The sequence below is a fragment of the Bubalus kerabau genome, chromosome 11, assembly GCF_029407905.1.
Source record: "Bubalus kerabau isolate K-KA32 ecotype Philippines breed swamp buffalo chromosome 11, PCC_UOA_SB_1v2, whole genome shotgun sequence".
NCBI classification, from domain to species: domain Eukaryota; kingdom Metazoa; phylum Chordata; class Mammalia; order Artiodactyla; family Bovidae; genus Bubalus; species Bubalus kerabau.
Genome location: NC_073634.1, coordinates 84,685,528 through 84,829,706, shown reverse-complemented (window position 1 = coordinate 84,829,706; position 144,179 = coordinate 84,685,528). Strand labels below are relative to the sequence as shown.

General features: G+C 44.6%; 1 protein-coding gene across 1 annotated transcript; it reads right to left on the bottom strand.

The window, feature by feature from the left end:
- Window positions 1-24,705: 24,705 nt before the first annotated feature.
- CYRIA (CYFIP related Rac1 interactor A) lies at window positions 24,706-127,524 on the bottom strand. The gene is made up of 12 exons (XM_055540888.1): window positions 127,446-127,524; window positions 83,695-83,846; window positions 52,466-52,545; window positions 41,119-41,240; window positions 39,781-39,886; window positions 37,447-37,583; window positions 36,901-36,978; window positions 36,609-36,725; window positions 36,441-36,520; window positions 34,893-35,019; window positions 30,351-30,421; window positions 24,706-27,955 (listed from the first exon to the last, which is right to left on the bottom strand). The coding sequence occupies exons 3-12, from the start codon at window positions 52,533-52,535 to the stop codon at window positions 27,892-27,894; spliced, it is 972 nt and encodes a 323-aa protein (XP_055396863.1). The 5' UTR covers window positions 52,536-52,545; window positions 83,695-83,846; window positions 127,446-127,524; the 3' UTR covers window positions 24,706-27,891.
- Between the last annotated feature and the right edge of the window lie 16,655 nt (window positions 127,525-144,179).

Here is a 144,179-nt window from a genome sequence, read left to right as displayed (position 1 = left end):
GGAGAAGGGGACAATGATGAGATAGTTGGCTGACATCATTGACTCGATGGACAGAAATTGGAGAAAGCTCTGGCAGATCGTGAAGAACAGGGAAGCCTGGCAGTCCTTGAGGTCACAAAGAGTTGGACATGACTGAGCCACTGAACAACACCAACTGCTCTGAGCAGGCTTTTCTTCCTAAGGCCTTGGGACTCTTTGGCCAGGAAGGCTTCTTGAGAGCAGGTCCATCTCTATGCTGAGAATGGTGAAAGGCAGGTTCCTGTGCTCATGCCAGGTCTTTTCTTAGCCCCAGTGCTGTCATGTGGCATCTCAGAAAACTGCTTCTCTGGTTCTGTCTAGATGTAGAGACTGGTTTTAGCTGCTGACATGGTGCTTCGACTGTCTGCCCGGTCTGGATGTTGCTTGTGGTCAAACCCAGCTCTGTTGATTTGTCAAGGCTGTTTGGCCACAGGGAAGGTGGGGGGTGATAGGGCCCATCAATCACTTCAATGCTTTCCCCTGAGCGGGTTATACTCACTGAGGCTTGTGCTAGGAGCTTGGGGGAAATAGAGGGATGTGCCTGAGTCCCACCACGTGGGAGCTGGGGTGACAGAACTAACATAACTCAGGCTGAACATGTTCAAAGCAAGATGCCCTTGTTTTGCCTACAAGTTCACTGCTATTTTGTAAATGATTCTGGCCCCTGACCCACTCACTCATACCAGAGACCTGGCGTTCATCCTGGACTTTTCCCTCTCTCTTCCCCCAACAAAATGATCTAAAATCCTCTTGATTCTTTTTCTGGTTCTCCTTTCCCATGTTGTGAGCCCTGCCTCCAGCCAGCTGTTTCCTGTAATGCCCAACTTCCCCTTGCCATCCATTCTAGATGACAACTCATGGCAATTTCCTTTTTAAAAACTTGTCAATGATTCTTCCATCTCCTTCTGGGTCAAGTCTGCCCAGACATCTGAAAACCAAGTGACCTCCTTGATGCAGCCCCATGGGGCATTTCTATCTCATTTTCCCCTCTTCTCCTTTGGGAGTCAAAGCAGGTTCTGTACACCCCCGCTCCCTGCCCCCCCAAGATTCAGTTCACGTTTCCTGTTGCCTTCTCCTTTCTTCTTGACTTCCGTTCTGTCTGGAATGTATCTCCCTTCGTCCAAATGCTGCCTGTCCTTCACAACTGGCCCAAATGCTACTTCCTACATGAAGCTTTCCCTGATTTTCCAAACTGAGGGCATTTTTCTCTTCTCCAAGTCTCTTGAAGACCTTGGACCTGAGCAGGACCTTGTGGGGCTCTCCTAGGTACAAAAACCTTTTTGTGTGCCCTGTTTCTTAATTACAGGATAACGCCTTCAAGCTCCCTGACCTCCCTTGAATTCCAAAGAGTAGATTCAAACAGTGCTAATCAGGGAAGGGAGGAAATGCAGAAACAAAGGAGGAATAATCAAGAAAAACTAGAGTAGTGATTAAAGCAGGAGCTGGGTTCCTTCTCAAGGAATATTCATAATACCTTTGAGTTTTTCTGCAGGAACAAAGGCCCCCACCCAGGTGGAGGATGGCAACCTCAGGCTGAGCCCAAGATCCCTAGGGCACCGCCCTGTTACCTTACCACCAACTAAGCAGAAGAAAGTCATACACCCTGCAACCCTCAACCCAAAATTTGCCTATGAAACCTTCTCCCTGAAAAGCACTGGGAAGTTTGTGGCTTTTTAGAGAATGGCCCATCCATTCTCCCTGGTTGGCCCTGCAGTAACATTTTCTGGACTCCATGCTCCTATGTCTCAGTTTGTTAGCCTCACTGTGTATCAGGCACACAAACTTGTGTTGGCAAAAACTTCTATTTGCAGAAGCATTGTATTGTAACTAGAGCAGAAGCTTGAGATAAACCAAGCATGGGCTGGAAATTTGATTAAGCCACTAAATAACCAAGTGTTCTTGGGGAGCTAATATCGCTAAGCCTGTTTTTGTTTTTTAATCAATGAAATGGGAAATCCTCAAGCTTTCTACATTTGTTGAGAGGATGAGAGAATGGTACATGCTAAGCACTGAGTGTGCAATGCCCATAGTAGGTGTTTGATAAACGGTAAGGATTGCTATTATTATTCGAGGCCTGTATTATGCACTGACTGTATTTAAGTTATGTGTGCAATGGCCAAAGCATCTGCCCAAGCCCTGAGTCCTTCTAGGGGGTGGGGGTGGGCTGCCCTAGGGCCTGCCTGGTGGGTGGTGGACTGCTAAGAACATAGGAGGGGGGTCTGCTGAGGGCACCGCGCGGTCACAGAGAGCAGCAGGCCCAGGGATGACAGTATCAAAGGCCCAAGGCCCCAGAAGAACCAGCTTGTTTCATTAAAACAAAGGGAAGGGTTTCCTTGAAAATCCCACTTTTTCGCAGATTTCCCTCTTGGCCGCTTCTGTGGTCACACATGTTTCCGATGAATCCACATTCAAATGAATTTCGGCCGACAAATAACTCGATACAGCTCTTTGGTGGGAGAGAATTCCTTCGGGATGAGGTCATGGTTTGGCTACAGTAAAATTAAAAATAACCCAGAACCCCCCACCGCCCCGCCTGGCATCCACCCAGGACAGTGCATTTGGGAACCATTATCAGGTTTATCGGGGTAACGTATCGCAGAAAACCTGCTTCTGTTTATGGACCATTTTATTATTCCGTTTTGACATTTCCCTTTTTTCTTCAACCTTTTTTCCCCTTAAGCAAATATCTATTAGACTGAGTTGAAATGTGAGCCAACCAAATATACGCTTTTTCAACTTCAGGCTAAAGCAGGTCTGACTAGAAGCAGAAATACTTAAGTGAAAAGTTATGATTTACTTTCTTTCTAAAGGGAAACAGTGTCAAAAGAAGAATTTTATGTGACAAGGGAAACTTCGGAGCACAGAGCAGGGGCTGGCAGCTGACATATGTGCTGCCTGGGGAAACAGTGGTGCTTAGAAGGCTGGGTGTGATCCTGCCCTGTGCTTCCCATGCCCGGGCCAACCAGGAACAGCACACAGGCAGAACCTGAGTTACTTCCACCATAGCAAAGCCCCCAGATTGGATTGTAGGCACACCAATGGGCAGATCAGGAAGAGAACTTAGAGATCGCACAGTGCTATTCCTCTTGTCTTACTATGACGTCGACTGAGACCCATAAGATGGTGGCGACTTGCCCACGGTAATTTCACTGAGGTCTGGTGTTAACCGACTCGGTCTTAGACTGGAGCTCAGATGGCCTGAGCTTGAGGACCAGCTCTGCCTCATGTTCTCAGGCAAGAGACTTGATTTTATGGTGCCTCCAGTCCATCATATGTTGTTGCTGTTCAGTCACTCCGTCATGTCTGACTCTTTGCGATCCCATCAACCACAGCACGCCAGGCTCCTCTGTCTTCCAATGTCTTCTGGAGTTTGCTCAGATTCATGTCCATTGAGTCAGCGATGCCATCCAACCATCACCTTCTCTGTCACCCCCTTCTCCTCCTTCCCTCAATCTTTCCCAGCATCAAGGTCTTTTCCAATGAGTCAGTTCTTCGCCTCAGATGGCCAAAATATTGGAGCTTCAGCTTCAGCTACCAGCTGTAAAATGGGATAGTGATTTCTTCCATGTCTGTGAAACAGGAGGATGCAAAGACCCAGATAGTATAGCAAATATTGACGGAGTGCTTTCTGTGTGCTCTGCACTAGTCTAAGCCTTCACTCAACTCACTTACCACTCACAGCAATTGCATCAGTTAGATACTGAGAACGATCTAACTTAGAACGTTCTAACTTAGAACGATGCTCATCCCTGAGAATGAGGGAGCTGAGTGAGGCTCGGAGTTTAGTTACATGACCAAGGTCACGTCTTTGGAGGACATAAAGGCTCAGTTTGAATCTAGGGTGTCCCACACCAGAGCCTGTGCTCTTGACTAGAACCAACTGGTCTCTGTGACCTGTTCCCTCAGAGCCCAGATGTGAAGGTGAAAGGAGAGATACAGGCTGAGGCATAATGAGACCAGGGCTCCTGCGTTCTGCAGCCCATCCTTTTCCAGGACCCTGAATGGCCCCAGCTTCTGGAGGGCAAGATGGTCAGGTTGCTTTCATGCCCTTTCTGTCAGGCCTGGAGCAACAGATTAAATGATGGCATGGAAAGATGGTTTGCATTCTCTTTGTGTGCATCAAAGTGCAGACCTGGAAGGAATGTGTGCCAGTGAGGGTCGGGGGGTGGGGGGCGGGGTCAGGAGGCAGGCTTTTCTTGAAGGCCGACACGCATAACAGCGTTTCATGGGTATGACTGGGGAGCCAGGTGAGCCCCCCCCGTGGCTGCTGACTGAGGCTCTGCCCTTGAATTTGCTCCCCTCCCCTCTTCCTCCTTCTCTTCAATGTCTGATTGCTCCCAGGCCTGACTGCCTTCTGGCTCGCCTCTTCACAAACCCCTGGATGTGTGGATGATCTGATAACTGGTTCCCCACTTCTTTAATCTCCATGTTCCTCTCCCTCTCACCCTCTGGGCTCCAGCTCTACTGCTGTGTGTGTGTGTGTGTGTGTGTGTGTGTGTATGAATGCATCAAGTTCTCACCCGCCTAGGGGCTGCTACCTCTGCCCAGAATGTTCCACCACCCCACTCTTCACCCAGCTAACAACTCACCCTTCCCATCTGCTCCAAATGGCCTTCCTCAAACACAACTCCCTTAATATTCCCTCTTAATTAATTTCCCCCGAACCGCTCCTTATTTCCCTCATAGAACCATTTCTTTTCCTTTGTGCCCTCCTTACCCTTTGCACTCATACATGTATTTTTTAAATATGTCTCTTTATTGAGACCAGGTATCTACAAGCTCTCCATTACTCTCATGAACTTTTTGTTATAACCCACATGGCCTATGAGCTGAAAAAAGGCTTTTGCATTGTAAATGGCCATGTAAGCACCTACATAGTATCTTCGATTTTGTTTCTATACCTTACAAAACCTGACATTTTTTTAAATATTTATTTATCATGTTTAGGCTGTGTTGAGTCTTGGATGCAGCTCATGGGCCTAGTTGCTCTGCAGCATGTGAGCTCTTAGTCCTCAACCAGAGATCAAACCCATGTCCCCTGCATTGCAAGGCGGACTCTGAACCACTGGAACACCAGGGACATCCCTGAAATATTCGTATGTCTATTTATTTTTTAAATAAATGAAACTTGCCAACGTGTTCAAGACTGTGAGCACCATTAGAGCAGAGACCATGTCTCTTTTATCTACTCCACATATCTAGTACCCAACTCAGTGCCTCATACGTAGTGGGTGTTCAGTAAATATTGCTGTCCTGAAATTATCAATGGACTCTTCCTTCCTTCTAGCTCCTTTCAGGGGAAGGTGAGATGTCCAGTAGGAAGAATTCATGCTCCATGGAAAATCTCGTTTGAACTCCAACTCTTCTGTTTACTAGTTGTGGGACTCTGGATAAGTCAATGTCTTTGAACCTCAAACTTTTTATCCTTTAGGTGAAGTTAATAATTGGAAGGATGCAATAAGGTCATAAATATAAAGATTATGTAACAACATGTAAAGACTGTATAAAATGTTAATTATTATCATAGTAATTGATGCTTTTGTGCCAGGTATCAATTTATCATCTATCAGCCCCCAAGCACTTTTCGTTGCGGGCTCTGTGCTAATGGAGAGGGACTCTGTATTTTCTTTGCCCATTCACACGATGTTTAGTTCTCTCAGTAGAGGGCACTGAAGAGATAAATCAGGAGGAAGAGACTCCTTCTCTGGATTCTGCTGCTTCTTGCTCCAGTCTTTCTGCTGCCAGCATCACATTTGGGAACATTCACTGGGGTTAACCCCCACATCTTTTGGTGGTTCCTCTGTAGACAATTTCCCTTTGATTTGTGGGGTACACCTGTGGGCAGATCCCCAGTGCGTCTCACAGGCATTCCAATGACTGGCTTCCCTGTCAGGCCCGCACATGGTAGGTTTCCAGCTTGCCAGTCATGGCTGTGGGTCCCTGCCCATCTGTTTCAATCTACCTGTTCTTAGATGGAGTATTTCCTGTTGGTCACTTTCAGTTGCAGCTCCCTGCCCACCAGCCTTAGCCTGGTATCTGTGGACCAGCGCTTTCCGCAACACAATGAACTTCGCTGCCATCCAGCAGAATACAAACTGCACCTTCTTCAATGAGGTGAGCTCCATGCTGAGAGAGGGCCCCAGGCTTTCGAGTTTATTTCTTCTTTAGAGGATTTCTATCAACCTTAGAAATTTCTTTAAAGTAGTCTTTGTGTGTGTGCATGCTAAGTTGCTTGTCGTGTCCAACTCTTTGCAACCCTTTGGACTGTTGCCCACCAGGCTCCTCTGTTCATGGGATCCTCCAGGCAAGAATACTGGAGTGGATTGCCATTTGCTCCTCAGGCATTTTTCCCCACCCAGGGATTGAACCCGTATCTCATGTCTCCAGCATTGGCAGGCAGGTTCTTTATCACTAGCGCCACTTGGCAAGTCCAGAGTAGTTTACTCATTTACAAAGTAACTGTAACTGTTACAGTTAATAATTCCTTATATTATTTTTTTTTCTGTTCAAATATCTGCTTGCGCTCTGTCTCCTGATTCAACCCTAACTGAGAATGGTTTCAGGAGATAGATATACAAAGTTGAGATTCTGGGTTGCTTCGGTTGTGTCTTGGAACTTGAGGGCAGTGCTGTATTTTTTTGCTAATAGAAAATGAGATGCTAGCAATTCATGGGATGCAATGGCGTTGCCATTCATCCAGCTGTCGCCTGTGGTTGAATGTGTTAAAGTGCCACCTGAAGATGTGGCCTGTGTGGCAGTAGTGATGACAAGGGGGACAATGGTGTGGGATGACTCCTCAGCTTGCGCTCGAGCAATTATAGAAAGAAAGTGACAAACTCTAGTCCTCTAACTGTCAGCTCAAGTCACAGGAGCAAAGAGCTTACAAGGTGGTTCTAAAATATGTTCTTATTTCTTATAGCTGCAGGGCTGATATTGTGAAAAAATCAATAAAAAATGTATTATGCAAGTTGCTGAATTACAGTAACAGTTGAACTCAGAGTCTTGCCAAGTTTCTCATGTGAGAGTGAAGACACTCATTCAGAAAGATTAGGAGACTAAAACTGGGATTGAGAACATCTGGTTGGCCCCGGATGCAGCTGATAATCTTAAGCTGCCAAGTCACTCTGGGTTTCCCTTGGCACTGAAATTACCTAATTCTCCTGTACACAGAAGTCAGACTTACATTCCTGTACCTGAAAATCTTATTATTTAGTCTTACCTGGGGTATGCGCTTTAATAGTGGACGATCTCTCTTTTTAAAATCTTCCACAATCACCTTCTGTTGCCAACAAACCCATAGTTAGTGCTAAGTTGCTTCAGTCGTGTCCAACTCTTTACAACCCTATAGACTGTAGTCCTCCAAGCTCCTCTGTCCATGGAATTCTCCAGGCAAGAATACTGGAGTGGGTTGCTGTGCCCTCCTCCAGGGGATCTTCCCCACCCAGGGATCGAACTCAAGTCCCTTATGTCTCCTGCGTTGGCAGGCAGGTTCTTTACTACTAGTGCCATATTAAGGCCCAGGTGGAAACAGCTTATACCAACAAGAATGAAAATTGTGCTACTATATTGTTAGAAACTTGGGGAATGTGAGTAGGAATGGATTTTATGGGTGTTCAGCCAAGGAGGGTAGACCATAGCAATAGATTGGGTCAAATTCATTGGTTTTACTAGGCGTTCCAGAGAAAGCATTAGATCATGCATTGTGGGTAGTTCTAACAGCTTATTATGAAACTGTGAGCCAGATGGAGAGGTAGGATTTGTACAGTGAAGAGATACAGAGGATTTCTGGTCTTATCTCACCCTCCAAAAGACTGTAACTCTGCTGGGGAGAAAAAAACCACACAAATCCATGTGAAAGCAAATCAAAAACAGTCTCTTAGGAAGGCAGCCACTTTGAAACATTAGAAAAACAAGTAGCACAAACAGTCAGAGCTATGGTGCTCAGGCGAGAGAAGCTTTCATGGACTGGAGGAGTCAGGAACTGTTTCTTTGAAGGAAGAAAAGGGCTATTTTGAGCTGGAGATACCTGGGTTTCAGGAGGTCAAGACAATAGAGGTCAGTGAATGCGAGAGACAGGTTTTTAGATCCAGGTTGAAAGTGTGGCCACAAAACAGGGATCAAGAGATCTGCGGAACTTGTCAAATATCCTACAGAGGCCTAGGGCAACTCAAGATGCCAACAGGGCACTGACTCCCCATGTGTAAAGTATACCCTGTGACCTCAGTGTCTTCAGTCTATGCCCAGGGCTGTCATACCTCCTTTCCAGATCCTAACACATGGTAGGCCTGAACTTCACATTTTACTCCCAGGAGCCCAACACATCCAGCATTTACCATCACCAGGGTCTGGATCCAAGAGCATTCAGCCTCCAAACAGTAAGAATCACTACAGCTGCACGTTAACCTCCTCATTGATTCTAGTTTTGAGGAACAGACCTCTTTCCCTGGGTGGCTGGGTGGAAATGGCTTATTCTTTTTAGGAGAAATGTTGTTCCTACCCTGGAAGTTTTGCTAACACTTATACCAAAGTCTGACTATCACAGCAACAGGACTTTGACAAGATACAGTAGACCTCTCAGAAAAGGTCACCCAATTATCATCAGCATGGAAAGAAAAATCAGTGGACTACTCTCTTTATTCAGCATTTTGGACGCTGATGCTCATAATATTGTCTTGCTTGAGTCTTCTGAGCATTTGTCACAGTTGATTAGTCAAAAATGCCACTAAAGAACAATAATCCTTTCAGGGCAAGGAGCATGGCAGAGAGGAGGAGATGCACTATATCTGGCTCCAGGTCAGGGTGTATTACAATCTGTCACCATCTGGATCTTCCCTCCAGAAGCTGAGCTGCTCTTCAACTGGAGAGAGTGGAATCAGTGCTATGGGTGAGTAACTCAGTGGGACAGCGGGGGCCGAAAAGTCTAGCTGACCTTGCAAGAGGAGATTCTCTTCCATTCTTGTTTTGGATGATCTGATTTATATCTTTGGTAATAAAAGGAGCTCCTGATAGAGGCGTGTTGTGTTAGAGACAGCAGAAAACGGGCAGGGATCTAGCCGTCAGCACTAGGTTGGGCACCATCACAGACTGAAGGAAAAAGACAGGAGGTGAAGGAGCTGGACAATGGCCACAGGAAGGAGAGCTGAAGGAAAGAGGGGAAGAAGAGAAGCATATTAAGGGCTTAGTCAGTGTCCTTGGACCTCTGGGAACTGGGAATAAACTCACTATGTTTGGCTTCAGTTTATATCCATCCTGTTCCTTCCAGTGGAATGTAATGGAAAGTAAATAAATACTTGAATAATGAGTGAAGGCCCCGAAAGTAGATCCAGAAATAGATGAAGGTAAGGTAAAAATAAGATATATTTTAATTGAATAGGAAGACTGCATTAAAAATCAATGTCAAATAGTTGATTGACCAATGTTCCTTTGGAATAATAAGCTCCTCACCACTGGGGTGTACAGACATTAGCAGAATGATCCTCCCTTAGGAATGCCATGAAAGGGCATTTCTGAATGGTGTCATGCTCAGGGATACATGCCAAGCCATCGCCCACTGGATTTACGCTAATCAAGCTGTGAGTTATGTATGTGAGGTGGTCACTTGGGGTGGCCTTACTCCACAGACCACAGCAGGAAAAGGAGGGTTTCCTTTGCTCGTGGATCCATTGATAAATTTCATGGATTTTATAACCCTGATTTATCACTACTTCAAACTTTTGTCTGAAGTAAAGCACAGACTTGTGAAAAGAAATAAGAGAAGACACATAAAGCTGGGTGACTGCCACAAGGCTAAATTGGATATGCCATGAATAATAAAATAAAGATGAAATATGCCTTATTATTTGCAAATTTTAACTAAACCTATTAGAAATATTTAATTACAGCTATAAACATTGTCATCAAAATGGCTACCCTAATGTGAACATAAAAAGAATAGACAATGAAATCTTCATTAGTTAATTAAAATTTCTTAATTTAATGAAGTGTCATCCTGATAGATTAAGTTAAATAAATATGGTATGCTCTGTAATTTACAAATGAAACCCTGAAAATAAAAACCATTCAAAAGAATAGCCTTCTGTCTGTGTTTTGTTCATTCGTTCATTCCATGCCCTGACCATCATTACTGCAACACACATGGTATAAGATGTCAGAGCTGAAAGGACCCAAGACAATGGATGAGACTCAGTAAACATATCTCTATGCATCGTTGATCTTCAACACCAGCGCTCAACCGTGGCTCATACAGAGGAAGAAACACCTGGGGCCAAAAGCACATGCATTTTATTAAAGGATAAAAAATGTCACCTACAAGGATTTTGCTTTAGTGGCAGCATTACAGAGATGATCTGACATCACTGGGTAAAGTGTCCCACATAGATGTTAATGACTGCGTTAGGCTGAACATTGGGTAAAAGAATGAGGATGCCTAGATGCCTGTCTCTCCCATAGTTGCATGGCCCTCATCTCTTACAGATGGCAAAGTGAGTTAGGAAACTCCATTAATGGGTAAAAGTGTAAGCACAAGACTTACTGCAGGTAAATGAAATAACACTGACTCCTGTAAAAAAGTGGGCCAACTTCAAGAACCCATCAGGAGGCATTATTGTGTCCAGACCCACTTGGTAAAGGATTCCCTTTCCCCTTCCATAAATATCTGTTCTTTGATTGAGTGATGGTTGAGCACAACACCTGAGTTGAAATCTATCCTGGATCTAGGTCAAGTCTTCAGAGATTACCTGACATCATCCTTTCTCAAGCATCCGTTCATATCCGCTCACTACCTCATGAAGCTTTGCTTGCCCTAGCTCTGTAATATATCAGTCCCTAGACTGTGAAGTCCCCAAGGCTCAAGATTCAATTTTGAGTTTATTTAGGGCCACGTGTGACTCAGTTGTGTCTGACTGTTTGCGACCCCACAAACTGGAGCCTGCAAGGCTCCTCTGTCCACAGAGTTCTCCAGGCAAGAATACTGGAGTGGGTTGCCATTTCCTCCTCCAGGGGATCTTCCAGACCCAGGGACTGAACCCAGGTCTCCCATATTGCAGGAAGATTCTTTACCATCTGAGCCACCAGGGAAGCCCAAGAATATTGGAGTGGGTAGCCTATCCCTTCTCCAGGTGATCTTCCTGACCCAGGAATTCAACCAGGGTTTCCTGCATTGCAGGTGGATTATTTTACCAGCTGAGCTACAAGGGAAGTCCCATTCTCTGGGGAGTCAGCACCCTGGCATTCCTGGGAAGCGCCTATAATCTCTGGACCAATAATTTTCAAACCATAAATTTCAATGTCTTTGTTCTTCAGTGTTCCGTGGAGATCAGGCAGTGGGCAAGTAGTTATCCAGACCCATTCTCCTCTCCAAGTCAAGCAGCCCTACTTGTGTTTGTTTTACCTGCTGGCACTCTAGTTAAGCTTTGATTAGAACAAAGGGGCTTTTAGGCAACAATATGGAAGTCCAAAAATCTAAGCCAGTGTTTCTTAAAATAAACCATATAGACATATATAGAAAATTATGATTCCTTGACTCTTTGCAAAGAAATTCTAATACAGTAGGTCTGGGATAGAACCCAGAAAACCACTTTGTGGAAAATTGCCCAGGAGGTTTTGACAGTGACATTTCAATACCAGGGAAACAGGCAAGCTCTCTTCCATAGGACTTTTGGCCATGTAGTTTTTCTTCAATAGAACTTTCTGCCATGATGGAAATGCTGTCTCAGTGTCTCACCACATTAGTTATTATATGTGCCTACTGAGCATTTGAAATGTGGCTAGCAGGACTGAGGAATTAAATTTTAAAATGTACTTAATTTTACCTGATTTGAAAGGACTGAGGCTGAAGCTGAAGCTCCAATACTTTGGCCACCTGATGAAAAGAGCCAACTGGAAAAGACCCTGATGCTGGGAAAGACTGAAGGCAGGAGGAGAAGAGGACCACAGAGGATAAGATAGTTGGATGGCATAACTAACTTAATGGACATGATTTTGAGCAGCTCTGAGAGATAGTGAAAGACAGGGAAGCCTGGCATGCTGCAGTCCATGGGATGCAAAGAGTCTGACGTGACTGAGTGACTGAAAAACAACAAAGTCACATGTGGTTAGTGGCTGTAGCATCCTGAACAGTCAGACACTTCTTTTTTACTCAAAGACCTCTTTGCCTATGCTGAAACACCTTCAGGTTGGGTTGCCTTAATTAACTTTCTTAAGTAACTGTTAGTCGCTCAGTCGTGCCCGACTCTTTGCGACCCCATGGACTGCTGCCCACCAGGCTCCTCTGTCCATGAGATTTTCCAGGCAAGGATACTGGAGTGGGTTGCCATTTCTTCTGTCCTATTTAATATGTATTTGGAATACAAGGATAAATAATTTAGGGTCCCTTTCCTCAAAAAACTCAGAACCTAGTAAGGAAGATTGTAGTCAGGGAAATCAGCAAGTCCAGTCATGTCAAAAGAAATAAAGATTCCAGTCTTGGCAGATGATTTTAATTCTTTCTGAATCCTTAAATTTCTAACATGGATGAGGGCTTTATATCAGATAAGTTTCTGCTTCAATAGTTAGAATCTCTCTGAAATTCCAGCAACCACTTGTTGATGGGGAGATCACAGTAATTAAAAGAATAGGTTCTGGAATGAGACAGCCTGGGTCCCCATCTTCAGTCTGACCTTTTTTCAGCTGTGTGCCCTTGGGAAACTTCTCCAAGCTCTCTGTGCTTCACTTTCCTCATCTGTAAAATGGGGCTAATACTATCACCTCCTCAGAGACATTGCTGTGAAGAGTGATAAAGCATGCTAAGTGCTGAACCACTGCCCACGCACAGTGACAGCCCATAAACAAGCACATTTCCCTAGCATGGAGATTAAGAGCATGAACTCTGGAACTCAGCTGCCTGGTTTAGAATCCCAGACCTGCCACTTACAGCTCTGAGAACCTGGATCATTCACTTTACCTCTTTGGGCCTCAATTTTCTCCATTGTAAAAATGGGATTTATTAAGCAGTAGGGATCGTGTAGAGAGGTTAATCTGCATAATTCACTAACTGAGTCTGGCTCCTGGTATGTGCTATTATAACCATTTATACTTATGGCACCCCACTCCAGTACTCTTGGCTGGAAAATCTCATGGACAGAGGAGCCTGGTAGGCTGCAGTCCATGGGGTCGCTAGGAGTCGGACACGACTGAGCGACTTCACTTTCACTTTTCACTTTCATGCATTGAAGAAGGAAATGGCAACCCACTCCAGCGTTCTTGCCTGGAGAATCCCAGGGACGGGGGAGCCTGGTGGGCTGCCGTCTATGGGGTCACAGAGTCAGACACGACTAAAGCGACTTAGCAGCAGTACCCTTACTAATTGTTGGTTTCCACTCTTCAGTCTATATTTTCCAGATTGTCCTCCTACACAGAAGTCAGAGTAATCCCTGGAATGCATAAATTTGACCATGTCACTTCTCAAAAAGTCTTTCCGTATCTTCCCATCACTCTCTTAACCTTTCACTTTCTTGTTTGGCCTCCCCTCTCATTGGGTTCTCATCTTTTATCTCTCACCCCCGGGGAGGGGGGAGAACAGCAGCATGTGCTGCATCCATACAAAGCCCCTGCTGGTATTATGGTCTCTTACCTTTGCATGTGATGCTATTCCTATCTGAAACAATCTCACTTTACCCCTGGCCTTTCTGGAGGTCTCCCTCTAGTTTTCAAACCTCAGCTGCCTTTGCCAAGAGTAACTTTGGTGACTCCATCCAAACCAATTAGGCAAGGTTAGGTTTCCCATGTCCTTCCTAACATGTAACTTTGCATTTATCTCTATCATAATAATTATCAAATTGAATCATATTTATGTCCCCTCACTAGACTGTTAATTCTCTGACTTTCATAACCATATCTTTGGCGATTAGCACATGGGGCTTATACTCAGTGTAAGTAACTCAGTAAGTGAGCAATGAGAAATAAGTGACTGAATTCTGGGTAAGAAATGAAGGATGTTTTCACTGAGAACCTCTTCTCTTTTATCCAGGGGTCAGTGATCTTCACTTATCACCACAAGAATCCTGAGATGCTAATTTGACAACCCTTTGAAAAAGTCGCATAGTACATGGAAAACTACAATTCCACAAGTATGGTCTAGCTATCTTGAGGTTACAAGATGAGTTAATAACAGGTTAGTTTAAGTCAGCATACCATGCATGGCTGCTTCTCAAACAGCTCAACTCTGTCTAAGGCTAGAAGGGGACATTTATTAAAAACACTGGCAAAAGCTGTCAGAGTCAGACCTTTCATATCTGTAATTCCTACCATCTGTAACATCTTACGTTACATAAGATCCCCAATTACCAGTAGCAGTGTTAATCCGTCATCTGTCCTAAATATTTTTAGATATTCTTTATATATTCTATTTATGAGTTTGAGTAAACTCCTGGAGTTGGTGATGGACAGGGAGGCCTGGCGTGCTGCGATTCATGGGGTTGCAGAGTCGGACATGACTGAGAGACTGAACTGAACTGATATATTCTATTTAGCTCCCCTTTCTGTTTTTATAAATGCACGTTCTTAACTTGCCACAGTTAATTTTATGCTGACTTTATCAGCATATCATCCCAACAGGTTTTGGATTGTCCTGTGATATGACTTTATCATATCACAGGACAATCCAAAACCTGTTGGGATGATTTTTCAGAAGTAGTATAGGGTATAATAACAAGTTACATTGAAACCAAAGAAAAAATTCCAAATCTCTTAAGTAAAAACAGACATTCAAGTTTTCTCTTCCAATCATAAAATATAATTTTATGATTATAAAATATAATATAAAATATAATTTCTTATGGGGTTATTATTTCTATCTAGATAAGTTACTCTATAAAATCTGCTATTATTTGTAATAATAGGGGAAATACACTTCCAGTTAATTATTAATGCTGATGATTTCAGATTGTATCTATTCCATCTGTTCATAATCAGTATGAGAGAGTTATTTACTATTCAAGTTACATTTTGACATAAAGAAACTCTTAGCCAAATAAAATTTGATTATTTACCATCTGATAAATAAGAAGGTTCTACCCCTCTGCACCTCTGTCTTTTGTAATGGCAATATGATCATATATTCCTGAATAGAGCTTGTGAAGTATTGAGCTACTCCTTGATACAAATTTAGAAGCAAAGACTGGAAATTATACTCCAAGAGTCTTTAAAAAAAAAAGCAAAAAAAAAAAAAAAATTCTTACCATTGGCACACTTTACAAATGGAGATGATTTTATGTGCAACCTACAAGATGGGTTCCCGCACCAGATCGCTTAGCCCTAACCAAGATGTCAGCAGTGGCTGCAGTGGGCAATTTGTAAACACATGCTTGGTGGCCTGCTGGGGGTTGAACTCTCTCTCCACCTTTCTATTTCCTGACTTTCTCTGAAATGAAGAAAGGTTGCTCAGTCCATGCACAGATGCAGCCTCAGCATTCAGTCCTTTAGGGAGTCAATATTTGGGAGTTTCTGTATAGTTCCCTAGAGAGTGTTCAGAAGGACTAGGCTCCACTTGTCCTCAGAAGTAAGTTTCTCAATGAAGCATCTGCTATTACATCCTCCTCCTGCCCCATCTCTTTCTGTCTGTCTCCCAGCCCCTGGTTCCCGGGGCCATCTCCTAAATAAACTACCTGTGCCCGAGTCTTAGCATTAGGATCTGCTTTTGGGGAGAATTCAGACTTAGATATTAGGCTACAAAGAAAACCTTGGTTAATTCCAAAATGATCAGTTCAGTTCAGTTTAGTCGCTCAGTCGTGTTCAACTCTTTGCGACCCCATAGACTGCAGCACACCAGGCCTCCCTGTCCATCACCAACTCCCAGAGCTTACTCAAACTCATGTCCATTGGGTCAGTGATGCCATCCAACCATTTCATCTTCTGTTGTCCCCTTCTTCTCCTGCCTTAAATCTTTCCCAGCATCAGGATCTTTTCAAATGAGTCAGCTCGTTGCATCAGGTGGCCTAAGTATCAAAGGTTCAGCTTCAGCATCAGTCTTTCCAATGAACACTCAGGACTAATCTCCTTTAGGATGGACTGGTTGGATCGCCTTGCAGTCCAAGGGACTCTCAAGAGTCTTCTCCAAAACCACAGTTCAAAAGCGTCAATTCTTCGGTACTCAGCTTTCTTTATAATCCAACTCCCACATTCATACGTGACTACTGGAAAAAAACATAGCCATGATAGCAATAGTATAAATCACACATTCTAATCATGATATGATAATACTAACATTAATGACAAAAACTAGAGTACAAAACTCAACAAAATCCTCAACTCTTAATATACTTAAAATCACTCCTAAATTATGCACAAATGGATGAAAACTTACACTCAGAGTATAAAGTAATCTAGTAAAAATGGTAATGAAGTGAAGCTAAAGGTATTATCATAGAAAAATGCATTTCCCGAATGAGTTTTTTCATGAACAGAGGAAAAAACCACCAAATATTCTATGAAAGACATTAAAAATAAGAAATGAAGAGGTTAAAAAGTAAAATAGGGAGCTTTAACTAAGAGAGTGGGAAATAATGAAGATAAAAATTGATACTATAGATAATAAGTATCAGTTCAGTTCAGTTGCTCAGTAGTATCCGACTATTTGCGACCCCATGGACCACAGCATGCCAGGCCTGCCTGTCCATCACCAACTCCCAGAGTTTACTCAAACTCCTGTCTATTGAGTCGGTGATGCCATCCAACCATCTCATCTTCTGTCGTCCCCTTCTCCTCCCGCCTTCAGTCTTTCCCAGCATCAGGGTCTTTTCCAATGAGTCAGTTTTTCACATCAGGCACCCAAAGTATTGGAGTTTCAGCTTCAGCATCAGTCCTTCTAATGAATATTCTGGATTGATCTCCTTTAGGATGAACTAGTTGGATCTCCTTGCAGTCCAAGGGACTCTCAAGAGTCTTCTCCAAAACCACAGTTCAAAAGTATCAATTCTTCAGTGCTCAGCTTTCTTTATAATCCAACTCTCACATCAGTACATGACCGCTGGAAAAACCATAGCTTTGACTAGACAGACCTTTCTTGGCAAAGTAACATCTCTGTTTTTTAATATGCTGTCTAGGTTGGTCATAACTTTTCTTCCAAGGAGTAACCGTCTTTTAATTTCATGGTTGCAGTCACCATCTGCAGTGATTTTGGAGCCCCCCCAAATAAAGTCTGTCACTGTTTCCATTGTTTCCCCATCTATTTCCCATGAAGTGATGGGACCAGATGCCATGATCTTAATTTTCTGAATGTTGAGTATTAAGTCAACCTTTTCACTCTCCTCTTTCACTTTCATCAAGAGGCTCTTTAGTTCTATGCTTTCTGCCCTAAGGGTGGTGTCATATGTATATATGAGGTTATTGATAGTTCTCCTGGCAATCTTGATTCCAGCTTGTGCTTGATCCAGCACGGTATTTCTCATAATGTACTCTGCATATAAGTTAAATAATCAGGGTGACAATATACAACCTTGATGTACTCCTTTCCCTATTTGGAACCAGTCTGTTGTTCCATATCCAGTTCTAACTGTTGCCTCCTGACCTGCATAACAGATTCCTCAAGAGGCAGATCAGGTGGTCTGGTACTTTCATTCATTTAAGAATTTTCCACAGTTTGTTGTGATTCATAGAGTCAAAGGCTTTGGCACAGTCAATAAAACAGAAATAGATGTTTTTCTGGAACTCTCTTGCTTTTTCAATGATATAATAAGTAATAATTATTAATTGGCTACTGCATGAAAGACCCTTTGTCATGTTTTTATAATTAACATAATTCCACAGATGATAAAATTGAGGCACAAATAAAGTTCTCCAAGATTATACATTTAGTAAGTCATGTAACCTGAATGAAAACCTAGTGTGTTTTTTGGACTTTGAGTGACCCTCCCTTTCATAAACCATGAACTGCTATCCAATAGCTACTTCTTAAAATGTACACTCATGTACCCATGTGCATATATATATATATATACACACACAGGAACAGATAAATCATGTATTTGTCATATTTTATAATTTGTAAATTCAAAAATGTTTATTCTAAGGAAGTAGAAACAACCACAGGTAAAGAGAAAATAATAAAATAATGAATAATTTGTAGAATGTCTTGCTAAATACTTTTTAAAGTGGATAAAATGTACCATTTTCTATGAAAATGCAAGTTACTAAAAACCAAATGAAATGTATAGACTACACTAACAAGCTTCACAAATACTGAAAATATTAAGACTTTACTGAAAATATCTGCCTAAAAATGTCAGTTGAGATGATTTCTTAAGTGACTAATTTCAGATCTTCAAAATAATACATATTTTTTAAATTATAGAGTTGATTGAAAAATTTTAAGTCTTTTAAAGAAATCTCAGATATGGGTTATTATTTTAGTGACTTATTTGACCAAGAGAAAAAAATGAGACCTAAGCACAGGTGCTCACCATTAATCTCTCTAGTAGTACCTAAATCTGAAACTGGGGTAATGGAAATGGAACAGGGGACACGCAGGAAAGAGTAACTAACTCTGCTTGGGGAAAGCATGGAAAGGGTCAAAGAATAAGAGTCACTTAAGCAATGTCTTAAATGCATGAATAGGATTTCACAAGAAAAAGTAGGGGAAATAGAGTTTCAGGCAGAAAGAGCAGCATTATTATCAATGTTATAAGTATGAAAAAATACATATGTCAGAAAATTATGAATGTTTTTTATAGCATGGGGAAGTGAAATGCATGTTTGATAGAAGGTAAGTGAGATGGAAAAATTAAGCTCTTCAGTCAGTTCAGTTCAGTTCAGTCACTCAGTCGTGTCCGACTCTTTGCGATCCCACGAATCGCAGCACACCAGACCTCCCTGTCCATCACCAACTCCCGGAGATCACTCAGACTCACGTCCATTGAGTCAGTGATGCCATCCAGCCATCTCATCCTCTGTTGTCCCCTTCTCCTCCTGCCCCCAATCCCTCCCAGCATCAGAGTCTTTTCCAATGAGTCAACTCTTCGCATGAGGTGGCCAAAGTATTGGAGTTTCAGCTTTACCATCATTCCTTCCAAAGAACACCCAGGGCTGATCTCCTTTAGAATGGACTGGTTGGATCTCCTTGCAGTCTAATTGACTCTCAAGAGTCTTCTCCAACACCACAGTTCAAAAGCATCAATTCTTCGGCACTCAGCTTTCTTCACAGTCCAACTCTCACATCCATCTTGGGTTTGCTTAAACAGTGTTTCTTCAGAATGCTAATGTCCATGAGAAATCATAGATGTCTGTGGCATATGAGTTCTATAGACAAATACACTTGAGAATTGCTACATATCATGTGCTTTACCCTCCTGTGGAGATCTACAATGAACAAAAAATTCTAGTAGTAAAAAGAATAAGTAGATAAAATAATTTGCTTAAACTTATTCCACAGTACTTGAAAATTGATTTTCTTTTCATGGAATACCAATTAGCATCTGCAAGAAGATATTTCAAGGAACATGATAAGGGCAATAATATGGCACAGACATTGTCAAATGTATGTCACAGAAATATGAATGTTAGCTGTATGCAAAATGAATTGAAGAAAGGAAAAAGTAAAGATTTAGTGACCTTCTAAAGAAGAGATGGTATAAACAAAGCTAAATGAAGTGAAGAGAATTTGACAGGTCTTTCCTTTAAAAAGGGTACTTGTTAGGTTTTAATTATCAGCTGGAGGAGTAGGGACAAAGAAGAAGAAAGATTTATTAGTATGAGTCTGATCTGAATCTAAAAGTGTTGTGAATATGAAAATGCAAGATGATATATGGGCCTTTCCAAAACGATTTCTTATGTAATATTCAGAATTCCCTATCATGGAAAAATTATTTTCCAGCTGCCAAAAAAACTTTAATTTTATGAAGGACATATTGTATTTGATAAGCAAAGTTCAAGAAATAAAGTTGAACCAATGAATAGGGCTTATAGATGCCAGGATACAAGGCTGTGGACAGCCAGGGCAAGCATCAGTTGCTATCCAAGGTGCTGAACCGATCTGTCTCACTACTGAAAACTGCTTCTCTTGTCTTTCTGCCTCTGCCTCAAGCTCAACTCTCTGATGGAGGTACAGCCTTGCACCAGACTGAGCAAGACTTAATCTGACTAATATGCCTGCCTTTGTCAGAACTAGATGACTCTGACTTTTGATCAAGACAACAGCTTGATTTCTCAGCTGGACTCCTGGCATATCTGCTGCAAGCTGCAGGCTCTCTGTTCACATAGGTTAAAAATACCCTGACAAGTAGGTAAAAATTTCCTCCAGGAATAAAGCTGACCAGCCAGAGAATCAGGTAGTTTGTGGCTGTGGATGGCTGTGAGATGTAGAAATTAATTCTCAAGTTCTCATTTCAGCACCCTCAGCCTTCAGGACCCTGGAGTTTTCCTTTTGCAGACATCTACTGGCTATTGAACTAAGTTGAGCTTCACACTCATTAGGACACATTTTCTGCCCCCAGGAACTTAAATGTCTAATGGACAAATAAAACAAATAATTTATTTTTTTAATTGACTTATTTATTACAATTGGAGGATAATTTCTTTACAGTATGGTGGTGGTTTTTGCCATATATTGACATGAATCACCCATGGGTGCACATGTGTCCCCAACCTGAGCCCCTCTCCCACCTCTCTCCCCTCCCCATCCCTCTGGGTTGTCCCAGAGCACTGGCTTTAAGTGCCCTGTTTCATGTATCAAACTTGCACTGGTCATCTATTTTACATATGGTAATATACATATTTCAATAATATTCTCTCAAATCATCCCACCCTCCCCTTCTCCTACATAGTCCAAAAGTCTGTTCTTTACATCTGTGTCTCTTTTGCTGTCTTGCATATAGGGTAGTTGTTACCATCTTTCAAAATTCCATATATATGTGTTAATATACTGTATTAACATTTCTCTTTCTGACTTACTTCACTTTGTATAATAGGCTCCAGTCCACCTCATTAGAACTGACTCAAATGTGTTCTTTTTTATAGCTGAGTAATATTCCATTGTGTATATGTACTACAACTTCCTTTTCCATTTGTCTGCTGATGGACATCTTGGTTGCTTCCATGTCCTAGCTATTGTAAACAGTGTTGTAATGAACATCATTGGGGTACATCTGTCTCTTTCAATTCTGGTTTCCCCAGTGTGTATGCCCAGCAGTGGCATTGCTGGGTCATATGGCAGTTCCATTTCCAGATTTTAAGGCACCTCCCCACTGTGCTCCATAGTGGCTGCACCAGTTTGCATTGCCACTGGCAATGTAAGAGGGTTTCCTTTTCTCCACACCCTCTCCAGCATTTATTGTCTGTAGACTTTTTGATGGTGGCCATTCTGATGGGCATGAGATGATACCTCATTGTGGTTTTGACTTGCATTTCTCTAATAATGAGTGATGCTGAGCATCTTTTCATGTGTTTATTAGCTATCTGTATGTTTTCTTTGGAGAAATGTCTGTTTAGTTCTTTGACCCACTTTTTGGGTTGTTTGTTTTTCTGGTATTGAGCTGCGTGAGCTGCTTGTATATTTTGTCAGTTGTTTTTGTTTGCTATTATTTTCTCCCATTCTGAAAGCTGCCTTTTCACCTTGCTTATAGTTTCCTTCATTGTACAAAAGCTTTTAAGTTTAATTAGGTCATATTTGTTTACTTTTGTTTTTATTTCCATTACTTTGGTGGGTGGATCATAGAGGATCTTGCTGTGATTTATGTCTGAGCGTGTTCTGCCTATGTTTTCCTGTAAGAGTTTTATAGTTTCTGGTCTTACCTTTAGATCTTTATCCATTTTGAGTTTATTTTTGTGTAAGATGTTAGAAAGTGTTCTAGCAAACACATAGTTTAAACTGCTGTGCAGTGGCCTATATTTAGCACCAAATACATTAAATCCATTAAGAACCAAAAAAGAGAGGTTTAGCATCGTTCCCACTCATATTCACGAGTAGCACCACAACCTTTACAACTTCTCCCCATAGTGATTGCATTATTTCTGTCACATAAAAGGAATTTTAAAAATCCTTTTAAATCTATTTAAATTTGGAAGGAAAGAATTTTATGGCCTCCTCCAAGTGCTTTTGATAATTTCTAGAGGTAAGCTTCTTCAAAGTGTAAGAAGCCTTTTAGAACTACCAGTTCTCAAATCACAATATTGAAGACTTTAGCTCTTGGATGGCTTAGGGATGTTAATAAAATATAGCTCATGACTTGAGAAAAAGCCTGTTGTGGGGCAAACAAGGACAATTTAAAATTGAAGGCAGAGAGAAAGAGGAGTCTGGAAGTGTGCAATTTGATAGTGAAAACTGGAACATTTTATACAGAAAAGACTATCTTGAAGATAGTCTTACAAGAACTTTCAGCCAAAAAGACACTCTAAAGGAAATTCTGGGACATCAGGCAAGGGATGAGCTAGAGTGGTAAAAATACAGCCCTAGGAACTTGATGAGACCTAGGAAGAAAAATTCCCTTCTTTGAAATTTGACCCTTGAGCTGGAGCAGACAGAATGGCCAAGACCTTTCTATTTACTAAGTGGTACATGTAGGTGTACTTAGTCAGGGTGGAGGTAGCAGCAGTGACCAGGATTTTGGTATTGGATATATTAATGTACTTAATTAATATAAATAGTTTAAATAAATCGATCAACACTATACAGTATTATTTAATTGGTCATTTACATTGTGATGACTAATTACCTTTACAGACCTTTCAAAGAGCAAACATCTAGAAGTTCTGTCTGCTTATTGACAATTGAGCAGCACCATCACTTTGCCAACAAAGTGCTGGCATATAGTCAAAGCTATGGTTTTTCTAGTAGTCGTGTATGGATATGAGAGTTGGACCATAAAGAAAGCTGAGTGCTGAAGAATTGATGCTTTTGAACTGTGGTGCTAGAGAAGACTCTTGAAAGTCCCTTGGACTGCAAGGAGATCAAACCAGTCAATCCTAAGGGCAATCAACCCTGAATATTCACTGGAAGGACTGATGCTGAAGCTGAAACTCCAATAATTTAGCCACCTGATGCAAAGAGCCAACTCACTGGAAAAGACCCTGATGCTGGGAAAGATTGAAGGTAGGACGAGAAGGAGATGATAGAAGATGAGATGGTTGGATGGCATCACTGACTCAATGGGCATAAATTTGAGCAAACTCTAAGAGATAGTTCAGGGACGGGGAAGCCTGGAATACTGCAGTCCATGGGGCTGCAGAGTTGGACACGACTCAGCGACTGAACAACTGATAACTGGTAACTCAAAGTACAAAATCAGGTATAGATTACTGATTGCAAATATTCACTGCTGCTGCTGCTGCTAAGCCGCTTCAGTCGTGTCCGACTTTGTGCGACCCCACAGAGGGCAGCCCACCAGGCTTCCCCATCCCTGGGATTCTCCAGGCAAGAACACTGGAGCGGGTTGCCATTTCCTTCTCCAATGCATGAAAGTGAAAAGTGAAAGTGAAGTCGCTCAGTCATGTCTCACTCTAGCGACCCCATGGACTGCCGCCCACCAGGCTCCTCCTTCCATGGGATTTTCTAGGCAAAAGTACTGGAGTGGGTTGCCATTGCCTTCTCCGAAATATTCACTAGGTTTTAGGAAAGTATCATCTGAGCTCTCCTTTACCATCCTTCCAGGAGAACTCTGATTAACAACCAAATTTCTGGCTGGTATGAAGCATGTGCAATTCCTTACCAGTTGTGTTCCTTTTGACAATCACATATATGCTTACTCATTTTTTTTTTCATGTCTTTTGACTCTCAGCATTTATTTAATTCGGGTCTCTCTCTCCCTTTCTTCTCTCACAAAGGCCCCTTTCTTTTTCCTTCTTTCCAGCTTTTGTCCATTATAATTTGTCTGTGTGTCAATTTACAGAAAAATTATTCTTATTCATTTCCCTTTGTGTTTTTGCATATAGACTCATGGAAAGTGTCTCTTGGGGACTCTGACCCATTGAAAACACATACAATTAGGTCTTAGGTGATCAGCTTAAGAGGTTCAGGGATTAAAAGTAGTGCTCTAGAAAAGTTTCAGTGTTTAATCATTAGGAGAGTTGCTGTAGAGTTTAAATTGCCTGAAAAATGTGCTTTTATGGAATAGGTTATTATTAATTTGCCAACCCAAGAAAGTGCTACTACACTGAAGAGAAAAAATACAAGAGCAAATAAATGCTCTTTTACTTCTTAGCATCCTTGAATAAGTAGGTCTCATGCATCTCTAGATATGTCATGCATCTCTGTAGTTTATGTCTTTTTAAATAATGGGAGTCTTTGTTGAAGTGCATAAATATATCTGGTACCAAGAGGAGTTCATTTTGGATGTTTCAGACTTTGGGTATATGAAGAAATGGAGGCTTAGAGAGGCGAAGGCAATTGGTGTGATTTCCTGATCCCCAGAGCAGACATTTAGCAAATATTTATGTGCAGCAAGCATCTAGAGCTTCCCTGGTGTCTCATATGGTAAGGAATCTACCTGCAATGCAGGAGACCTGGGTTTGCCCCTGGAGAAGGGAATGCTATCTACGCCAGTATTCTTACCTGGAGAATTCCATGGACAGAGGAGCCTGGTGGTCTATAGTCCATGGGTTGCGAAGAGTTGGCCACAACTGAGCGACTAACACTTAGCACACAAGTATTCATGACTGTGTGCTTATTACCCACTCAACCTTGAACATCATATAAAAGAAGTGTATTTTTAAATATATGTACCAAACTTTAATTTTCATTTCACACTCAAAACTTCTGTACAAAAAGAGGCAAAGCAGGCAAAAAAATTACAATGACTTCAGCAAACAACATATGACAATTTTTAAACAGCTTTGTGTATGCAACAGCCTTTATAGATGTAGTGGGAAAATTGGGTTCCAAAGTTTTTGTTTCTTTAAGACAAAATTCCAATGTTTATTATTAACATCTACAAAAATTTGTAGCTGTCTGGGATATAAGATTGAATGAAAAGTCTCTGATGTCTACTGCACAGGTAGATCCCAAGACTGAGTAAGCTTCATTTTTCTTTTGAAGAAGCATGAAATTATTGTTACTTAAATGTGATAATGTATTAAAAACCTCAGTTTACCATTAATATCTTGATACAGCGGTGGTGACTAGGAGCAAACACCGATGAAGCATGATATTAACTAATGGTTAAAGGATAGTATCCAGGAGTTGCTTTCTGGTTCTTAATTAAAACTCCAGCTCCAATGGGTCACCACAACTCAAAACATGGTCACTTTCTTTTTAAACTAATGTCTAGTGGCACATAAAATGTTTCCGAGAACAAAATTATAATGCCAAAGTAGCAATGCATCTAAGAAATGTCATTTTCACCTTGTCACTTGCCCAAAAATAAATATCTGAGTAATGGGGTACACTTTTATTTGAAAATTATGAGACCTCAAATATGAAATATAGCTAACATTGACATGGATACCGTGGCTAGCACTTTCCCCTGAACAGCTCATGGGTCCTGGACACACGTGCATGCAGCATACAAAAATGTGATTGTTCAAGGACACCTGAAGGACAGTCTGTTAAAAGAATCGGTCTCCCACTGTAGCTCTGGAGTGGACCCAAGGCCCACCACCTGTTAGTGATCACAGACATTCAGTTAACCTGTCCTGCTGCTAACCAGAGGCAATAGTTCAGGCCCTGGGCTTTTGAGAATCCATGTTCTGGTGAATCTTGGCTTTGAAACAAGGTGGCCTGGCTAAACTGGGGCAGGCCAGCAGCTCCTCACCCCATATGTTTGGTCCCACTTGTGAGAAAGTCGAATTAAAAATTATACATGTGCTCAACCATTTACTCCGCAAGTCCTTTCTCTGATATGGGAGGAAAATAGACCCTATGACAATAAATATTGAGTACTTCTACCTTTCTAGTCTTGACAGTTGTTGCCCAAAGACAACATGTGGCTTCCAAGTAAAAGAAGCTGAGTATCTAATGAATTTGTTCACCCAGTGTTATCCCAACTTCTGGCTTCCTCTAGGGTTTTAGAATCCCTAGGTTTGGAAAGGTCTTTGAAAGCCATTTAGTGCATTTCTGTTATGATGACAGAACCCTCATCCAGCCAGCTGTACTTGTTCAGCTTGAAAAGCTCCAAGGAAAAGGGCTTTTCCTCTCTTTATTGACTGACTGACATTTAGATATAGACCAGGGAGTCCGTTCTGCCACTGAATGGATTTGTTAAAAATAAAACCTAAGTATGTCTCTCCTATTCTTAGACGACTCAAGGGACTGCCACCTGGCTACCAAAATCCAGAAAGTAATGGTGTGACAGCTCATTCCTTGGGACAATGTAATCAAACCCTGATATACCAAACCCAACTTCTGGAATTATCATTCCCTGGGTAACTTTCTGCTTCTATCAGAAATAGGCAAGCAATTATACAGGCCAGGTTGAATATTTAAAAGTGTCCAATATCACCCTATAGTATGTATGCATAGGCCACGTGGTGAAAAGAAAAGGACATGGAATCAGGAATGAGGCATCCTGGGTTCTAGTCCTACAGAGGGGTAATGCTGTTTGACTTCATCCTCACTGGAGACCAGAATAAATAGTAGATTTCCAAGATTCCACTCTAAACTCTGATCTGCAGACAGATAACCCTTGTCATATCGCTAATCATCAAGGCAAGGTGGGGTGATGCTTATCGGATTCTATTTACAAAGGAAGGATGAGAGAGTCAGTCTTCTTATTGGCTCATGGTCTTATAGGAGTATTGGAGGTTATCTATTTTATTTGCCCATTTTATAGATGAAGAAAGTGAGACACAGAGAATTTAAGTGAATTTTCCAAGTTCACTCTGAATCAACAAGTCTACCATTTAATCCCAGTACTCAGGCCCGAGTTTATACATCGTAACAAGCTGGCAGTTAGGTCCTGGAGGAGCTGTCTTTTAAATATCAGGTAATCAGAAAATAAAAATCTCCTCTCTAAATTCCCCAAGCTTTCTGATAACTAGTTAAGTTCTAGCTAGATCTTTGCTGCCACATGAATGGTCCCCAGAGGCCATGGCTCCTATTAGGAGGAGTTGTGTGCCCAGCACTCCACAGACAACTGGAATATTAGCAACCTCACCCACAATTTTAGCCAGAGCTCCACTTCCCTGATCCTGGAGACAGAGGGCTGAAGCACAGAGATGACTGTCACCGTTGCTTGGATGCCCTTCTTCCCCACCTGTCCCCACTTCCACGACAGTCACCAGCCCAGCCACAAGAGTACATCTTTCTATTCTCCTTTCTCCTCCACAAACTGATGCAAACATGCTGATTTTTTCCTCTTGAAAAATGGAAAGGGAACGTTACAGGGTATAAATCAAAATAGGAAGACAGAATGCTGATAAATAAAATAGGTGCAAACAGAAAAGTTGCATGGGTGCTGTGCCTTCTGAGGAAAGAGAGGGGGTGTGCTGAATTCCAGACACTGGGTTTTGTATCTCCACTGGCATTTTTCTTTTCTGGGACTCCCCCCATCTCTCTGTCAGGATAACAGTTGTGTTTCTTGTAGCTGGGCTGACCCAGGAAATCAAACTCTTTGTGTTTTTCTGACTATACTTCCCAGAGAGATCAATTTAATCTAGAATTAAAACATGACCACAAACTGTTGGGAAGTTCTGATTGTTACAGGCGTAAGGAACTCCAGTAGCAAAGATCAATGTCTCCAAATTCTGCCTTTTGGAGAAGGGGTTTTTGTTTTAGACATCGAAGGTAAGGCTCTCCAGTCAATTTATGATCTCTGGGTTGAGTCAGTCAGGATACAAATTAAGGTCCATGTATTTCAGTGACAAGAAGGAAACGGTTATGTAAATACACAAGTATTAACATCAATCTGTATTAAATTATGTAAACATATACATCTTCTGAGGTCAGTTCAAAGATCCTCTTCACTGAGCAAGGCTTTACTGAAGCATCGCTCGAATCTGTTTGGAAGTCGATTCATCATTCAAGTGCTTTGTAGTGAACCTGGATGGAGAGAAAAGGACGGCAGTCAGTGTGCAAACAGTGTGCTCTGAGAAAGCTTTGATCAGAGTTGTCAGCTCATCTTTGGCTTGGAAGGCACAGCTGATATTTAGAAATCAAACTTGGCATCTGTTCTTTACACAAAGAGCCACACTTCAGTGCCCAACTTAGTCTCAGATTTAATATTTGATCCTTCCTTCCAAAGAAGTTTATATTTTGGTTATTAAACAAACAGATCTTCTACCTAATCAAATAATTACATGAAGGAGATACAAGCAATCTCGTTTTCCAGGGAGACAGATTTCATGTGCTTGAGTGCAGGCTCTTGGCCATCTAGGGCAGACCTCCTGAGTCACCGATTGTAAAAGCTTGGTTTGCATATAACAACACTGTTGTTGTTTATTGCTAAGTCGTGTGTGACTCTTTTGCCATGCTATGGACTATAGCTCACAGGCTCCTCTGTCCATGGGATTCCCCAGGCAAGGATGCTGGAATAGGTTGCCATTTCCTCCACCAGGGATCGAACCCACATCTCCTGCACTGGCAGGAGGATTCTTTACCACCCAGTCACCATAACAACATTATCCAACTCTCTAGTTACTGTTTTCTCCTTTTGTGAGAGTGCTTATCCTCATTACCACCGCAAGGGGGCACTAAGGCAGACCCATATAGGAAAGAAAAGTGGTGTAATGTGCATCCTCACATTTACTGGTCATGAAAAGGAAGGAAAGGAGAATTAACATGTAATAAAATCTTGACTGTGTTCCAAGCACTGTGGAAGTTTTTATTTCACTCACACTCACACTAACTCTTTGAAGGACAGGTTATTACTTCCATTTTACAGATGAGCAAACTGAGATTTAGAGATGTTAAATGACCCATTCCAGATGACAAATACAACAATGCATGATTTATGAAAAATTTGTGGTTTCTGATGTGGATCCAGGTCTAGCTGCCTTAAAAGTCTGTACCCTCTGACTTCATCACAGTGCCTAGAGGAGACACAAAATACCAAGAACCCAGTGGAACTCGCAGTCTACCACAGTGCCCTGGTCTCCAAGCCTTGCTTAACAGAATGACATTGGACTTCCCTAATGGTCCAGTGGTTAACCTTTCAATGCAAGGGGCGTGGGTTCAATCCCTGATCGGGGAGCCAAGATTCCCACACACCTCATGGCCAAAAAACCAAAACATAAAACAGAAGCAATATTGTCATGGATTTAACAAAGACTTAAAATGGTCTGCATCAAAAAAATCTTAAAAAAAAATCAGAAGCCAAAAGTTTTCTTAGTGAGTGTGGAAAGTCTGCCTTCTATGAAATGGGCACCAATGGAGAAAAACCTTGGTTTACCCACAGAATTTGAAAGACTCTTAGGTTAATGCTACATCTGTTCTGAAGAATGGTGACTTAGCAGCTGCACCAAAAAGGATCAGCCTCAGTGTATAATTTATTCATGTCATATGCATCTGAGTTTCTTCCTTTATTAGTTGGGGATAATAGATCTTACCATTCTGACTTGTGATGATTAAATGAGAGCATGAAACATACATGTTGTACATCATAGAGTATCATTGCTCCATTTCACTTATTGAACATTCACTACATGAATGGTATTGAGAGGAACAGAGGGAAATCACCAATGAGTAAGACAGCAGGGGCCATAAACTTTTCCAGATGGCAATCCAATTGGCACGATTCAACAAACTATATAGATGTGTCACAGCTAAACAAATAAGAGTCCTGCCCCTGCAGTGGATTAAGTGCATGTGTCCTTGGGAAGAGCAGGTGCTTTAGCATGGCTCAGGAGCAGTGAGGAGCTGTCAGGGGCATTGGCCAGATACAAGGGCATCCAGACAGGGGAGCAGGGTTCTCAGTATTGGCAACTCCACAGATGCCTCATGCAGGGACCTTCAGAACAAACCCACAAACCCAAAATGGATGCCTGAGCCCCTATCCCAGCGATTAAAATTCATTTGGTCTGGGTTGGGCCCAAGCATCAGTGTTGGCAAAAGCTATCCACCTAATTCTCATATGCAGCCAGGTCTGGGGAGCAGGGGTGGAGGGGGAAGTGAGACCCAGGAGGCTTCTTCTCCTGACAAGTCCCCACCAACCACAAAGCAGTGTGGCCAGGATCTGGTCTTTGACCCGCAGGGTCACCCAGACCAGGGTTTAATCTTGGCTCAGCCATCTGCTGTGAGAACTTTTGCCAAGTGAGTTGACTTCTCTAAATTTCAGTTTCTTCCATCTGTGAAAAGGGGATGATAAAAATGGGGCTGACCTCAACATGTGTTAACAGACGTAAGAGGTTAAGCTTGGTGTTTTTAGCTCTCGAACCCTAGCAGCATCTAAATTAGCAGTGGATCTGAAGGGTTGCTACCCCACAGGGCTGAAGCTCACCTGAGGGCATTCAGTAGCCCCTCCACACTGTCTGGGGCCTGTTCCTTCAAAACCTTTATGCAGCCTTTCATCTAGGAAGAGAAAGTACAAGATTTGGTTAATATCTTAGCAATTCTGCCCATCATAGTATCTGTCCATAACAGTATCTGCCTGTAATAATACCACATTGTTTGTGTTCATAGAAACCAAACACTGAAATGACCAATAAACCTTCCTCCTCCGTCAGGCCAGTGAGTTGCTTCTGTGGGTTTCTAGAAGCTTCTGTGTCAGTTGTCATATTATACCACAATTGAATATCTTCTGTGTCTGGCCTTTGGAGACAAAGACTTGAGACTGATTTTCTTGTCTTGGACACCAGAGCCAAGAGCAGAGTTTCTCTAGTCTGTGCTCAGGGGAGGCTGACCAAATGAACTGCAAACCTGATCATTTTATACCACCCTCTGCCCAGAATGCATTTCCTCCTTTAGTTGTTTGACTGGTAATCTCTTTAAAAATTTTTTAGGACTCAGCTGGAGCACACCAACACCAGGAAGCCTTTTCTGATCTCATTACCTTCACCCGGTAGAAGTAACCACCACATATTTGTATCCCTGATAGTACACTGGCATTTCTCAGAGAACCTTAAGAGATTTTAGTGCTCAGGTTAATTTGTCTCCGTCCCCAGGCCAGGAGAGGGCCAGTAAAGGACAACAGTTAGGAATACGAAGCACATGGAGGCAGAATGCCTGGGTTTCATCCATCCTTCTTTATTTAGCATCTTCATAAACCTGGGTAAGTTTCTTAGCTTTTTGTGTCCTTGCAATATAATGTATTCATCATTTGGGAAATACATGAAAGCTAAATCTACATCTTAATAGATCACATTATATTACTCATATACGGGAATTTTTTTTTGGCAAAGGAAGAATCCTTCTGGAAAGAATACAGTCAGTCATTTTAAACTCACAGATATTCATGCACTGATTGGGTAAACAGTACTAAGGACCTCTCTTACAATGGTCACTTAGAAAATATTTTTGTAGGTTGAAAGCTTTTTCCCAAAGACTTGATAAAGCTTGTTGGATTGATGGGGGCAGCCTGAAGCACAGGGCTTAGAATAATTTGGGGGTATGCTTAGCCTCGTCCAAAAAGAATGTCGTGGTGAATCAGAGACGCCTGTCACAGGTGCAGGATGGGGACAAGCACAGGATGAAGAGATTCAGTCCCTCTCCCAAGAGAGCTCAGAGCCCAGTGGGAGAAGAGAGACAAAAAGCTCCTTGTCATCCTTTGATATGTGTTCTTGTAAAAAGTGCCCAGGGAGAAATGGGGACACAGATTAGAAAAGAGGCAGACGTGTGGTGGATACTCTATGGGAATTTCTAGTTCGATCTCAGGCTGATAAAAGCCTGGGGTGTGAATAACAAGACACAGTCAGAGATGCATTCTGGACCAGATTCAACGTATGTTTAACAACATGTTCAGGACTTGAGGCCTTGACCTGTGGAAAATACCCTTGATAGGTGTTCAACAATCTAATAATGTGGTTAACACTGCAAGGGATCTGAGGAAGCAGAGCTGGAGATGGGAGGCCTGGTGGGAGCCCCTGAGAGTGAGGGCATGAGTGACAGTGTGAGGGAGGGCGTGAGTGAGCTTGTGAGATCGGTAGTAGGCACAGAGTATCAGGGCGACATGAGAGGATGCGCTGAGGTCCAGGCCACAGGACTCGGTGTCTGAGGAGGTGTGAAGGTGAAGAGCGAAGAAGACTGTTCCTAGGTTCTGCGGAAAACCCCCAGGTTTGGCTTTGACCCCGAGTTGAAAGGAGGTGAAATACCTGAGACAGGAGCCCAAGAGGAGGAGCAGGTCTGTGTGAAAGTGAGAACCTTTGATTTGAGGCCGGCCATACCTCAGGTGTCCAGAGGAGGTGGTGGTCTGGGATTCTGGGTGAGGTGTGGGCTGGGGACCGGGCTTAAAGAGTGATTCTGCATTGGATTGCTCCATGTAGTTTTAAGGAAATCAGTTGAAAATGCCACCTCACTCCAGCCTGCATCCCTCACACCCACGAACAGGATCTGTTCTCTAAATGATGACCAACCCTCTGGGTCGCCATGACTCTGCTGGGATGAATCCTCTGCCTGGAGTACTCTTCCTTCTCTCCATGCACTTGGTAAGATTCCCCAGATCCACCTGAAACATCGCCCTCTTTTTCTGCCTCTCTACAGAAGGAATTTCTCCCTCATCTGGGTGTCTAGAGCTCAGTACTTTCATTTTGGGCCCCAGAACACATTCTCTGTAAGGGCAGGGGACAGGATCTAGTTCATTATCTGCTTCTTCATAGTTGATGCTGATACCCTGAGGGTTTATAAACCCTGTGCCTGTAACTGCTGACTTCGAAGCAGACTGGTATCTGGAAGGAAAGCCTTTATGTCATCAGAGAAAAATGGCCCATTATATAGTATACATACTGTGCTCTGTAAACCTGAAACTTTCTTAGAGACATGGGTGAGCTTCAATACAAGCAAGCCATTCTTAGTGAGACCAACTTGAACAAACAGACTTCATCAGGAATGGGGAGGGTTAGAACTAACATCGTATAGTGTTTACAGCTTCCACAGAAAGAGTCAGTGAATGACAAGCAAGGACGAGCTTTTTTTAAAGGTTAAGGCTACAAGACATAATGGTATTCAGTGTATTTTTAATTATTGACTCTCTGACAAGTTAACAAATGGCTGTGGTAAATGAGAATGTCCTATGAGTACTAGGTAATAAATTCAATCCATATTCAAATGATATTCATGGGTTATTAATAGAGCTATTTATGCTCAATCTATAGCATAAAAATGTTAAAGCCTCACTAAGAATACAGTAAAATATTTATTGGTATGGAAAAAACTCTGTAATATACTGTTATGCAAATTAAATATGTTTTTAAATAACAATTATAGCAGGGTGCTAATCTGTTAAGTATTAATACATACACACAGACACCCAAACATCTATATAAAATGAAGGGACAAACATATGTGACATATTGATGACACATGATGTCCATGGTGAGGTTACCACAGATATGGTTAAATTTCTGTATATTAATTTCCTTTATTTCCCCAAATTTTTATATAAATATTTATTTTCTTGAGAAATAAAAATAATTATATTAAAAATAAGGAAGACTCTATGGAGAACTATGGCTAGCTATGTATGCTAGGAAGCCAGAACCTCAACATGAGTAAACTGAATTGCATTATGAACTGATAAATTTTCTTACGCTCTTCAGACTCACGGCCCCTCTGGGCGTCTGGACCTTCTGTCTGCACAGAACTAGAGCATCAAAGATGCTGCTGTCTACGCATGAATGAGCCTAGAGTGTGCATACCCCTACTTAGCTGTGTCAGAATAAGTTAGTACCAAAAGGTGCTATTCTGTACTTAAAAGGTTTTAAATTAATACAGGGATACATTGCTGGGTGCTGCTGCAGGCAAACACTGGGCTGAGAGGAGTGTCTTTATCTCACAATCAACAGGAAATCACTTGCACACCACCATCATTTGTTTTCCAGTCCTATTCATTCACTCAACAAAAATTTTATGAGCACTATGTTCTATGGACCAAAGACACACTGTTAGGCAATGGAGTGGGCATCAAGTGTATAGATCCTGGTCTCCGCTCTTGTCAACAAACTCAGAATCTGTATTTGTTGTTTAGTTGCCAAGTCGTGCCCAACTCTTTGTGACCCCATGGGCTACAGCCCACCAGGCTCCTCTGCCCATGGGATTTCCCAGGCAAGTATACTGGAATGGGTTGCCATTTCCTTCTCCAGGGGATCTTCCCTACCCGGAGATCAACCTGTGTCTCCTGCACTGCAGGCAGATAGATACTTTATTGTGGAGCTACCAGGGAAGCACCAGAGTCTGTGAAGGAGTCAGAAAATCCAAAATGGCAGGCGCTCTGGGGCCGGAGGAGAAGCAAGGCTCTACTCCATGCAGGGTGCGGGAGACGTGCTCCACATGAGGGGACATGTGAGGAGTGTCTTAAAGGAATCCCCCTACCAGAGAAGAGGCCGGGCGCTCTGGGCAGGGCTCAAGCATAGTCCAAGGACAAGAAAAAGCATGAGAATCAGGTAGTGCTCTCTACTGGGCAATGGGACAGGAAGTTGGAACGTTGTTTGGGATTTGACCATGGTGTCTTGTAATCCAGTTATCTCCTAATGCATTTCACACTGAGATACATATATACAAATAAATATGTATATGGCACGTGGAAAAGCTGAAGGGGCAGCTAGCAGCTAAGTGACTGCTCACCCCTCAGCCCCTCTACAAGCTGAGGGGATCAGCGTCTCCACTCTCTTTCTGTGTCTTTGAGATTGGATCCATTTGTTGTATGCCCGTGAACAGGACTGGACTTTTTGCTACAAGGAGAGATGCCCTGATGGATTTGCAACAGGGAGAGCTCACTCATGGGCAGTTGGTGGGGAGTGGATGGAGGGGAGGGAGAGAGAGAAGCAAGGTCTGTTTGGCGACATTCACGAGCCCCTATTGGGAAATCACCTATCATAACTGTTCTTACATCGATCTTGGATGTCTTGCAGAAAGCTCCCACAGGATGCACGTGGTCGTATAGGATGATGACCCCCACCATGACCCTCATGCAGAACATCAGTGTTTCTTCGCTGGTAAACCTACTCCTGTATTCCCTGAAAGAGAGGAGAAATGGCAGAGGTGTTACTTCCGTGACAGATCCGTTTGTTTTTGGCTCCACAACTGGCTAGTTTAGCCTCCTCCAATCCTCTCTTGAGAACAATCCTAGACCTGCAAGAACCAGGTTAATAAGCTCTTAAAGAAACTGGCGATGATAATTCTCCTTGAATCTATCCAACCAGTGTGAAAACAAGGTAAATTGGAGGGCAGTAAATTCTCTTCTCTTCTGCCCTTAGCGAGCCAGCTCATCACGTACATAACTCCCCCACCCATCAATCATGAATATTTTATAGCAGGTCTCTCTGGCTGTCCTAGATTATAGAGAATAATGGCTTCATTATGGAGAAAACGAATCAAGCTCATTTCTATAGAGCAGCTACTGCGTCGCCAGTCAGGGTAACTTCCTTTGTTAAGATACAGGCTGCAGATTGAATTAGATTGGCAAAGATACCTAAAAGAGATTACATACCATTCATTGGGTTGAGAGTATTTGTGGAGCTTGAATTCTGTTCCCTTACCTTGACAGGGTCATTGATGATTCAGATAATTCAGGCCAATTCTAGAGGCTTTCTTAACATCAACTTCATTCTGACTTGGCTCCACAAAGATGATGATTACTATTTCCATCTTGGAATAAATATTAACTTAAATATAAATGAAATATCTGGAAGGAATGCCATCTTACATTTGAACAGAGCATCACATTTTAGAAGGCACTCTTGATGCCTTTGGCACTCCTAAACTTTCCGCCTTGTAGATGGCACTATGGGGATCTCATCAGGTGAGGAAACCAAGGTCAGACCACTTGTCAGTGGGCACAGAAGGGGCTACAAAATAAATAAAATAAGGGGAAATCTGACACTGGAGTGAAGATTTCCTCCTTACCCTACTGCCTCACCTCAACAACTCAAGCATTTTTAAAATCTAGCAACTAATTTAAGTACAAAGAAACTGCCACATGCCTGAGAGAGAGATTTTCATTATCATTTTTACAATAGTCTTACCACTTCTACTCTTGGTTTTAAATATTCTCTCAAATCTTTTCTCCAGCATACTTATATCGTCTCTCAAATCTTTTCTCCAATATACTTATAACAATACCCAGTCATTTAACTCAATCCACTATTTGATCTGCATACAACTTCTCCTGCGTCTTTGATTCAAGTTTTGATTCTGCCATCTAACAAGCCATGCGATCTTTGGGAAGATGTCAGTTAACCAATTTCAGCCTTGTCTTCCTTAGCTTTAAGATGGGGATAACTATACCTATCGCCAGAGTTCTTTATGAAATTAATTCAGTTAATATATAAGGAAATGTTGATGTGCTAACCCAAACGTTAGAAGCTGTCATCACCACCATCATCACTGTTAGAGATACGTGAATTCTTGACATGGATACACCTCTGATTTAACTTACGGAGTTTCCAGCATGACTTTACAAACACTTGTCATCGTACTGAGGCAGTCTGTGGTGTTCTCTATTGGCAGGGTTTTGTTCTAAATGGGAGACACAAAGTGTGTTAGCCTGTTAGCAGCTTTTATGGGCAACTGGGCAGAAGGCACTTTGTTGCTCAACATCACTTACTTCGGAGACAAAGTGCATGGTGGCGTTGCTGAGGGTTTTTAGCATCGGCGTGGCTTCTGCGTAGAACAGGGACATTCGATTGGCCATCTCATTGTTGACTTCATTCTCAATGTCTAGCTGATGAAAAGAAGATGAGAAGATGCGATTGATAAAGAGATGGTCAACAGCTCAAATTGTGTCTTCTGGAAAATGAATCACAAAGGCTCTGTCTTCTCCCTGTGCCCCTCCTGATGCAGAAATTAAAAGAGATCTGGAACCTGGGGCTGTCGACCCAGGAGATCCAGGGACTCACATGCATGTTGTTGATGCGATTGCGACTGATGGTCCTTCTGTAGTAGCTGAAGTCATTCTGAATAGCTGGGTTCCTCATCTGAAGTTAAGAAAAGAGGAAAGAAGGTCATTTCTCAGCATCAGAGGGGGGTTATGCACCCAAAATCCAGGCACTATATTTTGTACAGATACCAGGACTTCTCTTTGTTACCCAAGAGTTAAAACAACTTTGGGTTAAAAATAGACTCAGAGCTTCATTATTTAAGAATACACCCTATTTTTACCCTAGGCTAGATTTTAGGGAAAGCACACTTGCTTCCAAAGAGGAACAGACACTTGAGATGTTTTCTCTGGTTGTATTTGGCAGATTTTGAATTTCCACATACAAACCACTATCGTAAATCACTTTGACCACAAGGAGTGTGAATTCTTACCACATCACATGTCTCTTGGGGAAAGGAGCTACTTCCCTCGTCTTTTTTCCCCCACCCCACAGCCCTGAAAAGCACCTGGACATGCAGGTGCTCAGTGTGAATCTGTTAAATTGTCCAAGCACACATGGCCTAACCTTCAGCTCATCAAATCGAAGGGTGAAATGCAGAATTTCCGCAAATTCCTTGGCCAGGGCCTGCTCCCGCTCCAGGTGCTGGGTTGGTGTGTAGGGTGGACAGGTCAGAGATTCCAATAAACTCTGAAGAGCTTTTTCTAAAAGTCAAAGGGATACATACATATTTGTGGTGGACCACAGAGATTTTTCAAAAAGCCCAATTTGCAGCCCCAGTTGACATTCTCAGAGATGACCTGTGTGAGTCTTTCCTCTCCACCTTTCCCCCCCCCCAGAACAGTGTGAAATGTGATGTGTGTGGATAAGGAGGAAAAGGAACCCCCCTGTCGTCCATGCCTGAGAAGGCTGCCTCCACTGCAGAACTGACCCGTGGTCCCAAAGCTCAGCTGGACCTTCCCATGTTCAGCTGTCCCAAATCCTAACACTGTAGAAAACTGCAAATAGGATCATGTGCATGAGACAGCCATCCATGACCCAGGATGGGATGAGGTGGCCCTGAATGCATGGGTTACATTGCTTGCTTTGCAGGGAGAGACTTCCAGTCCACACCAGCCCTTCTCTGCAATGACACTCTTAGCAAATCCCAGGAATATTTTTCTACAAACCTGCTGCCATATTTACCTCCATTACTATCCTGAAAAGTCTCATTACTCTCACTTGTCTGTTTCTAAACCTTCCTTCCTGCTTTTTCTTCAATATATTCTTCTTGCCATCAAGTCATTTTATCAATCCTCTAGAGAAGAGGTAGGCAAACTATGGCCCACAGGCTAAATCTGGTCCACAGTCACTTTTTCTTGCAAATAAAGTTTTATTAAAACACAGCCATGCTTCATTAATATTTTCCTTCTGTGCCACAATGGCAGGGCTGAGTGGCTGTAACAACGATAGGATAGCCCACAAGCCTAAAATATTTATTATCTGGCTCTTTACACGAGTTCGCTAGTGCTGACTTTATCATCCTTAGAGGCCTTTTACAGTTTCTTTCTGAGGACATCACTAGCATTTTCTATCTACAGAAACACACTGTCTTCTGAGGCAGCCCACTTGACCTTGGTGGATCTTTTTCCGTCTGCTGAGCTGACACTTGGCTCCTTATGATTTCAGTTCAAGGGGTCTAGACACACACTTTGAGGAAACTGAGAAGTCGATCCCTCTTCAACCTGAGAGTCTTCAGGAGCTCTTCTTGAAAAACTGGTTCAGTTCATTGAACTATTCCCTTGGAGTCTCAGTTTCAAGTTCTCTCAACATCATGGCTATTATTCCCCCAGGGTACTTTACTTTCTCTGTTTAATTCCTAAAATGTAGCACTCACTTATGGCAGAAGTAGAATAAAACATGATCACACACTTCCTAAAGGAAATCAACCCTGAATACTCATTGGAAGGACTGATGCTGAAGCTGAAGCTCCAATACTTTGGCCATCTGATGCAAAGAGCTGACTCTTTGGAAAAGACCCTGATATTAGGAAAGGTTGAAGGCAGGAGGAGAAGGGGACGACAGAGGATGAAATGGTTGGATGGCATCACCGACTTGAGGGACATGAGTTTGAGCAAACTGCAGGAGACAGTGGACAGGGAAGCCTTGCATGCTGCAGTCTATGGGGTCGCAGAGACTCAGACATGACTGAGCGATGGAACAATAATAAAACCCCCTTCCTCATTCTAGACACATCATACGTTTTAACCAGTGAAACCTCAGATAGCTTTACTGTTGGGGGAGGGGTTATATCATATCAGTGGTCACATGGAGACTACTGTCAACCAGAATTGATTTTACTCTGAACTCTGCAAAGCCATCCTGTACCTGCACAGAGTTGTTTTTTTTTTTTAAGCTTAAGAACAGAACATTATATTTGTCTTTCTTGCATTTTGCTATATTATTGGGTTGGCCAAAAAGATCATTTGGGTTTTTCTGTGCTGTCATCTGGAAAATTCAAATTAACTTTTTTTGGCCAACCAAATAAATTTAACACATGATTCCAGCCAACCAACTTCTTTTTGGGTTAGCAGGTAACATGGATTTTCCAACTTCTCTGTCCTTTGGAAATGTGATCAGACAGGGTAATACTGTTAAGAATAGAACTTAGCAGAGAACAAAACCAAAGGCAGACCCATTAGCAAAGACACTCGAAACATGCCAATAAATGCAGGGGAAGAAACTCTGAGGCATGTTGTCAGAAATGGACATGACCGCTGTTTTTGTATCTGAGTGGCCTCTCATGATGCACAAGAGTGGATGTGGGGCAGTTTCCAATCCCCTGAGTTTTTCCTGCTACTTTCTCAAATACCATCACAGAGTTTCACAAGAGGGACATGAAAATCATAAATACATACTCACCTAGCCTGATGGAAAACTCATAAAATCTCTTCAGTCTCACGACTAAAGGACACACTGCATTCCAAGCTTTTTCCTGAAGCTGAATGTCATTGGGATTTTGGATGGCCTGCCAAAACACGATGGAATTTTCTGCTTAAAAAGAAGCGGTAGGCTCCACATCAAAATGACTTAAGACTGAGAAAGACTTTGAGTTAAAAAAAAAAAAATTCCTTCTGTCTTTTGCTAATGTGTACTGCCTCAATCAGTTCATGGAAGTATTGTCCAAGATGCTCAATTAGGATGGTGATTTTAGCACTTGAACATAATGCAAATGGCTCAACAATTAGACACCATGTCATTTGACTCACTTCTCGTATCTTCAATGCAAAAAAAAAAAAAAAAAAGCATGTCTAATTGGAAGCAATTCAGATCTCCTCCATGACCATTTGATTCTTCTAAAGTAGAGCCAATGCTCATTATGAAGTACAGATTCTGTAGATGTTTTCCTTTCTCTATAATATGTATTACATTCCTGACAGTCTGAGATGGTACCTAAATTGCCTAAATTAAATGGTGACCCTTAAGTAGAAAAATAACCTCTTAATAGGCTGCTACTTTCTTTGAAATGCTGTTTTGCTTGGGTTTCAGCAGTTTGAGGATTATGATGCTTGCGGCATTTTATTGTTGTTGCTGTCTTGGTTTTTTTCAGAAAATGGTGATGGCAATGTGTGTGTGTGCTGATACTTCCACAAAGCTAATTATTTCAAACAAAAGGAGTGTGAGGTTTCTTGCCTTGAAGGCATGACAAACTCTCAAAAGCCACACTGCCATTTTTTTTTTGTTGTTTTGGTCACTGTTTTCTTTTTCCTGCACTTATTATTTTGATCTTACACGTCATTTCAGGATGACAGATGAGCAGGCTCCTTAAGGGAGGTTGTTTATGTCTCTTGATTGTGATAGTCATGAAACCTGCCAAAAATCATTACAAAATGTTGGAAAGTTCACATACACCCAGACTTTGTGACTCATATTTCAACTACCGTTCACAGATTTCATGTTTCTCTTATACGAAGCAACATATTGACAAATTATTGTTTAAATGTGAGTCCCACAATTTCAAACGCATGTCAGAGGAGAGAATGGCTTGTACTTTACATGGTGCGCAGCAGTATGTGCTCAGATCAGCGGACTTGAATAAAAGGGACCATTCATACATTTTTAAGGACACATTACCCTCCTTGTTCTTCCTGGTATGCTAGGAAAAACTAGGGCTATTACTGAATCTTGCTGTGTGTGTGCGTGTGTGGGTTTCCCTTCTCCACCAAGGGCGTTGTCAGCTTAGTGTTATTACTGGCATACATCTCGGATCTCTGGCCCTGCGCCCTTGTACGCCTGCAGGTCTGCGAGGATGCTCTCGGAATCCTGGAGCACGGCGCTGATCTGGTTCCATATTTCCCTCTCTCCTTCTGTGGGCTGGGCATCTAGGCAGACAGGAAACCAAGAGACACAGAGGCTTGTGTTTATAAACAGCCTGGGAAGAGGCTCGGCATTCAATTCTACCTGCTAGACAATCCTATGTGACTCCTGCAGGCATGGTATTTCCTCTTTAACATAATAAGGTGCAAAGAAATGAAAACTAACAGAAGATCTGGCCATTACTGAGTTCAAAATAGTTACAAATATTTCACTCACATCTAACAAAGCTTGTTGGAATCATTGTGCATGCACAGTCGCTCGGTTGTATCTGATTCTTTGAGATCTCATGGACTGTAGCCCACCCAGCTCCTCTGTCCATTTGATTTCCCAGGCAAGCATACTGGAGTGGGTTGGCATTTCCTTCTCCAGGGGATCTTCCTGACCCAGAGATCAGGCCCATGTCTCCTGCAGTGCAGGCGGATTCTTTACCACTGAGCCACCTAAGAAGCCCATGGAATCATTGTAGGCACCCCTTTATTTGTATAGATCACTTTTTTTTTTTTTTTTTTTTTTGCACATATACTATGTGTCAAGTGGTACACTGGGTGATAGAAAGAATAAACATTACCTTTTGGGATCCAATTCTAATATTTAATAGAAGCTATTGTGACTGAAAGTCTGTGAATCTGAGTCTAGATGGGAAAGTAGTCCCCCTTATATTTCCATACTAAAAAACACTTAAGATTTTCTGTAATTAATCCTTCAGAGCTTTGGTATAGATGTATCTTTGCAGAACATAATGATGTAGAAAGCAATGGAGTTCCTTTTTGAACATGAGCTCAAGAAGTGCAGAGAGTTCATTTTAAAGACTCCTGTACTGTTCATCTTTGGTCTTAACCATGAAACTTATCCACAAAAATAAGTAATGCATTTAAACTTAAATATTGAAGAACAAATTCTAACAGTCACAGAGACATCCACTTAGTTCTTCAATGAATTCCGACTTGTTTACATTCCTGGAGCCAATGTATGTTCTTGCCTGCAGGAATATTTTGTGAGGGCTGTTGGGTGGAAGTTGAATGGTGGTAAAGATAGGGTTTTATTTATCTCACAATGCCTATAAAATAGGTTTCTTGCCTGGGCTAGTTAGGAAATTAATCTCCATCTAAAACAAAGGCATTGCTAATACAGGAAGATGTCATCTCCTAAAATCTGTTTTTAAAAATCCAAGTCCTAAGGGACTGAGTTCTCCCAGCAGACTTCACTAATGAAAGGGTACCTGCATGCGTGCTCAGTCACTTCAGTCATGTCCCACTTTTTGCAACCCTATGGACTGTAGCCCGCCAGGCTCCTCTGTCTATGGGATTCTCCAGGCAAGAATCCTGGAGTAGGCTGCCATGCCCTCCTCCAGGGGAATCTTCCAAAGCAAGATTCAAACTCACATCTCCTGAATTACAGGCTCATTTTCTTCCATAATTGGTTAGGCTTATTTCAAGTCCTAGGCTTTTCTGCTTTTCTGTCAGGGAACTGAATCATCTTTTCTTCCAGCTATTAATTAAGCCCTCGGTGTTGACTACACAGTCCCTGGCTTCTGGGCCAGGTTGCTGTAAGAGTCTAGAGGACTCAAATCACAAGTGGCATAAACTTCAAGACAGAAAGTACCAGCTGGGAGAAGCCCTAATCTGTCTGTCTTGGTTTTCAAATGGGAAAAGGACCATGTAACCCTAAGTGACATGTGGTCTTGGCCCATATCCCTAAGTTCATAATTCACCCCAGTTTGATCCCCCAGCTAAAAGAACAGACAAGACTAATAAGTGAGAATCTGATCCACAAGACTGTAAGACTCAGACCTTATTTGTCTCATTTGACACTGTATCTCCAGGATCTAACACAGTGCCTGGCACACAGTAATGGCAATAGAAAAATGGGCTGAATGATTGAAACATAGAGTCAAAGCTATGACTTTGCAGTAGTCATGTACGGATGTGAGAGTTGGACCATAAAGCAGGTAGAGTGTCAAAGAATTGAGGCTTTCAAATTGTGGTGTGGAGAAGACTCTTGAGAGCCCCTGGACTGCAAGAAGATCAAACCAGTTAATCCTAAAGAAAAATCAAACCTAAATATTCATTGGAAGGACCGACACTAAAGCTGAAGCACCAATACTTCGGCTATCTGATGCAAAGATCCTGATGATAGGAAAGATTGAAGGCAAAAGGAGAGGGGGTGACTGAGGATGAGATGGTTAGGTAGCATCACTGACTCAGTGGACATGACTTTGAGCAAATTCTGGAAGATAGTGAAGGACATGGAGGCCTGGCTTGCTGCAGTCCATGGGGTCGCAAAGAATCAGACACAACTTAGCAACTGAACAGCAATTCATATTGTTTTGTGATGGTTTTCCTGTTCGTCTTTGAATACCAAGCTATCTGAAGATAGGGCCTGGCTGCTTGTCCTCAGGGCTCCCATATGCCCTGCCCATTGGAGAAACTTACTAAATGTGTCATGTCTGTCTCAATGGATAAACGATGAAATTGACCATATGACAGAGAACACGGGTGTTGAGAAGCGGTGAAAAAAATAAAGATCTTACTACTCCAGATCCTCTCCTCTGTCTTGTCTCCTGAAATGGCTTTACCACTGTTGCATGTCTCACTATCACCATGAAGATAATATGCATTTACCTATAATCAGACTGGCTATTCACACTTTAGTTAATGTGTTTTTAAATCCTCCATCATTTATCTATGGCCTCAATGTTTCCTCAGTGTGGTTAACATATTAATAGAATATTTGATGTGTGCAAAACTGCATTAATGTTACTGTCCTAATTCTAAAGCTGTTATTTCACTTTCTGGAATAGTCCTTTGACAGACTTTGGGGTCTGCACTTCTGGCATTCTCTAAATTGAGATTCAGTTGCTCACCATGCTTTTAAAATGTATTGTGTCTTCAGATGTCAAGGAGAGACATCTTGAAAAAGACCCAGAAGAATTAGTGATTGGAAAGGTTACTATTTAACCTATCAGCAACCTCCTAGAGCATTTGCTGAGTGAACAGGAACTCTGAATTAAGGCTTCTGTTTTTCTATTTTTAACGCAAAGATTGATCTTAAGTCAAAGGTACATACACACACTAATAATAATGATGATGATGGAAATGGGTCTCTGTTTCCAGTTCTAGCCAGTGAATTGTTTAGTGATGTTTCTTCTAAGAATTACATTGTAAATTCTTAATCATCACTAGTTATTTCATCGAAATTGAGGAGAATGGTTACAGAAAGCTGGACTGTTCCTATCTAACAATGAAGCTGTTAAAAGTGCCTGTGATTTACACAGGCAATTTCAGAAACCAACACTTCTAGGAGCCCTGGAACAAGCCTCTCCAGGCCTTTCTCCAAGCAGTGATTTAAACCCCTATTCTAGCTGTTGTGGAAAGAATGAAAATGTATCATGTGCCCTGTGACCTTGAATACATACATTTATTGTCAAGAATTTGCTGAATTCCAAGTGCCTAGAATTTTTAATGGAAAAAGCACCATCTTATCAATTAAGAAAGTTCAACAGTATTCATTTTGTTTATAGGGGACCTATTTATCCTCCTTTGACTCAATTTCCCAGTGACAGTGGATATTAACTGTCAGCATTTTAGAGTCACCGGGGTCAGGGGGAGGTTTCGTGCTGGACTGTGATATTTACCGAGAGCAGAATTCTCGGCATTCCACTGTGCCGATGCAAAGCAAGGTGGCCACCAGCTTTGTTTGTCAGAAAGGAACATCTTTGGTGAACATACCCCAGGGCACAGGCGGCAGGGCTCAACCCTGAGCAAGGCTGTCAAATCAAAGAGTTCTTATCTTTGTAAATCAGCCAAGGATGCACTCTGTCTCCACAAGCCCCGGGAACACACACCTACCCCTAAAGACCTATTCAAGACTGTGTGGAAAAGCTGACAGAGAATCAAACAAATTAACTGAAGAAAATGTGAACGGAAGACAATTTATTTGGAGATGTCTTTGGCTTTGAAGGAAGCCCTGGCATTTCATCAGTAGGATACATCCTTATCTCTGCACCCACCAGCTGGTGTATAAACACCAAAGAAACGTAGAGCAGGAAGGGTTTGCCAAACCATAAATTAAATCTATATAGCTCTTCTTCTCCACCCACTTCCTCATTTCACCCTTCACCCCTTCAGGATAAACTAGGAAGTGTAATAACTATTTAATATTAACGTTATGTGTGTGTGTGTTAGTCTTTCAGTCAGGTCAATGCTTTAAGACCCTGTGGACTGTAACCCACCAGGCTCCTCTGTCCGTGAGATTCTCCAGGCAAGAACACTGATGTGATGTGGGTTGCCATTCCCTTCTCCAGGGGATTTTTCTGACCCAGGGATCGTACCTGGGTCTCCTGCATTGCAGGCAGATTCTTTACCATTTGAGCCACCAGGGAAGCCCTGATATGAACATTGGGGGATGTAAAAATGGAAACGATTTATAGCACAATACTAACTGCTTACAAAAAAACAATCTAAAATTGCAAAGGTCTGTCAGAAGATGTAAGCGTGACGGGACTGACATATTTATTTGTACAGGAACATCAGTCATCCTATGCCAGACCCTTTCCCAAGGGACAATCAGATGAGGGACTGCAAAAAGCAGGGAGGTTTAAGACACTTGAAGGCTTGTTTATTTCATTCACATGCTGAGGCATCCCTGTGATGTCATGGAGGGAAGAGAGCTCCAGGGATGTAATTTTTGAAGAACCAGATCCTATGATAAGTTTTCACTCACTAAATATGAGACCTCAGGGCAAGCCAATTAATCTCTTGGTCTCAGATGAATTCTTGGTAGAGGGAGGGGAGCTAGCATGAGCCTCGTCTCCTCCCTATATGGTCCTGTGGGGGGTCTGTGACGTGTAGGATCATAAAGAGGATGTTGACAGCTGAAAAGCACTTAAAAAGCGAAAGTGCTAGAAACTGAAAGAATCTTTCTGAATGAATCCCTGCCTTGGCATAAACAAATTGCTTCCCAGGTCTGTTCTGTTCCTTTGCTTTTTGTTTGTTTTGCTTTCATTTGTAAAGTGACCAAAAACATCCTTTATTTTCCTCCTTTCCCTTTCCAAGATTATCTAGCCCCCTATGCACAACCGCAGCAGATATGAGCATACCAGAGAGGGGGAGATGAAAGAAGAGATCAGCAGCAGTAAGAAGTATTCTGCATCACCCAAAGACATTCCAGCTGATTGCATAATCTGACATGCACCCACACCCTTGCTTTAAAGAGTAGGAGACTTTAGTTGTAACAAGTCAAAATACACAGAGCCTTTCTGGAAGTACCATGGCTTGGGAGCTTTAGAATTTTCCTCTTGACTAACCCCATCAACCACCATTATGGTTTTTGGCATTCCTATTATGCTCATAAAGGTGGATTTTTCTTATAAGAAAATCGCTTTTTGGTTACTATAGCCTAAGAAACGTATGTTCATCCCAGCCTAGAACCTGTACTTCTTTTGGCTAGTCCATCACTTTCTCTTTGTTCTAACTATTACAGATTTCTTCTCTGCTACCTGTACTATTGTCTCTTCATTGTGCTTGCATCTGATCTCCCCAATAGTTACATACTCCTGGAAAAAGAGTCTGTGCTCTTCTAATGTTCCTGTATTTATGTACTTTATGTCATTCCCCCTCATGCAGTTCTGCTCCACTAAGACCCGACCCCCCACTTCTGCTGGTCCTGCCTGAAGCTAGGATACAGAAGATGCTCTGCAGATAGTTACTGAATTAGCATCAATGAAGAAGCCAAGGTTCCTAAGCTTATGCTTCAAGCCCAGGTCTATGGCAGATATTGAATAGGTCACACATGACATAAGCATAAGATGCCATCTAAATCTTTTCCACAGAGAAATTCTTTAGGCTAAAGTGAAACAATACCAAAGAGACCTAGCTATGTCAGAAGGAATGGAGAACACTGAAAAATATGTCAGTAAATATAAAAGATCTATTAAGATTACAAATATAAACACACAGAGACTATTTAAGAGTTTAAAGTTTAAAATAAAGACATTGCAATGAGTTTATAACATATGTACACAGAAGTAAAACATGTAACAATAGCACAAAGAGTGAGTGGAAGGGTGGTGATTGGAAGTCTACTGTGACAAGTTTCTTAAATTCTTCATGAAGTAAACAATGCATTTTGAAGACAGATGGCAGTAAGTTAAAGGTGTATATAATAATCTCTAAAGTAAGAACCAAGAAGCACAACTAAAAAGTCAGCAGAAAGGACACAAAAGAATACTAAAAATTATTTGGTTCACTTAAAAGACAGAAAGACACTGAGAAACAAAGAGGAAAAAGATAACGAATGGAAACCACACCAAGATACAGAAATACAAACATTAATTAAATGCACATACAATAATTAAAAGTAAATGGACTAGACATACCAATTAAAAGGTTGATATTTTCAGCTTGGATGAAAAAGCTTGGGGCAACTACATATTGTTTATAAGAAACACGCTATAAAGAAAAGCAGACAAAACAGGGAAATACATACTGCTGCAAATACCGAGGGTAAGAAAACTGTTACGGTCAAAATGTGACATGATTAAAGGTAGATTCAACAAAAGATATGTCAGATTTCTAAAAACTATGAAATATTTCTGAGTGAAATTAAAGAATATCTAAACAAACGGAAAGACTATATGCATAGGTGGGACAAATTAATATTGCCTAGAAGTCAATTACCTCCAAACTGATTTATTGATTTACATAATTATAATCCGTATCCCAGCAAGGTTTTTTGTGGACATTAAAAGCTAGTTTTGAAGGATACATAAAATTATACAGAAAAGTAAAGGTGCTAGAATAGTCGGAACATCTGGAGAAAGAACAAAGTTGAAGCACTTGCTTTTCCTGACTTCATAACTTATTAGTTGCTATGTTTTGGCATTAATTGGTGAAATGGGTCAAGAAGCAATGAGAGAGAATAAAAGGTCCCTAAGTAGCCTCACACATATTATAAATAGTTAACAAATTAATGATAAGAGCATTAAAGCAATGCCGCCTGTGCTAGAATAATTTTGTATCACATGAAAAAAGAAATAAATCCAATATCTCTTTCATAACATATGCAAAAACTTGCTAAGATTGATCATTGACTTAAAGGTAAAGCTTAAAATTCTAAAGCGTTCCTAGGGAAATGTAGTTGAGTACGTTTATGACCATGGAATAGGCATGATTTCTTAAAGAGGATACAGAATGCACTTACTGATAAAGGAAGAAAATGATGAATCACACTTCATCAAAATATAACATTTCTGTTCACGGAAAGAAAGTAGTCATGGGATGAAGAAACAATAAAAAGACAGTAAGTGACTGTGTAGAAATTCGAGCATAGACTGTAGAACCTACTACAAAGGTCAAACAAATTTAAATCATATCTACACAACTGGAAAACCTAAGGACAGATGTGTCTAATTTTGTATTAAATTTTGACCCAGCTTAATTATATCTATTTGACCCAGTTCAATTATATTCCATCACTGACTTCAAAAAGAATATTCAATACTCAAAGCAGAGGTGCCACATGCATTTAAGCTGTTGTTACACCCTGTTCAGCCTGCCTTCCTCCCTTTACTGCTGACTCCCTCCTTAACTCTTTGCAATCCAACCTCTGTATTTAAAGCAATAAATCCTAAATCTGTTAGGCAGCTAACTGCCCAACTCATCATCCCCTTTTCAAGCCTTCTTGACTACTCTCAGCATCTGAATCTGTTTACATTCCCTCCTTCTTGAAAGTCTGTGTCTTCTGGCTGTTTTATCTAGCCTGTTCTATCCTGTTTCTTCACATGGCCAGCATCTGTTACTTGGGCTCATTCGGTCTCTTAACTCAGCACAAGCTGATGGCTGGGTCACCAAACTGGGTGAGGCCCAAGCCCTGCCATCAGGAATCTCAATTAAGTTGCCCTGCTTCTCCCTCAATGTAGTCTCTCTCCTACTCAAGCTCCCTTTAAACACAAGCATGCCTGAAGTTCTCATCCACTCAGCTCTTATTATCTTCTGTAGTTTTCCTTCAGGGATTTCAACTATTCTCTTTGGAAAAGTCTTCTGAAAGTGAAGGTGTTAATTGCTCAGTTATGTCCTATCTTTGCGACCCCATGGACTGTATGTAGCCCACCAGGCACCTCTGTCCATGGAACTTCCCAGGCAAAAATGCTGGAGTGGGTAGCCTTTCCCCTCTCCAGTGGACCTTCCAAATCCAGAGAATGAACCCAGGTCTTCTAGGTCTTCGGAAAAAAATACACATTGTTTTAAGTCCATTCCAAATTCCACCTTTGTAAGAAAACTGCTCTAATTCCTCCTGAGGTCATCCATTTCTTGAAACTAGAAGTTTCTACCTCTACTCTCAGGCCACACCATGCCTCTTCTAAGCCCCTTATTTTAGTTTATCTTTGAACTGTCTGCCTATATTGTCCTCCACACCAGCCTGGGGCTTCATTAGGCAATGGCTGCTCTTGTTTAGTTCTGTCTCCCTGATGTCACCAGGCTTACACGGATGCTCATGACCATACTCAACATACTATTGCCATAATGAACTGAAATCTACATACTCAAGGAAAAATCATGACCTCAGCCCATCTTCCCCACCCTTCCAGTCCGTCATCCTTCTTTCTTGAAAGCCAGCTTTAGGAAATAATATTTGAAGAATCAAGAAATGAAAACAATTTTTTTTTTTTTTTTGAGACATCTCATCTCCCTCTCTAATTAGGCAGAAGATGATGGCTGTATTACTTCCTGGAAGCTGCCTATGATGAGCACTTAAGGGAATCAAAGCAGAGGGAGGAAGAAGGCCAAAGACACCTATACTCCCACCTCAATTCCCCAATCATTCCCTGTGTGACTTCAGCCCAGTGACTCATCGTCTCAGACTCAGTGAAATAATGTTAATCTTCTCTTTGGTAGTAAGGGGGATATAAACAGGATTTTGTACATGTCTATAAATTTATAGTTTTATATTTTCCTTAAATACTTTAGTTCTAGTCCTAGTAATAGGCCACCAGACATGGAAATCCAGTCTACATTTCCCCTTCCTGAAGAAATTAGAGCATATCTATAAATGGAGCTTTGATACTATAAGTCATTATCAAAATTGAAAATATTGAAATGTTTTCTTCGGCCACCATGATCTTTCTTTAAATAACATATTAAGAAAATGGCCAAACTACAAGACTGAGTAGGTCAGAGTTCTTGGGTTGTAGGAGAGAGGAAGAGAGGCCCCTTTGCAATGTTGCTGGGGAAGGGGATGCCCTGAGATCTTGCCTCAGAATTCTGGTGCTTCAGAGAACACCAGCTGAAAACTAATGCTTTAAATTCCTGTATTTTACTTTTATCACTTTAAAGGGTTTTCATATTAGACTTGACAAAGAACTCAATATTATTCTTTGTGGAAGCACGGGAAGGCCAAAGTTCAAGAACAGCTACATAGGCAAATGGGGCCACTGAATTCTGAGTGACATTGTGAGAAGCATGTACACACGCATGTGGAGTTTAGAACTTCCAAAAAAGCAAAGCATGAAACTCCCTTAGCTGTTGATCTGCCCCTGAAGTTGTGAGTGAATGCTGTTTTACCACTATTTTGGCCTTTGTGCACGCTGAATGAAACAGTGTAAAATACATATGACGAGAAGTGGAAAGGACCAATTAAAGATGCAAGTAGTAAAATTAGAGTGTTGGAATAATAGCTAGTTCATTCTGCAACAATTTTAAAAATTATTAATAAATCTTCCTGTAATAACAAAGATATGGATATTATAGAAGAGTAGCAAAAGTCACACCAGTTTAAAAAAAAAAATTCTTTTTGAAGTATCATATCAATCTGGCTCTTGAGTTCCCAGGTGCCCTCCTTACTAAACTGAACCAAACCCAGCATAGCCCAACCAAACCCAAACAAACCCAGCCAAAACCAACTAAACCCAACCAAATTCAACCACGCCCAAACAAATCCAGCCAAACCAAATTAAGTCCAGCCAAACCCAGTCAAATCCCACCAAACCCAACCAAGCCTAACCAAACCCAATCAAACTCAGCCAAACCCAGACAAGCTCAGCCAAACACAACCAAACCCAGCCAAACCCAGCTAAACTCAACCAAAACCAACCACACCCAATCAAATCCAGCCAAACTTAGCAAAATAACAAGAACAATAACAAACTGAGTTAAATCACAAGTGAGATCTCTTTAATTGAATATAACTTGCATTAAAAATTTTTTTCAGAATGTATGAGTTTTGGGAATACTTTTCCTTTTTAAGTAGGTATTTAGGCATAACAAAGATTTTAAAAAGATAGCTCCAGAGATCTTTCATAGTTTGGTTTGCTGTGTCTTAGAAAGTTATTCTAGCATTTACTTATATGTTATTTTATATATATATATAGTTATATATATATATAGTTATATATATATATATAGTTAATATATATGCAAGGAAGTTTCAACTTATTTTTAATATGAATACAATACTTGAAACTATAGTTTAAAGCAGATTAAGGTTTGCAACAGATGATGACTACTGGGACATAGGACATTTAGCTGTGCTTGGTATTGTGGAATTGCAATTCAAAAGGAGGAGACCACAAGAATAAGTATAGATACATGAGATCAGTTGCTTAAAATGAATGTGTCACTCATTGATAAACATAGTCAAACAATGAACAATATAAGAAAGAATCTCTGTATGTATTCAGTCATGATTCATAAGCCGTTTTCCCTAATTTAAAGTTTTTGATTTAAAAAAATCTTTCAAATGAAAGCTACATCTCAAAATTCTGAAACAGTTCTGTATTATCGAATAATACACAAAAAGCAGACAGAGATTACTCAAAACTACAAAATCTCTAAGTCTCATTTCTGCTATCTATCACTTTTTCTTTTACATCTAGTGATATTTGTTTTATATTAATCTGTGTAAATTACTATGTATACTATTTTTCTTTGGATTATGACATAATAATTCATGAAAATTATTAGGAAAATACATGATGATGATTGATGTTAGGCTTACAATAACTGCTTCTAAAATCAAAGAAAAGCATGAGCATATTAAAAATATGTTTTTTGTTTTTTTTAAAAAATAATATATGAAAAGAAAGGAGGAAATGGTCTTTGAAGACTCAGAGAAATGTAGAGAGACATTTGGATGTGGTTTAAGAATTACATAACAATCTTTATAACTCCCCTATCAACAAACTATAAAGAAAGTGAAGCTTTTTCATCATAATCTTTTAAGTTTTGGAACTTACTTTCAAAATCCAGGAAAAAATGTGGGTAGTTTTCAATTTCCCTGGTAAGGACTTTGAGCAGGTTTCCCATCCCAGCAAGCCTAGGAGAGGGAACACAAAACCAAACACCATTAGCAGTATAAAAAACATACTTCTTAAAAGCTTAGATATTTTTGAATGATTTGCATAAATACCATTGAACCCCTATAACTACATCAGAAGACCTAATAGAAAGTATTTTTATGCTAGGTGACAAGTGATAACTTAGCAATTAGTTATTGTTCAAAGAATTGGGTAATGGTCATAGGAGGCAGAGTTCAGGTGTATTCTAGAATTTTTTTTTCCCCTTTTCCTTTCACTAATCCCCAGAATCCTTACAGTTAATATTTAATCCTTGCTTGATTTCTGTTCCATTGGTGTGGGAACATACTATGTCAATGGACAAGCAGAACAGTGAGGGCATTATTAAATTACCTATCCAGAAAGGTAAATTTCTCAAAGTTCCCAAGGAAAAGAGTTTAGAAAACAGATTTATACTCCCAGGAATCCCTTTTAGCCTGTACAAGAGGTCCTGTTTCCCAGGTAAGTCAGAGGTTCCTGCGATTTGACATTTCAATAGTTATGAGATTAGTACTTCACGAAGTGTAAAAATGAAAAGGTATAACATCCAAAAAGTTATTCTCAATGAAACTGCAGCCTGAGGCATTGGCAACGGTGAATCCAACCTACAGAGAAATACAAATCTGTGACATATCTGCAACCCCAAGCTGAAAGAATAGGGAAACTGTAGTCATTATTGACGACAGAGGATGAGAGGGTTGGACGGCATCATTGACTCAATGGACATGAGTTTGAGCAACCTCCGGGAGATGGTGAAGGACAGGGAAGCCTGGCATGCTGCAGTCCATGGGATCGCAGTCAGACACAACTTAGCGATTAAACTGAACTGATTTAAATAAATAGCAATGTGTCTACTGCTCTCAGCTCTAGACATTAAACCTTCTTCTTCTTCAGGAGGCCATTCTATGTGAATGAATGAATGCCTTCATTCATTTTACATATATCTATGGAGCTGCGACGGAGAAGGCAATGGCATCCCACTCCAGTACTCTTGCCTGGAAAATGCCATGGACGGAGGAGCCTGGAAGGCCGCAGTTCATGGGGTTGCTAAGAGTTGAACAAGACTCAGTGACTTCACTTTCACTTTCATGCATTGGAGAAGGAAATGGCAACCCACTCCAGTGTTCTTGCCTGGAGAATCCCAGGGACAGGGGAGCCTGGTGGGCTGCCGTCTATGGGGCCACACAGAGTCGGACACTCCCGGCGGGACACAACTGAAGTGACTTAGCAGTAGCAGCAGCATGGAGCTGCGAAGAAAGCTGAGCACCGAAGAATTGATGCTTTTGAACTGTGGTGTTGGAGAAGACTCTTGAGAGTCCCTTGGACTGCAAGGAGATCCAAACAGTCCATTCTGAAGGAGATCAGCCCTGGGATTTCTTTGGAAGGAATGATGCTAAAGCTCCAGTACTTTGGCCACCTCATGCGAAGAGTTGACTCATTGGAAAAGACTCTGATGCTGGGAGGGATTGGGGGCAGGAGGAGAAGGGGACGACAGAGGATGAGATGGCTGGATGGCATCACTGACTCGATGGACATGAGTCTGGGTGAACTCCGGGAGTTGGTGATGGACAGGGAGGCCTGGCGTGCTGCGATTCATGGGGTCACAAAGAGTTGGACATGACTGAGCGACTGAACTGAACTGATGGAGCTGCGATCTCATGCTGGGTGCTGGAGGCATTCCTCTAATTCGTGAGTCAGACACCTCAGCTTGTGAGGGATAATGGAGCTCAGGGCTGTAATTTTCTATGCACATGGCTCCTGATAGTGTTTATGTTGCTGTAGGAATTAACAACAACAAAAAAATGCCATTGTAAGAAAGATGTGGTGAAAGGAGAATAAACAAAAAGGATGCTGTGCATAAAAATACATAACAAGCAGTTCTCTTGAGTGCAGCAGGTGGTATAATATAGTCTCCATACTCCTCCCTCTGAGAGAATACTCACATTCACTTACAGATATCACCCAAAGTCACCCATGTCACCAATGTGAAGCTAGAAGAACTTAGGAAGGACTGCTTGCAATCCTACCTCTGTTTCTTGTTAGCTCTGTTATCCAAGGCAAGGCACTGACTCTCTAAGCCTGTTTTCTCATCTATAAGAAGAGTTTTTGAAACGTATCTATTTCATCAATTCATGATATTAATGAGGTTAAAGATATAAAATGCCTAGCACAGTGCTTCTAAGAAGTGCTCAAGAAACAGTATGTGATAATTGCCCGTCATCAATGTGATGATTATCTTAACGCCTTCAAATACTTACTCAGAATTCTCCTATAGAAGACAAATCAGAGAGGCATTATGTGGCTCTAGGGAAGAGAACTAGAACCAATGAGGGAATAATAAGGAAGATCTTCATTCAATGTCGTGAAAACATTTCTCACCATTAGGGTTGTCAGACTATTGGGTGATTTGCCCTGTGAAATAGTGAGTTTCCTGTCACTGGTAGTGGTGAAGTAGAAATTAAAAATATTGTGAAAATGAGTTGGGCAGAAGATTGGGATATATACTTCTTCGACCTTGCCGATCTTGAAGTATATGAATATTTGGGCATGCGTGTGTGTGTGCTAAGTCGCTTCAGTTATGTCCATCTCCGTGCAACCCTGTGGACTGTAGCCCGCCAGGCTCCTCTGTCCATGGGATTCTCCAGGCAAGAATACTGGAGTGGGTTACCATGTCCTCCTCCAGGGGATCGAACTTGTGTCTCTTGCGTTGACAGGCAGGTTCTTTATCACTAGCGTCACCTGGGCACGTGTGCGTGAGTACACAGACACACGGTAGGAGGACAAGACATGCTTGTCTTGTCCAAAAGAATCTTCCCTCTTTTATGTTCTGTCACTGTTTATTTTTTCCTCCCTTGTCTTGATTTGTGTTTCCTTTTAAGATATTTTTGAGCAAAGCCCTGTGTGAGACAGGTTCTGCCAAATTAAAACTCACGACTAGTGTAGTCCATCCTTGTCACTGGGCAATATTCACAAACCCTCCTGGGTTTCTAGGAAACAATGTGTTTCCAATTTAATGAACAATTCCAACTCAGACCCCAAGGCAAATCTTGCAGGAAGATGATTCTACTGTTTAGTAGCAGCCCCGACTTTCATATAAAATGCCTTAATGGAAGTTAAATATTCTTAATTTCCCTAGTTTTGTGCTATTAACATGTCACAAGAGACCTGAATGAGTTTAGCTTCCTCCTAAAAGTCTGCCTTGTGTAGGATTTTACTGTCAGAGTTCCTGGGTGGGAAATACGTTAAGCCTTTAAAATTAGTAACAGACTGAAACACACATGGAAATACATCCAAATATCAGCCGGCTGCAGAGTGCTATCTGTTCAGAAGGTTACTTAGGCTGGTTGGCTGATGTGGTCCAATATCTTGAGACGTGATTCTAACAACAGCCAAGGTCAGTTAACTGGAATTATTCTAGATTTCTAGATGTTGACATCTCAAGCAGGAACTGTCTGGAATGATAAAATTGTGGGAACTTATGTAGTGTTACAGAACCTAGAAAACATGCATTTCAATACAAACTTCTTGAACAGATACAGAAATAGTTCACCTGCTTCATGGCAAAAAAAAAAAAAAATGTTCCCCTCCAAGGGGACAATAACATGCACATTTTATTGAGTGCCCACCGTGTGCCTGGCACTGTGCTTGGAGCTTTCACACACTTAAATTCACTAAAACCTTACACCAACTCTTTGGGTAGCTACAACTGTCTTCATTTATTGGAAGAAAAAGAGGTTCAGATGCTTAAGTATATTTCTAAAGATGACAGGAGAGTAAAAGATGGAGTCACATTTAAACTTAAGGGTCTGGGAACCCCATGTCCACATTCTTTTCCCCACAAGAAGGAACCTGGGGCTTCAGACTCCTAGCAGGTCCCTGGCTGAGAACACTGAGAGTCCATGGTCTGCAGAAAGTGTCTGCAGGATAATACAGTACTGTAGATCTATGCTCCTTTTTCTGGGGACAGAGTCTACAGTTTCTGTTAAGATTCCAAAGCAGCCTGTTTCTCACTAGTATTGCTCCACGTACAGGGAAAAACACTTCTTGAGGAATTCATGCTTTCTTTAGGAAACCATGTCGGGGTGGAGTCTTCCAGAAAAGTTGGCTTCATAGAAGTGAACTCCACCCAGGCATGAAGGACCCTGGGAATCTGTAATGGCAGAGAGGAGGCCCCCAGCTGGGGGATGAGGGGTGAGAACAGAACAGCAGACACAATCTGGGTGACTTCCCCAAACAGAAGGCTTATTCCTCAAGGTTTATTTACTTAATACAATTTTGAAATGGATCCTTTCACTTTTTTTTTTTTTTTTTTTTGCAAATTGAAGGAGGGCGTTTCTCTAATCCCGGTAGGAGTGTTAACAGTGTCTGTAAAGACAGCCCGCGTGTCTCTGCCAAGGGAGGCTCTCATGTCTCAGTGGTGATGATTTGGGATGTATACTGGTGTTTTCTATGACTACCTTCTTGGCTCTAAGCTTAAAACCACTTCCATGGGAGTTGGCTCATAGGCTGCTCAGTAGAAAATGATGATTTTCCTAAAGAAGTCGTTTTCTGCTAACACTTCAGTTCCAAAAATGAGAAGAGAAGCAAAACACACACACAGATACCACACACACACACACACGTGCAGTTATTTTTTTGTCCTAGTTACAACTCTGCTCTTGTTTGGAAGAAAAAAACAAATAAACAATAGGATTAGCTGTATTTCCAGAGTGTAAAACCAAATAAAATCAACCAGAGGTGATTTTTTAAAAAAAATAGGGCCATCTCTGGTGAGGAAATTTGTTTTCTAGAAGTAAGACATAGCAAAACTCAAGTGCAGGGCATGGGCATTGCGAGTTCTGACCTTGGCCTGTGTACACCAACATTTCAATGCCTGATTTTCATGATTAGAGAACAAGCACTTAGAACATTTCTTTTGTAGCTACAACTATTGCAAAGGAGTATTTCTAAGCCAACACCACCTTTCATCAATAAAGAACAGAAAATGAGAAAAAATAGAGAAACAGCCCTACATGGTTTTATTGGCTAGTATTTTTCTTAAGGTCTAAGATGGTAAAGACTCAATGCCTCTACTAGAGAGATGGGTTTTCTTAGCATTTTGAGTGAGACAATACCTTCCAGCATCTACAAATTTTTCAGCATCCCTGGTACAAAAATTTAAGAAATCAAAGACTTAGATTCTTTTACCTATAACTCCGTAGTTTGGAGATTAAGAAGTTCTGTTGAGCCTAATATTTTTCTGTAACATAATTATTAACATATAGTGAAAGTGAAAGTATTAGTTACTCAGTCATGTCTGACTCTTTGCGACCCCATGACCTGTAGGCCACCACATGCCTCTGTCCATGGGATTCTTCAGGTGAGAATACTGGAGTGAGTTGCCATGTCCTCCTCCAGGAGATCTTCCCAACCCAGGGATAGAACCCAAGTCTTCTGCATTATAGGCAGATTCTTTACCAGTCTGAACCAACATAAGCCCCAGACAAATCACGAATACACAATGACATTTATTTATATAACATCATATCTTTGTCAAAGATGTTTCTAGACTCATTTATCCTCAACATGAACATGTGTCAAAGGCAGGGAAGGTGATATTGGACCCATTTTACAGACGAGAACTTGTGGATCAGGTACAATAAATGTCCTTTTCAAAGTCATCCAGATGGAAGTCCCAAATGTCATCAGAACACATTCCACATTAGAACTGGGGCCATCTTTTTAAAGCTCTTGTTTTAAGAAACAGTACTTGCCCCAGGACATTAGTTCAAAGAAGGGTTCAGAAGAGAGGTTTCCTGACTGTCAATCTCTTGCTCTGTCCACTAATGCAAAAAGTAAATGGGACATCAAGTTCATTTTTTTAAGACATTAAAATATAAGGTGCAGTGTGTCGCTGTCCCTGGAGAGTTTCTGCTCCACGGTAGTAGGGTCTCCCCAGAACATGCTAAACAGCAACTAAACAAGGACATCTCCACTGGTGATTCATTGCATTGGACACACTTCTCTCCTTCCTTGTCTCAGTTCAGTTCAGTTCAGTTCAGTCGCTCAGTCATGTCCGACTCTTTGCGACCCCATGAATCGCAGCACGCCAGGCCTCCCTGTCCATCACCAACTCCCGAAGTTCACTCAGACTCACGTCCATCGAGTCGGTGTTGCCATCCAGCCATCTCATCCTCTGTCGTCCCCTTCTCCTCCTGCCCCCAATCCCTCCCAGCATCAGAGTCTTTTCCAATGAGTCAACTCTGCATGAGGTGGCCAAAGATTATCCTAATTCAGACCCCCAGCAGAGCTTGTCTGCACCCTACAGAGAGCCCCCAGACTGATCCTCTTAATTCTAGTCTTATTTCTCGCCCATTCATTTCCAGCTTTCTAAACACAAATCTGACAGTGTTCTTTCCTTGCTTAATATACTTCCAAGACTCTGCAGGACCCGCGGGATACAAGGCATGCAAATGGGTGCATTGGGTCCAGAAAACCTGGCCCCAGCCTCTGCCGGCTCCCCTGTCTCCTCTCTTCCTCTGGGCCAGTGGGCCCAGCACTCATCACACCCTGCACTTCTCAAAAGCAGCCTGCCTTTGTTGCCTCAGGGCCCTTGCTCACATTGCTCCTTCTGTTTACAATTAGAATGACAGCTAACATTTTAAAATGATCTGCAGGCCATAGCAATGATAGCTTTTCATGTATTATCATATTTTAATTTTCACAACCACCATATGAGGAAGCAACTGTTACTATCCCAACTTTAGGGATACAGAAATAATCTTGGAGATTTAAAAAGTCTCTCAAGCCCCAGAGTCATAGAGCTGAGTCTGGACTCCAATTTCATCTGACCTCTAAGCACTGGCCCTCGACCACTGCCTCCCCGGAATTTCCTTTCAAGTATGAGTTTGGAAATAAGGGCCTTCAGAAGGAACCGCCTAAGTCTTCCCTCCTCTTCGATTCCAGTTCAAAGAAAACAAAACCCACTCCCTTGGGTGAGCTCTGCTTCTCTTTGCTCACCTAACATGCTGTTTTTACTGTGTCACACGGCCTACAGTGTGGATGGTAATTACACACTTTCTCCCCAGCTCTGAATGTAAAGCCTTCTTGGGCAGGACTGGTTTTACGCCTCTTTGTATGCCCAGCACTTAGCACTAGGAATCAACACACAGTGATCACTGGCAAAGAAATCCTTAAGATTGTCCTGTCCAGTGATTCCAAAGCAAAATGAGGAATAAAAGCTACACCATGAATCCTGCAGAAAGCTGAAGTTATGCAAACAGCTCTAGGCTACAGTGTTTTAATTTACTTTATAAAATGATAGAGATAGTTACATCCTAAATCCCCAAAGTTTATTTTGAAATTTTACTGGTTTATGAAATTCTAAAGACTAGAGGTCGTTAACCTGGTCAATTACTCGGCCCAGCTGGGGAGCTGAGCTGCTGGTCTCTGCTCTGAGGCTGGTACCTCCAGGGGCATCCTGCAACCTGCCTTACTTATTTTTACCAGAAGTCTGACCTCCTAACTCCAATGGAGCCTTGAGATTTCCCCACCAGAGTGGTGGAAAGAAGTCCAGTTCTGGCTTTCGGAGTGTTTCTGGTGACTGGATGTGATTTTAGGAGGGCTATTAAGACAATTTGCTCTTCAATCTGATCAGTGAGGCTCACAGTTGGCGAAATCTTGACAGCAGCCAGGGTGGCAGCTGATGCCAGTGACAGAAGAGGTCTGCAGGCTTCCCACACCACCCCCCAAAAGTGAGTGACCCCTCTGGCTTATCTCCCGTGAACCATCCAGGGAGCCATCTGGGAGGGGAGAGTACAACCCCAATACATCAGCTATTAACACAACTCAGGGATACTTTCTCCCAATGATCACACAATCCCATCATACACCATTTATACTCCTTGACTGTTTTGAATGATAAGCAAAACTGGTTGACCATCAGCCTATAATATATCAGATACAAAATAGGTGGCTTAAAAAACTACTTCTGAACCAAGGGAAAGGTACATTTCTTAAATGTTAGAAGCACCTGTTTTTCTGGGAGGGAAAAATGTACCAATGGAATGCAAGAAAGTAGTTCAGCCTATAAATTCCAGGAGCCTGAATCTGCTAAACCAGGTTAGCGATTTTAGATAGCTGGGCTGGGCTGGAATTCCCCGCCCCAGCTGCCACTTCTGCAATGAATTTGTAACGTTCTCTGTTCCATTGCCGAATGTGGTGCCAAGAATCCAACAGATGATTTCATTCCAAGACGAAGGAGGGAAACTAGAGTGAGTCTATTAAGCACTTTCATCTGACAATAAAAATGAGTTAATGGCTAAAATGTGTTTTTGAAACGTTTTAACACCACAAGTAATGGCACTCAAATGGGAAAATGCCTTGAATATTCTCATCCATCATTAATACCACGGTGTCCCTCAAAAGGGCTGGGCGTTCCCAGCGGAATATAAGCTGCTAGAGTCGAGTTGTAAGGCAATCCATGGGAATTCTCCAAAAAAATACCCAGAGACCATTACGGAGCAGAACGATTAAGCGCAGGTTTAAAATAGTCCTTTCAATATCTGAGTTCAGTTTTCTAAAATAGACTATTACCTCATCAGAGCTAATTTCCCCATAAACATCAATATTACAGCAGCAAAAAGTCTCCAAAAAATGAGGGCAAAATTAGATTCTTTTTTAGGGAATGAAAGTCAATGTGTTCCCCTCTGCCCCAATTTCCAGTACTAGTGAATACGGAAACAATCAACCTGCTTCATTATGGACCAGCCCACCACTGGGGCGTCGTTAGTGAATTTGTTCCCTTCCACTTGTGAAATCAAGAACCTGGTGATGGGGAGACTGCTTGATGAGCTTTCCCCTTTCCTAGAAAGAAGGCTGACAGTCGTAACCTGCTCAGTAGTAGGAGTGTTAGTTGTTTGGTCGTGTCAGACTCTTTACAGTCCCAAAGACTGTAGCCCACCAAGCTTCTCTGTCCACTGGATTCTCCACGCAAGAATACTGGAGTGGGTTGCCATTTCCTTCTCTAGGGGATCTTCCTGATCCAGGGATCGAACCTGGGTCTCCTGGATTGCAGGCAGATTCTTTACCATCTGAATCACCAGGGAAGTCCACCCAGGTCACTTCCCAATTTCAAAGGGAGAGTGACCCCTGCAGCAGCCCAGGGCCCTGAGCTCTAGCCTTGGAAATGCCTTCCATGGACTGAGTGGTGTTGGGAAAGCTATATATTCCCTTTCTCAGATGGCTTCGCTTCAGTTCTAGAACCCAAAAGGGAACTCGAGGAAGTTGCCAAAAGTTTGGGCTGCTCTAACAGACAAATAACTTAGATTAAACAGACTTGAGTTTCTCTTGGATTACAGATCTCCTTTTCCCAGAATTGCTTCTCAGGTACTTAAACTGACAGAAGCCAGGCTCCTGCTGCTCAGAGCTGGGGCTGAGGACAAGTTTTGCCTTGCACGCCGTTGGCCAAGCCCTGTTCCCTGAGATGCTGGAGGACCTCTTTGCACCCCCTCATTTCTGAGTGATCCGTCTGCAGTCTCCTCTTGCTCCATCTAACCTTTCAGTGTCTGTCTCCAATGATCGTCCTTTACACCTTTTCTCCTGCTCCCAGGTGAAACCCCCTGGACTGTGATTTTCATTCATACGCAGAAGACTTCTCAACCTTTAGCCCCAAACTGGATCTCCCTCCTCAACTTCAGGCCAGTAACTCTAAGGGAATTTCCTGCAAGCACAGCAATTTGGGAAAGGCCCTGATATCCTTAAGTTCTGCTCTTCCCAAATGTCCTCCTCCTTCCTTGTTCAAAGAAATACCTCACTGCCTAATGAATTATGAGCCAACAACCCGAGTGTCCCCGAGATTTCTGCATCCGCTGCCCACCTTAAACCAAACTCTATCCAGGTACTTTCCACATTGACCCGAGCCCTGACACTTCTCTAAGGCCTTCTCCTGGTGCAATCTTTGGTCATCATCTTTGGTCACTATCTCAGGCTCTCTCTTGTCTTCCCTCAACCCAACACCAGATACCCCAAGCACCTCAGATTACATAGCAGACTCTGTGCCCATTACAGGAAATGTCCTGTGTAAAATGCATATTGGTGAATTAAATCTCTTCTATTTCTGCAATCTGACAATCCAGCCTAAAAAAAAAAAAAAAAGGCTTTCCCGCAGCCCCAGTCCCTGTCTGGCTGGCTCTCATGCCATAGGCAGCTGGTCCACACATCTGTGCCTGAGGTCTCTTTGCCTCCATACTTCACTGTCAGGGGGTAAAACATGACCTCTCAAATGAGGGCACTGTCAGGCATGGGGCTTATAGATGGGGGTCCTTCTGGGAAGTGAAAGCCCCCTGAAGACTCCCACCCTCCCAGAGTCAGGGACTGACCTGATTCATAAAGCTAGGGTTTCAGATCCTGAACTTTCTTAAATGGAGGTTGACCTGTGCACCAAAGGAGACTTTGGAGTTGACTCGGATGTCAAAGCATTAGGGGTATTACCTCCCAGTTCAAATTTATTGGGGGGTTTTATAGTTTGTAGTGTTGCTCAGTCGTGTCCAACTCTTTGCCACCCTATGGACTATAGCCCACCAGACTCCTCTGTCCATGGGGTTTTCCAGGCAAGAATATTAGGGTGGGTTGCCATTTCCTTCTCCAGGGGATCTCCCCAGAGATTGAACCTGGGTCTCCTGGGTCTCCTGTGTCTCCTGTGTTAGAGGCAGACTATTCACTGAGCCATCGGGGAAGCCCAGGGTTGGGGACGAGGATGTCAAAAATTACAGAAGTACCAACAAGTCAACAAAAGCCATTTCATATACTGAAAACCTGAAGAATTGGAAGCCAAGGAAGGGCTGGTGTGATCCATCACATCTCAAGCTCATCCTAAGGGCCGAAAACCTCCTTTGAAATCTCAGAGGCTGGAGGGGCTCTGCTTTGGTCTCCAGTTTCTGAAAGGAACAAGTGCCTTGATTTTGCAGTACCCTTCATTGCAAACCCAAGTAAAGTTTTAAAATAAAGTCCTTCATTTGAAACCCAAGCAAGGTGTGAAGACCATCACTGTAAGCTGGGACAGGAAAGGTGGGGTGGGGTAGGGGTGGGGTGTGCTGAGTTCCCAAAGACAGATCCTCTCCTACAGGGAGCTGCTTCTCAAGGTGACACCCTGGCCAGGAGGGATACCGGGTAGCCAGGTGAAAGGAGAAAAGCACTTCAGTGTAAGCACTTCCCAAGCTGACTGTCAGAGTTAGATGGGTCCAACTTTTCACCTGGTACTGAAACCTGATCTGAATCGCTCTTTCAAGTTTCAGCTCCTCGGAACATTCTACTTTTGTCACATCAGAACACAGATGGTGCCCAGAGCTCTGGCCTCGTTCTTGCTTCTGTTTTTTTGGCTCATGTTGCTTCCTTTGCCTGTTAAGTCTTCCCCTCCCCTCAGCCTGTGGAGGTCCTATCTTTCAAGGCCCAAATCAAACATTTCCTCCCAGAAACCTCCTCCCTGACCTCCTGGCCTTGCTGTGAATTCTTTCAAGGGCTGTGTCTTCTTCATCTTCAGAATGTTACCCCACTCCTCCTAGTCCACTCCTCTCCCCCTTCACCCCTGCCCATCCAAACTCCAAGCAGGGGTCGGGCACACAGCCTCTGTACTGATGGCTACTGAAACAGAATGCGAGTTTCCATAAGAGTCACTGCATATCTACAACCATATGATTGTCAGCTGCACACAAGACCAACAGAGGAATTGTTGTTCAGTCGTTCAGCCGCGTCTGACTCCTTGTGACCCCACAGACCGCAGCAGCACACCAGGCTTCCCTGTCCTTCAGTCTCCTGGAGTTGCTCAAACTCAAGCCCATTGAGTCGATGATGCCATCCAACCATCTCGTCCTCTGTCATCCGCTTCTCAAACACTAAAGAATCTGTCTACAATGCAGGAGACCTGGGTTCAACCCCTGGCTCCAACCCCTGGGTCAGGAAGATCCCCTGGAGAACGAAATGGCAACACACTCTAGTATTCTTGCCTAGAGAATCCCATGGACAGAGGAGCCTGGTATGCTTCAGTCCATAAGGTCCATGGGGTCGCAAAGGGTCAGACAAAACTAGGTGACTAACAGAGGAATAGGTGGAATAAAATACGCATTTCCCAAAACAGAGATATTATGGGAGGCTCGACTCTGTTGTCTTATGATCACAGATAACTTTGAGAATCTGATAAAAAGCAGCTTTCTTAGAAAAATGCACCTATGCTCAGACATACATGTTTCTTCACGTGATTCCAGGAAGTACAACACACATACTGACACTCAAGAGTAGAAATCTCTCATTTATTTTAAAATCGCCGATTCCATCATATGGGTGGCCAGGCCAGGAGACAGTTCCAAGTGCGTGGACAGTGGACCACGCTGAAAAACAAAAGGAGTCCTTTAGTGGCAACTGCACAGACTGTGGAGACTTTGGGCAAGTCCTGTACTTTTCTGTTTTGGGGGAATCTCTTTTGTTTGCTTATTTTTAAAATATGTATTTATTTAGGCTACACCAGGTCTTCAGTGCTGCATGAGGGCTCTAGTTCCCTGACCAAGGGATTGAACCTGGGCCCCACCTCCATTGGGAGCACAAAGTCTTAGCCACTGGACCACCAAGCAAGTCTTAGGTTTTCGACTCTTTTGAATATGAGCTTTTCTCATCTGTAAAATGCACATCATAATAGTTCCCAAGCAGTGTCGTTATTGAGTGAGATAATGTACAGAAAGTAACGAGGAAAGCATCCGGCATGCAGCTAGCCTCCAGCAACAAATGGTCGTTTTCTGCAACTCCGGTCTCGCATATGAAAAAAACCGCAACCACAATGCAAACAAGTCATTTCCCTTTTAGCCATAAATTCTGCACGGCTGCTTTGGACCGAGGGAAGAAAGCGCCTGAGACCACCGCCTCGGCAAGGAGGTGAGGCGGGCGCTGCACGGCGGCTGCGGGCGCGCTCGCGTGGCGATTAATCATACAAGAGCCCATTTATGACAAACACAGGTCACTCCCTTTGCATGACAAGGCCTATGGGTCCACAGAGGCCCATTATCCAAAAAAAAAAAAAAAAAAAAAAACCAGAGCATTGTGGGCGACGCAGGCGAAGCCGAGTGCACACACACAAGCGGACATTGTGAGGCTGTTTGCACAACCCCGCGGTGCTCCTCGCGGATTTCCTGCCAAGGAGACATTTCCATCTCGCGGAGGCGGCTGCAGACGTTTGCTCATTCAACATGGCTTCAGGCCGCCGGCTGCGAGAGCCGGGGGCGTGGCGCCCTCTGCCGGCCGCCCTCGGAACTGCAGCCGGGGAGGGGCGGAGGATAACGCAAGCCATTCTCAGCATTCCATCCGGCCGCTTCTCTCTTTTCTTAAGGACAACCGTGCAACGGGCATGAACTTTGGGGTCTGGAAAGCCTATAACATGCGTTGCCTGCAGGTGCTTGGACGAGCCCTGTCACCCCTCACGTCTTATTTTCCTAGGTGGAAAATTCAGCTCTTACTTGGCTATGCGTGCTCAGTCACTCAGTCGTGTCTGCATCTCTCTGACTCCATGGACCGTAGCCCGCCAAGCTCCTCTGTCCATGGGATTTTCCAAGCAAGAACACTGGAGTGGGTTGTCCTTTCCTCCTCCAGGGAATCAAACCTGTGTCTGCTGCATCTCCTGCATTAGCAGGCGAATTCTTTACCACTAGTGACACCTGGGAAGCCCCATTTGGCTGTGGCAAGCTTGAAAGGATATGACAGATACACTCAGCCAGTGTGAAAGAAATACCTGTATTCCCCTTCTCCACCTGTCTCCAGTAGGGTGGGTACTGTCATCTGATCTCTGGAACTAGGAAAGGAAATCAAGGGTAACATCTTGGCTTAAACTGTGGCCAGTATTCAGATGTGTTAAGAGCATGTGACTTATCTTTCTGATGTATCGTCTCTTTTTCAAATTGTTCTCCCTTCCTTGCTTTACAGTGTGTGTTCCGTGTTGGCAAGGACAGCCCAGACATGCAGTATTTTACCCAGCATCTGAAAGGCCCCATCTTCCAGACAAGTTCCTCAAAGGTGGGGGACAAGCTGACAGAAATTCTGAGCTAAGTTGTCTTTCTCAAAGATAAAAGACTTCTTAAACTGAGCTGTGATGTTGAGCATAGCCACAAAAATACGAACTTGAGTTTGAATCCCAGCTCAACTATTTATTGGCTGGGTGGTCTTAATCAATGTATTTAACAACATTGACGTACCCTCCCAGAAGCGGAACTTCAATATGAGTAAAACAGAGATGATTTCCACCTCTTCAAGGCTGGTTTTTAGAAATAATGACACAACGTATATAAATGGCCAGATGCATAAATAGTAGTTGCCATAATCCCCTGGGTGGCTCAGTGCTAAAGATTCCACCTGCAACGCAGAAGCCATAGGAGACTCGGGTTTGATGCCTGGGTTGGGAAGATCCCCTGGAGAAGGAAATAGGAACCCACTCCAGTATTCTTGCCTGAGAAATCCCATGTACAGAGGAGCCTGGTGGGCTACAGTCCATGGGGTTTCAAAGAGTCGGACACAACTGAAGCAACTGAGAGCATAATACTATTCAACTCAGTTCAGTCGCTCAGTCGTGTCCAACTCTTAGTGACCCCATGAATTGCAGCACGCCAGGCCTCCCTGTCCATCACCAACTCTGGAGTTCACCCAAATTCATGTCCATCTAGTCGGTGATGCCATCCAGCCATCTCATCCTCTGTCGTCCCCTTCTCCTCCTGCCTCCAATCCCTCCCAGCATCCGAGTCTTTTCCAATGAGTCAACTCTTCGCATGAGGTGGCCAAAGTATTGGAGTTTCAGCTTTAGCATCAGTCCTTCCAAAGAACACCCAGGACAGATCTCCTTTAGAATGGACCGGTTGGATCTCCTTGCAGTCCAACTTGAGAAGACTCTCAAGAGTCTTCTCCAACACCACAGTTCAAAAGCATCAATTCTTCGGCGCTCAGCTTTCTTCACAGTCCAACTCTCACATCCATACATGACCACTGGAAAAACCATAGCCTTGACTAGATGGTTACTGTCGTTATTTTTCTTGTTTTAGTCACTGGTCTTAGTGCAGCCCTTCTGGCCATGAAGAAGAATTTCCCTTTCTGACACAACTATTAATATCTGATGGCTTAAAATACCATGTTAGAAGATGTATGTGGATGATGTCCAAATTTATAACTGTCACCTTGACCTTGATCCCCTTGCCTGAACTCCAGACTCATTTATCTGATTAACTGCTTGACTTCTAACAGACACCTCACATGTCACACATCCAAAATTAAAGTTTTTATTTTTCCCCTAGGAATCTGCCCCCTCTCCAGTCCTTCTTCTCTCAGTAAATGGCATTTCCATGTCTTCAGACACTCATTCTAAAAACATCCATGTCACCCTTGACTTTTCTTTCTCTTACATCCCATATCTAAGCTAACAAATCCCATCAGCTTTCCTTTTAGGATACAGCTTGAATTTGAACATCTCTCAGACATGAAGGTGTTATCAGAGTCCTAGCCCAGCCCACAAGCCATCCCATCTCTTGCCAGGAGTATCATACTCACTTCTTAAAAGATTTCCCAGCTTCTAATCACTCACAAAATAGACAGCAAGTGGGAATTTGCTGTGTGATAGAGGGAGCTTTACCCAGTGGTCTGTAAATACCTAGAGGGGTGGGATGGGGTGGAAGCGGGGAGGGGGTTCAGGATGGAGGGGACATAGTATACTTGTGGCTGAGTCATGTTGATGTATGGCAGAAGCCAACACAATATTGTAAAAGCAATTATCCTCCCATTAAAAAAATTTGAAAATAATAATTTTTTTTTTTTAAGTTTCAGCATGTCACTCCTCTGGTAAAGTCCCTTCAATGGCTCCCTGTTTCACTTAGAATAAAATACACAGTTCTCATCATAGTCACCAAGGCCTGAGGTGACATTTCCACAAGGTAGCTCATTGCCTGCAATTCCTCATTCCATTGCTGGCTACTCACTGCTTCTGGCCTCTTCCCTTTTCACTCTTTAACTTATCACATGAGTTTCTGACACAGGAGCTTTGCTAATCTTTAGGCCTAGAATGATTTCCCTCAATATGTCTGCATGGTTTTTCTTTAGGCCTCTGTTCAGGGCTTACTTTTCGGTGGAGCTCAATCTAACCAACCTCTCCAACATCATACTTCACCCGACTCCCCACTCACTGTTTTTATTTTTCTTTTTAATCTCTATCGCCACTGACATATACCCTCCAGCTCCTAGACAAGGGCCTGACACACAATAGGAACTCCATACGTAGAGTGAATGAATGAAGTCATCGGTTCAGAAACACAACTCCCATGACCCCTTGGAGCTTCTCCTCCCATAGAACACGTTTCTTCCACTAGCCTCTCATGGAAGGAGAGGGTCTCAGGTCATCTGTTATTTCAGTCAGACAGTCTTTTCTGTTGTTTGTTTTTTGAACTTTTTATTTTGTGTTTGAACCCCAATTAGGGCTTTCCTGATTGCTCAGTTGGTAAAGAATCTGCCTGTAATGTAGGAGATCCCGGTTCGATTCCTGGGTCAGGAAGATCCGCTGGAGAAGGGAGAGGCTACCCACTCCTGTATTCTTGGGCTTTCCTTGTGGCTCAGCTGTAAAGAATCCACCTGCAATGTGGGAGACCTGGGTTCAACTCCTGGGTTGAGAAGATCCCCTGGAGAAGGGAAAAGCTACCCAACTAACAGTGTTGTGATAGTCTCAACAGGTGAACGGCAAAGGGAGTCAGCCATATATATACAGGTGCCCATTCTCCCCCAAACTCCCTTCCCATCCAGGCTGCCACACATTAACACTGAGCAGAGTTCCCTGTGCTGTGCAGTAAGCCCTTGTTGTTTTCCATTTAAACTACAGGAGTGTGTGCATTAGGTTGGATACTCTTATTTAGATAACAAAAAGGCAGAAGTAGTCATTCCAGGGGATGGGAAAGTGCGTGGTCAGTGAGCCTGGTCCCAGTGAGGAACAGTATGAACCTCTAAAACAGACATTGTGTTTTGGGGGAAAAGTAGAGGAAGAGACAGGAGAATCTGCTGAGGACTGATTACATAGGAACTCTGAATCCAGAAAGCAGAAGCAAGGATACTCCTGGAAAGAAATGCAGCTTGGTGCTTGAGTGGGTTAGACGGTTACTGTGTAACCCAGGGCCTGAAGGTCATGGAAGCTACCATGACTGTTAAAGTGAAAGTCACTCATTCATGTCCGACTCTTTGTGACCCCATGAACTATACCATCCATGGAATTCTCCAGGCCAGAATACTGGAGTGGGTTGCCCACCCACTGGAGTGGTACAGGGAGTCACTGCCTCTCGTCCTAATCTCTTTTCAGCCACGTGCTCACCACGAGACCCTGGGAAGGGTCATCATCCCCTTCCCACTGCCTCCACCCCCCAGCTCTAGCTCTGAGTCTCATCCTCATGGTCTCTAGCCCTCTAGGACTGGCTAGATGACCTGGAAAACTCCTTGCTCCAGCATCCTGAGGTTTTAATGCAATGAGAATGTCTAACCATCTCTAAAAATGTATTCAGGCAACCTAAAGTCACACCAGGAGCTAAGTTAATTAGAAACGGGACGAGACTTACATTTAAGAAACAGAACTGTGTGCTGACTGCTCTTCCACAGAGCCTCCCTGGTCTTGGTCCATGGAGCCCTTTGGATTTCCAGCTATTTGGGAAGGATGGTGGGGACAGCTTTCCAATACTGGAGAATGCAACACGCTATCCGGAAATTGGCCACTGCTGCAGACAGAGAGTGCTTCTAGAGTTTACCTCTGAGAAAAAGCAGTAATTCAAAATCAGGTAGAACACCTAAATGACCCAAGAGAAATTATTCTCAAGTCTTTGTGTATTTCCGAAGCATCAAACATCATGATGTATGCAAATGCACTCACTATAACCAGGGGCTCCCCAGTAGCTCAGTGGTAAAGAATTCGCCTGCCAATGCAGGAGATGCAAGTTTGATCCCTGGGTTGGGAAGATGCCCTGGAGAAGGAAATGGCAACCCACTCCAGTATTGTTGCCTGGGAAATCACATGGACAGAGGAACCTGGTGGGCTGCAGTTCCTGGGGTCACAAAAGAGTCTTATACATGACTTAGCGACTAAACAACAACTAATTTTCATACATAGATAAAGTGGCTCCCAAAGTACCTAATAAGGCAATGCTTAGGCAGCTGGGTTTCATCTATCATGTGTATTCAAAGGTCTAATGTGATCTTTAATTCCAACTTTTTTCCTTGGGAATTCCAGAAGCAACTGATGACCTGCCAGCCCTTGAAGTCCAAATCAGGTCTCACTGCAATGACGATAATAGTAAATTTGTAACATGAAGGGAGTAGGTAGGGGGTAATTTGAAAATACCAAAGCTATGTCCGCTGACTTTCAAAAAAATTCCAAGAGATGGTGAAATGATGCTGTTTACTGCCGAGACTTTGGGAGTCCACTTACTTTGCCCAGGAAATGGCAGTTGAAACAAGTAATGAATTCTTTCAACATTTCTAGAAATTACCAGTAACACTGAAGATTCTGTGTAGTTGGCAAAACTCTGTTGGTTCTGCTGAGTGATCTATCCACCTACGTTTCACTTCACATGTGACTTGATTCAGCTGATGCCCACCTCCACCCAAAACAACATCCCTCTTCTCCTTTGTCACAAGCTCCCAAGTTAGACCTGACCTCTTCCTTGTTCTGGTCCTAATATATACACTCTGTGTATGCTGTAAATATTTCTATCAAAATATAATATTCCTATGTGTCTCCTGAGCTTCCTGAAGGCAGGTGTTAATCAGTGATCCATCCTCCATACCCAGCACAGCCCTTAACAGAGGACAGGAAAGTTGGCGCATAGTCAGTAAAGGCACAAACATTTGCTCTTCTTAGACTAGAGCTACGTAAGCCATGGCCCCTGCAGTGGCCTGGTAGCAGAGAGAAGCCATGTTTAAAGGTGGCTATAAAGGGCTTTCCCTGGTGGTCCAGGGGTTAAGAATTCACCTTCCGATGCGGGGGGTGCAAGTTCAATCCCTGGTTGAGAAGCTAAGATCCCACATGCAGTGAGGCAACAAAGCCTGCCCACTGCAGTTGGAGAGCCTGTGCATTCTGGAACCTGTGCTCCACAGCAGGAGAAGCCCATGTGTGCAACGAAGCCCCAGTGCAGCCAAATACAGAGAGGTGGCTACGAAGGCCGGAAGGTTCTAGTGATGACCGGTATTGGGGAAGAGGGTGGAAGACAGGAGAGGACCTCTCTCGCTGGAAGGACCTGGGAGGGCTTCCTGCAGGAGGGGGCTATGGAGTGGGAGGACAATTGCTCACTCAACTGTCAGTGGGCCTTGGTGGCTGCGGAGGTCTGGGGTTGGGAGGATGGGAAGCCCTAAGTCCCCCGTGGCTGCAATGACATTCTCTGTGGATAGAGAAGAGAGGCCTTTGGAGTGACAGCTGGGCAGAGGCCTGGCCATGACACCTGTTGGCACATCCATCTTTGGCTTATGATGAAGTGGTGGGACCAGTCTTCCTAGGTGGCATTTAAAACTGCTACAAAGGTGGTTCTCTGCCAAGCAAACTTACGTCCACCACCAGCCAGGGGCCGGTGCTGCTGCTGGTGCCAGTCCGGGGCTGGTCCAGGGAGGGGCCTGCCCTCTGCTCCTCCACCCACCTGGGAGCCCTCTTCCAGCACCTTCCCTCAATCTTGCCATTCTTGTTCACTTGTCTGCCTCTCATCCTAAAGGATGAATCCTTACAGCAAAGGGACTGGGACTGACTCATGTTTGAATCCAAAATAGGCCGTTCAGGGAATACGTATTTCCGAATACATGGAAAAGTGAGTGGACGGAAGAAGGTGTGGGAGCCAACGTGTGTATCCAAGGACCTCTCACCGGAGTGCCGGCCATCACCTTAGAGCAAGAGGGAAGGAAAGAGGAGGGGCCAGTGGGAGAGGAGGGAAATGTGAGCGAGAGGGAGGAATGAATGAAAGGAAGAAAGGGAAGAAGGAAGAAAAGAAAGAATAAAGGAAGGGGAGAGGGAAGGAAAATTGTTCCCCCCACTTTCACATCTAGTCTAATAAAGATGTAACTGGATTCAGACTCCTAGGAGTCACATCTTAGGTCTGACAATTAAAAGAAAGAAAACTTGAGTCATCAGAAGAGCCAAATACAGCCTCGGTGATGCCCAAATTAACTTCTGAAAAAGACATCTCCTCCCGCAGCTAGGAGGAGTTGGCCAGTGAGTCACTTTCACAAAAGGAGACTTGTGGAGCTGTCTCAGCATCACTGGGAAGCTGAGCTGCGAGAAGTCCAAGGTCAAGGACAGATGTGGCAAAGGTATAGTGTCTCCTCACCAAGTGGGGTTGGAATTGCACTGTGGGATGCTCTGTGAAATAAAAGCTCTGGTAAGGCAAGAAGGCCTGCATTCTGAAGTGGTCCTCACTGCTTTTGGCCTTGGAGCAGGTGGGCTGGCAGTGGGTCCCGTCCCAGGTAAGTCCTGTCCACTACTCTTCATTCATCTTTCCCGATAGGTATCAGTGTGGGCACAGAGGGCCCTGAAGACTCCCCAAATGACGTCACTCAGCCCCTTGCTTCCCAAATCCTCATTCTCAGATAAACACAATTAATTAGCAGCTGCTGCTGCTTCTAAGTCACTTCAGTCATGTCCGACTCTGTATGACCCCATAGACGGCAACCCACCAGGCTCCCCCATCCCTGGGATTTTCCAGGCAAGAACACTGGAGTGGGTTGCCATTTCCTTCTCCAATGCAGCAAAGTGAAAAGTAAAAGTGAAGTCGCTCAGTCGTGTCCGACTCTTCGCGACGCCATGGACTGCAGCCTACCAGGCTCCTCCATCCATGGGGTTTTCCAGGCAAGAGTACTGGAGTGGGGTGCCATCGCCTTCTCCAAATTAGCAGCTCCTGACCCTCAATCCTTCACTCAATGCCATTTTAAGCGCTGCCCACAAATAATCTCACTTAATTCTCACAATAACTTTCAAATGTAGATAAGTAGTTGGCTTTCAGAGATACTAAATCTATGTATTTCTGCCACAACCAAGAGCTTTTCTTTGGGCAAATGTTAAGAGCTTGCAGTTAAGTACTTTCTCCACTAAGGGGAGTGCTCATCTCCCGTTAAAAGTGCCGGTCAGGCTTCCCTGGTGACTCAGATGGTAAAGAACCTGCCTGCCAATGCAAGAGACATGAGACTCAGGTTCTATCCTTGGGTTTAGAAGATCCCCTAGAGAAGGGAATGGCTATCTACTCCAGTATTCTTGCCTGGAGAATTTTGTGGACAGAAGAGCCTGGCAGGCTACAGTCCATGGTGTCGCAGAGTCACTGCTAAGAGACTAACACTTTTCACAAAAGAATTTTGTCCTTTTCACAAAACGGACAAAGCAGAGGGATCAGTTTCGACGCCCTGAATATATTCTAAACGTTGCTCCTCTTGGTAGTAAAACAGGCTCACGTTCACAGCTGTGGCACCCAGTGCTCACTGAACACATTAACTGGCTTCATCCCTGTTCACGGGCACGTCAAAAGCACTGGTCTTGACCACTTTGCTGGAAATGGAGCCGTGACATTTGGTGGGAAAGAAAAATGAATAGATTCATCCGTTTGGTGTAAGCATCCTCCTTCCCAGCCTCTTCCCCTAAATTTCTCAAATTACCTTTTCCACCCAGGGAAACGGGTCTGGTGGCTGAATCAACTTGACTCCAGTTGCAAAAGGGAAAGAGAGAAAGAAAGGAAGAAAGAAAGAAAGGAAGGAAGGAAGGGCTGAAATCCTATCCAAGCTGATCAGAATGAATTCTGACCGCTCATTCTCATGCAACATCCGCTTAAAATTATATTGCGGATCTGGAAAATTCTCTGGAAGCCTAAACTGGGAGAGCAGGCGATCCTCCGTTAGCGATTGGTTACCCCACCCTGTATGTATAAACAGAGTCAGGAGGTGTGCAGAAGTAGAGTGTTGTTTTCACAAAGGATGCTCCGGCAGGAAACTCGACATACACAGAGGAGTTAGCAGAGGGACTGTGGAACTTCCCTGTTTGGGCTGATCCCGCAAGACCACAATTAAACCAAACAAACAAGCTCACCAAGTTTATCTCCAGATTTCTGTTTAAGCCCAGCCCTGCCCTTGATGACTCAACCATGTGCTATCCTGGTTTAAACTTGACCCTGCAGCCAGAGTTCCCAGGCTGGTGTCTGTGGCCACAAATGACTAAATTTGAAAGTTGTGCCCTGCATATGCTCCAGGGTTGCCAGCTCTCACAGACAGATCAAGTATTGTTTAGGCTATTTCTAAATTCCACTTGAAGATAGCAAATTGTTAACTCAACCACCAGGTCAGGGGCTGCTCCGCAGTTCCTAGCAGCTGAGAACCCAGCTCAACAAAGTAATCCCAGGTCATCTGGTGGAGTAGAGGGCAGAATGTGGGAAACACACTGAAGAGACCGTGGAGACCCTGGCTCCCCTTTCACTTACTAGCCTATGGCCTTGGCCATGAATCTGACCCAGGTGGTAAAGAACCCATCTCCCGATGTAGGAGACATAAAAGACACAGCTTCAATCCCTAGGTCGAGAAGATCCCCTGGAGGAGGGCATGGCAACCCACTCCAGTATTCTTGTCTGGAGAATCCCACGGACAGAGGCACCGGGCGGGCTACAGTCCATGGGGTCGCACAGAGTTGGACACAGCTAAAGTGACTGAGCACGCATGCATGCATGCACTAGATTAAGGATGTGAATTTCCAGTGCCAAATCTCCCTTCCATCCTGTATATCACAAGTAAATGGTTGTTTTAGGATTGATTGTCTTAAGATAAGTGAAACCGGGGGTTCCCCTTGTACTAGTTTCATATTCATTTTGTTTTAAGGGTGAGTTCATTTATTGACAGCCCCCTTCCCGCCCCCACCACCCGCCGCCTGGCACAAATCACAGCACAGAAGGTAAGCAGGGATGGCATTCAGTAATCCCCCACCTCGGACCAGGTCTTAGGCTGAGGGCTTGTCACACAGGATCTGCATCCTGGAGCCTGGACAAGAAGGCTATACCATCTTTACTGCTGCCACTTTCCACAATGCCTCCCATTCTCCTGGCCTCAGTTTACTCATCTGAAAAAAGGATCAGACAGAAGCAAGACCAAGTGATCTCACAGAACCCTCTAAAGACAACTTTTACGAAATGTACAAGGCAGAGCTCTCTCAATAAATCTTTGTTAAAATAACAAATAGAAAACCAGGTGTTTAAATGCAACACTTACTTAAGATAAAACACACACACACCAACAGAAAACAAGCAAACCACTATGTGCAGCAATTAATCAACGTGACTCACTAATATTTTGTCTATCACTGACCAGGCCACTAGCATCTCTCAGAACCAACATCAGCAGCTCCCGTTCATCTCCAACCAGGCTGTCAGCAGCTCAGGGCTGTCCCTGGCAGGGTGTGACCCAAAAGATGCCCAGGGCGCACACGGCTGGCACCCCCTTCCTACCCTCTGCCTGGGGAGCCGGTTGGCATGGTGATGCCTGAGACATTCTTCACTCGATTCCTCCCTTCCCTTTCACTCTATTATCACTGTGTGAGATCTTGCCCCAGAAGAACAGAGAAATCCTGAGGGTGAGGTCTGATGTCAGGGGAGAACAAGCAAGTCTTTGTCAGGCTGTTCAAGGAGGAGGCCCAGCCCGGGCTCTCCAGCCGCACACAGAGGGGCCTGTGCTAGCTCTGCCCAGAGCCGGGGGGCCCTTCACCGGGGCATCCTGAGCCCTCTTCCTCGCCTGACATCAGAGCTGAGCATAGTGGACGGATTTCCACTTGGCGAGCAGGTATTTTACACCAAAAGGGCTAAAGCAGAGCTTCCACCCACACCCACGCCAGAAAACTACCCCCAAGAAATCCACCCTCTAAGCTGTTCCTCCCACTCAGCACGGTAGCCCCTTCCCTATTCATCCTTAGTCAGCTCCTCCATCCTTCTCTCCGCCTACTTTCCACTCCCCCGACCCAGGCTCCTGCCTCCATCTCCTCCTTGCTCCCCGCTCCTCTCCAGACTCTCAGCTCCTCTGAGAAGCCACCTGGTTCAAGGAACTCTCCAGCCTCTGGTCTCCTACGAGGCTCCACTTGTTCCATTGGACAGAAGGAGGTGTCCCACACTCGTGACGTCTCCCTGTGTTTATGGCGTTGCTGACTTCAGCTCTGAAACGCCATCATCTAGGAAAAGTTCTGCTTGGGGGCTGGGGGTGGGGGCGGTGGATTTCCCCTGGTGGCTCAGACATTCCAAGAATCTGCCTGCAATGCAGGAGACCCCAGTTCGATTCCTGGGTGGGGAAGATCCCTTGGAGTAGGGAATGACAACCCACTCCAGTATTCTTGCCTGGAGAATTCCATGGACAGAGGAGCCTGGCAGGCTATAAAATCCACAGGGTCACAAAGAGTCAGACACGACTGAGTGACTTTCACTTTTTCACAGGACAAGCTCTGCAAGCAAGAGTGCCTAATAAACAGCCATTAAATGATTGAACCTGCAGCTCAGCCCAGAAACGGAATTGAATATTGAAGTGAGGTGTTAGCAAGGAGATCAAACCAGTCAGTCCTAAAGGAAACCAACCCTGAATATTCACTGGAAGGACAAATGCTGAAGCTGAAGCTCCAATATTTTGACCACCTGATGTGAAGAACTGACTCACTGGAAGAGACCCTGATGCCGGGAAAGATGGAAGGCAGGAGGAGAAGGGAACAACAGAGGATGAGATGGTTGGGTGGCATCATCGACTCAATGGACATGAGTTGAGCAAATTCCAGGAGATGGTGAAGCACAAGAAAGTCTGCGTGTCCATGGGGTCGCAAAGAGTCGGACACAACTGATCGACTGAACGACAAATTGCCCCAGAACCCTGGTTAGCAGCAGGCTCAGGGCAGAGAGAGCTGACTGGCAGGAAGGAGAAGCTGTGGGGCACTGACGGCCAAAGCCGAGCCCACATGGATGACTCCGCAGGACTCCTTTCTCCGCCAGTTTGCAGCCTGCTCCTGCCCCCGGCTTCCTTCCTGCTTTCCAGGTCAGTCGCGGGCTCCCTCCTGGGACGTCTGGGCTGGCAGCTTACAAGTCTCCAGGGAAGAAAGGTGCAGGGCCAAGCCCAGCACTTGAACTTCTCTGGGCTGGAAGACTGAGGTGCAAGAAGGCTGGGGGCCTGAAATGGGGGACAGAACAAGGGAGCAGTTACACTGAGGATCCCGGCAGAAGGCTGGGAGGACGGGGTGCAGCTGAGCCCTCCATGTTCTCTGTACTGGCTCAGCTGTTCTGGTTCCAGGGCTGGGGGAGACCCGGCCCTCCACAAGGAGGTCGGGGCTCTCGTTTCTCACCTTCTAGAGCTTTCTGGTGATGGTGATGCAAATTCGAGTCCTACACTGGGGTCCTGTGGGACTACAGGGGAATCCAAGGACCCTCCTTGGGGACAAGTTCAGAAACAGGAGTTCAACAATCAAGCCCAATACCCTCTTAGTGATGATGGAGAAGGGAAGGGGTGTCCAGGGTCAAAGGTGTGTCTATGCCAGGCCTGGACTAGAACCCAAGTTCACCCTGATGTCTGTCCTTCATCCTATCCCTCCTTACCCTCCTCCTTCTTCCTCCTTCACCCTCCCTTCCTTCCTTCCCCCCTTCCTTCTTCCTCCCCTGCACAGCAAGGTATAGTGTGTTGCCAGCACCAGAGGGATCTACAGAGGATTTCCGGGCACACGTATCCCTGACTCCACGATGGGTTGCTGCTGCAGTCTGAAGCCCTATTTATAGGCTTCCCCGGTGGCGCAGTGGTCAAGAACTCGCCTGCCAATGCAGGAGCTGCCTGGGTTTCGAAGATCCAGGAAATGGCAACCCACTCCAGTATTTCTTGCCTGGGAAATCCCACAGACAGAGGAGCCTGGTGGGCAATAGTCCACGGCATCACAAAGAGTCGGACACGACTGAGCGCACATGCACGCTTTCCCTTTTCATAGATAGGGTGACACACAGCATGGGGCTGTGGGAGAGGGACAGTCAGAAGAGGGCCTGAATCCTGACCAGCTGATAGCTGTGGGCCTCGGGCGAGGTGCTTCGTCTTCCAGAGCTGCAGCCTCCTTTGCCATGGCCAGTATCCAGACTCCCTCCTGCAGTGCTTCTGAATGTACAACACCGTGACCCTCAGCCACCTTGGCACATCGGGGATGTGTGAAAGTCAGCAAGGTCAATTCTCACCCGCATCCATCTCCAGACAGCAAGCGTGCCTGAAGGCCACGGGCACCAGGCTCTGTGCTCGGTTAAAACAAATTCTATATAATATGAATGTGTGCATACTTGTATGCTGGCTTCCCAGGTGGCACAGTGGTAAAGAATCTGCCTGCCAGTGTAGGACCCAAGAGATGCAGGTTTGATCCCTGGGCTGGGAAGATCTCCTGGAGTAGGAAATGGCAACCCACTCCCGTATTCTTGCTGCAAAATTCCATGGACAGAGGAGCTTGGTGGGCTACAGTTCATGGGGCTGCAGAGAGTTGGACACAACTGAGGGACTGTGCATGCATACACATACATGTATATACATGCACTTTGATATGTATCAGACCCGTTTACACATGGGAATGTGCATATACATAACATCTATATCTAGATTGTTTTTTCTAAGAGAAACATAGGACAGATACAGTTTCAAAAATCTCCTGCCTCCTCCTTTGTACTTCTCTTCTTGGTCCCCTTTATCCAATTCTGATCACTAACAATCTCCATGCAGTCAGAGAAGGGATGAACTCAAATTAGTCAATGATTATTTTTAGTTTCTGTCGGGAATGAGGTGGGAGGATGAGGAGGTAAGGACTAATGTTTTTTTTCAAAGCAGAGCTGAGGCATTATCTGTGCTACTTCCTCCCCAGCGTCATCACAGAGGACTGAGTGTTCGCCCTTATTTATGAGAGTCCTGTTTTGTACTTTTTCCCAGCCCCCAACTCCTACTCATTCTTCAAAACCTAGCTCACATGGCCCATCTTGGAAGAATTCCCTGACTTGCCTGAGCAGAGGGCAGGCTCCCTCTCTGCACCCACATCACTTTGTTTATGCTGAGGCTCTTACCCACCATCTGCTCCTGTTACTGCTGGTTCCTCTGTCTTTGTCACGAGCTATGAATTACTTGGGGGGCTGACTGGGCTTGATTTGTCTGGATGCTCCCAGGCCTAGCATGGTGGCTGGTGCATCATGAGGGTTCAGATATTGTCTGTTTAATGCATGTGTACAATTCCATTCACCTGCTGGAAAAGACTGAAGGCAGGAGATGGGGTCGATAGAGAATGAGATGGTTGGATGGCACCACCGATTCAATGAACATGAGTTTGAGCAAGCTCTGGGAATCGATGAAGGACAGGGAAGCCTGGTGTGCTGTAGTCCATGGGATCGCAAAGAGTCAGACCCATGAATACAACACAAGACTTGTGTTTTAACCATTTCCCAGTAATTTGTGCACCAAGATACAGGTGCAGGGCCATCAGCACTCACCATTCCCAGGGACCTCATGGTGGAAAGGCTGGGCACCCTCACAAGCATCTCAGTCAGTTGATCTGTATGCATCTGTTTCACAGCTGAGGTATGATCATATACTATTACAAGGAGTAGATGTAAAATCAGCACTTTACAGAACAGGGGGTTAAATAAAAGCTGACCCTTTGCTTTGTAAAACTTCCTCATCAGGTCCATCCGTCTTCACTTAAGTTTCTGTTATCAGTTCTGAGCTGTCCTCAGGATTCACCCAACCCTCTCGGCCTGACATTCAAGGCCCCTTGTTAGTCCTCCCACCTTCTGTCTCTGAATGAGTCTTTCTCGCTCAGACTCACCTCATCTTCACCTCACCTTCACAGGTCCTCCGAGAGGCAGCCCTTGTGTACGCCTCTCTTCTGCCTGGAAATGCCCAACCTTTCCCTGAAGTTTCCCGCTCTCCCTGCTATTCACCTGGCACACTACTCTCACTTCCAGGACTCAGTGGAGATAGTGTGTCCCTAGGAAGCTTCCTCAGCTATGCCCCTCATTCTGCTCACATTCTCCCAGGGACGGGGAGCTCACTACCTCCATCTCTTGGCTCCCTCACACCCACTCTCATCTGATAAGTGGTGTGCTGTATAATTACTAGCAGGCTTCTCAGGAAAACCATAAACCACCCGAGGGCAGGGGCTGGATCTCAGCATCTTTTCCCCAGGTGTCTAGCACTGGTACCAACACAGAATAGGCACTCACAGGTTTGCTGAATGGATTGGCCCTCCCTCAACCCAAAAGGCCAGGCTTGGCAACAGTCTAGGTGAATGAATTCCAAAAGAATTGGTACCAGCGACTTGTGGGAGGTACCAGCAGAAAATTCCCACTCTGGCAAATTGCTTCCAAAGTAACCAAATTAGGACAACTGCTCACTTGGACCTGATTTATCCATGCATACTCTCCAAGCAGCCTTGAACCAGTGCCTGGCCACAGGCTCCTAGAACGGGGCCAAGTCTCATTTATCTCCAGAGTCTCACTACCGAGTGCCCAATACAGGTTTGGGAATGAATGGTGAGTACTCTATTGGGCAAGAACATCCATCTTCATTTCTATTGCAGGATGTTTCAGGGATGAGGCCCTTGAGATATTCTGGGGAAGAAGGAGGAAGGGTAGAGGAGGCTCTGGAAAAGTCAACCAGAACATAAAAGCCCAAGTCTTCACAGTGGCTCACAAGGTCCACACCACCTGCCCACGCCTCCTGTCCTCATGTCCTTGCACTGTCCCTCGTTCCATCTGCTCCAAACCTACTGGCCACTTGCAGCTCCTTGTAGCCCAAGCACATCCCCACTTCACAGCCTTTGATCCCACTTTCCTTCAAGCCTCCGTCCCCAACTTTGTTTGGATCCTGCTCCAGTGACACCCAGTCAGGGGGCTTCCCTGGTGTCCTGCCGAAAACAGGAGGCTGGGGGCTGCAGGCATACAGGCACTGCTATCGCTCTGAATTGGCTTTATGGTCATTATTTTTTGCTTTATTTTTTCCATAACACTTAGTACTACCTGGGATAATACATGCTTGTTTATTTACTGACACGCCCTTAATCCCATCAGAATGCAAGCTCAAAGGGAACAGGAATTTTGCTTTGTTTTGTACAGAACCCTAACCCCAAGAATGCCCCTGCTGTGTAGACATGCTCCATTCATATTTGTGGATGGCTGGATAAAAGAATGTCCTGTAAGAGCTAACAGTTAAGGAAGAAAACCAACGTTGTGGGCCTGGACAAACATGTGCTTGAAACCTAACTGTCTAGCTGAGGGGCCAGGAAATCTGCCCCCAAATCAGCTGATCCCAGCTGTAAGGACATTCATCTGGATCTTGGAATTATGCTGGTGTGAAGTGGGAAAGCTGCTGGCGGTGAGTTAGTTTTCAGCTACTATCTGATGGGACAAAGGATGTACACAAGAGGCTGGGAGGGTGGTGAGATGTAACAGAGCAAACCATCAAATAGTTGAACTGCAGAAGGTGGTCTGTCAAAGCTAGAGGAGGGAAGGCTACTACTGAAGAACACTGAAATCGAGAGCTGTTGACAGTTCTCTTCTTAACTTATGTGTGTAGACTAGCCTGTCCCTAGGGTTTTGGCCACAGGTTCAAAGGGAGCTCAATGGGGGCTCAAAGCTGTATTGAAATACCTCTGAATAAGGTTGACCAGGGAAAGAAGCTGACATTTTTTTGAGGTTTACCATCTGCAAGAACCCACGCCAATGCATTATCGTCTCCTTGGAGCTTAAGCACAAGCCTTCAATACAGTAGGGACTGTCCCCATCTTACGGTGGGGAAACTGAAGCTCAGGAATTTACGATGATCTAAGCAAAAATCACTCAACCTATAAATAGCAGAACTGAGATGTGAAATCAAGTCTGTCTAATTTCAAAAGTTCTTCTCCTTCCTCTGAATTATGCTACAACTCAGGGACCCCTCAGGGGAAAGAAATCATAAGAGGAAGAAAGGCAAGGAGCACAAAGACAAATCAGTTCCCCCAAGAATGAGAATCTGGTATAAGGAACAAGTCTGGGACAAAATAACCCCAGGACTTCAGAACTGGAAAATACCTGAGAAATCACCTGGCCTTACCTTCTGTACTGTCAAGCTTTATGAAATGCTTCTAATTTTGCTTTTCAGGGAAAAATCAAAATATGTAAATGAAAAAGAAGAGCTTTAGGAGAAGATAGCAGAAGGTAACAGCGGCAAACACTGAAAGAGTAACAAACGGGCATGTGGTCATCAGGGTGTATTGTCACCTCCTTCGTGACTGCTGACCTCGGATGTGTGGGTGCCCTGGGCCAGCTTAAAGGAGACGCACTGATACCCCACAGTCCCAGCAGACAAAATCAGCAGATCTTAGGTCACCTGGGAAGAACGTCAGCTTGTGTCAGGCCCATGTTCAAAGAAGTGCAAGTAGGTGTGACCCTCTCCCCTTCCAGGTAAGAAGAAAAGTATCCAAAACTGACTGGGAGGCGGTGGGAGAGAAAAAGGCCAACATGCTGGCGATGAGGGAAGAGGCGAGGGGACCAGTGCTCCACAGTGGTGCACCGCGGTGCCAAATTTACCTCGAAATTCAGCTGGTTTTACCTCCCAAAATGTTATAGCAAGTGAGACACCAACCAGGCCTCTGGCATGAGACTTAAATTCATGCCAGGTCAGCTACTTCTCTCCTTGCTGGTCTTAATCTGGATGGCCAGGATGGACAGAAAGAAACCCTTAGATGGATTCTGTAGAGACAGAGCAACCTACAACGATAACTCTGAGCTGCTCCCCCTCCATGTTTCAAGCTCCTCTGTTTCTTGCCTAAACAGAAGACTCATGTAGCAAATGCTCCCACTCAAAATGCAGTTATAGAACCTGGGGACAGTTCCCCACTTCAGAATGAGCTACTTTGAAATACACATCAGTTCTTTATTATATCCTTGTTTTTTTCTTTTTTCTCCTTGTACATGTATGTGGTGTAAGGAAGCATGAGTTCCAATCAGAGATGAGAAATCTGGCTGAAGGACCATCCTTGAGACTTCTGGGTATTCTGGAAGCCCGAATATCTTTAGTGCATAGATTCTCTGCACTAAAAATGCTGGTCATCACCGTGCTGTTGGCTAAAAGCAAAGACAGTTGTTTCTTACCTGGAGATCTCTCCCGTGACTCGGAGTCACCAATCCAGGCTGACGGAATGAATCAGATGAGCAGCTGTTCAGCCAAGACAAGTCTGGCTCCCCAGATCAGGACTGTGGCCCCTGAGAGTCCTGCAGTTTCTCTGTCCCTGGTGAGTGATAATCTGCAGAAAGGGAACACAAGTCATTTTACTAGGAGAGGCCATTTCCTCTTCTACTCTGGCCATAACACATTCGTTTACGCAGAGCAGAGAGAGCCCCAGAATCACCGATTACCAGGGACGGAAGAAACACAACAACCTTGTCACATGTAGTTGGGGAAACTGAGGCTCAGAGAAGAAAAGAGCTTCACTCAAGAGTCTTGCCACTTGGAGGGAGACTCCAGATCAGAACGTGTCTCTGATTCCTTGGCCTCTGGAATTTTAAAACAAATTTTTAAAAAGCAGCCACATGACCCATCTGACTTCTCAAACAAGTGGTCATTGACCCTGAATGGAACTCTCTGTTTTTCTTTTTCTTTTTTAAAACAGATTTTCCAAAAGAGAGGTGGCACTTTTTCCAGAATGCTGTTTTTGTAGTTTTTTGTAGTATTACCCCCTGGGAGCTGAATGAGTAAAACAGTCCACCTCAGGCATGTGGTTGGGATGGTTCTCCCTGTTTCCCATTAGAAAAATACTGTTATAGAAGAGAGGGACCCATGAGCACAGTGGTGGGTGGAGTTGGTTTTTTAATGAGAGTCGTCTGTATACCCAGCCCCTAGGTCAGCTGATCTGTCTCTGTCTCTTTTTGTCTATCTGTCACTACGTGTTTCAGGAAAACAAAGAAATACACATGGATCCTCCTCCCATGGATATCATCCACTATGTGATTCCCCCCACCTTTTTTTTTGTTAAACTATAATTGATTTACAATATTGTGTTAGTTTCTGGTATACAGCAAAGTTATTCAGTTATGGTGGTGGTTTAGCCACTCAGTTGTGTTCAACTCTTGCGACCCCATGGACTGTAGCCTGCCAGGTTCCTTTGTCCATTGGATTTCCCAGACAAGAATACTGGAATGGGTGCCATTTCCTCCTCTAGAGGATTTTCCTGACCCAGGGATCAAACCCACATCTCCTGCATTGCAGGTAGATTCTTTACCAACTGAGCTACTAGAGAAGCCGATTTGGTTATATATATATACATATATCTGAGTATATCCATTATGGTTTATTACTGGATATTGAACATAGATCCCTGTGCTACACAGTTCAGTTCAGTTCAGTTCAGTCGCTCAGTCATGTCTGACTCTTTGTGACCCCAAGAACTGCAGCACACCAGGCCTCCCGGTCCATCACCAATTCCCGGAGCTTGCTCAAACTCATGTCCATCGAGTCGGTGATACCATCCAACAATCTCATCCTCTGTCATCCCCTTCTCCTCCCACCATTAATCTTTCCCAGCATCAGGGTCTTTTCCAATGAGTCAGCTCTCTGCAACAGGTGGCCAAAGTATTGGAGTTTCAGCTTCAACGTTAGTCCTTCCAGTGAACACCCAGGACTGAACTCCTTTAGGATGGACTGGTTGGATCTCCTTGCAGTCCAAGGAACTCTCAAGAGTCTTCTCCAACACCACAGTTCAAAAGCCTCAGTTCTTTGGTGCTCAGCTTTCTTTTTAGTCCAACTCTCACATCCATACATGACTACTGGAAAAACCATAGCTTTGACCAGATGGACTTTTGTCAGCAAAATAATGTCTCTGCTACACAGTAGGACCTTGTTGTTTTATTATGTGATTTTTCTGAACAATGTACATTTGAACAGCCACTCCTCTATGCAAAACATCAAAACCAAAGAAGGGATCCCACATTCATGAAGCAAAGCATTCATATCATATGAATCTTATAGATATAGTTTCCTAATTTATCCTCAAAAACTTTCCCCTAAAGGTACCATGAGTTCCATTTTCCCAAAAGGTTAGACCTAGAGCTGAGTTGGAGAGAACTAGAATGCCCTGCAGAGTCATAAAGAAAATTCGGTGCAGAATTAGGCATGGACTCATTTCTGACTCCAAAATCTGTGTTTTGTTCATCTAAACTGGACTACAGTTATTAGGCCAAAAAACACTGGGAGCTGCCTTATTTTCCAGCGTGTTAGCTTGAAGGCAGGCGAAAGTTCTCTGGCAGCTGTTAATGCTGTCAGGACATGAAGGGTTATTCTCGTTAGATTCTCATTCAGACAAGAGGCTCGAAGGGCCCTGGCTTCCTGTGTGCTGCCAACCAGGGCTCACGTGCCCCAGAGATGCTGGGCTGGCCCTGGCCCCGAGCAGCCAGAGGGCCCGTCAGGAAATCATGATTATCAACGGCCGGCCTCTGTTCCTGGTCTTGGACAACAAGGGACAGGCTGGAGAGATGGTGGGGGGGTGGAGAAAGGGGAAGAAAAAACAGGAAGTGGTGGGGGAAGGGAAGGAAATGATAGAGAAAACACAGCAACTCCTGCCTGATGAGAAAGGGATTTCTGAGCCCTGCATTTGGGAAACCAGGTCATGGTGGTAGCGGGGTGGGGAGTGGGGGGATCGGGGTCGGGCCAGGGAGAGAAGTTAGTTTCCTCCACGTTTGGGGTCGTGCCTGTGAATTGCCAGCAGAGCACAGGCCAAGGAGAAGGGTGCCCACCACGGGTGCTGTGTGCCGGGGCCCCTGACTACAGTGGCTTCCTAAAGAAGAATCCAGGGGAGACCACCTCTCTCACCTCTTGGTTGTGGCTGAAGCCAGGTGTCACAAAAGGACCTGGGAACTTTCGAGGCAATCAGTATCAGGGGGTGTGATCCCGTCCCCATCCCTGTCCTGCTCAAATGCTCTCAAAATTAGAACCATTTTCATGTGTTTGATTAGGACTTGATCTCCCCCAGTGGGGTCCGGCAAGAATCACACTTTCTTCTATCGCAATACTAAGAGAGTCAAGGCCAGCAGAATGCTGGGTCTCCTCCAGACCATGACTCTAAGTACTTCCAGAATCTTTTCCTACCATTTTGTTCACTTTACTTAATTACAGACACAACGAAAGTCCCCCAACTCCCAGTGGGCACCATTGAGGCTGGCAGTCACCTGGTAAGCTGAACAACCACACAAATAGAAAGCTAAACTAATAACCTAATCACTCTGTAATATCAAAACTAATAATACTTAACAGGATCCGAATGGGTACTAGACGGTAGGCAGGGAATACAGAGGCCCCCCCCTCCAAAGACAAGTCCTAGATACCAGTCCAACCCACTCCAGTGGTTCCCCAAACTTGTACATCTAGAGAAGCTAAAAAAAAAAAAGGAAAAAAAAAAAAAGTACAGCCCAACCTGGATTTGGGGCCAAGCTTCTGGAGAGATCTATGTCATCACTGGCTCTGGCCCACAGACCAGCATTTAGATAGCTTGGATCCTCACCCAGCCCTCACAGGGTCCCACCTCCTTCCATCTTGTCCATTCAATCACGGAGACCCTCCCAAGGAGAAGCCTGCTCCAGGGCTCTGGCCTTGACTCTGTAAACTACTCCCCCACCATCCAAACAAACACAGAGCAATGAAAAGCAAGCGTATCTTTGAGAGGAGTCCAAGCTTTTTGAAGGGACAGCTGGCGGTTTCCTGTCTGAGTCACCCACAGGCCAGAGATCCGTCAGGGAGCACAGAGTCAAGTGAAGAAAGACACTGACAACTTCCGCCTCTGGTCCCCACCAGCAGCCCAACCTCACACAACATCAGCAAGGGTCTGCTCCTGTTGCCATGGTTACAAATGACTGGAGCCACAGCCACTGTCCCTTTGCCCCAGGGAGGAAACCAGCACCACCCGAGACCACCAGTAGGCGGCGCTGTGGCAGCACCTGAGTGCTTGTGCTCAGTCGTGTCTGATTCTGCGACCCCATGACCTGTGACCCGCCAGGCTCCTCTGTCCATGGGATTCTCCAGGCAAGAATACTGGAGTGGGTTGCCATGCCCTCCTCCAGGGGATCTTCCTGACCCAGGGATCAAACCCGTGTCTCCTGCATTGCAGGCAGCTTCTTTATTACCTGAGGCACCAGGGAAGCCTCTCTTGTCAATATCTTGTCTTCTTTGGTCATTTTAACAGCTTTTTGACCAGAGACGTATTAATATATCTTTTGTTATCCAAACATTATTGACCGGAGTGTTCCAATATTCACTTACATTACAAATGGCTGGTCACAGGTATCAGTTTCTGCAAAAAACTCCCGGATCAATAATGTGTTAAGAGAGGGACAAAGCATGGTGTTAGTCCATGTTAAAAATGGGGAAGCTAAAACCCAGAGACATAAAATGACTTCTCCAGGTTCACAGGACAGAACCGAAACCAGAACGGGCATCTCCTGACCTTCTCCAGTCTAGTGACCTGGGACCTTTTCACTGCCTCCTGTCCACCCCCCTCCTCGCCTCCCCCATTCAGGGGAGGGGCTGAGAAATAGCTTAGGATGTCTGTGTGTCTGCCATTTTTGAATGGTTCTGAAAGTGGAACCACTGGACAGACAGAAGGTGATACCTACAGACGGTGAGGGAACTGGAGAGCCTGGAAGACCACTTGCCTGCCCTCCAAGCTGAGGGGACTCAGAATCCAGAGCAGGGCAGAAGCCTACTTGTTCCAGCCACAGGTTAAGCAGTGGCAGGGCGTACACCCTGAGTCAGGGAACCTGAGAACGCTCTCTCCCACAGCAGCAGGAGCCCGGGTCAGTGTGAAGAAAAATATGACTCCTGCTCATCAGGTTCCCACAGTGCATCAGGCGTCACTGAACACTGGAGACCTGGTGACTCCCTGACGCCCTGGACAGATAGGTGTTCTTCCAGCTGCTTTTACAGACGAGGAAACTGAGGCCTTGTCCAAGGGACTTGGCTTTTGAGCAGTAGAGACAAGAGCTGAATTCCTGCAGTCTGGCTCCATTCCTGCTCTTTACTACTATGTTGTTAATATTCCATCTCCCCATGTGGCACTAGTGGTAAAGAACCTGTCTGCCAATGCAGGAGACTTAAGGGATGTGGGTTCAACCCCTGAGTCGGGAAGATCCCTTGGAGAAGGGCATGGCAGCCCACTCCAGTATTCTTGCCTGGAGAACCCCATGGACAGAGGAGTCTGGTGGGCTACAGTCCATAGGGTCTCAAAGAGTCAGACATGAATGAAGTGACTTAGCATGCACATACTCCATCCTAAAGCAGTTACATTTTTAAAAAAAGAAAAAAGGAAAGAATGAGACACACAGAACAGTCACTTAGTGGAAAGAAACGGGGAACACGGGAGGCGCACTAGAAGCAGACACTGCCTTCATGCCAAAGGTGGAGGAAAGGAGGAAACTCTCCAGGGCGGGAAATAGTGATTGAAAGGTGCTGAGCAGGCAGGACCAGCATTCTGGTCCCCAGCCCTTCCTGGGTGGCAGCCCTGCCCCCACCCCCTTGGTGTCAGCCAGCGCCAGTAAAGGACTTCCTGGCTTCAGTATTGACACAGCACCACTCGTGGGAAGAGGAAGTGAGGTGGGCTGCGGAGGGTTTGAGGGAGGCCCCAAGATGGGAGAGTCATCAGGGTGGATGGAAGGGATAGTGTTCTTGAGAACTCAGTGCCCGTGTCACAGAGGGAGGGACCCACTGGGCAGCTGGTGAATGAGACTCTGCCAAAAGTTCTCACCCAGAGCAGTGAGTGCACACACTACCAGGGAGCCTGGGTTCTAAGGGTGCCGGGTGAATTCAGACTCAGGAAGAACTGGGGAGCAGGGCAGGACAGAGAACATCCCTCATCATTTCACACACGGGGAGACTAGAGCCAAAATAACAACAGTCATGACGTCAGCGTCATCATCATGGGAGCCACCATTTATTGACACCTGTCATCTATCAGAAATGAACTAGATGCTTTATATAGGTTACACGGTAATAACATCAACTCTAAGAAGGCCGTATGATTATTCTTAATTTATAGTTGAGATAAGCTAAATCATATCCTAAAGGTCAAGTAGCTGGTTGGTTAGGAGCAAGGATCTGAACTGTTGTCTGACATTTTGGTCCATGGTCTTACCTCTAAGCTACGTGTGTCATGAGATGGTGACAGACTCTGCCCATGACTGATGGTGCTAACCCACAACCAACTTTTGAACTGTTAAAGCACAAAGGTACAGGTCTTTAAACTTAGACATATTATCCACACTTTATCCATACTATGTATCCACTTATGTATCCATGCTACGTATCCACCTATGTGGTTACATACTATTAAGGTAATCAAGCCGCTTATGATCCAAACCTGGGTTCTTGCCAGAGTGAAAAGGGCCTATTAATAATGCTGCTGGGGAACTTCCCCGGTGGTCCAGCAGTTGAGAACCCCCTCTTCTAATGCAAGGGGCATGAGTTTGATCCCTGGTCAGGAAACTAAGATCCCACGTGCTGCATGGTGCAGCCAAAAAAATAAATAAAAAATAAACTGCGGGACTGCAACAGAAATCAATGAATCAGAAAACAGGAAAAAATCAAAATAATAATAGTGCCGCTAGGACAACACGCATTAACCAGTCCTGTCCCAGGCACACAAAGACCGTTTGTCACCCTGCCATAACCACAATACTGGGGGTGGGTTCTTTTAAGCCTCACTGATTCAGTGGAGAATGCTACTGCATGATCTCCTGCTTTCTAGCTTACCCAAACACTCCTTTGCAACAATCCACTCTCCCTTTGCTCACCAGAAAGTCTTCTACACCTGTTGGCCTCATGGGCCTTACGTATAAAACAGGCAAGCTGATGATAAAGCGGATATCCTATGATTTGGGAAGCAAGGGTGTGACTTGTTCAGCAATAGATTTTGAAAGCACTGCTGGGCGCCTGGTGCCCTCGCAGCCAGAACCTCAACGGGCAGGTGTTCTGATAACCAGCCAGTCCCCCAGACCTGAGGGCTCGGCATCTCTCTCATCTCTGGCGGCCCAAGGCAACAGGACAGGAAACACGGCAAAGAGAAGCTGCTGCATTCTGCTGGAGAAACCGCCACCCACGACAGGACCCAAGACCCTGCTTCCTTGGAAGGGGGTGCAGGGCTGGGACAGGCGCCCTGTCTCCATTGCCAGCAGGCACCGATCCCCCAACCCCTGGAGGGTGTGGGGTTATACCCACCTGTCCAGGGATCTCTCCTCTGACTCTATGAGCCTGCGGAGGAGGGAGGCGGCACTTAAAGCTTGTTTTTTGTTTCTTAAGCTTTTTGTTTCTTTTCCGCCTTCTTAAGAATCTCTGATCAAGAGGAAAAAAGAATCTGCTGTTCTTTTGAAACAGGAAATCAGTCTTAAATCAATCTCACACATCAATACAAGTGAAATGCTAACAAGAGAGCAACAGGCACTGTTAGTCCATTCTCTTAAGAGCTGTTTCCTGCAGTTATTTAATCAGGGGCATCCCAGGACTTCTGGTCCAGCGATTCTCTGACAGCTCAGGAAAGCTCAGTGGTGCTGGGGAGCCCAGAGACCCCCAGAGGGGGGTCACCAGCCCAGAGGGACTGGTGAAGACACAGGCCGCAGGGCCCTGCAATAATGCACACAGCCAGCCTCTTGTTCTGCATAGAAGTGTCTGCTTGCTTGCTAAGTCACTTCAGTCGTGTCTGACTCTGTGTGACCCCATAGATGGTAGCCCACCAGGCTCCCCCGTCCCTGGGATTCTCCAGGCAAGAACACTGGAGTGGGTTGCCATTTCCTTCTCCAACGCATGAAAGTGAGAAGTGAAAGTGAAGTTGCTCAGTCGTGTCCGACTCTTAGTGACCCCATGGACTGCAGCCCACCAGGCTCATCCATCCATGGGATTTTCCAGGCAAGAGTACTGGAGTGGGGTGCCATTGCCTTCTCCAAAGTGTCTGCTAGTGATGATTTTTGATTAAGAGAAAGACCTTTTTTTTTTTTTTTTTTTCCAAATTAGGTCACATTCATATGCCATTGGGGTTTAGGGCATGGACTTATCTTTTGTGGACCACTTATCTTATTCAACTCTCTGGGGTTCCCCGGTGGCCAGGGTTCCCTGCCTGCCAAAGCAGGAGATGCCAAGATGTGGGTTCAATCCCTGGGTGGGGGAGATACCCTGGAGTAGGAAATGGCAACCCCCTCCATTACTCTTGGCTGGAAAATCTGATGAACAGAGGAGCCACAGTCCACGAGGTCACACAGAGCTGGACACAACAGAGAATAAACCACAATTCAACCCACTACTGCTATCAAGTTATTGCTATTACTATTATTAATATTATTGGTCATGCCATTTAGGGGATGCCTGAAACCGCGGGGAGGGAAGGGACTTAGTTAACAGCACCAGCAAGTAGGTGGAAAAACCAAGACCAGAACACAGTTCTCCTGACTGACTCCTGCTTCTTCTATCTCAGCATGTGACCCCCTTGAGCTAGGGGCTAAGGACAAGGAGCCCAGCCTGGAGCAGGAAACTGCCCATAGACAGACAGTGACAGAGCCTGGGCTCAGGCCATCCCAGACCGTCAGAGAGCAACGGGGGACAGGGGTGACACAAGCATCACTCTTCTTCACTCGGTGCCGGACATCGGGCGCACATCACATGACTGCCTCATGTGTGACAGTCACGAGGTTGGTTCCATCAGGTCATCCCCTGGGGTCAGAGGGTGGGAGACACCTTAGAGATCCAATGAGATCAGTCTCCTCTCCCTGACAAGCCTGAGCACCAGCACAGTCAAATCGCAGATCGCTGGGGCTCCTTCATGTTCCCGCCTCCCTTCCCAAGGCTACAACTCCAGGAACATCCCCTTTCTGGAAGGACGAGGGCACAACTTAACAGGCTTGCATGCATGGCCATCAGCGGTGGTGCAAGCCTAGACGCTTTGAATGCTTCGTGGTGGAGCCAGGAAACCTTGCTGTACCCTGAATTTGGTCTTGCTTGGGCTGCATGACCTTTGGTCCCTCACTACCTCTCTCTGATCTTCAGATGCAAAGTCTACTCAGTGCAGCCTTACAGCCACATACATGAGCAAGCCTCTCTGGGCTACTCTGAAGATCAAATGAGCCTTGAAAGCACCACAGCTATTTATGTTCATATGCTCTCTCTGCCACTGAGGGAAAGTGCCTTGAGAGGAGGGGCCCACGTCTTCCTGATTTTCACAAGCTATCACAATGAGCTCAAAGTCCCGCACAAATGACAAACACTCATGGCCAAGTTTGTAAAATCCAGCCTCCCTGGGGGCAATGAACGGTTCAGGGTGGCTAGAGAGGGAGAAAGAGGCAGCAGAAACACAGTAGAAAGAGGCTGGCATCAGATTGTGGAGGACCCTACACATGCCCATGCTTTCTGTGTGGCCAAGTAGTGAGCTCGTCTATCAGATGTTTTTGTCCTTGTGGGAGGATGGAGCTGTGGAAAGAGCCTGGGGTCTCGTGCCCAACAGTCATGAGCTGTAATTTTTGGACACCTGGACACCTGGCTGCCCTGTCTGTTCAATGGGAATGATCTCTCTCTTTAAGGCATGTGGGCGACCCAACGTAAAAAGTGGCCAGTCCAAAAAGAAAAAAAAAAGTGGTCCATGCAGTGCATGTGTGCTCAGTCATGTTTAACTTCTTGTGACCCCATGGACTGTAACCCACCAGGCTCCTCTGTCCATGGGATTTCCCACGCAAGGATACTGGAGTGGGTTGCCATTTCCTTCTCCAGGGGATCTTTCCAACCCAAGAATCGAACCCAGGTCTCCCGCATTGCAGGCAGATTCTTTACCATCTGAGCCATAAGGGAAGCCCTCAAATTCAGCAAATACTACTGCCCCCTAAATAAGTGGAGCAAAAACTGACCTGGACTATCAGAGTCAATGATTGTTATGGAAGTTCGAAGTCAGTGCTGCCTGGAGGTAACTAAGAAATGGTACCATGGCCAGATTGGACTGAGCACAGTCTGAGAGCCAGTCTGGCTGGAGGCATTTGTTGTCCAAGTTCCCAACGACCCTGTTGCACTCCAGCACCTCGTGCAAAGCCTGGCCGCACTCCTGCACCCAAAAGCCACAAGAGTCTCACATGGCAAGTATCACCCAAGGACCACAAACCACCTGCAAACTCCCAGCAGCCCCTGGTCATTGACACAAGGCACCATTGAAGTGGTTTGGGTTGGGTGTTCTTACTTAAGGCCTTGCTTACGCCATGAGGCTAGGTAGGGTGGGGGTGGGGGTAGGGGGGCGGCAAAGCACAGGGGGTTGAGAAGTGAGAGATCTGGGCTCCAGTTTCTGCTCTGACCCTAAATCTCTCTCAGAGCCCAAGCACATCACTCATCACTATCTGCATCATGAATGGAGAGGTCTTTGGAACTCAGGGCTCTCAAGGTCTAAGACAGTCCTTCAGTGGAGTGTTTCTAAAAGAACTTAACCTGGGATATATATTATATACTGCCCTTGGAGAGAGTGGTTTTCTGACAAGCCAGGCCTCTGCTGAAAGCTGTGAAAGCGGAGGTCCTCCTGCAGACACCTCAGGCCAAATCCAACAGGTTCTAGTTCTCACCCCACTGACTCTTGCTGTGCAACCCTGGGTGAGTCGCTTTACCCCTCTGAGCCTCAGTTTTCCTCATGTGAGACTCAGTGGTAATGACATTCTGCTCATGTCATTTCCCAGCAAGCTCTGTTTTCTAAAATTTCATAGAAAGTACAAATCTCCTTTCTCTAGGACGTGACGAGGCTAGTCAGACTCCACCCTCCCAGACAGAGCCAGACACACCTTCACAAAGCAGGGACGGGAGAAATGAGGGGCCGTCCATTACGCTCAGGAAGAGGAGAGGGTCCCTGTCAACAGCGGCAACAGTGATGAGAACGGCCTGCAGCGACAGCTGGGAGCCGGCTTATCTGAGCTGACGACAAGATGCCGGTCACCCCGGCCCAGGCAGACAAATACTGGGGACCCTCAGACAATAGCACAGCTGCTCCAGTTCCTGGGCCCCCCTCTGTTGCGAGGCAAATTAGGAATCGTTAAATCAGCATTCATCCTCAAGATACACAGGGCTTCTGCCTTTCTCAGTAGCACGGGGATGTAGGGGGCAAAAACACACATCTCCCCATCAGGGTCCCAGACACCCTACACCTGGCCCTGGGGGGACAGAAGGGGGAACCGTGGACATAAAAAATGCCTGGGATGAGATCAGACTGACTACAGAAAAATGCATCGTCCTTCTGAGACCCACTAATTTCTAACATAACCCTAAGACTAGTGTTCAAATCTCTCCATGATCAGGCCCATGTTGAAAGAGAACCACCCTTATATAACCTCTCACTTTAAGCCCAGTGTTCTTTCACCCTGTTCTGCAGCCTAGACTTACTTCTCCACACGCCTCCCTCCTTTTTACCATCCATCCAGGCCAGCAGCAGTCTCACCTCCTCCAAGAAGTCTTCTCTGATACTTTTCTGATACCCAGTCCACACGGACCTCTGTTTTGTCTGAACTCTCATAGCACTTTTGGCCTGTACCAGTCAGCGTTTTTGCTTCATCGCTTTTTGACTGTTCTCTTATACCAGCCTCCCAACTGGTTTCATCCTTCCTGGACTCAGACCCATGTTCTGCAGAAAGAGCTTTCTAAAGCATATCAGATGATGTGTGTTCCCTGTTTAAAACTCTGCTCGTACTTCCTACCACTTCTAAGGTCAAATTCAAATGCCACAGCATACTCCCGCCCCTCCGCTGAGGCTGCCCACACTCCAGTGACACCAAAGTACTCCTGAGTTTATATATTGAGGTGGTACCAAGAGTGGGATAAGAACTCAGTTGAGAACTGCTCCCACAGTTTCAAGGTCCCCTCCCCAGGCCAAATGCTGGACCACAGAGAAGATGGCTAGGAGCAAATGGCATTGAACTGTGACCAAGGTAAAAAGAGTCAAGACCAACTAAGTGCTCAGTCATGTCTGACTCTTTGCAATCCCATAAACTGTAGCCCACCAGGTTCTTAATCTTAATAAGCTTACAGCAATATAGTCTTCAGCCATTCCATTGACCAGCCAAGTGGGAGAGTAGGCATTTGAGACTGGGACATAAGACAGTTCATTTGTTCTTTACAACCACAGTGATGAGGCAATGTTCACAGCCATGGAAACTGAGGCTTACGGAAGCTGAGCTCATGCCTGAACTAAAACTCCAGCCAAGATCCCACCTAGATATTCTGGAATGGTATATGGAACCCTGCAGCCCAGTGGCCATCACTACTTTGTACCACTAAGTACCTCCCATTCAACTGGTCTGATGCTGAGCAAAACACTTCGTTCCTGCCTAAGAGTTCATTCTGTCCAGGAGACCCTCCCGATGAGCTCCTGTAACTCTTTAGATGGAAAGATTGTGAAACTGGATGTTCATCTAAAAGAAAAGGGAGAAAATTCCAGTCTAACTGTTCTATAGTTATCCAGAGGTGATCAGAAACCCTGACTAGCCTAATTATACCCCCAATCATGCCTCACAGTCATAAGAGTATGTGTTTATGGTAGAAAGCGTAGAAGAACAAGGTTTGGAAGACAGAAAGACCACTGCGTGGACGCTGTGTGGACAGAAGCACCCACGGCACCAGCTTACCAGAGCCAATTATACCTATGTCTTCCCAACTTCACATTCAGTGAGGTCTTATAATTAGAAACCGCCCATGTGGGAATACTTATACCGTGGAAATTGGCAAACACTCCTAGTCAGGTTTGTTTATGTTTTTCCCCAGAGGGTCAGTTATTAAACATTAACCAGACACCACTCAATGGATCCATCAGAAGTCACTGAGTTAGGATGATGGGGGATTTAAACTGTAGCCACAGATGTGCCCCCAACTCACCGTTTGACCTGAGCACATTTCTCTCCTTCTTGATCCTCAATGACTTTAACTGTAGACTGGGAGCAAAGAATCCTTGCTTTCCTGACACACGACTGTATAAAGTAGGACGGTGGACCTAAGTGCATTTGAGTAAATGTAAAGATAGCTTGGTTGTTAAAGAATCTGCCTTCAGTGCAGGAGACCCCAGTTCGATTCCTGGATCAGGAAGATCTGCTAGAGAAGGGATAGGCTACCCACTCCAGTATTCTTGGGCTTCCTTTGTGGTTCCGTTGGTAAAGAATTCACCTGCAATGCGGGAGACCTAAGTTCGATCCCTGGGTTGGGAAGATCCCCTGGAGAAGGGAAAGGGTATCCACTTCAGTATTCTGGCCTGGAGAATTCCATAGCCTGGAGAAGTCCATGGGGCCGCAAAGAGTCGGCCACGACTGAGAGACTTTCATCTTCACTTTCAAAGTTGTGAGGATGTATTTGGCAATGTCTGCAGGCATTTCTGGCTGTCACAACTGGAGTGTGTGCAGTGCTACCGGCGTCTTGTGTGTAGAGGCCAGAGATACTGCTAAACACCCTACCATGCACAGGACATTTCCAAAACAAAGACTTATTTTGCCCCAAATGTCAGTAGTGCCAAAGTTGAGAAGCCCTGAACTAAAGATACTTAAACATGTGGCCCGTTGAAGTTCCCTGAACACATCAGCATCCAAGAGGAAAATAAAGGCAACTTGGGTCAGTTGGAGGAACCCTGGAGGGTCAGTGGGTGCAGAACAGGGTGGTAGTTGCTACAAGGCGGCAGCCCAAGGATATGAGTTTCTGCACTAGCACAGTGCCTGGCATACAGTAGGTGCTCAGTAATGATCTGTGGGAAAAGCAATGAGTCTAGCTGGGACCCACAGTGTAGTCTCCCTAGTAGACTCACACTCATGTGCGCGCACCCTCCATCACAGGAACACCAGCTAGAAGAAACTGACAAGGGGATTTCACCTCCTCTGGGAGGGAGATGGGAAGAAATGGTGTGACATCCCAGCCCCGGGGACTCAGCTTCGACAAATAATCTCCAGCCTGACAGTCACAGCAGCCAGCCGTGGTCAGAAAAGCAACCTTATTTAAGTCACTTTCTAATAGGAGTTGAAGCATCTTGAAAGGTGAGGTTTTTGAACCCTCTCTGGGGAGGTGATTGTTAAAAACACACAGCAGGCAGTCTGGCTTTCCACACATTCACAAACCACTTTTTTTTTTTTTTTTTTTAAAGACAATCCTTTTATCCCTTGTACCACTTGGGACTGCAAATGCATTTAGCACAAACCACCCGAAGCAGAAACAGCGTTGGTTAAGAAACCCTCCAAGCACCAGGGGAAGCGGGCTGGCATGGCCCAGATGCTCACAAGAGAAAAGCGATGACATGCCACATACCAACTGCCCCAACTCCTCTGGGGCCTGAAGTCAGCAGGGCTGTGGGGAGAAGCTTTGCCACAAGTCTTTCCTGGAAGACCCCCGGCGAGCCTCTCGGTTCCCTGTCCCTGGGCTGGACTGGGAGAGGCGGCCCATTTCTCAGGGAGCAGATGACAGGACGGGACCCCCCTCAGTGTCTCCCTGACCATGAGCCATCTGACTCACAAAGCCCTGTAATTAAAACCCCAAGGGTTCAGAGCTAGTTCTAGATGTAGCTGGACCCAGCGGCTTCTCAGGCACCAGAGCTGCCAGCAGAATGACGAGGGTCAATTGATTTCTCCTGGTCTACCGATGACAGCTCACTCAGCCACCAATTAGGCTTGCAGGATGCCAGGGCTGGAAGCCACCTGAGTACCTGCTCCCCTCCCCCAACCCTCTTTAAGAATGAGGGGCCCCTGGCCCAGGGGAGGGGTGCACTGCCCCAGGCCTGCTGTGGGGTTTTCTATTGACTCTTAGTTGAGGGCACTTTTGTGACTGCTCAGTGAGTCTTTTTGTTCAGGTCTCTGAACTCTAAACGGTGAAACTTGGAGAATTCAGTTCAGTTCAGTCGCTCAGTTGTATCCAACTCTTTGCAACCCCATGCAGCATGCCAGGCTTCCCTGTCCATCACCAACTCCCGGAGCTTACTCAAATTCATGTCCATTGCGTCGGTGATGACTTCCAACAATCTCATCCTCTGTCTTCCCCTTCTCCTCCCACCGTCAATCCTTCCCAGCATCAGGGTCTTTTCCAATGATTCAGTTCTTCACATCAGGTGGCCAAAGGATTGGAGTTTAAGCTTCAGTCCTTCCAATGAATATTCAGGACTGGTTGGATCTCCTTGCAACACAAGAGACTCTCAAGAGTCTTCTTGAAGCGTAGGCATAAGCTAATTGCGGTCCAGGTAGGACTTGGGGCCACAGGATGGAAGCAGGGTAGTTTCAGGGAAAGAAATTTACAAAGTAACCACCACTCGGTGAGAACTTGCCTCCATCCTTGGCTGAACTTGGACCTTCCATGCTCATCTCTCATTCATTTCTCATGTCGATGACCCAGCAACAGGTCATAACTCAGGCTAAGAGAAGTAAAGAAAGGCACTAAAGCCCAAAGGAAAGCATTGAAACTAGTGAATCCCTTTGATTCCGATGCTCTAGCCTTAAACAAATTATTTTCTTTTTCATTTACAGTCCTAATATTGAAAGAAACAGTACAATAATGTCTTCAGTAATGCCTGAATTTTATTTTACAAAATAAAAAAATCATTTTGCTTCATTATTAATCATCTTCAGAATGACCTGACAGCAGGCTTGACTTTTTTTCCTACTAAAAAATTCCTACGAAAATGGTCAATATTTCTAGACGTGGTCCCAAGGGCCTGGGTCAGTAGACGAGATAAATAAGATGCCTCCTGGGACCTCATCTTGGAATCTGAGAGCAGCTATGCAACTGAATGACAGAGGAGACAGTATAAAACCCTGCCTAGTGGGCTGACCCCTTGAATGGGGGTGCCTCCAAACAGAGGTACAGCAATAAGGAGGAGGAATCCCACTGAGGTCTGCCCTGCCACCTGTCACTAGCTTCCTGTGTTTCTTCCATTTGGGGATAAAGATTCTGAGAACAAAGTATGGCCCCCTCACCCATGTTTACTAGGAACTCAGGAGCTACCAGGAAAGATAAAGACAAGAAACAAGAATTAAAATACAGTTTGGTGATTGCTGTAAGGGGGAAGCAGAGGCTGGTGTGGGAGCACTAATGGGGGACCCCGAACTCCATCCACGTGGTGGGAATCCAATCAGTCAAGGCTTCGTGGAGGGGTCAATGTCTGAGCTAAGTCTGGAATCCACACAGGACTTAGCCAGGCCAACATGGGGGTTGAGAAGGAGAGGGGGGAAAGAGGACAGAGGTCATAAGGCAATAAAAATGAATGGAGGTGATGAAGCTCCTGATGTGAGACACTATGTGAGTTGGGTATGGCTGGTTCAGTTCAGTTCAGTCGCTCAGTCATGTCTGACTCTTTGCCACCCCATGGACTGCAGCACGCCAGACCTCCCTGTCCATCACCAACTCCCAGAGCCTGCTCGAACCCATGTCCATCGAGTCGGTGATGCCATCCAACCATCTCATCCTCATCATATGGCTGGACTATGAGACAATAATAGGTCAGGTGGGAGGGAAACCTGGGCTGAAATGGAAGCCAGACCACAGGGGCCAGCAGAGCTTTGTACGGGAATCTACCCTTCACGTGGGAGCTGGACCCTACTGTTCACCTTTCACCGTTTGTCAGGGACAGGGTGACGCGGTCAGGTTTATATGTTACATCATGCCTCTGCGTGTGTGTGTGCGCACGCGCGTGCATGAGCACATGTGTGTGTACACACTATTCCATCCTGGCTGTCAATTATTTCATCTCTAAAATGAGGGAAACACACTGTGTGCTTCATATCCCCAGCGTGTTACAGGGATGAAATGAGATATTTAATAAAAGGTTTATTAAAGATTAAAAAAAATGAGAAGCCTCTTATGAAGAATGACCCCTAGCTTATCTCAAGGCTATCAAATATGAAAATGCACTCCCCAGAAGAATGCACGGAGAGTAGGTCATGGCACTCAGAGCAGAGGAGACCACAGCCCGCAGCCCCAGGCCTTTTTGTCCGGAAGGCCCTCTGGGATTCTGCACCCAGGGAGTGTCTTGCGCAGGGCACCTGTGTTCAGGACTCACTTTCCAATTCACAGGTTAGCAATAAGGAGGCAAAAAAAATCAAACACCAAACACCCAACTTTTTTGTTTATCCAGTTAATGTCCCCAGTTTCAGACAAAATAATTATTTTCATAAACCTCAGCTTGAATCTTACAGAACACATAGGTGGGTAAAACATACTTGCTATTCAGATGAAATGGCAAAAGTCCTCGCCAGAAAAGGTGGGCAGAGAGACCTGCCCAGTGGATCTGTTTCTCCTCTCCACCAGTCCTGCCTCTGGGAATGGCTGTTGTGTTAGTCACTCAGTCGTGTCTAACTTCTTGGGACACCATGGACTGTAGCCCGCCAGGCTCCTTTGTCCTTGGGATTCTCCAGGCAAAAATACTGGAGTGGGTTGCCATTTCCTTCTCCAGGAGATATTCCCAGACCCAGGGATCGAACCCAGATCTCCTGCATTGCAGGCAGATTCTTTACCATCTGAGCCACCAGGGAAACCCTGGGGATGTCTGACTCCTGTTGAAATCAGGAAAGACCAAAGCCATGGCAGACTGCTCACCCGAGTACCTGGCGTGCAGGGCTTAAAGCTGCCTTCACAGGGGAGCGTTTCCAAGCCTTGCACAATTACCTTTATTAGCATAACGTTTTGTCCTGCCTTTTGTAAAACACTTTCTATTTCCATCTCAGGAAGAATGCAGCAACAGAAAATGCTGCTACTGTGGGGGAGGTGAGGTAGTCTATAAAATTTAAACCATGGGGCATTCGTTCAAGACTCCTGGGTAAGGATGTCTCTTGATACATAATTCATGACAGCCTTAAAGCTTGGCCTACTTCTGACACAGGGATCATATATTTTGGAGAAGTCAGGTAGAAGGTGGGGAGAAGGAGAAAAATCACTTTTAAATGGTTCTGTTGTGGTCCGCCTTGTGGGTAAAGCCAGACCATATTTTGGACCGCTCTTTTCTACCAGAAGGGCTTCCCTTAAAGGCATTTTAAAAAGTGTTTTTCCTCTTAAATTGAAAAGGCAGCATATCACCCGGTTTCAGTTTTATCTTCTGTAACACTAGATAAAGATGAGGCTGAATCCATCTGTTAACACATATAGGCTGCAAACTGTATGAAAGTGTGCACACGCATAAACACACACACACACACACACACACACACACACTCATTGCAAAAAGGGAGAAAAATCCACACTTTTAAAAAATTTATCATCCAGCAATGCTACCCAATGCAGATGAGATAGCAGCACTTTTATCCTTTTATGGCAGATTCAGGAGGAAGCCAGCCTTGCCCCAAAGGCTGCTCCCCCAACGTTGCTGCCACTTGCATTGGGATCCTGGGACTGGCTACAGGCCAGGCCCTTCCCCCTACAGCCTGGGGTTCCATCCTCGCAGCCAAACTCAGTAATGATCCCCTGGGCATCATTACCTGCCATGTCTCAGCCCACTTTAGCTGATGCTGAAAGAATCACTGGGCAGAGAGGGGGTTTCTATCCTCTGGTACAAAGGCTACGCTCTTGAGGCTGCATTTTCAGGGGAAGAATAATCAGGCAGGCTGCCTGGACCCCATCTGGGTCACTTGGCATTTCCTAGGGCACTGCTGGTGGGGGTGGCACTGCAGATTACCCTCTTGAGGCTTTGAGAACTGCTTTTGCTCAACTATTCCTGAAAACGCTGTATGCAACTGATCAGATGAAACAGATCAGAGATTGGAGGTTGGAGGTGACCTAGAGGAGCCCTTGCCAGAGCACACATTGCTCACATCTCCACAATTACCTCTTTTGAGTGGGCACCATGCAGGTGGAGAGTCCTAAAATGCACAGCGTTAATTTGTTTCTTAAATGCAGAGACCATGGGCATCACAGAGTTCCAAAAATAAGCCAGCTTCATTTCATTAATGAGGTGAAGGTTGAGCACCCACAGTTTGGAAGAGGATGGGGGTGGAGGTGATAAGCAAGAGCAGCCACCAAGGCCACCTGGCACTTGAAGAAGGGGCTTCCTAGGTGTCACTAATGTGAAGAATCGCCTGCTAATGCAGGGAACATAAGAGACACAAGTTCGATCCCAGGGTCAGGAATATCTCCTGGAGGAGGGCATGGCAACCCACTCCCGTATTCTTGCCTGGAGAATCCCATGGACAGAGCAGCCTGGTGGGCTGCAGTCTATAGGGACACGACTGATGCGACTCAGCAAGCACACACGCATGCATGTGGTCTTTAGGGAGGGCCCAGAGCCCCAGCTACAATCCAGGCAGCCCACACTCTCCAACGCCAGGTCCTGGGGATTCCGCTTCTGTGGATTCTCACATGGCCCCTCCCCCTCCTCCCACTGCAGCTGCCCTAATTTAGGTCTTTATTATCTTTCTCCTGGATGTTTTTGCACAGGCAGCCAGATGACTCTTCCTGAAGCAGCAGAGCTATGATTACGCCACTCCACAGCTCAAAGACCTTTAATGATTTCTCCATGGGCTAAAAAATAAAAGCCCAGCTTCTAATTTTTAAGGTCCTCTTCACCAGGTGCCAGCCTAAATTCTAGCCTCACCTTCTCTTCTTTCTTTCCTGTACCCTGCCGTCAGGCTCAGTGTCACCTTTCCAGCTGTCCCACCTGCATGCCTCTATCTAAAACAGTCTTCTCTCCACTCCATCTCCTGAAATCCAAATCCTATTCATCCTTTAAGACCAAACTCAAAAGCTACATGCACATGGTTTCAACATTGACCCCAGGGAAAATCTCTCTGTCCTCTGAGCTCCCATAATTTTACTGTACCAATCACATTCTTTTGTGATAACAGATTCTGTATAAGTCTTGCTGTACTCCTTAAGCTAGAAGAAGAGGGCAGAGGAGAACGCAATTGACTTAGCAGCTTTATTCTATCTCGATCAGTCCTGCACATAGTAGGTGCTCATTTATGTTACGTAAGTGAATCACCCATGTGAAGATGTCTGCAAGACTGCAGACATGCAGCTATTTTGTGCAGGCACAGCTATTTAAAGAGATCAAATGAGTACAGCCTAGAGGCGCATTATGAAAGGACCATGTGGTATGCAGAGGAAGTAAGCTGGGTGGGCTGGGGTCAGAGGTGGATGACGCTAATGACCTCCTTGATGATAAATCCAAAGGTCAGTTCTCAGCCTGCATCTTTACTAGACCATCAGCAATTCTGCATGATTGAGTCATCGTTCCTTCTAGAAAATCTTAGGAGATCACAGTTTCTTATTTTTCCTCCTAGTTAATCTCTGTCTCTCCCTATCTCCTTGGTTGGTTCCCTTTCTTTTTTTCTAGAACTCTTGACATTGGCATTCCCTAGGACTCACACCTTTAGTCCCCCTCTTCCTTATCAGGACTCATGCCTTTAATGACCTCACCTGGCTTCATGGCTTTCAAGTTGTCTATATTTTGATAAATCTCAAATGTGTATTTCCATCTTTGACCTCTTCCTTGCTTGCACTAACCACAGTCTGCTCAAACGCCACACCTGGATGCTGAACTCAAACTTAATGTGGCCCCACAATGAACTCCTCACTCCTCCCTGCTCCCTAGCCTACTTCATCCAGTCTTTCTCATCTCAGCTAATGACATTTCCATCCATCCAGTTTATTAGCACAAAACATTGAGTCATCTTAGCCTCCTCTTTATTTCACAGCCCACACCCAACCTTCCAGGAAGTTCTTTTGGCTTTACCTTTAAAGTACATCCAGCACAGATCCAAATGTATCCCCTTACTCCACATTGTCCCATGCTCTTTTGACCTTCTAATAAGCTAGAAGGCAATAAACATTATTTTATTACTTTTGCCTGAGTGATACTAACTTTATTATCTACTTTTTCTCACTAATGTCTCACAGGCCCAGTACATGGAACTCTGCATGGCACAAAGTAGGCATTCAATTAATATTTATCAAATGCATGAATGAATGGTTTTAGCTGGTCATCTCTGAACTGCAGCTTAAACAATAAATAGCATTTAGCCCAGAGAAAGGCAGCCACAGCCAAAAGGCATCTGTAGGCAGGGGGCACAAAAAAGCCAGGGCCTAGAGATAGAACCTTCACCAACATCTTAGGATTTGACAGTGTCGCAAGCCTGCCTGCATGATACAAAACCATAAAAGAAGCAGACTTGAGCAGTTTCCAGCTTATCCAGACCAGCCAAGGATGTTTTCAAGGGACATCAATGGGCAGCATGCTTCTTTTATTAAAAAGACATATAATCAAAATGAAATGAGATATACAAAAGTTGATAAATAACTGTGTAGAAACATCCCTTGTACAATTTTATTTACAGTACACACCTTTTTCCCTACAAAGACTTTATCCCTAGTTCTATTCATGCTATGCTATGAGCTTAGTCACTCAGTCGTGTTCAACTCTTTGCAACCCCATGGACTGTAGCCCGCCATGCTCTTCTATCCATGGACTTCTCCAGGCAAGAATACTGGAGTGGGTTGCCATTCCTTCTCCAGGGGATCTTCCCAATCCAGGGATCAAACCCGGGTCTCTTGAATCTCCTGAACCGCAGGCAGGTTCTTTACCTTCTGAACCACTAGGGAAGCCCAGTTCTCTCCATATTCACCCAGAATTAGACATCCTGTAAGTGCATGTTCAGAACCTAGCCCATGTCAGACCTGCTCCCTGTCATACCTTTGGGGCCCACCCAGGCATAGTGTTTTTAAATGATTTGTTCAATGAATGAGGAAATGAATGAATGCCTTCTGATCATCTCCCACCAGGACCAGTTCCTTGATTAAGAATATACTCTAAGAAAGAATGCTCCTTGAGACGTGTCTTCAAGGCAGAATATACATCACACTTCATTTCCACCCAGTACCTTACACTGGAAAGATCTGGTGCCCAGAAGTCAAATTCATCTACATGCAGACCTGGAAGCAGGCAAGGGCACCAGGGCACATCCATCTTTGTGACCCTCTGCCAGCATCTCAGCATCTCTACTCTGTTGCTGGGATTTGATCCAAGGTAGAGTTGGTGTGAACCTCTTAGTTGTGGTGTCCACCCTGCCATAAAAGGAGGTTAGGACTGAACCCAGAAAGACTCTACTCTACAGTCAGTCCTTGTAGTGGAAGGGTTGAGTCAGAGATGCCTCAGTGTATGCATCTCTAAAATGAGAATTATCATACCAGGGGGCCACAAGAGGACTGGTAACCCCGTGGAAAACTAGCCTCAGTGAGTTCTAGCCATGGATGATCATTTCTCCTCTGGGCACTCTCTGCCACGTTCCCCAGGGAGAAGGGGCTTATCCTGCTATTCAAGATGCATCTGTCCAGCAGGTGCTGCGGCTTAACCACTGTCATCTGGCAGAAGCTTCCTCTTGGCATGTTTTCTTCGCAGATGGTCATGAAGGCACTTGCCGTCACCAAACTCAGAAGCTTGATTAGGGGCTTTGGGGCTCTGATTAGAGTCAGGAATTAACGGGGCTGGAGAAATGACTTTCTTGGAGGCCACACTTAGATAATCACATGGAAGATGAATCCAGCATCACTGTACATGGTTTCTGCTACCTTTGGGGGTGTGGTCTTTAACTTGGAATGGGGTCAGTGATTGCCATGGGAAATAAGGGGAAAGTAGAGCAGAAAAATAAAGCAGGATTTTCATAGCTCTGCTGCACACATAAATACACACACACACAAAGACACAACCATTAAGTCTCCTGGAGATCAGTAGCTGATTAGATTTACCTCATCTATCAAGGAAACTGATTCTCAAGGAATCTGGTTAACAGCAAAACAAAAAGGTATAAATTCCCATTGTTTTCATTGCAGGGAAGAAAGACTTGGGTCAGTTAGAACATTCTTTCATCTGAAAGTCATATTTCATCTGAACTTGCAGATGTTCTGGGGACAACTGGCAGGCAAGCAGAAAACATTCATAAGAACCAACATTCTTTTCATTTTTTCCCCAACACGAGGGTACTCTTCCGGCCACTAACAAAAATCACACAAGCCTTATGCCGGGCCTTTATCAGCCTCTAAACTAATGAAGTCCCATCTTCTTGGCTTGTATTTCTACTCAGCAAACATTCATTGTGAGCAAGGACAAGGAGCTAAGGGTGTGGAATTTGGAGTGCAGGGTCCTGGCTTCAACTTAAACAGCCTTAAATAGGCACTTCCTCTCTTGCAGTCTGAGTCTCCTTATAGTATAAAATGAAGCTAATATACGCCACCCATCTCACATGGCTGCTAAAATTTAAGTGAGCTCCCATATTGCAGCGTCTGATAGAGGCTTGCAAAAACACTGAATCTGAATTGAATGCCTGTTAAGTAAATGCCACTCTGTTACGTGAACCACACGTAACAGAACCTGATTTCAAAGTGGTCGTATTACTGGAAAAGGAGATGGGATATATTCACCGACGATTCTAACATAAGATAAAAACCAGTAAAAGCTCAAGATGTCACCAAGAAAATGTGCTGGAGGGTGAGACAAGGCAGAGATTATTTACAGCCAGGGGCATTTGGGAATATGTTCCGGAAGAAGAGATACTTGACGTAGGAGGATGCCACAGTTTATCTTAAAGGAAAAGGACGGATGGTAGTTTATTTACACTTTAATACATAGAAAAGTCCAAGTCATTATGCTTAGCATCTTTTTTTTGGGGGGGGGGGCAGTAAGAAAAGAAAGGGAACAAGACCAAGACCTTGTCCCTAGATAATGTATAACCCAATTGGGAAGAGATCATGTGAATATACATATACACACAGTCAAGTCAGCTGTCCCTGACAATTTGTAACAAATGGCTGATGAATAATTCAGAAATTTGGAGTGACTAAAATGTTAAGGCAAGCCACGGAATGTAATCGCAAGTGCCACCAGGTAGCTCTAGTGTTTCCTTCCCCAGGTGTCAGTATTACCGACTGTAAAACAGACCCAACCGTGTGTGGCAAAGATGTCCTTAGTTTAAGAAGATAGCTGATGAGGTCAGGGTGGCCAGACCACTCTCTAATGACCACAGCAGCTTCACCACAAGCACACCATTTCCTTTGTGTGCTGTACACACATTACCATTTCCCAAGTGGCTATGACATCGAACATTGGAAATCCCTGGTCTAGATGATCTCAAAGAATCGTGCCTGTTTGGTCAACCTATCAAGCAGAGGTCGAGTGTAGCCCTGAAAATGGAGAGGTCTTGAACTGTCTAAAAGCAGAGTCTCAGAAATCCAGAGAAGGTGGTCCATGCACAGGGAGCTAGGGTTCTGGGCACAGCCCTGGCCAGTGAGCTCAAGTCTCACGTGGTTGCTCCATTTAGCAGCTACCATAACCTGGGTCGAATGTTCCTATGAGCCCCTGAGCCTTAGTTTCCTATTCTATAAAATGGGCATAAATCATAAAGTGTGATGTCCAGGATTTTTGGGAAGAGGAAGGAAGACCACGCAGGTGGGAATCCTCCTGAAAATCTGTGTCCTTGAACTTGAATGCTACATCAGAGCCGCATACAGAATGTCTTCCCCCACTAGCCAACAGATCGGAAAGTGATAAAGATGTAAATAAGGCCTGTATTTTCCCAGCTATTAATAAAACACAGCATTCTAAATGAGCTGCTGTGTCTTGCAAAAACCTGTTAGTGCTGGTAACAAAAGGCTTAGATGCTAAAGTGGATTTTGAAATTCCTGGACGCTCAGGATGAAATTATTTAAATTAAAGGTGTTAGAGAAAAGGTAACCCTCAATTACAGAATAAAAAGCAAAACAATGTTTCATAATTTGCAGGTTAAAAATGCAATTTACGCTGGCCTCTTAGAAGTTGTCTACTTAAGGTCTGACAGGGAAATAGAGGGTGATGTTTATTTACAAGGACCCCCAGAGGGTTGCAGGGCACTCACCTGACTTTGAACTGGCCCCCGGGGGTCTCCTGAGCCTTCCTGCCTGAGGTTGGCTCTGAGCGTGCTTCTTGAGCTCCACTTCACACGTAGAGGCCTCACGCCTTGGACAAGCTGGTCGGACACAGCCTGACCTGGGCTGTCAGCAAGACACGATCAGGGGCCCAGAACAAGCATCCTTGTGACCGTCCCTCGTGCCTGCTATGGCAGGGCGTCTAGTCACTTCTGGTTGGGGGCCTCCAACCGGCACTGACTACAAGTTCTGCCCAAACGGGAAGCCCAGCGGGCCCCAAGGCCCCTTAGGCTCAGGTTCAGCCCAGGCGGGGACCTTGAGGAATCTTCCAGTCTCAGCACCACATCAGGGGGCTGTTCGTACAGGAGCATGGCCTCATCCCTTCCTTCCTCTACCATTCATGGAGTCCCACACCCCAGCCTCAATTAAACGCCTCATCACTAGACCAGTCACAGGGAAGACCAGACCGCTGTGCTACTCTGCCTACCACTCTCTGTCCTGTGCCCGGGGCCGAAACCTAAAATCGATCCAGTACGCTGAGCACAGCCCCACTAAATCATCACAGCACCCCCAGGAGGAAGACGCAGGGATTAACACGTGTATCTTGCAGATGTGAACAATGAGGCACAGAGAGGCCAAGTCATTAGCCCAAGGTCACACAGTTGGGGAGGGGAGGATTGGTGTCCATACCTCCTGCTTGGCCTTTGGGCCTGCCCTCACGTCCTTGGGCCTTGGTTTTTATTTCTTTAAATTTAAGAGGCTACCATTGCTTCCAGCAAGACAGAGACAGTACAACAACAAGATATGAAGAATAATAGTGTTTTGGAAAGCCCCAAAGAGAGACACAACAATAGTCAAAACGGTAGCTATTACTGTCGCTCACAAGGACACTGATCGTGAACAACGCTGGGGACCTTGGCTTATGTTTGCACTCTGAACCTTCTTTGATGTCATGATATGAGTTCCAGGGTAAGGGGCAACAAGGCTTCAGAAATGTGATTATATTTGAATTGAAGAACTAAATTGATAAACCTGTTGATCTAGCATGGAGTTAAAATTCATGCGTTGCCAAATGTTCTCATCTTCAATGGGCTGGAAACCTTAATCCTACTTGATTCTTTGGCTCCAGAGTACTGGAGGAGCTGTGACTCTGTGGAATCATTCAGAGCAGCTAGTCTGTATCCAGTACTTACTATTTGCCAGGCACACTGCTAGGCTTTACCCCTAGCAGATGGGAGTAAATGACCTCAAATTTCTTCTCCTGGAGAGACTACATTTGAATGTCCTGGCACAGTCTAGTCCAGTTGACGTAAATATCAACACCCGATATGAGCTCAGTTCCTACTAGACCATCAATTATTATTTTACTAAGAACATAACATGCACATCTGGTTTAATAGGTTTACAGTGTCTGGGGTTGTAGAAAGAATATACAGCCTTTCTGGTTGCCATATGGCTTCATGTATTAACACCACCTTCCCTCCCATGGCAGGGGGACACAATCGATACTGGACATGGCCATTTGCCCTTTTTAGGAAAAGGATGTGAGGAGCAGAAGCTTCAAGAAGCGTCAGGTCTCTGCCACCTTGCTCACTCTCTTCCCTGTCAAGAGGAGGACACTTTCCAAGAAGCAGCTGCCCAGTCAGACTCCGTCTCAGAATGAGAACTGTGGGTCAGCACCATGAAAGCCAAACAGCAGCCCCCTGATGCATGACGTAAGTGAAAGGCTTGTTGCTACCAGCCACTGAAACTTGGGGGTTATTTCTTACTGCAGCAAAACTGACTAATACACCACCTGATGGCATAGTAAGTCATTTCATATTCACAGGTATTATGTTGAGGTCAGCAAAGAAGGAATCAGGTCCATTCTATGACTGAGGTCCCAAAGACTTAAGAGTTACTAAGTGATGGCCCAGAATTAAAGAGCAAAGAGATGTAAGTCATGGGAACAAAACTATATGTTTTATCACTGCTGCATATGATTAAAAACAAGATTGGCTCACCTTTCGTGTAAAAATCTCTTTTGCAAACTGCAGATCAATTCAAACACTAGCCAATTATAAAGATCTGACTGGTCTCTGGGTCAGTTCCTGGTATCAGGGATGATGTAGTCAAAGAACATGATACATACAATAAAAGAAATGCAGAACCGAGTGACAAGGCTTCCATCTTTATTGAACTAAACTGGCAAGCCTCAGACCTTCTTACCCATGGCTGAGAGACTCTTCTCTGGCTAAGGGAAGGCTTCCTGGACTGGACAGTGTAGCCCTGCAGTGGCTTACATGACAAATATCCCCAGAATGCCCATCACAGACCCTGGACCAGCCCCAGGAATGGTGTGTTATTTCACCAGGAAATTCAACATCAGGAGACCCTGACCTTAAAACCTTCACAGGGTGGTAGTCATTCAGAACAGAGGCTCACAGGATCTGACACAAGTGACTAATTTAATTTTCTTTTTCCTATTGTTTAAAATTAAAATCCTATTGTTCTTTGCCTCTGCTTTATTCTCTTCTTTCCCTCTTACTTTCCCTTTTTCACAAAGCTCTTTTCAATGGGGAATGAGTGAGTCACCTTAATCATTTATTTAGACACATTTCAGGCTGGCTCAATGCTCTGTCCCAGCTCTCTGACATATAAGGAAAGCATTCTAGATTCTGCAGCAACTGATCTTTTCACCAGAAAGCTCCATTTTAAACAGCTATTTTGGGGGGGATCTGACAGAGCTGGCATCCTACATGCTTTTACAAGATAATAATTCACACTTTTGGTTTCTTACCCTGACCGGAGCAAGGTTGACTTCTGACACCTCCCACGTCCTACTTATCCACCGGTGCTGTTTTCATACAAAACCCAAGTCCTTTCATATTCTGAGCAACAATCCTGACCCTTTTCTTCCATTTTTGTAATACTGGTCAAAAAACAATCGGCCCCACAGTGTTTAGGTAAATACATACATGTGTACACTTCTAAAGCATTGCACTGAATTGCAAAAACCAGACGCTAATAAAAAGCCAGGAAAAGCAGTTCTGAAAGCTGGAAGAAAGCCCAAACAGGCAGTTAGAGACATAGCAGGAGCAGCAAAGTTTACAAAAATTAAGTTGTGAACGAATATTAGACTTGATCCAAATCTCTCACCAGGTCCCTCACTGCTAACAGAGGTCTCTCAGAGCCCTGTGAGTAACTCCTTGCAATTTGTACAGAACTTTTCATTTGTTGGCAAAGCTTGTTATGTTCCTAATATCCCTGGGAGGGAAAGCTGAAGATCAAGTCCGCCAGTGGGTGAGGAGATGAAGGCTCTGAAAGGCTGTCACTCACTTTACACAGATCACTGGCAGGTACAGAAGTAAATCCCCAGCCCTTTAATATCAGATACAGTGACTTTTTATTTCCCCACCTTTATACCTCTGCAACATGCATTTGAAGCCAGGTCATGCAAAGGGTCTTATCCCATGTGTTTTGAAGTATGTTTTCTCTAGCAAGGCTCATAAGGAATGTGTTGATATGCTGTGGCTACGTGAGCACCTGATTTGATGCCTGAGCATAGCCCAGTGTCCAAAAAGAGTTGCTGAATAAGAATAAGACATCCAAATAACAAGAAAAATCTTTGCTTTTTCTTTTTTTAAATTTTTAAACCAACCCATCCTCTGACACGCCAGTGGGGAAAAAATCACTCCCCCCAGCATCCCTCGTGAATGAACACTCAGTCATTTCCAACTATGTCATACACACCTGGACACACACACACATCTGGCTGGAAACCCTCTCTCATCACTGTCTTGTTGAAAGGCCATAACAGCTTCCAAATGATTTCAGAACATCCTCCAGCCTCAATATCCACGAATTGCAACCCTATCCCCCAAGAATCCAACCCTAGTGAGTGACTTGGACCAACTGCTGAGTTGGGACAACTTTGTCCTACAAGGATCCTGAAGATGCAAGATTTAAATTAGGAGCAGATATGAAAGTGGGAGGGCTTCCCAGGTGGTGCTAGTGGTAAAGACCCCACCTGCCAATGCAGGAGATCTAAGAGATGTGGGTTCAATCCTTGTATCGGGAAGATCCTCTGGAGGGGGGCATGACCACCCACTCCAGTATTCTTGTCTGGAGAATCCCATGGACAGAGGAGCCTGGTGGGCTACAGTCCATAGGGTTGCTGAGAGTTGGACACAACTGAAGTGACTTAGCACACACACTCATGAAGGAGCTGCCAGTGGAGGGGAGGTCCCTGACCTTGACATGCCATGGGAGACCCAAAGCTTCTGCTCAGCCCTCTTCTCACCCCTGTTTTAGCTGATTTCCTAGGTGTTCTTTCTCTACCTCAGAAGCAGCCCAGGCCCCTCAGAGACCAGCGTGGAGCTCTGCAAGGGAAACTCCCTACCAGGGAGAATGCTCTTTTCTTTCCTGAAAGGTCTCCAGAGACAAGGCCTTCCAGGTCCCTCTGAGTCAGCAAAGTGATGAGTGGAAAGTCCTGGCTGGACTCCCGACACGCTCTGAGGGTTTCACTCTGAGGCTTTCTCAAGAGCTCCTTGCTTAGCCTGCGGTCACTCTCTGTAAACACTGGTCCCCAGCAGAGATCTGGGCAGCCCCACTAATCCCGGGACTTTCTGGTGAAGTGCTCTTCCTCTCGACTCCAGTTAACACTCTCCTCGCCACAGTTTCCACTTCCAGCTTTTTCCTGCCCCTTCTTTCTTTCCCTGGCAACTCTTTGATGGTTGTCCAAAAAGGAACTCACTAATTGGGAGTTCAGAAGCGGCATGCATTCAAAATTCCCATGTTACCCAAAGAATCGCAAATAAACTTTTCATTAGCATTCTTGGCTTTTAGAAAAAGGAAAGGAATATATAAAAAAGAATGCATATATATATGTATGGTTGAATCACTTTGCTGTACAGCAGAAAGTAATACAACACTGTATGTCAACTATATGTCAATTAAAAAATCAAAACTGAAAAAAAAATACAAAGAGAAAAAAATGCACACAATTATCATCAATGCTGCACTCTCCTTCCAGCCCAGGCCTGGGGCTAGGTGCCTTCCCTCCAGGGTGCACAGGCCAGGGTGGGGAAAGCAGGCTGTAAAAAGACAGCAAAGGTTCTCAGTTGGAAGGAGAAGCTCTGAAGTTGCTGGCCAGCCCTTGGCTGTCTCCCCAACCTCCCAACCTGCCCACTTGTCTCTTGTCCACTCAACCACAGCCCTGGCCTCTGTGCTGTTCCATCGCCAAGCCAGCATCACACACTCCAGGTTTTAAAGTCCTGCACTTGCCCTGTGTTCTGAGGTTTTGACTCTCTGCCTGGAACATGTTTCTCTAAGTGAGCTGTGTAGTTCACCCTCTCATTCTCTGCAGGTCTTCCCTGAAGCATCACCCTCTCTGAGATGTTCCTTGACCATCCAACTTAAAATAGCAACTCTTTTCCCTCAAACTTTCCCCACTGACCCCTCATTGTGTACACCTATCTCTGCTTCAGGTTCCTTCATCAACTTGCAACCATCTAACATCATCCTCTGTTTTACTTGGTTGTATTATTTATGGTCCATTTTTCCCTGATTGATTGTAAGCTCCATGAAGCAGGGGGTTTGGCTGTTTGGTTCACTGTTGACTCTCCAGGTACTGACCTAAAGAAGTACCTGACTCACTGTGGGTACTCAATAAGCTTTTGTTGAATAAGTGGATGGATGATGGATGGATGGATGATGGATGGGTGGACGAATTTTAGGTAAATGTAAAACCGGAAGTGAATCTTTGAGAACCTGTTCAGGAAAGGAAAGAGCATATGTAACTCATGTGCAATCTTGGGTAAATATAGCACCATGATCCCTTCCATAATATGAAGCTAATGCATAATATTGGCAAGTCAGTGATGAGCCATGAAACTAGAACAGGAATTGGGGCCAGCTCAAATGGGCAAGGATGGTGCAGGCTGATGCAAGATGGGGAAAGACAAGAGGAACCAGGTCTTTCTTCACAACCACCAGACTGGGTTCTGACCGCAGCAGACAGAGACAACGAGGTTGAGAGATGGGTGGGTCAGTTGGGGCTCCATTTCATGATTCAACATGGGGTACTTCAGTCCTCAGCCAAAGGAAAAATCCCAAGCCCCCTACAAAGCCATACTCTAAAATGTTAACTCACAAAGCAAGCCACAAAATAAATAATAAAATAAATAACTGCATCTCTCTGAGACTTAGTTTTGACCTCTGTAAAATAAAGTCACAACATCTTCTCCCATTAAATGACATAGGCAAGTTTCTAGAACTTGACACATGCATGGCAAAAGTTTGTTATATGGAAATATATTATTTGCATGAAGTTTACATTAAGGTAGGGAGCACCATGGGACTCCACTGGAAAGAGACGAAGAACTCCAGCTATGATTGCATTTTCTGAGGCTTAAGTAGAACCATGTCAGGAAAAAAAAAAAAAAGATTTGATTTTCCTAAGAAAAAAATAAAATTGTGGCCTGGAAGCAGTATGAAGTATGTGGTGTGGGAAAGAGTAGGACTCTGAGAGCCAGACAGTCTTGAATCCAAATCCTGGTGCCCCACTTTCAATCCTATGTCTTAAAGCAAGTTTTTAAAACTGTCTTAGTTTCAGTCTTTATCTGTAAAAGAGACAGAAATATATCTACCTTGCAAGGTTGTCTGTAGGGTGAGGAATGTATACAGATAGACTAGCAAAATAGAACTGATGGGTATTAAAGGCATGTTAAAGATCACAACTCACTGTTACAAATATAATTTAAAATGTGGTAGACTTCGAAACATTAGGGCCATGTTGGTATAGGGTAACCTGTAAATAACTATGTAGAAAAAAATAACTCATGCATATATACGATGAAATAGCAAGCTCACTGCTGCTATTTTAGCTGATATGAGGTATTCAAATCATTTCCTGAATTTGAGGTGGAACAGATATATTCGCACAGCCCACAGCCTTACTAGGGGGTTACAGAGTGGACAGGGGGGAAAGGGCCTTCAGACAGGTGGTTCAAAGGGAGGGAAGATGGAGGAGATGCATAGAGCATCTCATTCCCACCCACAGATGTTGACACTCTCGCCCCCAGTCCCATGGGAGCAAGCCTGCAATTTGCATCCATGGAGAAGAACGTTCTCAGCAGCTGCAGGCTGAGGAACCGAGGGACAGCGAGAGACAGATGGTTACAGAAGGTTAGCTGGGTCAGTTGGAGAAGGCAATGGCACCCCACTCCAGTACTCTTGCCTGGAAAATTCCATGGGCGGAGGAGCCTGGTAGGCTGCAGTCCATGGGGTCACGAAGAGTCGGACACGACTGAGCGACTTCCCTTTCACTTTTCACTTTCACGCATTGGAGAAGGAAATGGCAACCCACTCCAGTGTTCTTGCCTGGAGAATCCCAGGGATGGGGGAGCCTGGTGGGCTGCCGTCTTGGGGTCACACAGAGTTGGACACTACTGAAGTGACTTAGCAGCAGCAGCAGCAGCAGCAGCAGCAGCAGCAGCAGCTGGGTCAGTGGGAGACCTTGGCTCCTAGGGGACTCCCTGGACAGGGCACTCTCCATCACCCCAGATGTCTTCCTGATCCTTGGAAGCATAGAAGCAAACTCTGCAAGGATCCTCTACCCACTTCTCCCAGTGTTCCTCCCCCACCTTCGCCTCTAGCCTCCTGACTCTCTCAGCTCAGTCTGGGTTTGGCCCAGAAGAATCTGGACCAGGAGACGGGCCCACCGCCTATCACAGGGCAAAGGCAGCTCAGTTTCTCTTCCGTTTCTCTTTCTGCTTCTCTTCCTTTTTGCTTTCACAATTTTTTCCTACCTTCCCCCAACCGATTGCTAAATAACACTGGATGTATTGCTTTCTATTTTCTCTAGTCCTTCATTTTTAAAACCTGTATTAGGCCTTTCTCTTATTTTTAAAGTAGCATCCTCAAATAATGTGCATCTTTTCAAACATGTATAAAATCAGCTTTGACAGCAGTCTGGGTTTCCAAAGCTGAAAGATTAGATATTTCTCCCTAAGAAAACATAATTTAGTTGCTTCCTGCCAGTTAAGCTCTGAATTGCTTTGTTCAGTGGTCATTAGTCCCTGAAATATCAGAGGTCCCTCAGCCCCAGGGACCCTCTGGGAGGTCAGTTCCATTCGTGAGCTACACAAAGGCCAGGAGTCAGACTGAGGGGGAGCCTTGTCCAAAGGAGCTAGACCCAAGTCTTGGCAGCATCTCCCGGGATCTGAAAGGACCTCCAAATCCATGCACTCACACGTGTTCACACTGACACACACACATCTACACACATTCGCATACACAGCACATACCATGCACACAATGACACACCATGCGCCCTCACACACCCACATACCAGGCATACACTCACACTCATACACGCTCATCCACCAGAGCCCAGGCCTTGTTAATTTATGAAGATCAGCCACTCCAGGGCTGCCCTCCTCTCAGTATGCCCTGGTGTCAATGATGTTTACAACTGCCCAGTGGCTCCCACAGTCCGTGTGAACTGAAGGACTTCAGGATCCCCAAAGTCAAGATCACTTCTCCATTGGGGAAAGCCCCCTGTGCAAGTTCAAGGCCCCAGTTCCTAATATGAGTTACTGCCAAGTGAGTATCTCCTGGCTGAACAGGGTGGGGCCTCTGAGAGACAGAAACACCAAGTTTTTAAACCATGTCAGACTCTGGAGGAAACTTTCAACCTGGCAAAAGTCAGAATGATGGTACTTTAAGTGTAAACTCCAAAGAGAAAGAAAGTGAGAAAGAAGGAAGAGAAGGTAGGAAGGAAGAAAGAAAGGGAGAAAGGAGAGAAGGACAGGGAATTAGACGGGTCCCCAGCATCCTTTACCTAAATGCTCTACATTTCAACCCCTTGCCCACACAGGCCATGGCAGGGACCTACTCCATCTCCGTCTCCCTGGGCAGATCTTGCACTGGTCCTGTGCTCTGCAACAGGGAACTCCCTCCCTCCTTTCTTACACCCCCTCACTCGTGCCCGGCATGGCCTCGACAGTAGCCCAGTGAAGCAGAGCAAGCCCTGGTGCTGACCATCACCAGCAGGGCAGTGTCACCTGCACGGCTGGGTTAAACATCCTGTGAGTCCTCCCTAGGCAGCAAGGGAGGTGCAGGGGTCAAGGTGAGTCCCACACAAGCCAGGCCACACCATCAAAGGATCATGTTGTGAGAGAAGCGGAGAGGACGGGCCCAGAGGAGACCAAAGCAGAGCCTTTCGCCTCCTCCGGTCCACCTTGAGCCAGATGGAAGCTGGGAGGATGCAGTCAAGGAGGCAGATCAACGCTCTTTACTCTCTTTGAGGACCCCAGCTTCAACTCCTAGACTCTCAGAAAGAAAGAATTAGTTGACTTTGAAATGAAGTTCCAAGGGCCCAGAGAAGGGAGGCAAGGAGGCCAAATCCCTCAACAAATCAAGAGCGAAACCAAGATAAGAATGGAGACCTTCTCACGCCTACTCGGGCCTTTTGACTTCCTCCTGCTCACTCTCCAAGGCCTGCTTCCTCCTCACAAGGCTAAAAGGATGAGTAGGATTGAAAAATTCCCTCGTACCTTCCCCCCAAGGCCGATGATGAAATAATTATAAGCCACTCTAGACCAAAAATTCCCAGCTTAATTTTAGTTCTATGGAATTTTTAAAAAATACTTGGTCCCCATGAAACTTTGGAACCCGTGCTTTAAAAGGTTTTGTCATTGTTTTTTAATTTTGTTTTGCTTTTGTGCCAGGCCTGGTCATTTAATTTATATCCTCTTATTTAAATTGAGGAAATAGAAAACTGGCCACAAAGGCTTTTGATGAGCACACGACAAACCATGTCACTACAGCATCTGGAATCAGGCAGACGTTGGAGGACCCCTCTGGTGTCTCCCCAACACCAAGAGTCCTGTGAGTTCCTCCGGGCTTTCAGAAAGAGAGATTCATAAACGCTTCTTTGAAACCCTTTGCTCAGATGTGCTGCCAAATTCAGAATTTTTCATATTTTAGAAAGGTAATAGAGTACAGATACCATGTTACACGAACCCCCAGCAGGGTCTGGAGCATTCATTCTTCTGATGAAAAACGTATTCATTCCAAGTGGGATAAATACAAACTAAAAATAGTCTCATGTACCATCAAGCCAGCTTTTGCACCCACGTGAGTTATGAAAAAAAATAAAAACTTTGCATTTTCAGAGCATTTTGGATTTTCGACTTGCAAATAAGGGAATGTAAGAAAACAGCTTACAGCTCCATTGTTTACTTCTGAAGGTGCTCAAGGGCACAGATTTGAAGCCTCAACACTTAAAGGAAAAAATTCATATGCATTTACAAAATCAAGGAAGGACAGGATGCAAGACTGATCATACAGTGGGCGTAATGCTGGATGTCAGCTGGAAGTCTTATCCTTGTCACACTCCAGTAAGGAACATGGTCAGGTTCATTTAAAGTATAAAACAAAGGCTTAGGAGCTAGAAACATAGGTCCAGGAGAGTGGACTTGGGTGGCTTTGCCAAGGCAATTCAGGAACACATCTTTTAGAGAAAGAAGTTCCCTGCTGTTTCCAACCAAAAACAACAAGTAAAGAGGAGCCAAGGAGGTAGATGAACTTTTCAAACACACTTTTCTTAAAAGATCAGGCAAAATGAAGACTGACATGTTTATTTCTGGCACACTTCAGAGATACTGTGGGTTTGGTTTCAGACCACCTCAGAAAGTGAGTCACCTGAAATTTTTGAGTTCCCAGTGCATATAAATGTTATGTTTACACTAAACTGTAGACTATTAAGTGTGCAAAAGTACTATATCTAAAAAATATACATATCTTAGTTGACAAAATTTAAATTTTATTGCTAAAAAACGCTAACCATCATCTGAGCTTTCAGCCAGTCGAAGCCGTCACATCAAAGATCACTGATCACAGGGGACCAGAACAAATTCAATAATAATGAAAAAGCTTGAAATATTGCCATAATTGCCAAGATGTAACAGGGACACAGGAAGTGAGCAAATGCTGCTGGAAAAACAGCACAGACTTGATTAACTGAGAGTTGCCACAAACTTTCAATCTGTCAAAAAAAAAGCAATATCTGGGAAGTGCAGTAAAACAAGGTATGCCTGTATTCTTTGCAATATTTCTGGGCCACAAATATTATTAACTTCAGTTCAAAACTTGGAAAACTCAATAAGCTTAAGGGATCGGCCCAAGGGAAAAGGAGGATTCCACCCAGGTCTGTGGACTTCAGACGCACTCATGCTGCAGCCCTGGGATGCTCCCAGGTAATTTCCATGTGCCCATCTCACCTCTCTGGACCTCAAAGTGTTGGCACCATCTCATTTCTAGGGTGGAAGGTAAAGACAGGCCACACTTTGAAAGCACACAGACACGGTTCCAGGTACCAGCTATGCAATCTTCCTAATGAATGATGTGACATTATGCAAGTTTCCTAACACCTGTGGACCTCAGTTTTCCCATCCATAGAATGGGTATATCTGCTTCTAAAGCTCTTTGTGGAAGTGTCAGTCATTCAGTCGTGCGACCCCATGGACCATCGCTCTTTGTGATCCCATGGACCACAGCCCACCAGGATCCTCTGTCCATGGGCTTCTCTAGGCAAGAATACTGGAGTGGGTTGCCATTCCCTTCTCCAGGAGATCTTCCCAACTCAGAGATTGAACTCAGGTCTCCTGCATTGCGGGCAGATTCTTACCATTTGAGCCACCAGGGAAGTCCTCTAAAAAAATGGATATTAAATGCTCATTATTCAGAAGGTACTGCTGCTGCCTGTGTTTTACTGGGGAAACACGAGACTCAAGAGAGATGGAATAACTTGCCAAAACCCAGGCAGCTCTGAGTGGGTCTTCTCTGCTTCTTTACTCCAGGATCAGGGGATTTGGCCTCATCACTGCAACTGGAAGACCCTGAGTTTGGATGACACTGGGGATAAGAGAGTTTGATGGTGTGTTGAGGCAGTTGTGTGCTTGTCACTCTTTCTGAGGTCCCACAGCGATTATGCATTTTAATGCATTCCAAAATCCAGAAATCATCAGACTAAATGATTTTAAAATGGTTATTAACTTAAAACAGACAGCATCTGCAGAAACCAAAGCATCCTCTACTGACTGGAATATGGAGGACAGACCACATTCAATGTGGTCACAATGTGGAGGTCAACCCTCCACATTCCAGTTGGTGGACACTCTGGAACTTGGGAGTGAGCTGGTAAGGGTCCTTCCCACCTCTACTGAGCTCCTGGGGCCCTTCTGTGTCTCCCTTTTGTCATCAGCCTTGACCTTCAACTATGTATCAGGATGTTCAATCAGACTTGGCCCCCTTTCTATGAGGGAGAGCAAGATTTCTGTGTTCTTTGAAAACACCCAGGGTTCTCTCCACTCCAGCTCTGTTTTTGAAACCTTGCTGACTAAGGCTGCCAGGCTTTGCTTTTTCACCTATCACTTTGGGACAGAAGCTCAAATCATTGGCTAGATGTGGAAGCTCCCTTCTAAGTCACCAAATAAGCCCTCTTGTTTTACCAACAGAAAGTACAGTGGTCTCCTTTATCCTCAGGGGATCCATCTGTTCCAAGCCTGCCAGTGGAAACCACAAATAGTACTGAATGCTATATATACCATGATTTTTCCGATACACATGTGCCAATGATAAAGTTTATAAATTGGTCACAGTCAGAGATGAACACCAATGACTAATAAAAAAGCAGATCCATTATAACAATCTGATGTAATAAAAGTTATGGAAATGTGGCCTCTGTCTGATGAAAGTACCTTATTGTACAAATTCAATGCCTTTTCCATCTTAACTAAACACTCTTCATGTAGCTGTGACTTTTGCAGTTTGAGGTGTGACAGCCAGACTAGCATGAATTTCTTACTCTAGATCTTACCAACCTCAGCAAAGATGTTTTTTTTTTCTTTCTTTATTAAGTTGAGAATTTTCACCTTTTCACTGAAAGGAAACACTTTACAACTTCCTTTTTTGGCCCATCCACATTGCCAGCATCGCTACTCTTGCACATTAGTTCCATTATTAAGTAAAATAAGACTTTCTTGAACAACAGTAATGCGATACCACCAGAGTCTATCCGATAACTGAGATGGGTACTAAGTGATTAATAGGAGGAATATGTTGGACAAAGGGATGATTCACATGGCAGGTAGGACTGAGCGGGAAGGTGCTAGATTTCATCACACTCCTCAGAATGGTGCCCAACATAAAATTTATGAATTGCTTAGTTTTGGAATTTTCCATTTACTATTTTCAGACTGAGGTTGAGAATGGGTAACTGAAACTATGGCTGTATGCCTGCCTGCACAGTCACTCTGTAGCGTCTGACTCTCTTGAGACCCCAAGGACTGCAGCCTGAGTCTGCCAGGCTCCTCCAACCATGGGATTCTCCAGGCAAGAATACTAGACTGATTTGCCATTTCCTTCTCCAGGGGATCTTCCTGACCCAGGGATCGAACCCACATCTCCTGCAGCTTCTGCATTGGCAGGCGGGTTCTTTACCACTGAGCCACCTGGGAAGCCGGAAACTGTAGCTATGGGGGGGGGGGGTCTCCTACAGAGAACCGCTCCTCCTCCCCAATGCAGGAAGCTAGGAATAGAGCTGAGTCGTTCACCATCCAGGCTTTAACCTTTCTCTTCCAGGCTTCTTCTCCCTGCAGTGTCAGGTGTGATAGAGCTGTACTGCAGACAACACCCATGGGGAGCAAAATGGACTGTGTTGCAATAAGAGCTGAAACAATGACACTTCCCCATTCCCCACCCCCTTGCACTGCTTTTCTTTATGACATTCTCCAAGCTCCATCTCAGGTGTGCGTTTCCTCCCCTGCCTCTCCTGGAGTGAGCACTACTTGAGGGCAGCGGCAAAACCATCCTGATCCTTGTGTTCTGTCTAGCAGAGCGCCGGGCAAGAACCAGTCTCATACACATTTGCTAAGTGAATGAGTGAATGATCCCATTTTTTACGCTTGATCCATCATAAAACTGCAATTCAACTCTTCAGGGGCATCCCATTTCCCCAGTTTCATTTTAAAGATCTAATTATCTATGCCATATAGAATTTTTATTAGAAAGTGAAGTCATTAAACAAGCAGACACCAGACTCAGGCCTTGAGATAATTGCAAATAGAAACAGATCTGTCAGCAGAGCTAAGCTGGACCAGGAAGCATGTTGCCGGCAAACATAGCACCGTTTTCAGAACAATGGGGTCCTTGGGCCAAAGAAATTCAATTTCTAAATCACCCAGGAAAGAAATGCCAGGAGGGGGCCATTCTGTAATCACTTTCCTACCTCCATCTCCCAGCCATGAGTTATACCAATAGACTGAATCCCAACCACCCCTGTATTTGTTGGGCCGCTGACCCAGGTTTTCTGACCTTCTTGCTTCTGTCCCCCTATCCCTGGGATGCACCTGTCATACTTTCCATTCATACGTTCAGCCCGAAAATCAGTTCAATTTATGTCAATGACAAACCGGTAACCCACTCTTAGGCAAAGGAAGCTATTTCAAGCATCATCAAAATTTTCTCTGAACTTGCACATGCCAAACTCCTCTCCTCTTCACCACTTCTAGGAATGACACCTCAGCCAACTGCCAAAGACCTTGATAATGCTGTGATGAGAGCAAAACCCCAATAAAGTCTCTAAACACTTACTATGAGCCTGGGTCCGAGTTACAGCCCTGACCGGTCCCACCCCTGTTAAAATCTGCTCCCATGCTCCAAACACAATTATTTTAGGTCACTGACACACCAGCCAAGGAGATGACAATGCTGTGTACCTTGGCACGAAGAGCAAGTAGGACCCAGTTTTAAATTCTGGCCCTGCCACTTACTAGTTGCTGGACTCTGCGCCAGAGACCTTTGCCAATTTCCTTCACTGCCCAAAGGGCACAATAAATACTAATATCACAGAGTTGCAGTGATGATTTGAGAAAATGTATTTCCATAGGTAGTGTAACTTAAGAAAATAAAAGGAAACTAAACAGGCTCAGAATAAAAATGTGAAGCACTCATTTCAGAGTGTTGTCTGACAGAGGAGCCAGGGTATACAATGGAGAGAGGACAGTCTCTTCAATAAATCGTGTTGGGAAAACGATAGCCACGTGCAAAAGAACCAAAGTGGACCACTATCTTACACTGCACACAAAAAGTAACTCAAAAAATAGACTGAATGTAAGACCTAAAACCATAAAACTTCTAGAAGAAAACATATGCAGTAATCTCCTCAATGGCAATGATTTTTTTTTTTTTTTTTTGGAACTTGACACCAAAAAGAAACAGTGGAACTACATCAAAGTATTCTCATAGTGACACGTTTCTTAAACCCAGGGTGTTTGTTGCCGTTTCAAATTTGTTCCCTTTTGAGGACATCAAACACCATGTTGCTCAGCATAGTTTATCTGGTGAGAGAGAACTCAAAGATTAACCAGCAGTGCTTAGAACAGCAGTGTGGGCGATTTTTAACTTTCCCCGATAATGAATCTCTGAAGGCCAGAATTAGATCAAAAAGCTCCCCACCGTGGCTCTAAAAGGACCCAGAGGGCCAGTAACTGAGAACTCCTTTCTAATCAATATAACTTAATAACAGCAAGTGTGAGATGGGCACCAGGCCAGACCCTGTAAATGCACTTTCACTTCCTAGAAGGAAAGTCTCATTATTACCATTTTACAGGTGCAACAGCCAAGGCTCAGGGAGGTCAGATGCTCTTCAGGAGCCCACCCCTAGGACACAGCAGTAGGAGAGTTTGAATTTATGGCTGACTCCAAAAGTCCACTTTCTTTCCAGTCACCATGCTGTCTTGTCAGGTAATTCCTGCAGCCTTGGAGAAAGGATTTGACCAAGATGAACTCGGAGCCAGAGGCTACGGTAAGTGGATGAGTCAAAAGTCAGGAAGAAAGGCAGGACTGGCCCCTGCCACAAACCTGACACTACTCACAGAGCTGAATGAGGGACTCAGCAACCATCCCCTCTGGCTGGGAGGGCCGGACCGAGGGCTTGCCACATGGGCAGAGGTAAGAGAATTGTGTTTCAGTCACAAAGCACAGGATGAATGATTCACCCTAACACGGGGGCCAAGTCAAGTCACCATCTCTGGGTCCCCATCACCCCACCTTTTCTTTGATCACCCACCTCTCCTACGGATTGCAAGGCTCTCCTTTCACGTCTGTCTTTACCCTCAGACTACATTCTTTGAAAACAGAAATAGTGTTCACTTTTTAAAATCCCCAGTTCCCCAAACTATATTTGGTACAGAGTATATGCTCAGTTAACAGAAGGTGCATAACTAAAGAAACAGACTGATCCAGCATCGAGTCTGGACCTGCAGACTGGAGAATGCCTCTGATCCTAAGCTTTCACAGCTTAATTATTCTTAAATCAATTCTTCATCTCTGAGCAGTGGTTTGGGGGTGTCTTTAACATGGAGACCTCCCAACAGGAAGAGGACATGATGGGCCCCTCAGGCTTTCAATTTTGCAAAAAAATGTACTCCCTGTAAGCTACTGCATTCCAGCTACAAAAACAAGCCAACTGTGGCCAGGAGGAGAGATGCTATCAACCCCATTTTAAAGGTTAAAACTGAGGTCCACATGAGTGACTGCCCCAGGGCTGGAATTTGACAATGGGCTGCTGACTCCCTGTTTTTTTCCTGCCACCATGACGCTTTTCCAGCTCATTACTAACAGGCCAAGAGCACCCGCAAAGTAAAGGGTGGGGGGGCAGGGTGGGGAAGAAAAGAGTGTGTGGTGAAGGGAAAAATAAAAGGGGGGACAGCTTCTCTGGGACTGTGTCACTGACAGCTGACAGTTGGTGACCCATGGCCTGGACAGCTCTGAACTCCTCGCCCAGGGTTGGCTTGGTAAGATCTCCTGAGCTCTCCGTGTCCCCGACTCACCCGGCTCTGAGAGTAAAAGCAAACCGAATGCTTCTGGGTGCTAAGTAAAAACAGGAAGTCCCAAGTGGCTTGACTCTCCTCCCAACTTCAGCTCCCCCAACCTGAAGAGTCAAGGGTTCACAAAGGACCTTACAGGTCGCTCTCTGGCAGGGGCCTCTGGAGGGGTCTACCAGAGAAACTAGGGAACACCCTTCCCACTCGAGTCTCCCAGCACAAAGGTTTAGGGAGCTCTGTTATCCCTCTCCTGGGACCAGTACCTGGAAGCCTGAGGGGTGGCCAGGGAGTGAGCTGGGTGTTTGCCCACCAGCTCCATCACTTTTCCATCCATTCAACAAAAGCTCAGTGCCCACTATGTGCTGAAAGCAGAGTGACCTGAGGGAAATAGCTCACTCTGAGCTTAGTCTTGTCATCTGCAAGGTGGAGACGGACCCTACACCACAGAACTGCCTTGAAGATGAAAGGAAATAATATCCCGGGCTTCTGCATCACACTTGGGTCTATTATGAGCACTGGGGCCCTGGTGCTATCCACTGTGAGCCCCAGGCTGTGATGCACAGCCCCCATCCCAGAGCTGGGGGCAGGAGATGGTGTGGCCAGGTCTGTCTCTACCTCTCTCCTCTACCCTCCCCTCACTGGAGCCTGGGGGCCAGGAGGAGGTGAGATTCTGCCAGTCCCCCGGCCTGGGGCCCAGGTTTATGACTGTTTATTTCAGAGCAAATAGAAAGGAGAAATTAGAGCCATAAAAGACAGGACAACAGACCAATAAAAACCAGCTCCCAGAAGAGTCAGAAGAAGGAAGAGAGGCAAAACTGTCACCATAGCAACACAAGACAGTCAGAAGCACGCAGGAAAAACAGCCCCTGTTCTGCCTTCTCTCTCTACAGCAAAGCAAGCTCTTGGACCTCCTTCAGTGCTCAGGGAAAGCCAATGGCCCACCCTAAACCTTGCCCGTCCCCACCCCCCACACCAACACTCGGGCCCAGATGCCCAGCCTGACCTGGCTGTCAGCCACCCTCCTCGCACTGGCCCAGCACACGTCCCAGCCCACGGTCCCAGCCCAGCTTTCAGTGCCCTGGGGACACGGCGCTGTGCAGATGGCCCCGGGCCCAACCAGAGTGATGGTGACTGGAGAGAAGGGAAAAGTTTCTAACAGGGAAGGGAAGGAGGGCCAAAGGGCTGGTAGGGAGACCAAGGCCCTGCATACAGGCTCCAGGACTCTGCCTTGGGTTCCCTGGGGGGAGCGGAGGGGGAAACAGGGTCAAGGGAGGGGAGGCCAGGGCCAGTACTGTTGCCCATCAGTCCTGGACCCTACAGGGGAGGGGAATTCTGGAGAACCCGGGGTGGGGTCGGCAAATGACAAAAGCTCGTGGCCCCAGTCTCTGGGAACGCTGGTCACAAAATCAGGGGAGCCTGGAGAAGGACGCAGGGACCCTCTGGCCCGGTATAACAGAGGCTCTTCAGTCCTTCGGCTGGCAGGCATGACAGGTGTTGCCACCAAACAGCCTGGCTGGCTTGGGACCAGTCTTTTGGGAAGTGGGTCAAATTGTTCCCAAAGCTAAGGATCCGGTGAAGTCCCTTTCTTCCGACTGGGATTCTAAGCGGGGGAGGGGGAGGGTGATGGCAAGGCGGTCTGGGTCCCCGCACAGCTGCGGGCCGTCTGGCTGGCAAATAATCTCCCTGGCAGGTGGCAGCACAAACGTCCAGGTGTGCAGGCCCCAGGGAACGGGGGTCGTCCCTGCCTCTGGGGGCGGTAGGGAGTGGTGGGGAGCCGGGGTCTCTGGTGGTGGGAACGGGGAAGCAGAGTTGGGGGTCTTCTGGAAGAATTGGCTTTGGAGCCCAAGCTACCTGGCGCTGGGGTTGAAGGGGAAAGATGTTGAGCGGTTGAGCGACGACAGAGATGATCCGGGGCACAATCACGAGGCTGTGCTCCGCAGAAGGGCAAAAGGGCTCCAACCGGACATCTGGACGGCGATCGCCGGAGACGGGGTAAAAGGACTGGGTCCTCGGCTCGCCCTCCCGCCCGCCCTTCCCCGAAGGCTGCGTCGGGAGCTGGGGAAGGATGGCAGGGTTCTCCGGGAGCCTCCGGAGTCCGCGTCCCTGCAGGCCCTCGGCCGCGAACCCCGCCGCGCCCGCGCCGCGCTCACCCCGAGTCGCCGCCGCCCTGCTCCGCCGCCCGTCCGCCTCTGCCCCAGCCGCCGCCGCTGTGGACGCCTCTCCCGCGGCCGCCGCAGCCTGCGAGCCGGCCCCGAGCCCCGCCCCGAGCCCCGCCCTCAGCCCCGCCCGCTGCGGCCGCCCCGTCCCGGCCCCCAGGGAGCCCCACCCCCGCCGTCATCCGGCCGGGTTCCCTTCCCGGACCCTTAGTGCTGACCACCTCCACACGCGGTCATTCCTGCTCTTTTTTTCGGCCTTGGCCTCTGGCTTTGCCCTCCAAGGGGAAGTCTGCATCTGCCCCTGCTACTTCTACACACGAAATTCCTCCATACCAACTATTTCTCTAAAAAAAAAAGGACGGGGGACCGGTCTTTTGATTAATCTCTAGCCGCACTTTCAAATGTGTGCCCATGCACCCAGCCAGACCATCCCAGCCTCAACCACTCCCTTCCAAATTACCCTCGATTTTGAATCCAGTTCTCCTCCCTGCCCCTCCCGGCACGGACTGTTAACAGATTCCCCAGCCCTGGGGGCTGCCCTTATCTGAAGGGACCCTCAAAAGTCTTTGCAAATGCTTAGTCCAAAAAATGTTATTACCCTTCAGAGCAAGTCTGCAAAAACACTTGAAAAAATCCTATGATGCAAGGGAAAGTAGGGGATTACAGTGTCATTGTCACGATCATTGTTTTAAAACATCTGCCATTAAGAGAGAGAGATTCAGGAAACCAAAGAGGGCTGCTCGTTGCCAAACAGGTTGTGAGTCAGAGCTCCTGTTGGGGGGGCCCTCCTGCAGGCACAGGCCTCTCCTGCTTCCTTTCCCAGTCAATCAGCCAGAGCATCGGTGAAACTTTATTAAACCCCTACAAGGGGTCAGGCCGCGAACGTGCTGGGGGCTGCAGCAGTTGCTCCAGGAATGTGTGGTTTGGGCGCATCAGGCCGTCCTAGTTCTGGAGTTAGAAAGCTTCAGGAGACCTCGGTCAAGTTCTTCTTCTTGAGGGAGCTCCTGCTCTGAGTTTTGGCAAGAATTCAGACAGGGGCCAGGAAGGCACAGTCTAGTTAGAATGAAATAGTCTTCCTATTGGTAGGGGACCTTCGGATAAGAATGCACAGATCTCCATTTTTTATTTTTGCCAGTCAAGTTGCCTGTACTTGAACCAGACCATGTTGTCAACCCCTGCAAAGACCTGTATTATCTTTGGGTGGCTCTACTGGAAAATCCTTCTTGCTCCACCCCTGTACACATACACAGCAAAGTTTCTGACTTATTCTATCCACCGTGAACCTGGTCAGGGTCTGAGGAGGGCAAGGACAAGCCAGCCACAGACACCGTTCACCCCACGCGACACTGTCATTTCAGACCACGGGAGGACTCCTTACTTTACACTCGTCTGTATCTAATAACACAGCTGAAGTTGGTGAGAAGAGACTATTTGATGTATGAAATTTCACTTCCACACACTTAAAGAGGGCTTCTGTTTCAGTAATTGAGGGCTACCTGCGTGGTGTTGCCTAGCCCATTGTGAAATAATAGGGTTTCTAATTATTAGTGTGGAATTTAATAATTATGTGTTTCCTAAGACACAATAATCAGATGAAATGGTCTTTCAACTTCGTCAGTAATACTAATAACAAGTTTAGAGGTTACTATAATAAAGATTACAGTGAAATTAAGCTGTCAGTGAGGGGGCAGGTAGGTTGAGATGAAATTTCAGTGGTCTTTCTTCAAAATATACATTTTCTAAAATAAACCTTAATTAAATTAAATTTAAACCAGACTGTTCTAATTTCACGGACATCCTTGTCATGTATGTATTTTTTTAAAGAGATACCTTGAGCTTTGACAAAGGGCCAGGAACTGTGCTAAACCAAATGATGGTGACCTAACACATGCCCCTGGCCTGAGAAGTAGACAGACTGATTGCCAGCCCAGTTTATGGCAAGGCAGAAGAGAAAATAGGCTAAAACAGGTATTTTCATGTGGGCTCAGGACAAGGAGTTCATTGTGATTAGGGAAAATTGGGTTCAGATTCTTTTAAGCTGAACCTTGAAGGATGACTAGACTTCAGGAGGCAGGAAACGAGGTCAAGGTAGAGGGAAATAAGGTCCCTCCAGGTAGAGGAACAAAGAGGTCTGGTGTGGTTGTAATGTCAGGGGCTGGAGAAAGTGTGGCTGAGAATGGAGACCCTGAACATCAACCTGAGAAGGCTATACTTGATTCTGGGAACTCCCATGGGCTGGGCAGCCTTGACTGGAACCTCAAATAAGGAGACTGACTGCAGTTTGGAGGAAGAAAAGGAGACAGTGATGAGAAAGACAAGGAGAGAAGTGCCATCATCATCCAGGGGCTCTGCATTGCCCTCCATGGACCAGTTCTACTCTCTGACATTTGGAAACACATTCTCTGAAGCATCCCCAGTGCTGAGAGCAATACTTGGCATAAACTGGTCTCCAAAAATATTTGTTGAGTGAGCAGTAACGTTGAAAGTTATGGGTGCAAGTGATCCCCTGTGGAGACCAAGCAACAAGAGCTGATCCCACCCAGGGCTCCTCTCCATCCACTGAGATTCATCCTAGGGCAGGTGGAGCATTCCTTCTAAATCCCTGGACACATAAGATTTCCCCTTCTCAGCATGGGCTTCCCTCATAGCTCAGTTGGTAAAAAATCCGCCTGCAACACAGGAGACCCCAGTTTGATTCCTGGGTCGGGAGGATCCCCTGGAGAAGGGAAAGGCTACCTACTCCAGTATTCTGGCCTGGAGAATTCCATGGACTAAGTCTATGGGGTTGTAAAGAGTTGGACAAGACTGAGCAAATTTCACTTCACTTCACTTCTCAGCATAGCTCCCCTTGGTGCTTCCAAAGTCATTTCTGCTCTGATACTTTGATTGTGTGTATAAACATATATACACCTCCAATGACTTACTCCCCCATCTCCAGCTGTCAAAGACCACTGGTTCCAAGGCTAATGATGCCTTCAGGACAATGGTGGATTATAGGCTCACACTTCTTTCTTCTAAATTTCTGTGAAGTTGACAGTCTGATCCACTCACTCTTTGCTTCATCACATATGCAAGTTTCTTGAGGACAAGGATCTTATCTGAAACACATAGAAAACCTTCACTTTATTTGGAGTCAAAGCTGAGCATACATTCTGATTCTGTCACTCACTAGCTGTACGAACCTATATTACTTAATCCTTTGGAGTTTCAGTTTTGTCATCTCTAAAATTAGAATAATAAAACTTATCTCAGCAGATAGATGGGAGAGCTGATGTCAGCTCTGTAACTATGAAAGAAAGAATCGTTTTGTGTGTGTATGTGTGTTTTTCCTCCTAGTGCGTTGACTAACTGGGCGTTTAGTAAGTGCTCATTTCAGACTTGGTGTTTGGGGCGTTGATTCATAGATTAGAACTTGGATTGGAGGATGAACCCCTGCAGCGCTCTCTGCCTGCTACTTCACAGGGAGAAATCTTTATTTTGCCCTCCCACTTCACTTAGTTCCACAGGAATTGTATCGCGCCTTCCCTCTAGTATGACGATAATGACTTCCAAGGGTGGTGGAGTTTCTTGCCCATTACAGTCCAGGGTTCTTTTATGTAACTGAGTGTTTCTACTGAAACATGGCACTGGCTTCAGAGGGAGCGTAATAGATTTATTTGATTATGAATATTGAGCCAATTTTCACAGCTGACACGCTGCACACTTCCTTGTTGCAGGAAAAAAAAAGAAAAATCATAGCCCAAACTATGTACAGAAACTTGGTAATGGCTGAAAATCATTGCCTGTGGCTGAATTGGAGCCTATGACTTAAGATGGTTGAAATCATCATGTTTTAATTCACAGCGTGTCAGGCTCCCCTTCTTTGCACATGGTTCTCTCCCTTAAATGACCTTTCAGCCTGCTCCATTTATTGAGTTTCTATTCATTTTAAACATCCTGGTTCAAAAACAACCCATCTGAAAAGCTTCCTTCAACTCTCCAGGGCCAAGTCAAATGTTCGTTCTTGTGGGCTTTCATAGTATTGCATTCATACCTTTATCATATCACTCAAAAAGTTGTGTGAATCTGATAAATTTATATGTAGTTGATTTTTGTTATTCCCAGTAACTGTGTTCTATGAAATCACCACAAACGTTGACCTAACAAATATTGAACCATTGCTCCTAGGAAAAATTCAAGATTAGGCTCCTGTGAGCTTCTGGTGATAACATTTTCATCCTTCACTAACTCCCATAGTTTGCTCAAATTCATGTCCATTGAGTCGGTGATGCTATCTAACCATCTCATCCTAGGCCTCGGCCTTCTACTTTTGCCTTGAATCTTTCCCAGTTTCAGGGTCTTTTCCAATGAGTTGGCTCTTTGTATCGATGGCCAAAGTATTGGAGCTTCCACTTCAACATTAGTCTTTCCAATGAATATTCAGGGTTGGTCTCCTTTAGGATTGACTGTTTCGATCTCCTTATGGTCCAATGAACTCTCAAGAGTCTTATCCAGCACCAGGATTTGAAAGCATCAATTGTTTGGTGTTCAGCCTTCTTTATGGTCTAACTCTCACATCCATACATGACTACTGGAAAAACCATAGCTTTGACTAGACAGACCTTTGTCAGCAAAGTGATGTCTCTGCTTTTTAATACTCTGTCTAGGGTTGTCATAACTTTCCTTCCAAGACACATCTTTTAATTTCATGGCTGCAGTCACCATCTGCAGCGATTTTGGAGCCCAAAATCTGCTTTAAAATACCGATTTAATATATACTGTTGATTCATTAACATTGAACTCACAGTCAACAGCACTGTAACTCATGATTGAGTGAAGCTTGTCTAACACAGGCATTTTCTTCTTAAGGCACAGCACCACCTTCTTGCACTTAGGAACACCAGACAGTACTTCATCACAATGCTTGAGGACCAGACAGTGAAATCAACAGAAAAATACAAAAATGTGAAAACATGGTACCATTAATACATAGACAACAAAACATGGCATTTGTCTATAGTGTGCCATGATCAAGAAGGTAGAGCTTTCTCTCAATTGACCTCAACTAGGAACATGCTTATTGGTGGCTCAAGTTTTTGTTGCTTGGTGTGTGTTGACAAATGACACAAAAGCACTGAGAGTAGTAGTGATTTTGATGTTAGCAAGTAGGCAAACTCGCAAATACAGAATCCACAAATGATGAATGTAGACTGTATGCACCTCCAGATGAGTCTATGAACTCTGCCTCCAGATCTCTGTCTTATTGGTCTTTATATCTTCTCAGAATCTCAAAGAACTCCTGATACATGAAAAAAAAAGTGATGCTCAATAAATGACAATTGAATGAGTGAAGTATTCAATCCAGTCTTGTATTTCTTTAGAGATTTTTCCCAACCATTTATAAACTTCTGTTAATAAAACAGCAAAATGTCTCAGATCGTCTCCCGTTGAATGAGGATCTCATTAGGTTTCTGTCAGTTACTAAGAAGAGTCCTGCTTTTGAATGTAAAGAACATTCCAAATGAAGTAAAGCCCTCTTGTGTGGCAAGTGTGGGCGATACAGATATTGACTTCCAAGATGGGTAAAAGGTTATAAACAGCACCATCCGTCTGTCCCCCAGAAAAGAAGAAGGAACAATAAATTCTCAGGATCTGGAGAAATAGTGTCAAACGATGGTCAAGAATGGAGAAAAATTACCTAGTTCAGAAATAGAAAGGCAGCCCCAGCGATGAAGCACAGAGTGGTAATAAGGAAGGAAAGAGACATCTGGAGGCAGGGAGACCTGGGGCCTTGTAGGAGTTTTGCAGAGGTCAGGTTTAAATCTGGGCTCTCCTGCACTTATGGCACCATGACTTTGGGCAGAACTTCCCTCTCCCTTGTCTCTTCCTTGTATATAAAATGAGAACAATAGGACTTACCATAAAGTCGTTTATGCAACTGACATTGACTGGGTGTCTACTGAGTATCAGACTGGTTCCAAATAGGAAAAGGAGTACGTCAAGTTTGTACATGGAGAAGGAAATGGTAACTCATTCCAGTATTATTGCCTGGGGAGTTCTGTGGACAGAGGAGCTTGGTGGGCTGCTGTCTATGGGGTCTCACAGAGTCGGACACGAATGAAGCGACTTAGCATGCATGTGTGCATTGGAGAAGGAACTGGCAACCCACTCCAGTATTCTTGCCTGGAGAATCCCAGGGACAGAGAAGTCTGGTGCGCTGCCATCTATGGGGTCACACAGAGTTAGACACGACTGAAGCAACTTAACAGCAGCAGCAGCAGCAAGGCTGTATATTGTCACCCTGCTTATTTAACTTATATGCAGAGTACATCATGAGAAACACTGGGCTGGAGGAAGCACAAGCTGGAATCAAGATTGCCAGGAGAAATATCAATAACCTCAGATATGCAGATGACATCACCCTTATGGCAGAAAGTGAAGAAGAACTAAAGAGCCTCTTGATGAAAGTGAAAGAGGAGAGTGAAAAAGTTGGCTTAAAACTCAACATTCAGAAAACTAAGATCATGGCATCCGGTCCCATCACTTCATGGCAAATAAATGGGAAACAGTGGAAACAGTGGCTGACTTTATTCTTTTGGGCTCCAAAATCACTGCAGATGGTGACTGCAGCCATGAAATTAAAAGACGCTTACTCCTTGGAAGGAATGTTATGACCAACCCAGACAGCATATTAAAAAGCAGAGACATTACTTTGGCAACAAAGTTCCATCTAGTCAAAGATATGGTTTTTCCAGTAGTCATGTATGGATGTGAGTGTTGGATTGTAAAGAAAGCTGAGCACCGAAGAATTGATGCTTTTGAACTGTGGTGTTGGAGAAGACTCTTGAGAGTCTCTTGGACTGCAAGATGATCCAACCAGTCCATCCTAAAGGAGATCAATCCTGGGTGTTCATTGGAAGGACTGATGTTGAAGCTCAAACTCCAATAATTTGGCCACCTGATGCAGAGAGCTGACTCATTTGAAATGACCCTGATGCTGGGAAAGATTGAGGGCAGGCGGAGAAGGGGACGACAAAGGATGAGATGGTTGGATGGCATCACCAACTCAATGGACATGAGTTTGGATAGACTCTGGGAGCTGGTGCTGGATAGGGAGGCCTGGCATGCTGCAGTCCATGGGGTCACAAAGAGTTGGACACGGCTGAGTGACTAAACTGAACTGAACTGAACTGTGTATCAGTTGGAAGCATGAATGAGATATTGAACGTGAAGCTACAGTGCATAGTTAGGCAAATTTTAAAAGCAATTTTAGTTATTTGCATTATAAACTTATTTCTGCTTCTGATTCTTACTTCTTTCTCTGATTTGCAAGAATATATGACTTGACCCATTCTCTTCAAACCATTCTCATCAAACCATTCTCTTCTAACCATTCTCTCCTAAGCCCTTTAATACTCTTTCATAGGTCAGTTGATCTTGATCTTTGATGGACCAGGTAAGTTCAGGTTTTGCTGATTCCATCATCTTTTGGCACCTTTGACCAAATGAGTCAGCCCCTCTAGGGGACTCAACCTCACCACCCACAAAGCTCACACCGACTCCACAGTCACTGTCAACAAAGTAATGACACATGTAAAACGGCCTTTGAGCAAAGGCTGAGAACATTTAATAGGCATAGCCCAGTCATCTATGCAGCATCACAAACAGTTAAGTAGGGATCACTTCTGACTATACCCACTTTATAGCCAGGGAAATTAAGGCTTGATGTAACTTGTTCAAGTCGTCAACTGAGTCCTAACCACAGTCACGAAAATAAAACAGGTGTCATGGATCACAGTTTAAGCCCAAGCCTTGAATTCCTTGGACTACCAGATCTTCCTTTTCTTGGCAAATAGTTTCTTTGCTTTATCAGTGAGCAAGCAGACAGGTTGATTCAGACGTAGACCAGGGCTCTCTCTTGGTATCAGAGATTGTGTTCAATGTAGGGAGCTGAAAATACTGCTGGACACTAGAGTGAAACTTCCCACCAAACAGAATGGTTGACTCTGCAGAGTTTCTTTACAAGCCCTGAGAGCAGTACATGGATGTTTTATGTTTAAATGCACATAGCTACTATATATAATAATTACAAAAAGTGGCCTTTTTAAATGGTTTCACCCAATTGTATTTGCCTTTTGACTCCTTAATCACTTGAGAAATGCCTTAGAGTAGTGATACTAGCAGGAACTTTGATATATTTAGGTCTCATATTTATCTTCTTTTTTTATCCTCCCTTGAACTACTGCCCAGATCAACCCCTTATCAGCTCTTGCCTGAGTTATTTTGACAGCATTATGATTGGTCTCTCTGTCTTCATATTCAGATCATCTAATACACTGTCCAGTGATCTTTCTAAGAGATACATATGATCATGGAAGCCCCTTTATTCATACCCCCAGTGGTTCCCCATTACCCCAGGACAGTCAGACATTCTTTGGAGAACTCATATGGTCACACCATATGACTCATGTGGTCATTTGTAATCTGGCTTTGGTTGTTCCTTCTGCTGCATTTCTTTCTTCTCTTAAAGTATTATATCACTCCTCTCTTCCTTTGTCCTTGCTATTTCTTCTTCCTGGAATGCCCCATTCTCCCTTGTCATATGGATGAAGTCCAAGATATCCTTTCAGGTGGGAGAAATATCAATACCACTCTGTAGTGAAGTCTTTTCAGAACTCTGGGCCCCAACATTCCCAGATCCTGTAACTCACTTTATCTCAGAGTATTTTAATTCTCCCATCACTTCCTGAGCCCCTGGAATTTATGAATTATACTTATTTATGAGCTATCTCATTTAATATATGTTATATGCAATATATATGATATATAATATATCACATATTAAATGAGATAGCCCATAAATTACATATATATATAAAATATCTGTATTCTCAGTGCTTGAAATTTAATGTACACTTAGTAGTATTTCTTGAGTTAATCTCAAATGGAATCCCTCAAGATCTGGAGATTAGAAAAACTTGTTCTTTCAAGTTATTTCTGAAAAAGTAAAGTATAAAAATATAGTCGAGGAAAAAAAAATATATAGTCAAGCTCAGAAGAGGTTTAGCCATACAGGAACTTTTTAATAGAAAGTCAGTTTCAGGGTGCTTTTTTATGCATAAAACAAAACTCCTGCAATCTGCTTTTTTAGCTGAATGATTTTAAAATAAAATCTACATTAGTGATTATTAATCAAATCCAACAAATATTTCTCAGCTTCTGATGTTCAAATGCTTCTTTTCCTCATATGCTTGCACCTCTGTATTTTCTTTGTTTTAATTATACTAAGCATCTTTTTGTTCTTCCCCAGACATTTGCCTGGGAGGCTGGGGCAAGCTATAAATAATAGTCGTCATCATTATACGCCTTATTATTTACACAGCCTATTTTTAGAGCTGAGGACTAACTCACAAACATGCCCACTATGACCCTGATAGAGATGCAGTGATTTCTTGAGGGGGGAGTCTTGGACTCTTGAATATTTCACCGGTCTCATTAGTGTCACTCATGTGGTGTGACTGCTCAGATGGCAGCTGCTTCATCCAATAAACTCCATCAAACTGCTTCCCATCTGTTAATGGGAGATGAAATGGAAGCGTTTTTAAAATATGGTGATTTTTATGTTGCTATACATAAAGGCAATTGGTTTTCTGAATTCCACATTTCATCTATACCCAGGTATTCCTGAATCTATTTAATACTTTTTAGAATAAAAGGAACATTACCTTTTATAACATATATTTAGACATTTTAAGATCTTCAAAGAATGTCAGAGCAGAAGGGCCTTAGAGAAACGGAGATCCAGGAAGGAAAGGTGATTTCCCAAGGTCATATGGGAAATGAATGGAAGAGATATGATTTAAAATATAGTGTGCCGGTTCCAGGCTGGTTTCTCTCCCTGAAACCGAACAAATCTTCACCCAAATGCTGATTTAAACACTGAAGTTTTCACTCTGTCATATATCTAGGATGCTGGCCTCCTGTACATAGATGATCCAGTTTCTCATAAATCCCAAAGCTATTTTACTGGCCTGCATTGGATCTTATCCCCAGGAGGGCTGAATCTGTCTGGGGAATGTGAAAGTGTTAGTCACTCAGTCCTGTCCAACTCCTTGCAAGCCCATGGACTGTAGCCCATAAGGCTCCTCTGTCCATGGGATTTTCCAGGCAAGAATACTGGAGTGTGTTGCCATTCCCTTCTCCAGAGGATCTTCTTGACCTAGAGATCGAACCTGGGTCTCCTGCATTGCGGGTGGATTCTTTACCATCTGAGCCACCAAGGAAGCCCTTTAAGAGAGTATAAATGACTGTGTGTGTATGCTTAATCGCTTCAGTCATGTCTGACTTCATGAGACCATGGGATTTTCTGGACAAGAATACTGTAGTGGGTTGCCATGCCCTCCTCCAGGGGATCTTTCCAACCCAGGGATTGAACCCAGATCTTCCACATTGCAGGCAGATTCTTTACCATCTGAGCTACCAGGGAAGCCCAATAATACTGAGGTGAGTAGCCTATCCCTTCTCCAGGGGATCTTCCTGACCCAAGAATTAAACCAAGGTCTCCTGCATTGCAGGCAGATTCTTTACCAGCTAAACTACCATGGAAGCCCTGTCTAGGGAAAGACCCAAGTCAATTCTGGAGACAAGACTCTGAAACTGCCATTGTAACCAAACAGTGTGATCTAGTGGGAAGAGCTTGTTGTCCTAAATTCTAGGTTCTAAAAACAGTTCTGCTTTATTTGTTGTATGATTTAGGGCAGGTGAGTAGACTTCTCTTGTTTCAATGTTTTATTTTGTTCATCATGGAAAATAAACACTTGGTCTGCCTACCGGGGAGGAATTTTGAGAGAATCCAGTGAAATGACAGATGTGAAAAGATTGTGAGAAAAGTTAAATGAAACATCATTATCTCATGTAGCAACAGAAAGCAGGGTAGAATATTTTGCTTTTGTTAATTGCCAAAGTGGCATGCATGGTAATTTGATGCTGATTTCCTGCAGGTGGTCAAGTTTTCTTTGGCCTTTGCTTTTTCTCCTACCAAGGATCACTGAGGTTTGTTACAAATTTTACATTTTCACACATTTAAGGATTTATTTAGCACTACATACTAGACGTTTTGATAGATGCCAATGACACAAGGATACTCTTGTGAACTCACTGCCCATAGGGGAAGCAGACATGAGAAACCCCTAAAAAGTTGGCTGTTAGTATAAGAAGGATGTTTAGGAGTTTAGGGTCTAACATTTAACCTAGCCTGTGAGAAGGGTTTTCAGTAAAAACTGTATTTTTTTCCTGAGTAATGTTGATCTGGGGAAGAAAAGGGAAAGTTAGTAATAACAAATGCATTGCAGGACTTTGCTATCCAGCACTTGGGGTTCGATCCTTGGTTGGGAAGTTAAGATCCTATATGACTTGTGATCAAAAAACCAAAACATAAAACAGAAACAATACTGTAACGAATTCAGTTGAGGGCAGGAGGAGAAAGGGGTGGCAGAGGATGAGATGGCTGGATGGCATCATCAACATTATGAATACTTTGGTTTGACAGTAGATTGGGAAATGAGACTAGATTTCTACAGTAGTCATTACAGAGAGATTTTCTGATATTCTAAGGAGCTTATACCAGTTGCTGAAAGTGAACAGGAAATTTTCATTTAAGCTTGCTTTTACCATGCATCCATTTCTTCTTTCCTATCTTTTATCCTTATCCAAAGCACTGATACTCTATCAGGGGTCCCCAGTCTCCGGGGTCTCATGTCTGACGATCTGAAGTGGAGCTGATGAAATAATGATAGAGATAAAGTGCACAGTAAATGTTAACATGCTTGAATCATCCTGAAACCACCCTGTCCCGTCAGTGGAAAAACTGTCTTCCATGAAACCCGTCTCTGCTGCCAAAAATGCTGGGCACTGCTACATCAGAGTCATGATGGAGACATGCTTACTCCATTCTAGAGAACACGTACACAAAGAATAATGTCACAGATAGCTATGTTACCATCACCCAGAATATTAGCATTTTGTAATTAGCACTTCAATTTTTTTTAAAACAATAGGATATTAATGATCAACTGGAAATTCTTATGTTCCCTTAGGTGAAAAATAATTCTAATGTTAAATCACTTCTGGTTCTCTCCTTCTGGCCATCAGGAGGATAACATTTCTTTGCTCCCCCTGTAGCACCATATCACCAGTTCTGGCCAATGGTTTGTAGGCAGACATGTCACTTCTTGATTGGAACATTTAACACAGTGTAAGACCTTTCAACAAGTTGTATCCTCTTGTTGCAAAATACAATGTTCATTATCCTGAGTCCTAGAATAAGAATGACATTGAGAAGCTACCCTGCCACCACAACAACGCATGGCAGACATACAGTGTGAGTTGTAAATACATCCTTGTTGTTTATGCTACTGAGATTTTAAAGTTTTGTTTTTATTATTATTATTTTTAATCACAGCATAGTCAGTTTTTAGAAACAGTTCTTATGTACCTAAAGTGAATGAAGAGAAACCATGTTTGGGGTGTCATGAGTTTTTCATTGACTTATATGTCTAGAATTTATTATTCTCTTTCCTCATATTGACTTTTTCTTTACAGTGTGATTTCTATTTACTTCTCTATTTCTGCAAACAGTCTTAAAAGTTGCCTCTTTATCTCTAGGATTATTGTTCTTCTTGCCTCTTCTTCTGGGTCATTCATCTCATTCATCTTTGGCTATAATCTTGCCATCCGTGAGGATATTTTACATAGACAACGTCCGTGAGGATATTTTACGTAGACAAACCTTGTGACTTGCTTCTGGTGACAGTCTCTTATTTGCATTTTGCTGGGACTTTATGGATTTGAGTGAACTGGTCTAATGTTTACACTGACTTATTCCTTTTGAGTCCTGAACTACTTAGTTGGCTTAAATTTGGGCCCTGTCCTGTATCCTGATGACTTGCAGGTGTGTCTGTTTCCATCCATTGGCCTAGGTGGGTAGGGAGCTTTATTACCTCTTTCTTGGCCTAGGCAGGCAGTGATTTTCTTACAAACGGCAATGTTAAGGGCTGCAGAATCAATTCAGGCCACTGAGTTCCAGTTGCCCACCCACACGGGGTTCCTGGATGAATTTCCCTCTCTGTGTGGGCATTAATCTCTAGTCCCAGCTGTTAAGGCATGCAAGGAGTTCCAAGTTCCCTATAACACTTTTCATTTTAACTGCCACTTACCCATTTAGGGATTCCTTTCTTAATTTCTTTTTCAGTTCGGAAATTTTTCTCTTTTGGTCCCAGGCTATGAATTTACAATTACTAGGTAATTTATTTTTCCATCTTAACACCAACATTTCTATCATATTTTAAGTAAGGGAGTGTCTCCCTCTTTAGCTCAGCCTGCCTTCCTTGTCAGAGGATGGGGGACATATATCCTCTGAAAGGAATACACCACATCTCTGAGCAGATCCTTGAGCATGCTCTCCTGGGGGCAGCTGGACCACCCATAGGTGCACTGGAAACTCTAGTCTGAAGTTGGCTTACTCTTGACTCTCAAACCATGCCACCTATTTAGCTAAGAGTCAGCCCTGGTGGCTCAGTGGTAAAGAACCCGCTTGCCAATGCAGGAGATGGAGGTTCGATCCTTAGGTCAGGAATATCACTGGAGCAGGAAATGGCAAAGCACTCCAGTATTCTTGCTTGGGAAATCCCAGGGATAGAGGAGCCCAGTGGGTTATGGTCCATAGGGTCGCAAAGAGTTGGACATGGCTTAACAATTAAACAACAACTTCCTTGTTGGTGCTACAGCCGAGACTTCCATGCAGTTTCTTTTGGCTTCAGAATTCACTGAAGACCATGTCTGACTCTCCAGGATGCATTCAACAAATGCCTGCTCCGTGTGGTAACCTATTTGATTCCAAGGACATACCTCCCCCTGCTGTGTGTGTTTAGCCCCTGTGAAGCCCTGGCTGTCCCCACAGGAGGACGCGATGCCTCCCCTTTGAGCTGGGGCCACAGCTGTCCCAGACGTTTATGCCTTTAGAACACATGTCCTATTTTTTTCTCAATCTGGGTCAGTCCCTGGACTTAATGATGTTAGTTACAATATGTGACGGAAACTAAAGATATCTGAAGATAAAGAAGAGTTTTTCTGTCCCCAAATTCATAAACTTCAAAAGGAAAAGTTATCACTCTAGTGTGACGTCTGATGTCTTCAACTAAAAAAATGTACCTTTTAGTTCACATTTAAAAAATTTGTTTAAAGAAAATTATCTATTCCCTGAGGCTGCAGAGGAATGGAAACACCACCACATGAGTTTATTAGTCTCTAATATGATTTTCCTCCTCCTTTTATTTCTCAATAAGAAGATTCTCCAAATGACGTATTTTGGAGGCTGAGGAGAAGGAATTATGATTAGTTTCGTTATGGCTATGATCAACTGTAAGAGAAAAATGCTGCGAGTTTGCAATTTTCAAAGAAGTGGAGAGATTACTTTGTTAATGTCTATTCAGTTCATTTCTATTTGGGGAACTGAAAATTTGAATGTGGTTTCAGGGAACTGAGTGCAGAAAGCTTAAATTGCAATATTAGGGGCGTTGCTTCAACTATAGCCCTCCTTTGAAGTTGCTTATAGTACATGTGGGAATGTGACTAAGAACTGTAGCCTTGTTCTCAATTTGCCCACTTATCCAAAATGAAGACTTTTGGTAAAAATCACTGTTGTAATCAAAACGACAATTATTAAGTGGCCATCTATGCAGAGTTCTTCACAAAGTCTGGAAATAAAGGCTCAATTAGCAATGATATATGAACTTGTTGTCATTATTAAAAGGAGATGATCATGTTACTCAGAGATTGTACAGAAACCTTAACAGGTAAATCGTTTACATGAACACCTGATGTGTTGAAATTCTGTATAGATCAGGGGATGTCTTAAAAAAAATACTGGAATGAGAGTCAGGAGAACTGGGTTTTAGTCTGCCTTGATGTCACTCAGCCAAGAGAACTGGGAATTGCCCAGCCTCTCTGGGCTTCACCTCTTTCACATGAAGTTGGACAAAATTCAGAAGTTAGACAACAATTACCAATGAAAAAGTCATACCTGGCTTCTTTACACATAGCAATACCACCATGAGTCCCTGCCTCTAAGAATATCTGTGTATTCAAGAAAAACAAAAACCAGAAGTGACACAGTCAAGACAATGACGACACTAGAAGGATTTCTGTCTGACGTTACTGAACAGCTACAGAATTAAGTAGGAATTGGAGAAGTTACCAGGCAGGGCTTCCAGAGGGAGGTCCTGGGAACCGTATCTGAAAAGAAGGACAGCCTATGAACCAGTAAAAAGAAGAGTCCAGGTTGGGTGAAGGCATGAGTAAGAGCCTGGGTGGGGCTGTTGTCAGCTGAGCCTGGGGAAGAGAAGGCGGCGCCAGGAACCCATGACAATAATTTCCATAAAGAACAGTTGTGCAAGGTCTGTCAGGGAGGGAAGGAAGCTAGGCTTGCTGTGGCCCAGAGGACAGCAACATGGCTAGGTGACATTAAAGGCAGGCTGATCTTGGCAGACTTGAGGGGTTCCACTTGGGGCTTGGAAAGCAGCATAGCTGTCCAGCCCTGAAGCTGCACTGACTGGCTGAGTGACTGGGCAGCTCCTTTAGCTTTCTGGCCCCATGTCATGCATGTACCACAATAGATGTGTGTTCCAAGAACTTTTCAAGGTCCTTTTTACTTCTCTTTTGATTTTGAGGAAGAACTTTCTGCTAGAGCAACACAAATTGGAGAGGAATAGCTAGTGTGGCAGGAATTTCACTTTCACTGGAGACATTCAGGCAGGGCTGCTTGGTCACCTGGCAAGGCTGCTGGGTCAGGTTGCAGGGAGGCGGTGGGTAGGTTCTACACTGGGTCAGCTCCTTCTGTCGTTGAGATTCTCTGGGTTCCCAAAAGCATCAGAGAGTGGGGAGAGCTGGTAGGGAGAGGATTTGGGTCTTCCTGAACTTGAATACAGGTCTGGAAACACACAGTTGGCAGCAACATGAGGATCCAGGGGGCCAAAGTTATCTGAGAAAAGGCTGCAGTGGCCTGGGCTAGCAGGGATGAGGGATGGAGGAAGGTGGATGCTGATGAGACTCTGATGGAAGGCCAGAGCCAATTGGCTGAGCATTCACTGTAGAGGGGAAGGGAGAAGAAGACAGAGCCATTCCCAGAATGGGAGGAGAGACTCCACGTGGGCAAACACAATCCAGGCAAGATGAACGAATGTTTCTGTCCCTGCCAAGTTCACTGGGTGGTGGGATGGAACTTCTGGTTTATGATCCAATTTCATGCATCTTTGCAGAGGCCTGAGAAAGCCATTCAGGGCATCACTGGGAGGGCACAGACACCACCCACCCAGTTGTGACGCAAACAGCTCAGCCCTCTAAGGATAGATGGCCCATGTACTCAGAGCTGACACAGAGGCAGTCAAGGAAGAGGCCCAAACTGAAGATGGAAGCAGGATATGTTGATGCATCCGATACAACTTTTCTGTAGACCTGGAGGCCTTAAAATCTGTGCCTTGATCCCAATGCCAACCCTCAGATTTTCCCTGGAGGCTCAAGGATAGTAGTCATCTGGGAGACATGAAATTGGGGGATTGGATGAAAATATTCTGCTATTACTTGGTAAGGAAAACAACTTAAATGTCACTAGTTTTCAAAATAGCTGTGTTAAAGCAACCACACTGATAATCAGGAATCTCAGGAACTACCTTGTCATCCTCATGACAAAATAGC

What these genes read in the sequence shown, in the direction of transcription:
- CYRIA (XM_055540888.1), bottom strand. Translation starts at nt 52,535, where the DNA reads ATGGGAAACCTGCTCAAAGTCCTTACCAGGGAAATTGAAAACTACCCA. An exon ending in TTCGATTTGATGAGCTGAAG is followed by an intron (nt 36,979 to 37,446) that starts GTTAGGCCATGT and finishes TCTTAACTTCAG; the next exon opens with ATGAGGAACCCAGCTATTCA. An exon ending in AAAGTCATGCTGGAAACTCC is followed by an intron (nt 35,020 to 36,440) that starts GTAAGTTAAATC and finishes CCTCTCTTTCAG; the next exon opens with GGAATACAGGAGTAGGTTTA.